Below are 137,384 nucleotides of genomic sequence, written 5' to 3'. Positions count from 1 at the left end.
TGTCCATCTTCAGCTTGAACTGAAGAGCGGTCCTGCTCTTTAGAAAAAGGGCCAGCATTTTACTTCATGTCAGTTCCTTACCTGCCATCTAGTGAAACAATCACGAACTGATCAAACAAAATTCTACTAAAATATAGGAAATTCCTCCGAACAGGGGTGGGGCCCCTGTTGATCCTGTTGGTCCTCTAATACATTTTTTACCCCCACCCCACCACTATTGGTTGTTAGAGACTTGGAGTACAAATCTGTTTGAGTATAAGACAAAACAAATAGGCTGGACAAGATGGTTAAAACAAAAGACAGATAATGCATCTGAAAGTCAAATGATTGAGATTTTCAGACACATGAACAGCTTAGTATATTGATGCTGCAGCACAAAAAGACATGTGCAAACATACAATTTGTCCTGAAACACTAGCTCCTTAAATACAAAGAGAGGTAATCATACCTCCAGCACATTCGCAAAGTACCTAGATGCTTGGAATTCTTAAACATTTGTATTCTGTTTTAACAGTGACCCTTCAAACCATAAACCAAATACTGTTCTACTGGCGGAAAAGTAAGCAAAGTATCTAACTGTTTGCTAGTAAAATGAAGCACTTTATTGAGGCATGGGTTTGACTATGAGGGTGAGAAAAGGAGGCCTTCAACTGGATTATGAGGAACTGGGGAGTCTCATCCCTGCATCTGAGTTTCAGAGACTGGCTGAGGAAGGAGGGGAAGTGAGCACAGAAGAGCGAACTCAGAAACACTATCATTTCAGTCTCCCTAAATGAAAGAGGGAAGAAAAGCCAAGACTCTGCAGTGATTTGAAGCCAGAGCTCCATTTTCACATGGTCCCCAGGACATGGAGAGAGAGAGAGAGAGCAGCAGTAAATAATCTTCAAGCCCAGTCCTGCCATTTGGCCCCACCAAGCTACAACTTCACAAAGAAATAAATGCACAGGGCTGACAGCAATTCTGAGTAGTGACAATCCCACCTGTAGCAAGAAAGCACGCAGTTTCTATGGAAAGAGAACTGTTGGTGGTATATTTTAAGTGACAACAAGCAAAGCTTAGTCACCAAGAAAACCCTGGTAACCGTTTTCTTGAGTCTCACTTTCCCAACAACCCTGTAGAAAATCTGAAGTCTCCAAGGAAAGAAGGAAAATCAGAAGGGCAGCAGAGCTTCCCTGGATTAACCAAGCTCCTGCAGAGCTCCTGGGAAGCGCCTGGTGGTCAGGCAGATGTTTACCCCCATGAGCATGCAGGAGGATCTCACTTTGAGGTCTCTTTAAAAATGTTTATCCCTGAAAACCAAAGCATCTCCCAATGTTGGGTCAGACAAAGCCGCTCCTATAAAGCTTGTAATAATTACATAGTCTGGGTACTCAAAGTAAAATATCCTTGCCACCTCCATAGTAGGTTAAAAACATAACATCACCCATTCAGTAAGAGAGAAGAGTTGGCTCAGAGAAACCAGGTATTTATGCAGAATGTTTAAGAATAGAATTCATAGCCCTAGCTGGTTTGGCTCAGTGGATAAGAGCGTCGGCCTGCATACTGAAGGGTCCCAGGTTCAATTCTGGTCAAGGGCACATGCCTGTGTTGCAGGCTCCATCCCCAGTAGGGGATGTGCAGGAGGCAGCCGATCAATGATTCTCTCTCATCATTGATGTTTCTCTCTCTCTCTCCCTCTCCCTTCTACTCTAAAAATCAATAAAAATATATTTAAAAAGAACAGAACTCATAAATCAAGCTAAAAGAATTTCAGGGAGGGGAGCCATTTTTTGGTAGAGGCAGAATAAAATGGATATAAATTTCAGCCAGAAGTGATTAGTTTGGACAACCTGAATAGCAGCAACACAATGGTTACAGAACAATTATTTCAAAATACACTCCCCCCAAATACCAGTTGCACAATCTCTTCTAAAGGCTCTGAAAGCAAAGGAGAATAGATGATTTTCCATGTCAACTCATAGTGCGAACAGATCCCAAATGTTAAATGATATAAGGGAGAGCCTTGGAAAAGTCAGCAGAAATCAGTGTACGTTGACTGTATTTAAATTTGCTCCAATATCCTCTACCTGTACCTACAGTTGTGCGTTGGGCGGACTGGACTCACAGCAAACCCTGAAAACTACAGACTATATTTTCATGGCAATCTGAAAAATGCTTGTATCTGCGATCAGCTTTCACCAGGAACTGTACGGGGTAAATTTCTTCCACAGAGGACCCCATTGGCTAGGCACAAGGAAGATTATCCTCGCAAAAAGAATCTAAAAGTATTTCTTCTCAAAATTGGGAGTAAGAGGGACATTACTTTGTTCTTTTATAACATGTTCCTAAAAACTGATGAAAAATGTGGATAAGCTTCCTTTGGTAAAGCAAGTGGCTATCACTCTACGCTCATTAGCTGTTATACAGATCTAAATTTCCCCACATCATATTTTTGTAAATTAACACATATCTGTATATGGTTCACTTATTCTAAGTTATTAAGTTTATGGTCATTGTCAAACTGCTAGAAGGAACCAATAAGCTGCACTTAGTAGAGAAGGTGGGAGGGTCATCAGGACCCACCTTAGCTTAGAAGGGTGGGTCAATTATGAGGAGTACAATTTTTCCCTCCTCACCCGAGGATATGTTTTATTGATTCTTTTTTTTTGACAGAGGGAGGGAGGGAGGGAAGGGGAGAGGGAGGGGGAGAGAGGGAGAGAGAAACATCGATGTGAGAAACATTGATTGGTTGCTTCTGGTACATGCCCGAGGAGGGGTCAACCCCCCGCCCCAAACCTGGATTATGTGCCCTGACCGGGAATTGAACCCATCACCATTTGGTGTACGGCACGACGTTCCAACCAACTGACACACTAGACAGGGCAAGATGACAATTTTTTAAATTCAATGACTAGCACCATACTACATTCAGTTTCAATGCGAATATGTAGGCTGCTGGCATCTCCCAATCAAAACTGAAGCACTATGCCGTTAGAATATCAAAGAATATTAAAGGAACCAACTTTAAGAGTACACTGGGTTCAGGCAACCGAGAAACACAAACCTACCAATATTTGTTACTAATATGCATGTAGATTAATTGAAACGACTGCACAAGACAGCTTGTACTTACCTGCCTCTCTTTTTTTTATGTTGTGTTCCCCAGTAAAAACAGTTATTCCTAGTCTACTAACCTGTGCTTCTTCCTGTGGCCATTTTACATATAGCACCTTGATGTGGGCAACAGAGATAAGTGCATGAACTTGATATCAAAGCACATTAATATTAAAAGGCTTCTAGTGATGCCTGCTGTTGGCTACCCCTTGAGTCAATGAATTAATGAACACCAACGGAACACATCTCTTGCTGCACTCAGTGACATGAAGAGGAAGCAGACACAACAAAATCCAAACAATATACACTCCATCTTGTTATTTAGTAACCAGCTAGGCCATTTTATTTCCACACACCCAGTCCAAGAGAGCACAGGTGCTGTGGGAAATCCAGAGGGATTCTTACTGCAAATATTTAGCAGGCTGTGACAGCTGATACAACATGGGAAGGAGAGCCCAGAGAGGAACCTGCCCGATGTGACCTACTGACTCCAATAAGCCACTCAGTTTGTCTTCTATGTGCATCCAGGCCTTCCACCAGCTGCCCTCACAGAAGGGTTAGGAAGCACTGCAGCTGCCGGTGCTGCCTGCAAGGCTGGTGGAGGCTGAAGGATGGCGGACCAGAGCAGCTAAGAACAACTGTCATCCTAAGGGCCCATGCTTGCTCCTACTGTTTCAATTCTGAGGTGCACTCTTGGAAAGCCCTCATTCTTAGCAACAAGCAGTCTCTTAAAAAGTATTTCTTCCAACCCAACTGGGTGGTTCAGTTGATTAGAGTGCCCTCATCACATACACAAAAAGGTTGTGGGTTCGATCCCTGGTCCGGGTGTGAATGGGAGGCAACTGATGGATGTTTGTTTGCTTCTCTCTCAAAATCAATAAACATATCCTCAGGTAAAGATTTTTAAAAAAATGTATTTCTTCCAACTACCAATATCTCCAAGACTTCTTATTCCCTAACTGAAAGCTCCTATCTGAAAGTTTCTAATAAAACTATTCTTTACAACCTTGGATAGTTGGGAACTAAAAGATTGAGTACCCCACCTGAAGTTGTGTTCTAGAATACATAAAAATTAATCAAAACATTGAACCAAACACCGGAATGGTGGAGCAAAAAAGGCCTGGTAGTGAACACTAAAATTCTAAGAGCTAAACTTGTTGAACAAGAGTTTACTCCATGGTAGGCACCAATCTGCACACTTGGCATGTAGTAAGCATTTTATCTGCACAACAATCCTATGAAATAGGGACTAAAATTACTCCTACCAAATAGATGGAGAGAGTAGGCACAGCTGTTAAGAACTTGCCCAAGTTTACCAAGCTACAAGTGGGAGAATGGATTTGAACCCAGTCTGATTCTGGAGGCTGTGTTCTTAACCCTGCACTACACTCAAACAGTTCCACCTAAGAGAAACAAGCCTAAATTATTGTTGAAAATAGTTATAAATTTGAATGAAAAGAAAATATTTTTAAGAGAATAAATATCTTTTTGTTGTTAATCCTCACCCGCGGATACTCTTCCATTGACTTTTAGAAAGAGTGGAAGGGAGGGGGGGAAAAAGAAACATCGATGTGAGAGAGACACATTGATTGGTTGCTTCCTGCATGCACCCCAACCAGGGCCAGGGATCAAGCCTGCAACCGAAATATGTGCCCTTGACTGGAATCAAACCTGGGACCCTTCTGTCCACAGGCTGACACTCTATCCACTGAGCCAAACCGGCTAGGGCGAGAATGAATATTTTAAGACTCAGCTGCCATCATCTCTTTTTAAAAAATCAGTGAATTCTGGCATTCCCATCAATGTCCCCAGTACAGAACACAATTGTCTGCCTGTCAGTGAAGGGCCTCTCTTTTCTGAAAAGGGACCCAATCTCACCCTAAACCTCAAGGACATCCTTTATTTCTTTTGTTAAAGGTTAATTCACAGGAATGCTTTCAAGAACAGATCCTGTGTAAGAACGCATTTTAAGTCAATACTGACAGGCATTCCCTAAACAAGCCTAAATTATTGGGTCCGTCATTTTCTGATGTGCCAAGACTAGAGAAGTCAAACAACTCTCCTAAACTAGAATGTTAAGATATGTTGAGTGCTTTTAAGTATGATGAATAGCTCAAATCCAGGGGCTACAGCACCACCTCAATCTCCAGACTTTAACATGATACTTGTCAAACCAGCATATTGTTGCTGTACAATACCGACCAGCCTCTTGTCAGTCAGTATATGCTATGGGCAAAGTTTTAACTTTCACAGGTAGTTTGCCCACAGCCTGTGAGTCATCTTGGGCCAACCACCTGTTTTAGTTAAGTTTTATTGGAATGGCCATGCCCATTTATTTATATACTAGAGGCCCAGTGTACAAATTCATGCATGGGTGGGGTCCCTCAGCCAGGCCGGCATTGGGGCAGATCGGGGCCCTCTCACCCAGTCCCAATCTGATCAGGGTCGGCAGGCGGGGATGGGGGGGGTTGGGGAGGAAGAGGGACCGCTAGAGGTTGGCTGTGGGTGCAAACTGACCACCAGGGGGCAGCGCCTGCCCCCGGTGGTCAGTGCACGTCATAGCAACCAGTCGAGTGGTTGACTGGTAGTAACAGTCACTTAGGCTTTTATATATATATATAGATTATCTATGGCTGCTTTTGCTACAAAGGCAAAGTTGAGTAGTTGTGACAGATAATGTGTAGTACACAAAGCCTAAAATATTTACTATCAGGATCTTTATAGAAAAAGTTTGCTTCCCTTATTACAGCACCTTGCTCACACCTCCACTAACACTGATCCTGCCATATTGTTACCATTAAGATAAGTGTTGCTGTCCCTCACTACTCCCAACATGAGATTCTTAAGGGCAAAGGCAGTGACTTATTCATCCTATATTCCTAGCACCTGGAAGGGAGGGGAAGAGAGAGGGAAGGTGGATAAAAGGTAGAGAAATCTTGACTGTTAGTGATTCATAAAAGAGTTCCCAGAAGTTAAGTGACTAACACAGGTCACACAATTCATTAGCAGCCCAGTTGTAAAAAGAACCCGGTTCTTCATACTCCCCACATTCTACCACACCACTGTTAGCTCCTGGCATACTAGGTAGGTCCTTTAATTTTCTAGTTGAAGTGAAATTTGTTTGCTCTCTAGGATAGTTTCTGGTACTTACCAAAGTTAGTCTCAAAATTCCAACCTCCATGCCTATTCTCTGCCAGGGAAATTAAACCAGTTAAATGCCCCCTTCTTAACACTAGAACAGATGCCACTACTGACCCAACAGTAAAGTCCTTATTTTGATTCATCTCTGTGTCAAAGAGGTAGAGTGCAGAGGTGGCTGCAACAGCACACCTACGGCACCCAGTGTACTTGGGCTCAGCAATTTGTCTTTTCAGGCAGACAGTTGCTCTTCCCAGATCCCCATAATATCAAGAAAGCTCCCTTCAGAACCAAATCCTTGACCTAATGAGGGAGAGCCCTCAGTACTGAGTCAGCTGGCTGCCATGCACTATAGCCTAAAGCACTGTACCCCCAACTATGGCTGTCAGGTTGACCCCAAAGTTGGAATGCCACCGAGTGTGATCTGCTTCAAAAGGCTAATGCTTTTTTTAAATGGCAACCATTCTACCTCTCTGACTTCATCTGACACAAACACTACTTATCATGCCCTATCACTCAGCAGCGATGAACTCTTCCTCTTCACCCCCCACTTGTATATTCATAATACTTCTGTTAAGGAAAGAGCCGTCTGCTCAAAGCCAGGTGCAAAACTTACTGGTGGACTCTAACCTGGAACTGTGGCCTTGACAACATATTCTAATTAAGTGAACCAACAGGTTATATAGTATAGCTTCTAGAAGCCAGAAAATTTTTATCTAAAAAAAGGCTTGCTTTCACTAGACAGTAGTTATTTCCCTTCCCACATTTACACATAATATAAACACCTTCTACCTCCTACCAATATACACATACCAAAACATAAGGTGGCTAAGTCATCTGATTTTCCTTGGGGATAACTCCGTATCTCAACACATTAGGGTCAAGATATATAGATCCATGAATATAGGCCACAATGCAGTGTTTATCAACTACCCCAGGAATTTACTCATGCTTGAGGATTAATCCTCAAATAACCAGAAAGTCAGAAGATTACGCTAAATCTTAGCTTTGAAAATGGTGGAACTCATACTTCCCTCAGTGTGACATCTTACCTAAAGGTAAGGCACTCATGTCCATTTCTTTTATTATTATTTTGCTGTTGCTGTTAATCCTCAACCGAGGATATTTTTTCCATTGATTTTTAGAGAGAGTGGGAGGGAGGAAAGAGAGAGAAACATTAATGTGAGAGACACACATGGATTGGCTGCCTCCCACATGGGCCCAACCAGGGCAGGGATTGAACCTGCAACCCAGGTACACACCCTTGACCAGGAATCAAACTTCAGTGCACAGGCTAATGCTCGGCCATTGGGCCACACTGGCCAGGGCATCATTTCTTTTAAAAGTGAACTTCGTGTATCGTCTTTCTTTTTTAAATGTTTTTATTGATTTCAGAGGGAAGGGAGATCCATCAGCTGCCTCCTGAACGCCCCCTACTGGGGATCGAGCCCACAACCCAGGCATGTGCCCTGAGGGGGAATCGAATCATAACCTTCTGGTTCATGGGTTGATGTTCAACCACCGAGGCACACTGTCCAGGGTATCCATTTCTTTTAAAAGTGAACTTTGTCTCTTCTACTTTCTCAGCCTTACCAAATCCCTCCACTCACTGACCCATCTCCAAATACATTTTTAGCCAAAAGTAGCCAACTCATTCTTCATTACCAGGAACTTACGATAAGCTCTTTGAATCTCTTCCTGGTTCCATTTGATCATTCACTTTATGTTTGTAAGAGGCTGACAGTTTATCTTGGATTTCAATTTTCTATGCTTTGTCCCTTTTCCTGCCGCCCCCAACACACTAATATCTCCTCCAGAAAGTCTTCTCCAACTCAGCAAAGTGATAAGAAGACTTACACCTCCTTCAATGCACTGGATCCATTTATCGAAACAAATGAATTCATCCACTTGTCGTGGCTGTGTCAATGAGTTCCTTCCTAAGAGTCTCAGAGGCTGAAAGCATAGCCTCCTAGGTTCTATGACTGCCACTCTAACCTCCAGTACTCAGGCAAGTGTTCACTTAACTATGCCACCTCATAACATTGCCCTGGAAATTCAAGTTAATTTTGGACACCACCAAGAGGTCTCTTAAAAACATCTTTTAATTATTAGATATTACATATTAATGGTATCTAATACAACTTTGACTTTTCCCAATTTGGGGTTGGCAAGTTCCAATATCTGAACAAATGCAGATCCAGTGCCAAAAAAGACGGACATGGTAATAGCACCAATGTTCTTGGCTGTCTTCCCTTTAACATACTGCTCCCCTTCCCCCATCTCGCCCCTTATCCCATAATTAAAGGAACATCAGTTGGCTACACAGAGCAGATGAGGGAGAATAAAACTAACATCTGCCAAGGCTAGTCAACTTGACCTAATCCTCAAAACAACTCTATGAGATAGGTTCTAACATCCCATTTTTACAGTGGGAAAACTTATGTTCAGTAAGATTAAATGGCAGAGAAGTGACTTTAAAAACTTCTCTGCTTGGTCCCAATGTTCCTTCTACTAAACCACACTATTCCTGACCACACAACACAGATGTTTCTCTTTACTTAGAAACATTATTTAGGGTTACAGATATTTGGTTACTAATTTCATTTTACTAAACTACTCTATAAGCTCCCTAGGCTAAAAACACAGAAGTAGAAAAACAATGGGACTTTGCCATTAAAATATCAGACCAGAGTTTAAATCCCAGCTCTATTACTTACTAGTTGTATTCCCTTAAGCCAGTGACTCATCCTCTGTTGTTAGGATTAAATGAGATGTCTAACGATTGCTAGTTCGGAGGGTGGCATGTGAAAATACTAGTTCCCACACTACTTATTAGCCATATAACTTCGAACAAGTCACTTAAATGGGTAAGACTATTTTTTCATCTGTTAAAAGGAAAAGAATATACTCTAAAGCTCACACAGTGTGGTTGTGAGGATGAAATGATATATCATAAAAAAAAATTTTAAATAAAAGAAATAAATATGGAAAGAAATGAGATGTCAAAGTTCTCTGTAAACTTTAGCACTGAAAAACATAAGGTATGGTCCCCAACAGAGCTTACCACAATGCCTTGCATAAGAGATTTCAGTAAATATTTGATAAATGCTACATAAAAGAGAACTCTGTTCATGTTGGCATGCCCCTAAATCATCTTTTGAGAGCACTATCAACCCATGTGCAATCTATCCCCAGAGAACAAGCGAAGTCAATTCAAAGGACCTTAAGAATCACCTTAATTCACCCAACCATGAGGACCCTAGGGCTCTCATCCTCAAGCAATATTTAAGCTTTCCTCATGACAGAGTAAACTAATAAGCTATATGGCAAATAAACTGAACCTCACTTATGATTGGCTTTGGTGTACTTTTGTACTTTTATTTAAATGCTTTTGTCTTATAGTCAAAAAATTTGGAACATTTTAAGAGGTACAATGTTACTGTGGAGAAGATAAAAGTGATATTCAAAACTTCCGTTACTGTGGAGAAAATGATATTCAAAACTTCCACCTTCTGCAACTCCACTGTCCTCTTCCAAGCTTCCTCTTACATCCCACTGTTGTGGATAGACATAGGACTTCTTAGCCTGCAGTGAACTGCCAATAGAAAGCAAAACAGGCTCATCTCCAATTGCTAGTTCATACCTTCTCTAGTTGGGCTGGAATTTAGTATTTCCTTTAAAAGGCCTTCTCTTCCATTTCCTGCTGGGTCGGAGTAAACAAATATACAGTTTATATCAACAGATTTAATTAAACAGAGCAATTACTACGTCAGCAAGATGAGCCAACATGTGATGGATCTTCCACGGGAAGTGGAAGTCACAGGTAGTGTTCCCCTAGACTATGAGCATCAACAGTTTTCTTTCAGGGGTCTCAGGGCACTTTAGTTCTCATCTAACATGCTTAAACAATCCTCCATTTTAAAAAACCCAAAGTCCATGCTCTTAAATGAGATGGACTTTTCATGTCATCTAAGCAACATAACAGCTGCACAGATTAGCTGTTTTCAGTTACAGCCCAGCAGGCTCTTCTAATCTCAACTAAATTCAAGAAGGAATCACAAAACAGCTTCAAAGGTTGGTTTCAAGGGAAAGCCAATATAGCTTACTCATAAACATTTCTACAAATGGAAGAATTAGAAAGAATCCAAGACAACCCTCCAACCTAACTTTCGTTTTTAGTTTGACTTTTCTTCCCAGCAAACTATTTTTCAAAACTTGGCAAGCAGGCTATAATGTAAGGAAAGTAAAGATTTATGGTATTCCTCTATCTATTACTTCCTATTTCTTTCTTGAATGAGTAGCTAAACTATTAGTTTACAACAATGCTAGTAAACAACTAAAACTGACCAGCAGAAAACAAAATCATAAAAGCAAAGATAATCCACAAACTCAATAACCACAAACTACCGAGTGGGGCAAAAGTAAGTTTACAGTTATAAGTATGCGAAACAGAGTTTATTCTTGTATTATTATTATTTTTTTAATCGGGAGATTGGACAGTTTATTTATTTACTTATAAAGTAAATAAATAAATATTTTTTAAGATTGATTTCAGAGAGGAAGGGAGAGGGAGAGATTGAAACATCAATGATGAGAGAGAATTATTGATTGGCTGCCTCCTGCACACCCCACATTGGGGATGGAGCCAGCAACCCGGGCATGTGCCCTGACCAGGAATCAAACTGTGGCCTCCTGGTTCATAGTTCAATGCTCAACCACTGAGCCATGCCTGCCAGGCATATTATTATTTATTAACTACTGTATTATTTTCCACAAGAACAACTGTAAAACTACTTCTGCTCCACCCTGTATTGATATTTGAGGTAAAATATATGAGAACTTCTTAACAATCCTACCCATACCACTCCCAGCTCTCTCAGATAATTGGTGGCACTTACAGGTCACAGAGCAGAAAATAGTATCTTGTAAATTTGAAAAAATCATCTCTCAGGTAATCTTTCTTCTACTACTCACTAAAGGTCCATTTATTTAGTGACAGACTTCATATACCATATAAATAAATACTAAAGAATAACTTAGAGCCTATTTCTCTCAACATACTAGGAATAAACTATTTCACTTGAATCTTTTAAAATCTCTTCAGCTAACAGAAAAACACCCAAAGAGTTCCTATACTCTAGTAGGAGGTACCTGACTAAGCCAGGATTTCAAAAATCGTTCTATTTCTAAGAATGGGATGTTACATATACAACAACCTTTAATATGAAACCTAAGACCCTTTTGAGATCGCTAAAAAAACATGTGGTAGTTCCCTGGAATTTGGAAAGGGAGCTCTGTATCTGCAGTAATTACATTCTGCTAGCCTCAGTTACCCTCTATTGTTTCAACTGCCCGAGTATTCCCTTGCTTTGTTCAATTCTTAGCAAACACACCATATTCCCAAGACAGGCAAGAGAACATACATTATTACAAGACTGCTCTAGAGGGAAAAACTTCCACCACACTAATTCAAGAGACTTAAGGCAGCTGCTACTAAAATCAAAAGCCTAACATATTCATTCAACAAATATTTATTAAACACCTACTCTGTGCAAGGCTCTGTATATTCAGTGATGAACAAAACAGGTATAGTTCCCATCCTGACAAAAGAAAGTTTGGTGAGATAGAAAAGTAAACAAATGGAATACAATTATAATTACAAAAAGGCCATGAATAGGCTAACGTTAGTCCCAATGTGCTCAGGGCACATTGATCTATACTTGTCCCAGTGTAAAACAAAAGCAATCCCCTTTACTCTAAGAAATGTCACAGGTTGGACTCTAAAGGATATGTCACCTTAGCTTGAAGGATAAGGTACTCTAAGAGAGAATAATGGGAGCAAATTACTTTAGCCTGGGTAACCAAAGAGTTCCTAGAAGAGGTGCCATTTAAGTCCTGATGGATAAGGCTCCAGACACTTTGGAAGGAGTGTTCCAAGTATAGGGGACAGCAAAGGCTACAACAAGTCTTGGGATAATATTATTAATCAACATGAACTTTGACTGATAGAATTGAAGAGTCAAAAAAGTAATTTGGGGGTTCCCAGAGATCAATTTGCACATCTAAAATTAAAATATCCTAAACCTCTAATTTTGTTTAGACCTCAAAATTCAAACATAAAGACCAAAATGAAGCTCTAAAGCAGTGGTTTTCAAATTTTTATAGATCATGAATCCCTGAGAATCTGAAGAATATTCATATCTCCACCCAGGACAAACATATACATATTCATGTGTGCACACATGTGCAATTTTGGGTTGCACAGGCCACACCTCTACCCAACCCCACCAATTCCAGAAGTTCACTCATAGACTCCAGGGTGTTTTTTTTAAAGCCCTCTTTCACAAAAGACTAAAGCAAGCTCTCAACTCTTTCTCTATTTGGGCATTAATATGTTTTTTAAAGTCTTCTGAAGACATCCAGGAATAAAACTGAACGTATTTTTTAAAAGGGTATCAGAACATGCAATTGTAACTCAATGACAAAATAAAAAAACAATGGACAATGTATGTATTCACTTCCAAGAGTCAATGAGACTCAATTTTCCCACCGTTTTGGAGAACCAGAACTACCCTCAAGTCCTTACCTTACTAACATTGAGTGAAGCTAGGGGAGGTGGGGTTTCTGTTCGGTCATTAATTATTTCCACTTCTGAAACATACTGTAAGTTTATGAGCAAGATGTCTGCATGGTTGGGCTTTCCACTGGAAGAGGGACATTCTGGTGAAAAAATAAAGTTAAGGAAAACAGGGGCAAGCAGAGCACTGATAACATACCAAAAGGAGCATAAAAAACACACAATTCTCACAAGGCCTGTGTAAAAGGTGTGCCTCGAGCAAGAGGGGGGAGCCTTACAAGAATCACAACTCTCCTCAGGAAACCTCTGCCTGCCACCTTCCTCCTGTTCTACCTCATAAGATCACAAGCTTTTCAAAGCCATATACAATTCAAAATTGGAAGCCTCAAAAGGATTTCTGTCACCTTCTGGCTACCAGTTTTATGGAGATGCATAATGCACTTTGAATGCCCAGGAATACCGTTTGTTTTGAACCGAATGACCCAGAAGAGGCAGTGCTTTCTGCTTTTGGTGTAATACTGCTTTTATCTGTAAAGTACTCATCACTTTTCAGATTTGACATTTCCCATTTTGCAGAGGAGAAAACTATAGCATTAGAAAAGAAGCTGACTCAAGGTGACCCAGCAAGTTAAACCATTCATTCATTCATTCTCCAACCATTTATTAAAAGCACACTGTATGCCAATTAAAAGCAGCGTAATTCCTCATTCCCAAACCCTTCCAACTAAACCACTAATGTAAAAAGTAAAAAGGTCTTATCTGGTCCAGGTATGAATTCTTGTATTTAAACAAACAAACAAAAAACGTCCTGGCCAGATAGCTCATTTGGTTAGAGCCTCAACAGGATACACCAAGGTTGCTGGTTCAATCCCCAAACAGGACACATACAAGAATCAGCCAATGAATGCATAAATAAGTGGAACAACAAATCGATGTTTCTCTCTCCCCCACCCCTCCTCTCTCCCTCTAAAATCAGTAACAAATTTTTTTTTAAATGCAACTATTCTTGCTGTATTAGTGTCAGAGGCCATCTTCCTAAGCTGTAAGTCTACGACTAGTGGTAAACTAATTAAAATACTTGCCACTCAAATGCAGCAGACTCAGTAGAAAACTTCCTTTTGAAAGATGCTAGTATAAAGGATTACTCCTAAAAAAAAAAAAAAAAAAAAAATCCAAATAAACCCACCTGTGGCTCAAATAAAAGACAAAAGGGTGGCACATTTATTACAACCAGGAAGCATTTTGTTTCCAAGACTGAATTTCCTGGAGTAATTCAGAAATCATTTCCACCCCAAGAAAGCAGGCCACCTATTCCATTCTGTTTACTACTGCTTTCAAAAGGGTAGGCGATTTCTATGGAAAAGCCAGGACTCCATGTGTGCTCGGCTGAGCAAGAGAACACAACTTACTCTCTCACCTGTAACCCACACATCCCTACATAAGTCCCTGAAAAACGTGTTCCTCTATCTGGACCAGTTTTCCAATGCAAACATCCCCCCAAACAGCAATTTTCAAATGACTGAGAAACCTAAAATTCAGCACTCCCTCCCCCGACCATGACACCACGCATACATACACACAAACCAGCAAAGCAAGCCTCTATCCCCAATTTAGATACAAACTCTGCCTTAAGGTTACTTTACCTCCGAACAGGTGAGGCCCATTTAGTCAACACCCCACCGCCTTTCCTTGGACCAAACCCATCAGTAGACACCCCCTCCTAAACTCCATATTCTTCCCTTGTCCTAAGCAGTTCCTTACTCTACACCCCCCTCCCCACTTGATTTTATCAGCCCTCCTTCCATCCGGGAACCCCCTCCCACGACAACCCGCTCCCACGACCACCTCCTCTCTGATCACTGTGTCCCCTCTCAGAGCGTTCCCACCGAAAAGCCATCCGCGTGTCAAGCCCCCCTCCACCCACCGACCCTCGCACGGGGGCCCAGTTCCCACACGGGGTGGGAGACAGAGTCCCCAAAGAGGACCGAGGGAGCCCCGAGAGGGGGAGGGGAGCTCAGGGCCGTGCGCATGCGCTACGGGCTCCGCCGTGGCCGGTCGCCCCTAGGCCCGGAGAGGGCCCCAGCCTCCGCCGTCGTCCCCCACCCCCACCACCACCACACATACACGCCGGCCCGGCCTCGGGCTCCGCGCAGGGAAGGATACTTAAAGCCAGCATTTTGGACTGGTAGTCGAAAGCTACCACCTCGCCCTGCAGCCGCTGCTCCTGGCACGTCCGGCACGACACCTGGCTCCCAACACTGAAGTACTCGCCCGGAGGAGCCGCCATCTTGGGAGAGCAGCCGCGGCCGGCGGCGGCGGCGGCGGCAGCAGCGGCGAAAGCCGGGCGCCCAGTGAGCGCCGCGACGCGACGCACGGGACGTGCTGACATCACACGCCGAGGCGTGGCCTGGTGCTGGGTGGGGCGGGAGCCTAGTGGAAGAGGAAGGAAGAAATAAAGGAGACTGAGTAATTATGTACAGCCGTGGCACAATGGTTGCAGGGTCCGTTTTAGAAGTTAAAGATAAATGACCTATGTGGAATGAAAAGGGGAAGGAGGAGGGAACTGCAGTCTTCATTATTTGTACACCTTGACATAAGAGTTTGATGAATGAACTCTGTATTTTACACGTGAGGAATCCGAGGCCCCAACGACTTAACAGGAAACTTGCCCAAATGATTAGAATATACCTAGTTACAAAGTGGTAGTGTCAAGAATATTAGCTATAGAATTAGCTAAACCGGAATCAAAATCCTAGGTCTGTCACTTGCTAAATTACATGACCTTGAACAAATTACTGATCCTACTTTTTTAATCCTCACTGGAGGATATTTTTCCCATTGCTTTTTAGAGAGTGGAAGGAAGGGAGAAAGGGGGAAGAAGGGAGAGGAAGAGAGAGAGAGAGAGAGAGAGAGAGAGAGAGAGAGAGGGAGGGAGAGAGAGAGACAGGAACAGAGAGAAACATCAATGTGAGAGAGACACATTGATTGGTTGCCTCCCTCATACGCCGGACCAGGTACGTGCCCTTGATCCGGAATGGAATCCGAGACCCTTCGGGTGCGTGAGCTGTAACCACTGAACCCACCGGCCAGGGCTCCCACAACTTTTTAATTCATGAAATTAATGTCTTTCCAAGAAGAACCCAGATTTGCACTCTCGTTTTCATCCACGCATTAGAAAACTCTCCAAGAACAAAGTTGCTTGAGGTAGGAAGGAACTGAGGAGTCACTTCAGCAGCCTCCTCCCTCACCCCCTTGTGCCTCTATATGCAGGGCATTACCTACCATAGCTGAAATTTCTATTTTCTGTATGTGTTCCTCCAAAAGATTATTCCAAATTTTGTCGTGGGTGTGTGTCCCCTCTTCTTCCAACATGGTTTTGGAAAGCAAGAGGATACCAGGAGGGGGGCAAGACAAACTTAGAACTGGAATTACGACTTAGACAGTACTGTGTGTAAGAATTCACAAGTCTTTAGGAAAGACTCCTCAACATCAAAAGGCTTATCTGTCAGCCACCAAATCAATAGTGAATTACTTCGGACCCGAGCGTATCAGGCTTGCGGAGGAAGTCACGGACTGAATAGCGGTGTATGTACATTTAAGGTCCCACTTCAACGCCTAGGCAATATGCCTGGCTCCCCGGAGGAGAGGGTGTTCGTAGCACTCTCTTCAAGAAATCTCAGAATATCTTTGGAGGGTAGCGGTACTGGAGAAGGGAGGTCCGATCTGGAAGGAATCTGGCCCTGGAGATTACACATCCATCTTCGCAGCAGTAAAGCAAGACCCTGAGCACGCCGGTTAGCCCATCCCTCGACCCAGAACAGCAGCGATAGCCACCTCTGCTCCCGAAACCCACGTGCGGGTAACCGCGGCCACGTGGGGCTCTGCGGAAACGCCTTCGCAGAGATTTGTCCTCTGCGCTGCCCAGTAGAAAAGGAAAGCCGAAGAAGACGGCAGGAGGAAACGCTCCAGGCAAGGGCCGGGCTCGCGGGAGCTTGTGACGGCCAAAGGCGGGGCGGGCGGGGGCGGGGCTTGTGCCGGCCACCGGCGGAAAAAGGCGGGGCCTGGGTCTCCCAGGGTGGGCTTTGGACGGCGGTTGGTAGGCACTGCCCAGCCGCCGGGATTCCTCAGCTTCTGCGCTAGAGCAAACCCCAGCCCGGCCGGCTTCTAGGACGCCATGGAGTCCATGCTGAACGCTGGCATCGCGATGGCGGAGGCGCTACAGAACCAGCTGCCCTGGCTGGAGAAAGTGTGGCTTTGGGTTACCTTTCTGGGCGATCCCAAGAGCCTCTTCCTGTTCTACTTCCCCGCGGCCTACTATGCCTCTCGCCGCGTGGGCATCGCAGTGCTCTGGATCAGCCTCATCACCGAGTGGCTCAACCTCATCTTCAAGTGGTGAGATAGCGAAGCCCTCCGGCGACCTGCTCTCCCATCCCCAAGGGCCCTGAGTCCTGCGCTAGCCCTGACCATTCAGCAGGTGCCTCAAAGGTCCCCACCTTCCACCCTCACCAGTGAACTCATGGCCTTAAAACCTCCCATTTTGGATTCAGGCCTCAGAATCCCCAACATACTCATTAGAGTAGACCAGTGTTTCTCAAAAGGCCCTATCAGAAACCCCCTGAAGGCAATGTTTAAAATGCAAATACCCCATCCCACCTAAGACGTACTAATTTAGAAACTCCAGCGGAAGGGCTGGGAATCTATCAGTATTTTAACAAGTATCTATGGTGACTTAAGTAGCCTGTAGTCCTGCTTCTCAACTCACTTTCATTCATCTAGTCACTCATTCATTTGACATCGTTTTTAAGAAGCATGTTTTGTGACAGGCTTCGCATTAACTGCTGAGGTCGGAGAAGGTTTGCCAATTTAAGGTTTAGTCCTCAGAACATGACCAGCAGCATAGGGAGCACTTGGAAACTTGATAGAAATGTGGAACCTCGGCCTGGGGCCAGAGCTACTGTATCAGACTCTGCATTTTAACAAGGACCCCCGTTGATTCCTGTGTACAGTAAAGTCTGAAAAGCCCTGAAATCAAGCACTGCCATCCAGGGAGCACTTTCTCTTCTTTGTCCATTCATTCACTAGTAGGCTCTTCACACAGACTTATATGCCAGGAATCCCAGGCAAGTGGGTGGGGCCTTTGGGGCTTACCTCTGTGCCACCTGTTCTATCTTGGGTGTCGAAGGCAGTTATACTTTTTACTGGGCATGTAGCTGCACCTCCCTTCACCTCAGCCCCTGTTGCCAGATTCCCAGCCTGGGAGAGGGAAGGGAGGCTCATAGGAAACACTTGACTGGGCTGGAATGTCTTGCTAAATAACGGAATTGGAGTTACCTTCCCTTGTACTCTTCTCTGCAAGGCTTTCACCCCTACTGTAAACGTAAAAGCCGTGTCTAATACTTTTCTTCTAACCTAATTGCTCTTTGCTTTGTGTTCTCTCTTCTTCAGAGTCTGTATAAGCATCCCTCTCTAGTCCTGTTCCCCTAAGAATCAGACCACCTCCTTAGGTAGACACTCATAAGCCCCCTCTGCCCCCACTTGACAAAACCCCCACTCATTTGCTAAGTATGTATTGAGCACCTGGTTGGTGTGAGAAAAGGCTGTTTTTGATGGAGAGCAGCAGTCCCTTCTGTACTTCCCTCCCCAGCTCTTGATTTTCTGCCAGCCTCTCTTCTGCTCTCCCACCTCTTCTCTTTCTGGCCACAGCAACCTTCTCACTGTGTGATTTCACAGGGTCTGGCCAAGCATCTCCTAGGCCAGGGGATTTTGAATATTTTGTCTTCCTTATTCTTCCTCAGTCTCCTCTGCCCATTCCCCACTCCCATTTCCAGACATAAGAAACTTACCTAAGTAATTCAGGTGGAGGTAATTCAGGTTGGAATTTGGGAAATGGAGAGAGAGGGAGAAGCAGGAGGCTCTGGGAGGAGCCCAGTGAGAGGTCCTGGGCTCTATGGATTAGAAGAGCAGAGCTGGTCCTGTAGTGGGAGGGGTAAAAGTAGGACTTCTGAGCATCTCAGAGCATACACCCGCCCCCCACAATCTCTTACCCCCTTATCACTTTAAAAAATATATATGTTTTGCCCTAGCTGGTTTGGCTCAGTGGATAGAGCATCCGCCTGCGGACTGAAAGGTCCCAGGTTCGATTCCAGCCAAGGACACATGCCTGGGTTGCAGGCTCGATCCCCAGTAGGGGGTGTGCAGGAGGCAGCCAATCAATGATTCTCTCTCATCATTGATGTTTCTATCTCTCTATCCCTCTCCCTTCCTCTCTAAAATCAATAAAAATATATTTTAAAATATATATATATATATATGGTGTTAGAGAGAGGGAGATAGAAACATCAATGCTGAGAGAGAATCATTGATTGGCTGCCTCCTGCAGTCCCCACACTGGGGATTGAGCCCACAACCCGGGCATGAGCCCTGACCAGGAATCGAACCGTGATCTCCTGGTTCATAGGTTGATGCTCAACCACTGAGCCATGCTGGCCAGGCTCCTTATCACTTTTTTAAAAAATAGTGTGCTTTCTTCTGTTCCAAGGTAAAAATCCATGGCAATGTAACAGTACAGAATAGGAATCCTTTTCTTTTTTTCATATATATATATATATATATATATATATATATATATTTATTATTATTCAGAGAGGGAGAGCAAGATAGAAGCATCAATGATGAAAGAGAATCATTGATTGGCTGCCTCCTGCACACCCCCTACTGGGGATCAAGCCCACAATCCAGGCATGTGCCCTTTGCCGGAATCAAACCTGGGACCCTTCAGTCCACAGGCTAACACTCTATCCACTGAGCAAACCAGCTAGGCCTGGACTCTCGCTCTGACTCTACCTCTAGAGTACCCCCAGGTGTTCTGCCCCTCTCTTGTCCCTTTGACTCTGTGTGAGCACAGTATCATCTTGCATCTGTTCTCTTCTAGGCTCCTTTTTGGAGACAGGCCATTTTGGTGGATCCATGAGTCTGGGTACTACAGCCAGGCCCCAGTCCAGGTTCACCAGTTCCCCTCTTCTTGTGAAACTGGTCCAGGTAAGAAGCCTCAAACCTCCCTTTTCCTGTGTAGTTAGGATTTGGGGGAGTGTTTCAGAGTCCTTTTCAGCCGGGGTGGCCCAACCAATAGGTCCACCCCACAATTACTGGGCCAGAGAATAAAGAAGCTCTAGGAGGACCACGCTGAATTCTAGGAGGAGAGCACCTATGCCAGTGCGCCAGCTGCCCACCTTGTTTAGAGTAGAGCCAAACCTGAGAGCAGTGGCCTCAGGGAGGGGTGAAGAAAGCTTCAGGGCGGAGGGAGCTATGGGCTGTGCTGGGGAAAGGTTCTCTTCTCAGCCACCGGGAGGTAGCTCTGTTGAGCTATCACCAGGGGCACCTGGGTTCCACCCCCATCCTCTCATCACAAGCTTCTGTTTCCCCCACAGGCAGCCCTTCTGGACACTGCATGATCACAGGAGCAGCCCTCTGGCCTATAATGACAGCCATCTCTTCCCAGCTGGCCACTCGGGCACACAGGTACACCTGGGCATTGCCCACCAGTGGGGTCAGAGGCAATGGTACCCTGGACCCAAAAGGCCCAGCAACAGGGCAGTTTGGGAGCCTGGGCATTTGTGCCGTGGAAAACTGAACTGTATCCAGACATCCCCTAGACCAGTGGTCGGCAAACTCATTAGTCAACAGAGCGGCAAACCACGGCTCACGAGCCACAGTTTGCCGACCACTGCCCTAAACCAACCTTTCGCACCTCACGGACCACCAGTGGTCCGCGGACCGCCGATTGGCGACTGTTGCCCTAGACCATTTGCCTCTCTTTTTTCTAGCCGCTGGGTGAGGGTGATGCCGATCCTGGCTTACTGCACCTTCCTACTGGCTGTCGGTCTGTCCCGAATCTTCCTCTTAGCACATTTCCCTCACCAGGTGTTGGCTGGCCTGATAACTGGTGAGCAACTAGAACAGGATGGGCCCAGAGGGTGTTGTCGGCAGTGGGAAGACCAGTCTATTTTGCCAAACTGCATTGTAGCTCAGGGTGGGTCATGTCCCCAACTCCTTGAAGCTGCTGTCACCCTACTCATTCAGGTGCTGCCCTGGGCTGGCTGATGACCCCCCGGGTGCCCGCACAGCGGGAGCTAAGCTTCTACGGGTTGACCTCTCTGGCCCTCTTGCTGGGTGCCAGCCTCATCTATTGGATCCTCTTTACACTGGGCCTGGATCTTTCATGGTAAGTCCTGCTTTAAAGCTTGGGCAGGCTGGGCCTGTCCTGCCTTACCTGTACCTAGCCTGGTGGGTCTCTGGTTCACTATACTAAGAAAGGACACATTACCTATTCACAAACATAGGTCTCAGAAGAACATGGGGGTAGGCCCCAATGGGGATGAGAGCCATTGGCTCTCTAGATTCTAGGGGATATCTCTCCTGGCAAAGACTTTTCCTCCCAACAGGTCCATCAGCCTAGCCTCCAAGTGGTGTGAGCGGCCTGAGTGGGTGCACATCGACAGCCGGCCCTTTGCCTCTCTGAGCCGCGATTCAGGGGCCGCCCTGGGTCTGGGCATCGCCCTCCACTCCCCCTGCTATGCCCCAGTACGGCGAGCATACCTGGGAAATGGACAGAAGATAGCCTGCCTTGTGTTGGCCATGGGGCTGCTGGGCCCCCTGAATTGGCTGGGCTACCCACCTCAGATCAGCCTTTTCTACATCTTCAATTTCCTCAAATATACCCTCTGGCCATGCTTGGTCCTGGCCCTTGTGCCCTGGGTGGTGCTCACATTCAGTGCCCAGGAAGCACCACCCATCCACTCTTCCTGACTTCAGGTGCCTCCTACAAAGCCAACACTCCGTGACCTCCACACTCCAGGAGGCAGCCCCATCCTCTTCCAGCCCCCCTAAAGGCCCTACTCATCTTGAATTTCCCACTTCTCCCACCACCTGGCTTAGCTCCAAAGAAGGGCCTTCCCTTTCCCAGAAAGGATGGCCCTCCTCCTGCCCTCCTTCCCAAGTCCCCAAAAAGCAAAGGCAACAGCAAGACCAGTGGGTTCCTGCAACACTGTGAGGGGCTCAGAGTGGCCCCAATAAAGCCCTTAAACACTTCTGGACTCTCTTACCTATGTGTACATGTCCACTAAACTTGTCCGTGTGCACACGAGTGGGATCTGCCTGGGCCACCTGTTCTCCACCCACCTCCAACCCTGTTTCCATAGAGGCAGAGAGTCGAAAGGAGAGAGGAGGGCTGTAAATATTCAGTTGAGACCTTCAGCCCTGGCCACCATCACCACCTCGGCCATCCGAGAGGTCTTATGTGGTGCTGTGGCTACCTTCAGTGAAACCTTGTCTTTAACCTACTGGACAGAAATGCACCCAGCCTCCTGTTTCCTAAACTGGGTCCAGGGGCTGGAGAGAAGAGCAATTTTTTTGGCCAAGAGGGGAAATAAGAACCTCTACTCCATTTGGGAGCCCAGAGGACAGAGACACTGGCCCCCGAAGGCACTGCCAGAAACAAATTTATTTATACAAGGACACACAATGTTATGGGTTACAAAATACTTAACTGAAAACCATATCCAGGAGACAAAGCAAGGAGTGGGCTTACATGAGAACCAAACCAGCCACTGGAAGATGGGAGGTAAGGGGTCCAGAGCTGGGGCTCAGCATGGGGAGGCCTGACACACTGAGCCCAGCCCAACCCCCATCCCCCAGGAGGATCTAGGACACAACACGTAAGACAAGTGCACAATGAACTGATGGTGGTGGGACTCCTGCCCCTCCCCTGGCTCCCTCAACCTTGCTCAGGCCCCATCAGGGTAATATGTAAACAGATTGGTGGGGCCCAAGGATGGGAAGAAAAAAAGTGTATGTGGTATTGGGAAGGAGAGAGGAAGACTCAGCCCCCTGGGAGCCACTTCCCATCTTTGGTTTCCTACAGGCTGGACAGCATTCCCTAGAAGCCTTGTGGGCCTCCAGCCCCAGAAATGGAACTAGGCTGGGCTTCTGGGAAAGAGAAAGGGCGGCACCCCCTCCTGATCTTAGCTTCCTTGGGCTGGTGGCCAGCAAAGGAAGCCCAGGAGGAATGGAAGCTCCAGCTGAGGGCAGACTTCTATGTTTCTAGGTTCTGGCCTCGACCCTTCTAGAGCCCCCATTCTCACCATCCCCAGGCTTCAAAGCAAAAGGTCCCTGGAGAGAGGTGGGCCACTCTGCTTGCAGCATGCTGGATGACTGGGAAATCTGGTCCTGAACTCAAGGGCACTCTCACCAGCTTACAGCGCCCCTGCAGGGACCACCTTCTCCTTTCCCTCCCCAGTCTGTGTCAGCAGAGAGGCAGGAAGGCCAACAGAGTAAGTTGGAAAGCAGGCCTGGAGCTGAGGCTCCTCCAGGCCCCTCATAACCCAGGAGTCCAGCCCCATCCCTCCCACCCACTCCAGCCCCTGGAAGGGGAAATAGCCCCTAAGAAATGTAAAGCAAGACAGCCCTGCCCACAGACTTCAGGCCCACATCCCAGGGCATAAGCCTTCCCTTTGGTGCTGAGGCCAGGAGAAAGGCGGAGGAGAAAGAAGTCTGTGCAGAGATGGTGAGGACAACAGAGTGGGGAAAAGGGTGGGGAATCGTTGGGCAGGAGCCCACCTCCCCTCCGCTCTACATCCTTGACGGTAGAGAGACCCTTCAGGACCTCCCAAAGCCAGAGAGGAGGAGGGTGAAATTAAGGCATTTCCCCCCAAGTCAGCTGAAACCAAGGCACCAAACTTCCTGTTCCGTCCTCACTCAGGGAGACTCCAGAAACAAAAGGTACTATCTGGCCCCCTACCCACCTTGAGCTGGCCCAGGCTCCAAGGGGGAAAAGGATAGAATTTGGGAAAGTGGGTGTGAGATACAATATGGAGAGAGGCTGCAAAAGATAGCCTCACATCCTACAGAGGAAGCAAACTTTTAGAGCTGAGATGTGGGCCACAGGGGAAGGGGCCTGAGACAGCTTAGAGGAGCAGGAGGGGCGAGGCTGAGAGACCCACACGGCACACGTCATTGAATGTGTGACTTTTTGTTTTTAATAGAAAAAATAAACAAAATCACAATGATGAAGCCCAGAGGATGGGGCCGGGGCGTCATAGGGCAGGCTCCTGCTCCATAGGTTCCTCTGCTGGCCTGTGGGGACAAGCACATGGAGGGGCATTGAGTGGGGTCCTCAGCGTAGGCGAGGGCAGAGAGGTGGGAGGAACCTCACCTGGGGCTGTGCTCCCTGGCTGCAGCAGCCTGGGCCTGCTCGGCCCCCACTGACAGCAAGGCCATGGCGCTCACAGTCTCGGCCTCCTCCGTCTCACCTGCCTGGGCCTCCCGCAGGGAACGACCCAGACCAGCAGCAAACCTCTGCACACAACTCCAGTGTTTGCCTGTGGATGAGAGACGAGCAGGAGGTCAGGGAGGGCAAAAACCACCATATGAATTTGTTCATCCCCAGCCCTGGCACACCCCTAAGCTCCGCCCCTCTGGTAAGGTCTGAGCCCCTCCACCTGTCCCCACATACTCTGGATCTCGATGACTTTCTCTAGCGTGGCCACTGCGTTGATGTTGGGCTTTTGCTGTAAGACTGTCTCATCCAAGGGCTGTAGCTGGCAGCAGAAAGAAGAGAAGGCTTAGGGTGGGGAATGGGTGATGGTGCCTGACGTTCTAACCACCCCATTCAGCCTCAGACATCTCTCATGATAGGAGGAACCCTTACTCAGAAAGCTCTCCTGGCCTCTAGCTGTCCTTAGGACCCAGGAAAACCTTCCCAAGGGCCCTCGGTACTGCTTGACCCAGGAAGGGGCCTTTCCTCCCGGCCTCTCAGAACCTGGCCTACTGGCCCACATCCCCCAGCCCCTCCCTTCACCCCTCACCTCCACGCTGAGCAGAGCCGAGACACAGGCCTCAGAGGCATCACAGATGGCGGTCAAGTCGTGGCCTCCCTCCAGGGCCAGCACCACCCGGCCCCCTGCCAACGTCATCAGCTGCCTGGTCAAGTGGCCAAAACCTTTAGGGATGAGTGAAGAGAGATGAAATGGTAAAAAAAAAAAAAAAAAGAATTCAAGAGAAGGTAAGAAAGGAGAGAAATAGAAACAAGAGGTGGGACAAACAGCACAAAATAAGATGGCAGACTTAAACTCAAACGTGTGTATATATCCATAATAAAATTTAATGTCAATGAACTAAATGCTCCATTAAAGACTAAACATAACAGACAAGCTTTAAAAATGCAATTAGATGTCTTTTAAAGAACACCACTGATACAGGATGGATCAACAAGCTCCATGCCTAGGACTCCGGGAGGAGATACACCCTCTGCTATTCCCCCCACCTCCCTCCTTGCTTGCCTTTTCAAGGCCAGGATTGGCAGAGGGAAACTAGGGGGCACTGCCAGGATTATTGCAAGTCTTGGACCTGCCCCAGCTCTCCTCCCAACTGTGCAGTATCAGTCTATACCTGCTCCACACCCCCACTTGACCCCATCCTTACTGTTCCACAGCCTCCCTTAATCCCCCAGCAGGCTCACATCTGGCGGTGACAGAGTAGCCACCCAGCGGAGACAGGTGTCCCTCAACAGCATCAAACCCGGCGGAGACTAGGACCATGTCAGGTGAGAACTCGTGGGCAATGGGCATCACCACTGTCCTGCAAAGGGAGGGCCCAAGCTGACCCTGGCAGGAGGCTGAGCCAGGCCTCGCCCCACTGTGTTCCCCAAGACAACCCCCTCCACCTACACCAAACTGAGTGTCTCTACCCTCCCACGGCAGGGCCCGGGGGCTCCCACCCCTCCCTTGGCCCTTCTCAGGCTTCACCTGAAGGCTGTTAGGTATTCCACGTCTCCGATGGGGGGGTCCACACCTCCCGTCCATGCCACGTTCACATTGTACCCCATGCCCGGCCCTCCGCCAACCTGGCAGCACGGTGGGGGAGGGGTTATTCTCACTGCCTAGGGATCCCAGAAGTTGCCCCCACCCTCAGCCCTACCTCCAGCCCTCACTCCACTGACCTCTGCTCTGCATGGAAGGGCAGTTGGCCGGTGTGGTCCTCCCACTAGGAGCCCAGACTCCCCAGGTACCAGCACCACCAAGGGCCTCCAGGACTCCCTGCCAGGTCCCATTCTGCTACCTCCCTAAGGGGCCCCACATTTGAACCCAGGAGCTGTACCTCTTCAGGAGCCCCGGAGCCTGGAAAGAAGTTCCCATTGTCGTAGCGATGCAGGGAGATGTAGAGCACGGAGGGGTCATTGTAGAATGCTTGCTGGGTGCCATTGCCATGGTGAATGTCCTAGTGCGGAGGAGTGAAAGCATCAGGAAAATGGCCCAGGCTCTAGCCCAAAGGTAAAAATTCCACTTATCACCCCCCACCAATATGGTGAGCCTGGGGTATAGCCCACCACTAGCTACAGGACATCTGTGTTCTGTTCACAACAGTATCACCCTATGCTTCTCTAACCAGGAGCTGTGCAGGGTAGATGCAAAGCCACGAAGCGAATGTGGCTACTCTCCCCAGGGCCCATTCTATACAACAGCATGGAGGGCAACGTTAAGGCTAGTAAGCCTTGGAAAACAAATAGATATAGTGCAACCCGCATGGCTCAGTGGTTGAGCATCAACCTGTGAACCAGGTCATGGTCCGATTCCTGGTCAGGGCACATGCCCAGGTTGCAGGCTGGATCCCCAGTGGGGGGTGTACAGGAGGCAACCAAGCAAATGATTCTCTCTCATCATTGATGTTTCTATCTCTCTCTCCCTTCCTCTCTGAAATCAATAAAAATATTTTTTTAAAAAAACACACAGATACATTCTGAAGAAAAATCCAACATTAACATTAATTTTTAAGCCAAAGTTGGTCTTCAAAGAGATTTCACCCTTGATGAGGATTGCTCATGGCTACTTCCCCAGCTCACAGGGAGTGGTGGGTGCCTTTCCCTCTGCCAAGAGAGACAGGGTTTGAGAAGCACTGTGTAGGAGCAAGAGTACAAGTGTTGGGGCCAAAAGACCTGATTTGAAACCCAGTGCCAACATCCCAAACGAAGCGACCTTGGTTAGGTAAGTCACCCAACAGCTCAGTGTCTCCATATGTAGAAATGGACATCCTAATTCTTCCTTCCTACATAAGGTGGTGTGAGTACACTGTGTCATGATATTACGATGGAATTGGTCTCTACTGTTCAAGGTAGAAAGTCCTTTCAGTTACTTGAAGCTGCAAGGTGGGGGCCAAGATGGACCAGGGGCTAAAACCACTTTCGAGTCTCCTAATGAGGAGGGAGTCCCAAGGAAATGGAGGATTGGGCTAATGCTCCAGGAGGAGGATGTAAAGTAAGCCATCAGGCCCAGCTCCAGCGTGGGCACCCGAGGAAGAGAAGGCAGGGTTGGGTGGGGGCTTCCTGAAGGTTGACCCTGACCCCAGCAGCTCACTGCTTACCCAGTCCACGATGAGAACCTTGCCCACATTCAGCTTCTGCTGCAAGAGTTTGGTTGTGATGGCTACGGAGTTGAAGAAGCAGAATCCCCTGAGGGAAGGGGGAGAAAGGGTGGGGAGGTCAGCCTTAGCAGTGGTTTGCTCCATGAGCAGGATACATGCATCACCTTGCTGAGAGGGAAAAAGGGTGAGGACTGCAGGTCTAGTGCAGGGCTGGGGTGGCACTCACATGGCTGTGGATTCCTCAGCATGGTGTCCTGGGGGCCGGATAATGGCAAATCCATTCTGAAAAGTTGCAGACAGAGGGACAGAGATAAGAGACAGACAGGCAGGCAAGGTGGCCACAGAGGGGTGGACACAGAAGGACAGAAACATAAGCCAAGCAGGAAAGAAAACACAGATCAGAAACATGTATCATACACACCTGTGGCCAGCTGTGGGCCACGTGGGCAGACAGGCAGACCATCCCAGGTCTTGAGATGCCCATGAGAGCACCAGACACTAGGGCCACTTTGTTGGTCCCTCTTTACCCCTCATCCCCCAGCTGGCCTTAGAACTGTCACCTCCTCCCAACTCTGGCACCTGAAAGCTGAGGTTGCAAAGGACCATGCCTTACTGAAGGGAAAGCTAAGGCTGCCCCATCCTCGGCTCCTGAGGATACAAGACCAAGCCAAGCAGTGCTTAGCTCCCCCCTGCCAGTACTCACCTTAAGCTCTCCAGCTGCCACCTTGAAAGCCAGCTCCACCAGGCAGCCCACCGCCATGCGCACGGCACTGGAGGAGTGCATCTCATTCCATACAGTGTCACTGTCCACCTGCAGGGGCAGGAGAGCAGGCTTCAGCGTGCCCCCTGCAGGGGGAGGGCAAGAATGGGGATGGGCACTTGGACAGCCAGCAGCCATGTTGGGCAGGAAGGGAGGGGCCAAAATTGGGAGAACCATCCACCAACCCCCACTGGCAGGTGCCCTACTCACCCCGATACCCCCACAAGGCAGCATGGCGTACATCTTCTGGCTGATGGGGCCTGCAGGGAAGAGAAACAGAGCTACTCTGGAAGTTGCCTCCACTGCCAAGGCTGTAGGTTGGGGTGTGCAGAGGGCAGTGAGTTCAGTCATAGAAAAAGACGCAAGCTCAGGACAGGCTTCTGCAGCCCATACCCGTTGGGAGATGTCTGTCCCCTGTTCTGGGGGTACATCCTGCCTCTGGGGCAGACAGCAGGGAGAAAGGGGCAGGATCATTTGGGAAGAAGAGCAAAACACACCCCCATCACCAAGCCAGACCCCTCACCTTCCACTCTGCACTGCACTCCCACCAGCATGCTCTGATAATGTCATATTCTACATGAACAGAGTCCCTTGGAGGTATGCAATATGGCACTGTATCACCTCTGCCTTGGGGATGACCTGTGCTCAACAGGACCCACTTGCCTACCCTGGCCAAGCAGTCTTCCTGACAGCCCCCTATCCCACCCAGGCAGTGGACAAGGCCCGGCCCACACCCTGCCCGTCAGCCTGCTGACTCACCAAGCAACTTCTTGCTGTCCAGCTTCTGTCGGTTGAGGGGGCTGGTCCCATAGAGCAGGGTATGGTATTCAGAGTGCACCGTCTGAATCTCATCCAGTGTGGCTTTTCGACCTCGGATCCGCTGGCAGGGGAGATCAGGAGAAGCGTGGCACTGAAGGTCCAGCTCTCCGTGAAGCCCAGACCCTCTCTGCCCCACAGCCTGGGGCACATGGAGCCACTTCTGATCTCAGGAGATCCAAAGGCTTTTGAGAAAATATAACCTGGCCCCCCCCTGGGGACCCCAGGCCAGGACCCTCCCCGATTTCGTGGGGGACCATAGGGGAAAACAGGCTGTAAGGGATGGGGGGACTGGCCCTGAGGTCAGGGGTTGTACAGAGACACGGAAAGAGGCTTCACCAACAGGGAGGCAAAAAGGCCTTCTCTGGGTTTGCGTTGGGGGCTGAAGGAAGGAGGGGCTCCCTTACCTCACACTTGCTGAGCAGGCCCGTCTCCTGCAGCCGAGACCAGATGCTCTGGATCCGGCCAGCGTGCTCAGGGTGCACATGTGTGTTTCCGCACATGCACTGGTGCTTCAGCATGAATGTGTCGTAAACCACGCCTGAGCCAGAGACATACCTGTCCGTCAGCTCTGCTCTGGGCCATGTGATAGGCTGGCCACCGCAATCCTCAGAAGAGCTTATTGAGCTCTCCCCAGCCCACCCCAGCCACCCTCCCACACACCCACCCCTCTTCTCTCCTCCTGAAATTTTTTCCTCCATTACTGCCTGTCCAGCCTCCCTGGTCCTCAAACCTCACCGAGGCTGCCCTTGACACCCGCACTGGTTTTCATCTCTGCCTACTACGCCCCTAGCAATGGACCCTCATGGCACATCCTCCTTTCCCCACTCCTGTCACAGCCCTTGTGTGCTGCTCCCCCGCCCCACTCCCCACTGATGAGGTGAGACCACCCTCAGGCATCTGTGGCCCCAGCACAGGGCAGCGTCAAGTGGAAGGGCTTTCTGGAATGGACAGAGGCCTCACACTTGCCCTCACAGGGAGACAGGGGAAGCTGGAAGGGCAGGATCCGACTGAGACAGTGGGCTTTCTCCACCCACTGGAGGGCTTGTGCGGTGATGGCACAAAACCAGGGGTCCCTCGGCAGCAGTGGGTGGGGGCCCTGGAAAAGATGCTGCCCCAGTGGGTATGGACAGGGGATCACCACTCCCTCGCGGTGGGACAGAGGATGCCCCCACTACCACAGGTGGCTGGTGGTGCACAGGGAGAGGACGAAGGCCGGTTTTCCCTCCCTTCAGGGCACTCTGAGGGGCCCTGGCAATCCCTTCAGGGCAGGGGCTGTATCTCTTCACGATTCCCACCAGGCTGAATGCATGTACAGGCCCCTGGCACAAGGTGGAAGGGCAGTCGGCAGTAGTGGGGCTCACCTGTGGTGAAGAGGTGCTTGGTGGGCTGGTCTGGGGGGCTCTTCATGCCCCCAGGAGCAGCAGGTGAGGACTGGGTTCGGCCCAGGGCCTGGTGGGGCACAGTGGACAGGCTGAGGGGTGCCTGGTACACCTGTAGTGGCTGCAGCTGCTGGGCATCTGAGAACACCTGGAGGGAGGAGAGTAGGAGGGAGCCTAGGTGAGGCTTAGCCTGAGATGCATGTGAGGACAGGTGTCCCGGGGGCCTCCAGGGGGGTCCCCAAGCCAGCCCTTCTAAACCTCCTCTTTCCCCCCACCCCCTCCCTCCAGGAACAGAAAGAAACTCCAGCCTTCATTGTCTCATCTCCCAGGAGAAGGGGAGGGATGGGAGGACAGTGATGAGTCATGCCAGAGTAGCATTGAGGTAAGTGTGTGGGAGGGGTGGGATGAGTCAGGCCCCGAGGGCTCAGCTGTGGCCGCAATGAATGAAATGCGCACTAGGCACAGGGCATACTGTAGTAACAGTGAGGGTGTGTGTGTACACACGTACACAGGCACACACAGGGACCAACGCACAACCGACCCTACGCAGGCAGAAATGCAGATACGGCCACGTACATACAAACACACACACAAGCAGACAGGCGGGGGCGATCACAGACAGAGGCAGGGAGGGGCTGGCGACTGGTATTGACAGCTCTGAGACCAACACCAGCCGTCCCTCTCTTCCACAGCTCCTTGCTTTTCCTACTCCCTTTTTGCTCTCTTCACAAAGCTGGCCCTGCACAGCCTGGGCACTGCAGACTGGGGAGAGGGAAGGGCAGGGCGGAAAGGAGGAAGGACAGAGGGATGGTGATCAAGGCCTGGGGGAGGGGGCACCTTTCTGTAACCAGTTCTGGACTCCTCCAAGTCAGGTCCCTCCTCAGCGCCACTCTCGCCCTCCTCATCCTTGACCTGGATGCAGTCCTCCTCCTCCTCTTCCTCCTCCTCCTCCTCCTCTTCCTCCTCCCCTTCCTCCTCTTCCAGGTCCTCCTGCGTGCTCTCACTCTCCGTGGAGCCTTCTCGGGGTATGGTGAGGGTTCCCTCCCCCAGCAAGGCCTCCTGCTGCTCTGTGAGCTCCTCTTCTGTCTCCTCGGGGTGGGTGGTGGGCTGTCGAGGCAGCTCCCCAGTCTTCGTGAGGATCTGGGAGCAGAGCAGAGGGAACGCATCAGCTGGGAGGGGGAGCAGCCGTGCAACCTGTGGCCCAGGAGGGTCCATCCTTCCCTCCCCTCTCCCCTGCAGCCACCCAGCCCTTACAGAGCCATGTGAATTAGAAAAAGGCAAGGTGGCTCCTCTGAGCAGATGTGGCACCGGGGAGTGGCCTTGGGTGTCAGCCCCCTCTCCCTTCCTGTCAGCCTGGTCCTGCCCCCAGCACAGCCCTGCACGTTTGCTTCTCCCGGCTCACCTTGCCCAGCTGCAGCTGCTGCTGCTTCTGCTTCTCCAGGAACTGCTGGTGCTGCTGCTGCATGACCAGCTGCTGCAGGGCCTGGGGGCTCTGGGGTAGCGGCGAGGACTGAGTGCGGCTCAGGGGCCGGTGCCTCGGGAGCTTGCCCACCGTCCGCATGCTGGTAGCCACTCGTTCACCCGTCACCAGTGGGGACTGCCCATGGAGCGGCACTGTCAGGTGCAGGGAGGATAGTAACCATTATTGTCAGGCCCCTCATCCCATCCCAATACTCTCCCCATCCTAAAACACCACCACCCATACACTCAGGAAAAACTATGGAGGGGCCTGGAGTACCCTGACCCCAAATCTGAGCCCCATTCTTCCTCCTCCCCATAATGAAACAGTCTCACAGCTAAGAGCCACTGCCTCCAGCAAGCCTTCCCGGATTCTCCATTCTCTCCCTTTGATTCACTTATGTTTGCCCATATAGTCTTGGGCCCTCCATGTGAGTGAAAACAGTGACTAGTTCTTCCCACCTACAACAAGACCTCCCTGCTCATGAACATGGATCCTGGGCTGGGGAGCCTGGGAGCCAGGACCACGTGTCTTTTAAGCAGAACCTCTTCTGATGCCACTGGCTACTTAAGGGCTGACTGTCCCAAGCGGTGCTGTCCAATCCCACAGCTGCCAGCCACACTGACTACTGAGCACTTGAAATGTGGCCTGTCTAAATTGAGATGTGCTCTAAATGTGAAATACACACACGTTTCAAGAGAGTGTAAAACAAAATATCTCACAGACAACTCTTTATATTGACTGTATGTTGAAATGATAATATTCTAGATGTAGTGAGTTAAATACGTTATTAAAATTAACTCCACCTGTTTCTTTTTATGTCTTAATGCGGCTACTAGAAAACTAAATTACGCATGTGGCTTGTGTCATCTTTCTACTGGACAGCGCTGCTCGGGAACGTGAGCTCCATCATGCAGCAGGTGTTGCGGAGCACAGGATCTGCAGGCTGCAGATTGTGGAAGAAATCAATGATGCCACTGAGGGAAGCTATGGCAGGGCTGGAAAGAATCCTTGACTGCTTCTCCCTGATGGTCCTGCCTTGAGCCCCAGAAGTGGGGCCTGACCCTCCTCCCTTGCACAGCTGCCTGCCCACTCACCAGCGATGAGGGTGCTCTGCTGCCGGGCCTGCTCCAGCAACAGTACATGCTGCAGCAGAGAGGCGTGCCCATGGGGGCTTGAGTCGCCCTCCAGTGTCACACCCAGCAAGCAGCCAGGGATAGAGGATGTGCTCATGAACTTGCCAGTCAGTGCGCCACCCTGCCGCAGGGACTGAAGGGCCTGCCTCTCAGCCTCCTGCTGTGCTGACAGTTTCGGGGAGGCCTGGGGATGGAGAGGGGAGACAGATGAGGGAGGGGCTTATATTGCCCCAGTCCTGCCTAACTTCAGACCAGCATCCCTCACCTACCCTCTGCCCACCTCCCAGCTCTGAGGTACTGTATGTGATCTCCCTCAGGGCCTTGGGAGGACAAAAGCTCTCGCTGGGGACATCAGCTAAAGAACTCAACACCGGAGAGGACAGGGTACGCGCCCATACTTACAGTGAGGTGCGAGTTGGTGACAGTGACTGTGGCCTGCAGCCCTAGGGAGATGTTGGGCAGAGAGGGAGACGTGTAGAGGCTGAACTGGTTGGGAGAGCTTTCCAGAGGGAGGGCCCGGTGCTGGGGGAGCATCTGGGGAGCAGTCAGGAGAGACAGGCATGAGCGCAGGCAAAGGGGGGCCACCTGGGGCTGGGACTGAGGGCTCTGAATGGTGCCCTGCTCCCCCCTACCAAGCCCCACCTGGGGGTGGGCCAAGAGTCATGGCCCTTCAGGGGCCTGTGGGGCATATCCCACTCCAGGGCAACAGGTCTCTCCAGCCTGTCTACATGGGAAGAGGGGTCCCTGCTGGGCACTCCCAGCAAGACAGATGGGAAGGAGCTGCTGTCCTTCTTCCAAGGGAAAAGGGGTACCTCGGGCCCACCCTCCCCGCCCACAGGCCTGTACCTCAGTGGGGATGTTGGGGACTGAGCCAGTAAAGCCGTTCTCAGCGATGGTGCTGTGGGAGCTGTTGGGAGAGCTAGGGCCAGAGCCTGGCGCGCTGTTACACACAGATGACACTATGGGAGAAGTGGCTGTCAGCTAGGCCTGCCTGGAGCCATCTCTACTCCCAGGCCCTCGGAACAGGGACAGGAGAGGAGTCCTTACCGCCAGGCCCGGCACCTGTGATCTCAACAGCTCTCTTCTTAAAGGTGCTAATGACAGTCCCATCCTTTCGACGCAGGAGGGGACTGCTTCTCCGCTCGGCCACCTTCTGCTTTAGCCTTGAACGCACTTTCAAGTTAGGTTCAGAGGCTGGGGAGAAGGTAGCCAGGGCTCAGACACATCCACGCAAATGGGCACATACTACAGCCCAGCCCTCCACCTCCCAGGAGCCATATTCTGGGAGGCCAGGCTGGGCACTTACCTGTTTTGCGGAGGGGGAAGTCATCGCGGCTGTCATAGGGCCCAAGCAAAGGCAATTTGTAGGAGGGAGGCGTCCCAGGGGGGCCACTCTGGGGAGGGGAACTCTGGTCCAAAGAAGCATGGTGGGCTCCCCTAGGGGTTGAAGGGCGGGGATAGAGACGGATTTAAGGTATAACCTGTCACCTAGCATTCTACATTTATGAAATATCCACTGTGTGCAGCGATAGAAAAACGGATCCTGATGAGGGAAGTGAGAGAAACTAGGAGTGGGATTTCCTAGGAGGGACTGCAGGGCCCATATATGGCTTTAGGTCAGGAACCTCTTTCTAGCCTGCAAGCAGGCAGCCCCTGAGCAGGGCACCTCTGCGACCCATGCCTGCCAAGGGTCATTACCAGCATTTGGGATGCTGCGGGAGGGAATGGTTGAGGCCGCCTGGCGTGGGCTCCTTTGACTTCGACAGGAGGAATTCCTGGAGCCTCAGCTTCACCTCAGTGCTGGCGATGGCACCTGTGGGACAGGGCACAGCTGATCTGGGTGCTCGGGCCAGGACCCCACAGCCTAGGGGAGACGAACAGGCGTCCTGGCTGACCCAGGAGGCCCCAAGCCTTACTCTCTTTGCTCTTCTCCTTATTCCGCAGGATGAGCAGCTGCTGTTCCAGCCGCTGCTTCTCCAGCTCCTCCTGCCGCTGCTGCTCCCGCTGCCGCTGCTGCTCAAGCTCCTGCTGCCTCTTGGCTGCCAACATCTGCTGCTGCTGCAAAGGCACGGGGGCAGGGGCGGGGGAAGGCAGGGTGAGCAGGTCCAGGCGGGGGTCAGAGGTCTGGGTGGCCCCCCCGCACCCCCCTCGCTCACCTTGAGGTGCTTCTGCAGCTGGACCTCATGCTGCCGTGTCAGGTGGTCATGCTGTTTCTGGAACTCAGCGAACAGGAGCTGCTTCTGCAGCTGCTGCTGCTGCTTGAGCGCCAGGAGCTCCTGCTGCAGCTGCTGCTCCCGCAGTGCAGGGTCCACAGAGCCTGCCAGAGCACCCCGCAGCTCCACTGGGCTGGGGCTGCCTCCACCCCCGCCACCCATGGAGCTGGGCATGGCTCCTGGCAACACCGGCTTCACCTCCACTGTGGGGAGAAGAGACAGAAAGGGGTCCCCACTAAGCCCTGGCAGCCATGCCTGACACCCAGAGAGCTATCAGGCAGGACTACTAGACCAAAAAAGAACAGAGAGATGGGAAGTCAAATCCCTCTGCTCTGGGGATACAACCTTCTGCCTCAGTTAAATGAGGTTGAAGCCATAAACTTCAATCAGAAAAGATGCATAAGCATGAAGCACAGTACCTAGAAGATTGTGAGTACTCAAAACGTGCTACTGTCATTGATAGTTAATGCCACTGGGTTTTTTATATGAATTATTTTACTGATGAGGAAACTGAGGCTTCAAGAGGTTTAAGTAATATGACCAGAGACAGACAGCAGGTGACGGATGAACCAGGATATAACTACTGTCTTTGTGCCTCCTCCCTCACCTCTCAACACCACACACACCCCGCCAAAAAGTCTATACTAGAAGAGACACTGAGGCACAGAGGTCAGTTCTAGAAATGACAGGACTGGCAGCCAGGCCCTCAGTAAACCCAGGAGAGGCCCTTGGGGACCCTCTAGACATCCCTACCCACTTCCCTTCTCTCTTCCCCACACCCAACTATGGAAGCTGAAAGGAGAGGCTATGGGAATGGGGGTGAGGTGGAAGCAGGAGGCCTCAGGGTAAGGGGGTGCAGGGCTGCACCAAACCAGGGACAGGAGGGGGCTGGGAATCAGACTGGCTTCCTTTGCTGGATTATCTCCTTTCAACAGTTTTATTGTAATTACCCTGAAAATGCCGCTATATATAGAGTGAGCCAAACAGCAGCTGTGCCTAGAGGGAGGAGGGAATGAGAGAATGGGAGAATAGGAGGGCAGGCGCAGAGAGGAGGTGGGAGGAGGAGACAGGAAAGGAAAGGGAATCAGACAGGAAGAAGGTAATAGCAAGGGGGGCGGAGGGGGGGACGGGAGCTGAGGCAGAGAGCTCAGAACTGCAGTCCCAGGGACAACCTGCTGGGAAGAGAAAAGGAGTCCAGGGGCCTGCTGGGTCCCAATACCTTGGGTCCAGGCCCCCAAGCCGACAATGGGCTGATGGGCCCCAGGGAGTGGCAAAAGTCTCCAATGGGAAAGATAAGCCTCAACCTCTTGATCCCTATACACTCCTCTGGTCACTGAATGTCACTTCCCATCACTGCCCTGTGGTTGCCAGGGCAAACACCGCACCAGCAAGGAGCCCCAAACCCAGCCCACACCCCACAAAGCCTCCTGACGCCAGCAGGAAGGGGAAGGCAGGCTACCCACTGCCTGGGAAGGAGGAAGTGAGAGAGGCAAGGCCAACCCATCTTGTTTCTTTTCCATTTCTTTCTCCAAAGAAAGCCCTCACTTTCCTCACTCCAGCCCCAGGAGGCCCCAGGGCGTGGGGAAGACTCTTATGGCAAGAGCCCTATGCAGCTGCCAGTGTTTGCTGCCCTCGTGAACAGGCTTCTGCCCAGGTTCCCCCCAACCCCTCATCAGAATTACGGGGGGGCGGTGGGGGGCGGTGAGGGGCTGAGCTAAGAGAGGCTCCCACACCCTGTGCAGTCAGCTTATGGGCCTAGATCTGAAAGAATGTCACCGAGGCAGGGGCTAGGCCTGTTGAAGACCCTCATGCCGGAATATGGCCTCTGGGACCCACTGGGGGAGGGGAGGTGAAGCCTGAGCAGAATGTCTCTCTCAGTCCCCATCCTCCCTTCTCCCCTAAGCACTATGAGGCACATTCCTCTGTGGTTTGCCCGCCAGCCACACTGACGACTCTGCGGCCAGAAGGCCAGAGCCACATCTGTAGGAGTGGCCAGATGTGGCCAGAGGGTGGGGCCACACACACACACACACACACACACACACACACACACCTACTTTTCCTCCTAACCCATGTTCTATCGCAGCACCAGGACATTTCTGGAGGTGGCCGGCACCATCCAGGGTGCAAAACAGGGTGGCAGCAAAGAGCCAGCAGCCAGCCTCAGGTCTCCCCAGCTCTGGAAACACCCAGCAAGGCCCCAAGCTGCCCTGGCCAGTGTGGCTCAGTTGGTTGAGTGTCGTTTCATGCACCGAAAAGTCGCTGGTTCCATTCCTGGTTGGGCACATGCCTGGGTTACCAGTTCGATCCCCTGTGGGGGCATGCAAGAGGCAGTAGATCGATATTTCTCCCTCTCTAAAATCAATAAAAACTTTTTTTTAATGAACCTTTAAAATAAAGGCCCAAACTGGCTGGAGAGTTATCTGTTCCTAGGTAAGCCTGGCTAGGCCCGGGGCACTCCAACCACTCAGCCAAAGGTAGACAAGCTTCAACCTGCTGCTCCCAGCAGTGTCGGGGCTGCAGGAGCCAATGCCAGCCCGCCCGCCCAGAGAAGGGCAGGGGTCCAAGTTATCCTGGCTCCTAGCAGTCCTGGCTTCCCTTGCAGGAGCCCTGCAGAGAGGGCATGGGCTCAGGTGAGGGGAATCTCCCACAACGGCTGGCTCCCTCACAGCCACCATCACTGCTGCCACCAAAATGCCAGTTCCTGTGTTGCAGTTAGAGCTGCAGCCCCATTGGTATGCAGGTGGTGAGGCAGCCAGCGGGCTCCGCCACATAGCATTGTTCCCACGCAAGCAGGAAGCACGGGCGACTGGAGACTATTAATCCGCAGGCCCCATGGAGCCTGGACAGGATACCTGGCTCCATCCAAGATGGAAAGGGCTGCAGCTGAGCAGCTGGAATCAGAGAAAGGGTAGGGGGTAGGCACTGAGCCCCTGCATGTAGTCTGCTGGGCACAAGACCTAGGGCCTAACTGGCCTTGCAGCCCCTCAAGAATCTGTGCCCTCTGCCAAATTGGCACGAGCAGAGTAGGTGCAGTGGCTGCTGCCCTCAGCACGAAGCGCCTGGAAGAGAAATGGGTGTGTCGTGAGAAGAGGCTCTTGATCGCCTCCCAGTGGACCAAGAAAGGTGTGAGGACCTCTGGAAAGGGAGGGAGTGGACTGAAGGACACTGTTCCTTAAGAGGACGGTTGGGAATTCGCTAGCAAGGAGACCACTGAGAGGCCAAGTGTGGGGTCACGTAGAAGGGCAAGGCCCTGGGTCCTCCCTTTGCCCCCATACTTCCTTCTGACAGAGAGCTGTAGGGAACAGAAAGCAAGCCGGACGGCCTACACAGCAATCTCCTACAGGGGGAAGCATTGTCTAAGACTCTCTCCTTCCTGGGGACTCTGACCCTTTATCCTGGGAGTGGTGGCCTTGGGAACAAACCGTAACACCATCCTGTCCTCTGGCCTTCCGTGGGTTTGACCCACACTACCCCTGTGGAGAAACCCAGCGCAGGTAGCTGGGTGGGCAGGGCTGGATACTTCTAGCCATCACAATGACCCCACATACACCAGGCTCTGGCTCGGAAGGAACCTCCCTGCCCAGCTCCTGGGCACACATGGGCAATGGTGATACCTTAGTGACGCTTTCTTCCCATCTAGCTGGGCCTCCTGCCTCTCCATGACCTCCCTTTAGTCCAGTGGGGGTCCCACAGCAGGTTCTTTGAGCAGCACAACCAGGGATAGCCTAGATCCTTGGGGGGGTGATGAGGCAGGTACTTATGGGCAATCTTTGGAACAAATGCCAGCACAGCCTTAGACTACAAAGAGTGTCCAGGCCAAGCCTTCCTCCTGCTCTGAACACACCACAAGCCATGCTCCAGCTCCAAGCCCGCTCTTGGGGAAGTCACCAACTCCAGAGTCCCTGTGACCCAAACACTGGCAGCAGGGAAATGGTGCCTTTAGTTTCCCTTGGAGAAGCCCTGGAGGGAGCAGGGCAGCACAGTGTATGACCTGCCCGGCAGATCTAAAAAGTTTAACAGTTGGCTCTAAAGAGACCCTCCTCCCAGGAAGTACCAGCCACAGAAGTCGAGGGAAGAAGAGGAGACCACGTGAATGTAGAATATGAGGGAGGTGTGCAATAAGCTGTCTGGAATGTCTACCCGGGACCAAAACGAGACCTTTGCTGATAAGCCCTGGATCTGAGGGGCTACTCCAGGCGTCCTCAAACTACGGCCCGCGGGCCCCATGCGGCCCGCCGAGGACATTTATCCGGCCCGCCGGGTGCCGCTGCCGCCTGTCCTGCTTAGCAGCCGACTCGTCCCGGGCCCGCAGTGCGCATAGGAATTTGTTCATAGTTGTTTTTTTAAACTATAGTCCGGCCCTCCAATGGTCTGAGGGACAGTGAACTGGCCCCCTGTTTAAAAAGTTTGAGGACCCCTGGGCTACTCTAACAAGAGAGGAGAGAGGGTGAAAGGGGCTTTTGAGATCATCTGTTTCAATCCCCTTGTCACACAGATGAGGAAACCAAGACTCTTAGGCTCCTGTGCAGGAAATCCCACCAGCTAAGGAGCAGGAACTCGAAACCAAGTGTCCTGACTCCCAGCTCAGGCAGCCTGTGCAGCCGGGCTCCACTGGGGGCACCCCAGGGCTCAGCACCCACCAGACCTAGGTAACGGCCCCTCTGGAGAGCAGCAGGCTGGCAGCCTACCTGGAGGGCAGCACCTTCCACCAGCACCAATACCCTCAGGAGCAGGTTGGGGAGTCAGCAGCTTCCTTAAATGTTTAATGACCTCACTCTGTCCCTCTGGAGAATGGGAAGAGGCTCTTGTCCCTTTGCCGGTCTTAAGGGATTTTGGAAGGAGGCAAAGAACAGCATTTCACACTCCTCCCCATGACGCCGATGACCCCTCCCCACTAAGGATGGTTTCCCATGATCTATTTCTGTGCTCTTACGTGATTAGTGAGGCCAATTTAGGCTCAACAGGTTCTACCACAATTCAGACAGCATTTCCACATGTGCAAACTGGGATGACTCTCACCTAGCAATTTTCACAACGCCTCATGTAACACGCATCACATAATGGGGAGGAACAAGGGCTGGAGTAAGAGAAGACCAGGGTTCAAGTCAGGCTCTGCCACTTCCTAGGACAAGGGACTGAGCACCTCCCTGTGCTCCGTGCAGGCATCTGTGAAATGGGAGTAAGAATAGCACCTACTGCCCAGAGCTGTTGGGCTCAGGAGAGAGAACACAGGCAGAGAGGCTTGGCACAGGGCCTGGGAAAATCTCAGGAGGTGCTAGTCAGGGCTATTATTAATGACTCCTGACATTTCCTGGACCCCTTTGCCAATCTAGTGAAGCCTACGGATCGCTTCTCAGAATGTTTCTAAAGTGAGTGAAGTAAAATACTTGGAATTACGTGGGGTCAAATTCGCAGACCACCTGAACTCTAAGGAAGTCAGGCTCAGACCTCTACCAGAGGGAGGCTTTAGCTCTCTCGTTTTAGACTGCCCCAAGGCCGCTGTGGTCCTGTTCCAATCAAAGCCCTTCCTGTGGGCCACACACAGCACAAGCTGGAATCACCAGCGGCTGGATCCCAGTGCTGCAGAAGGCATCTCTGGGAACAGACTCTCCCCAAAGGTGGCTCTTCAAACTACGGCTTTTCCTCCTGCCCTGCTACCTCCAAGAAAGGCCACTCTGTCCTCTGCGGCTCGGCCCATAGCGGTGGAATCCCTTCTATCCCTCAAAAGCATTATTTAGCCCAGATGAGCATGAGTTTGGAGCCCTGCTCTCAGGGCCCCAGGTACAAGCAGCCAGGAAGTCTTCCCTGGTATCTAACCTTACTGTGCCCGCTGCAGGCAACACCTCCCTCCCCAGTACTATTCCACATCTTCCTGGGCCCCTCTTCTTGCAAGGCAGAAGCAACATGAACTGACTGCAGAAACTCTTAGAATGATAGGGCAGGAAGGGCCTGTAAGTCAGCAACTTAACTTCCCCAGTTGACAGAGGAGGACAGTAAGCCCAGAGATGTAAGAAATTGGTCCAACGACACCTGGAAAGGAGGTGCAGGAGCCAGCCAGGGCTTCTGGCTCTCTCTTCTGGATCTCTACCTCCCACTGAAAAAAAAAAAACAAAACAGGAGAAATCCTGAGGCTGCTCCTGAATTTAATGAGCGATGGAGTAAGGAGCCAAACTCAGTGTTAAGGATCCAGGGATCTCGGGGCCCCCAAAACACCAGAGGCCAGGAGCACGTAGGAGAAGGGAGCCAAGTGGATGGAACCCCCAGAAACCCCGAGGCAGACCGTGCCTCTACAGTCTTGGGGGTACAGAGCCCAAGTGGAAGGTACAAAGCGTCTCTCACTGGTGAGAATGGAGTTCGGCATTGATCTTGGGCTGCCATGTGAGGGAGAAATAGACTCACTTCTCCCAGCCCAGCCCTTTCCAGGAAACACTTGGGCACCACGCTAGAGGCAATTAAAAGGCACGATAACCATTCAAAGTCTGCAGCTGTCGCTGAGAATGTTCACTCCACACCTGGGGTGGGCAACAGGGGCCTCAGGACATAACCCAGCCCTGAACGTCCAACAGAGCAGCCTGCCCACCTGCCCACCTGGCCACTTGCCAAAATCCCCCGCCCCAGCTGGGGTTTAGCCACCTGCTCCCCAGCGTCTCAAGACATCCTCCCTCTCCAGACTGCCAGGCTGCTAAGAGCTGGATTTGACTCTGACTGGGGTAACAACCTCCCTCCTTTTGCAGGAGGCCCTTCTCTCAAGAATCCTCAAGCTCACTGAGGCCTTCCAGGGATGCTGGTGACACCCACTGGCAGGCTACTAGGCCCCATGACCACTGTCCACATGACCCCTCTCCACACAGCCTTTACTCCAATCATGGTCTGAGGCTATTCCCATCAGCATCACCTGAGATGTGCTAAAATGCTGGTTCTGGACTGCCCTAAAGAACCCAAACCTGGGAGGGGGAGGGGCAAGACGGGAACCTGCATTTTAATATATTCCTTTGGTAATTCTGATACAACTGAAAGTTTGAGAACTACTTTCTCACAGTGTCCCGGGGCGGCTGCACTCATTTTTGCTGCCAACCTGACAGTTGTTACAGCTGTGTGTGTGGACACAGTTAATCTGATTTCCTGTCTGGCAGCTGTGCAGCAGGGGAAGGGACAGCTGAGGGTCTCAAAAACAAGAAGAGGGGATGAGGTAGGAGGGAATGGGGGCAGGGGAGGCTGTCTGAAGGGACGGGGTATGCAACTCTGTTCCTGAGCTCCCTTCTCCTGTTGGGCTGAAATCCCTGCAGGAAGGGAAACAGGTGACCAAGTGGTCCCCAGTATTTATAGAAAACTATCTCAGAAGTCCCCCCAAGGCCAGACTGGTCTCTGTTGTCTAGAAGCACAACTTGGAGGTACACAGGCAGGCCTACCACATATGGTTGTGCAGGTTAGACATTGCACAAGGGCACCTGATTGAAGGGACAAGTTGGGGACTGAAACCCAGCCCACGGTCCAATTGCTAGGCCATGCACTCTGGCATGAGGATATCTATCTGAAAAAAAGGGCCACTTTCTACATTTTGCGCATAGGAGCTCTTCTTGTGTGGGGTTGGCAGTGGCCCTACCTAGAGACCTGAGTCCGAATCCTAGCTGTCTCTTACTCTGTGACCTTGGGCAAGTTCCTTAACGTCTCTGATCCTTCTCAATTATAAAACATGGCTATTAATACCTCCCTAGAAGAGGTAAGGTAAGGAAAGCACCTGATATCCCATCACTGAGTACACTATATTAGTTCCCTTCCCACCAGTCTCACCCTTCCTACCCTCCCCACACCCTACACCTACACACCCACACACCCAGCCAAGCTTGGTAAGGTCTGAAGAATGTGAATAGGAATACCAATCCACAGCACTTCTCAAAATCCCAATAAGCACAGCATCTTTTCCTGGCATAGGCAGGATGCACACCCTCCTCACTGGGAAAGGAGACTCCTCTTCCGTGCCTGCTCATAATATCCTGCCCAGTCCAGGCCGGAGAGGAATCTAGGGCTCACAGGGAGGCAGGGGATGCCCCAGCACTGCATTCTGGGGAATCCCACCCTGAAGTTCAAGTTCCCAGACTCCCCAAGCTGGGACCAGGCCTAGAAGAGGGGGTGCCCACTATGTGCTGGGCTATTGTGGAGGAGCCCTCAAGGAAGACCTAGGATGGCACTAGACCTAAGCTGTGATCTGTCCCCCTCCTCACGCAAGAACAGCAGAGAGTACCCCACATCCCTCATGGGCTCCGTCTGCCAAGGTTCTGGCTCACCCACTGGGGCAACCATATCTGTCTATTTACCCAGAGGGCCAAGCCCCAGAATAGAGCCTATGAATCCTGCCATCAGCCCTGGACGCCAGCCCCTCAAGCATCATTCATTCATCCATATGCCAGGCACTGTGCTAAAGCTGGGAAATGGCTGTGAACAAGAGAGCCAGAGAGCAATGGATGCCCCTAAAATGGGGTTCCATACTTGCTGCTGGAGTAGGCAGAGTCCACCCCGGAAAGCCCCACTCCCCAGCCCCTCATGCTGCCCAAAAAGCATCCCTGGACACCTGCTTTTTTAGCCTCCAGCTCTTGCATCCTGTCAAGAGAATGGGGGGAGAAGGAGAGACCAGGGTGCCTGGGCCCTCATGGCCATGTTTATCCAGGGTGGAATTTTTTTAACCCAAAGGTTAAAGTGTTTCTATTTGAAACATCTATTTACATTCCAGAGTAAAAAAAAAAACCAAGGCCTCCGAGCTCCCGGCCTATATCTGTCCCCAGCCGCGTCACAGACACAGCATCAGAGCTGCGCAGGGGAGAACATTCTTAGCCCTCTCCCCGAGCCGCTGAGGTGACTCACACCTCCCTCCTGCCAGCATGGACCACGCCACCGCTCAGAAGGCTAGGCAGTGTGTGTGTTGCGGGGGGATTAAGGGGAGACAGGGATCTGGAGAGAGAAACTGGCGGGGGGTTCTATGCAGGCACAGGCAGCCTTAGGGAAGAGATGTGGGTAGCGGGGTTCCAGCCTGCAAGGATTCTGGGGTTTAACTTGAAAGGTGAGAGAACATGCTGAGGAGGAAACCTCAGCCCGACCACCACCACCAGCTGCTGCTGGAAGGCAAGGGACAGTGGGAACAGGGCAGGAGGGGTGAACTGATATGGCATCTGCCAAATGGGATAGAGCTGCCCCCAAGCAGATGCTCTGCAGTCAGTCCTTGACTTCCCAAGAGACCACCTTGCCTGCTGGAGGCTTTGGGATAGGGGTCAGCAGGGAGGGTCTTTAGCTAGAGCTATAGACTCAAGTAGACCAAGACTGGACCAGCCCTCCATGTTCATACTCCCTCCCAGGGGACTGTGTAGGGACTTTGCAGGGCTGCTGCCCAGGGTTATGCCCCTACCCTAGGAGACTACATGGGCATCCCTGCCCAGGCAGATGGCAAGCCTTGTTCCAAGGGTTTTCCTAATTTCCCCAAAACAGTCACCCTCTGACACATCTCAATTCAGCTGCAACCTTATCCCTGGATGGTTTAAAGCCAAATCACACCAGCTCCCACCTTCCAATTCAAAGCTTGGGACCCACGCCCACATACCCAGAGGCAAAGACTCCCCATACACACACACACAGACACCCACACCCAAGTGCCAAGCCACTGTCAGGAGGGGCCAAGCGGGCATGGATCCAGCAGGCCCCTCCCTCGAGGAAGCATCTTGTGGTGCCGGCCTGGTGGGAAGGCTGTGCCAGAAAGGCCTTGATGCTGCCAACAGGTTCCTGGGAGGGAGGGAAGGAGTGGCCCAGCTCTAGGGCACCCCACCCCCAGCCAAGAGCCAAAAAAGTCCCTGCTGAGAAGGTGGCAGGGCTAGGGGGTCCCAAGCCTGTATGAAGGCATCTCTTTGCCCTCATGAGATGGGAACAAACCAAAGCCTGGGGGAAGGAGACATATGGGGGAGCAAAGACCTAAGGCAGCAAAGGCCCCCTGATATCCCAGCTGCCAGCCTCTGCCTAAGTCTACACAGCTGCACAAGCCTCCTCCTTAGGTGTCTGGTTCCCAGGGGACTCCTGACGAGGGACTTGCAGAAATCACTGCATGGACCCTCTGCTCCTCAGAACCCAGCCAGGGGAGCTAAGACAGCCTTTATTTGTGTGCACACTCAGCTATAGCTTCTTCCCCTGCCCAGACCTGGGGGGCGGGCAGCCTGGAGGCAGGTCACTGACCCACTTCCTCCCCTCTGACCACGGTGCCAACTAGGCCAGGATCCTCTAGCAATCCACAGCCCCCAGCAGGCAATGCTGACCCTGCTGGAGGCCAAAGGGGCTGGAAGAGATGCAGCACAGTGCAGCCGAAGGGAGGGCAGGAAATCCCACCTCCCTAACTACCCATATTCTCAACACAAAGCCCCTAAGAAAGTCCTAAGCAAGACCCTATCTGGGCGAGGCTGAGAGCCAGACACTCAGCCCCAGAGACAAGGATGCCCAACGGCAGAGGACAGGTGGGATCGCCGAGGCACTTACCTGCCACAGGGATGCCGTGTAGAGGGGTCCGAGGCAGGATTTCCAAGGATGGTTCCCGGCCTGACATCCCATCTGCTGAGAAACAGGATTCCGTCTCATAGATGGTTTGCAGCATCTCCACGAGCCCCTGAGCCTTGGGCACCAGCAGCATGCCAGAGAGGGGGCCGCCAGAGGCGGGAATCAGCCAAAGGGAAGGTGGTCGGGCAGGCCCTCACTGCTCAAGGGCTCCCTCAGGCCACTGCTGCTGGGACCCGCACTTGGGGAGGTGCCTCATCCGGCCTGGGCACTCCTGGCAGCAGGAGGAGCCAGGAGGCCCCGGAGCTACAGGCCCAGCTCGCCCCTAGAGGGGCATTGGACCACCGGCCTGTCCCCAGCCCTCCGGAGCTGGAGTATGGCAAAGCACTCAGGGGACAGGAAGGGGAGCTCAGCAGGCAGGCGGGCTCTCTGTGTTCCCTCCCAGCCCTGGGTGACAGCTCTGGGACCGGCTCCCTGCTCCTCCTTCCCGAATGAGCCGCCGGCAGCTGGCAGGAGACTGAAATAGCAATTGGGGGAGGGCCCTGTCTATAAATAGGTGGAGCATGCTCAGGGAGCTGCAGGCTGGCTGCCAGGAGCCAGGGCCTGGCGGAGGCCCCATGGGGGGAGGCGCGTTCCACCCCAGGAGGAAGCGCCAGGCAGGGGGATGGGAACAGGGGAGGGCCTGCACTCAGGGCCAAGGCCACAGAGGCTGGTGGCCAGAGGCAAGGCTGGGGAAGGGCACCACCAGAGTATCCATGCATCTGGGGCAGCTCTGGTGCTGCTCTTGGCAGGCGAGGGGCTGGGGACCAAAAAACAATTCCATCCTCTAGCTTCCCTCTTGCATCCAGCACATGTTTAGGAACAGGAGAGGTCTTCAAGAGGGCAGACCGGGCCACCTGGCCTAACCTTGCATCTTTCTTGGAGTTCTTCTAAAAGCCGGATAGAAGTTTGTTTAACTTCTGCTCTCCCTCAGAGCTGAGAGGTGCCTCTTCAGCCCCTCAACCAACATGGAGATCCCTGGGAAGCAGCTAAATGGCAGCTTCCTTCAACATACTGGGGTATCACCTCTGGAGGCTGCTCTGCTTCCTTCTAGGGGGCAGGAGACTCTTCCTGGACAGGACTCATCCCCGCCCAGGGAAGGGGACCTGGGCGCACCTGCCCATCCTCAGAGCACAGGTAGTTTCTCCCCTGCAATGTGCCAGGTGGAATGCTAACAGCAGCACATACATCCCCTCATTTATTCCGCATGATGACCTCAGGAGATAGGTGCAGATGGGGAAACCAAGGCACTGAGAGATGAAGTCACTCACCCTTGGTCGTATAACTGCTTAAAAGGTAGGGCTGTCTGAGCGCTAACTACCACAGCCCACTGCCTCCTGCACAACAAAGCGAGGCTGCCCCAGGGTTTCCGTTAACAGGTACCCAGGTAGGAACAGACTTGAGGTTGGAGGCCCTCAGAAGAATCAAGAAGCTGCCAGCATCCAGCCTTCCTCACCAGTCCCAGACCTGACAGAACAGCTCCTGTTCTGGGGTGCTACTGGGACCGAGGGCTGGTGCCCTATGAGAACTGGCGATACCTACCTACCCTGCCCACTGCTGGCCCATCCCTTCTCCTTAGATTGTGCTTCCCACTGGTACAGAGATCCCACTTGGCCCCCTGACCTCACTGGAGCCTTTTAATAGCCTGGTTATTCCTGGGTCTGTGTCCCCCTCCCCCTTCCTGATGTCACAGTTGCTATTTTGGAGCCCCCTCCTGGCCCCTTCTTGCCCCCAACTCCAGGCATGGAGCCAGGGACACCTGTCCTCTCCCTGGACTGGATGACCTCACCCTCTTGTCGGGAGCCCGGGGGGAGCTGGCCAACCAAGGACACAGTGGCTGTGGGTCCTGAAGCCCATCTTCCCACCAGCTTCTGCCAGCCAGGGACAGCAAAGGTGCCTCCTGCCTCAGGTGGGGTGCACACTAACAGGGGAGGTGGCAGAGGTGGGCATTCCCAGGCTACAGACTGGCTGGCAAGATGTATATTGGGGGGGTTAGGGGGGACAGGACCTAAACAAATATCTGGAGCCTCAGCTTCTTAGCCAAGGCAGATTCTAGAAAAATGGTGATAGAACAGGACCCCCACAGGGGTCTGAAATTGGTGGTAGGTCATGGGACCTTGTTTACCACCCCCAACCACAAACTCATCCTGGCCAACCAGGTTCTCTAAACAAGAAGGGAAGGCCAAGGTCTCCTCAATGGGGTGACAGGCAGCAGACTCAAGGGAGCCCAGAAATAGCCCCTCCCAACCCAGGACTCCACCCACCCACACTGGGAGCAACCGGAAGGGCTGGCTAGCCCTGTCCTGGCTCTCTTGCCTGCCCCAGGCACAGGAGAGTACGGCAGGGGAGCCCTGTTCTGGAAGAGAGGAAGTCACCAGTTATGATTCCAAGCAGGGCCTCCAGAACCTGGAGCAGCCAGAAACCTAAGGAGAAAACTCTCTGCTTAGGGAAGACAGGAGCACCCAGGAGACTGGGCATCCAGAAGTGGCCAAAGCCAGGGGCTTAGGGCAATTCCCAGCACTGTTATGACTTACAGTAACAGCAAGAAGTGGGAAGGGAAGTGTCAGACACAGCCAGACAGTCCTCAGTGCAGTTCCAAGGGAGTAAGAGAGGAGGACTGGGATGGAGGCAAGCCTCTTTTTTTACTTCTGAGATTCGAATGATGCAACAATATCTTCCTAATGCCTAACCTCAATCCTTCCTGCACTATCGCCCCTTTCCTTGTGGTTCATGTTTCTTCTGCATCCCCACTCATCCCATGTGTCACCTTACAAACCTTACAGAGCACCCACCAAACACGGGGTATATGAGCCTCATTCGGAGCCAGCACCATCCCCTCAGAAGCCCAATGACCTTGTCCCGTCCCTCGGAGGCTTTGGGTCAGGCCTCCTAACCCCCTACATCTCGAGGAAGGGAACCCAATCCTGGCTCCTTGTGCTCCTCCAGGCTTCCATTTCCTGGACCCCAAGACCGGGGTGGGGCCTGACCTAAAGGAAGAAAGCAAGGTCGGCTTTGTGTGTAATACGAAAGCCAAGGGCTGACCCAAGAGCACCCCGGATGGAGTGTGGGGTGCCAGCTTTCCTGGGGTCCTGGAGACATTAGGCCTGCCTGCCCTCCAGTTTTCTCCTGCCCTCTGAGCCCAGTCATGCTGGAGCCCGTTGGCATCGCCTGGGAGCTGCCATATGCCAGGTCCCATGCTAGGTGCTGGCTGAACCCTCTCATTTGAAACCAAGCCCAGGAAAAACATAAACACCTACTTTGGCATCTTCACATCCCCTCAGGGTTGACCCTGCCTCCTCCCACCATCCCATTCTAAGCCTTCAATCCCTTCGGAATGATGGAGCAGGGAAGAGGAAGTCGAGCAGACCCCGATCTATAGTGAGCACAGAGATGCGCTGGGGGCCCCTAAGTGGAGAAGTGACAACAGGAGTCCACTTCCCAGACCCCCACCCCACACTGGCACTGACCCACTTTCTCCTCCTCAGGGCTGGCTCCTTCCCCAGGGGCTTAGAGGCAGAGCCCGAGCTGGAGACTGGGAGGCAGGACGCCGAGGTTCCTGGCTCCACCCCACGCCCATGCCCCAGTTTCTCTGGTCACCAAGAAAGGAGGGGGCAGCTGCCCTCCCTCCCTCCCTCCTGGGAAAGGGAAGGAGAGAAAGTGTGGAGTCTGCTGGGAGGTGCTGGGCAGGCAGGTGTTGTCATAAAGCTTGTCTCCCTCCCACGCTGTGGATAAGGAGCCTGGCTGCCTTCTCCTGGGGCCCTGCCACATCTAGACTGGCTCACATGGTGGGCCTCACTCTTGCCCTCTCCTCTGGGCAACAGCACAGAAGACAGGGCAGTGACCAGAGCAGGCCTAGGTCCCAGGTCTCGGGTCAACCCCAGGCAAGGGACAGATTCTGCCAGTCCTTCAATCCCACTGAGGGGAGCAAAAGTGATCAGTTCCAGAAAAATAAAGGAAGCCTAACTCCCCAAGCCCCCTTTTTCCTGAAGAGAAGCCAGACACCGGGAGTGGACTCCTCAGGGAAGCAGGCACCCCCTCAATGGGCTCTGCCTTTACCCGGGACGGGAAAAGAGACAAATCAGGTGAAAGGCTGGCATGTGGCCCACTCTGGAGGTAAGCTGGTCAGCTCCCCCTACCCAGGAAGGGGAGTTAAGCCCCAGAAGTAAGCAGCCTCCAGTCTCTACCTGCCGCCCCTCACCCAGAACTCCCTCTCACTTGCTTGTTTGCTCTGAGAACAGAGATGAGCCACCTTCTATTTTTCTTCTGTTTTCCCACAGGCTGAGCTCAGGGTCTCACATGTTGGGCGTAGTCAGCAAGGACTTATCAAACAGGAAAGCTCCTGCACTGAGAGAAGTTTAGGGGAACCCCAAAACAGTGCTATTCTGTGTCCTAAGGAAAGAGGAACGAGTCTTTGGGGATTCGGGAGAGGGTGGGAGTGCTCAGGGGCGGGGCCACGCAGGCCCTGGGGACCAACCATGCTCATCGTGCCCACCTCTCTCCCAGCCTCGTGGTCCCTTGCTCTTCCTGGGCCTCTCCGAAGGGTGTCCACAGGGGAAGCAGACACCACAGGCTCCAGCTAGAACTCGTGGTTTCATTTTACTTCTGTGGAGTCCAAAGGCACATGGTATCCAAGGCTCTGCCTGGCGCAAGGCACCTGCAGCCCCGACCCAGATGCCACCCTGAGCTCTGGGAATAGCGGATGCCAGGCCCCTTGAAGAGGACGAGCTGTGTGGAGGCGGCTGTCCCCGGAGCAGCTCTAACCACAAGTGGGAGAGCCAGTCCTGGAGCCCAGGAAAACTCAGCAGGAAGGGCCTCAGGGGGGGTGCTCCCAAGGAATGACCCCAGTTCTGAGACCTCTCCACAGTCCTCAAATGAGGTCCCCAGTCCCTAGTCCCCTCCTTCTCTCCCTCCTTCCCACACGCGAGAAGACAGCATCTCCCCCTACTGGGGGGAGCTGGAAGGCCAGACAGAAGGCACAGCCAAGTCTACAGGCCCCACTCCGGAGGCTCCTCCTGGCAGGGCTCAGCGGCAGCTCCCAGGCTGCCTGCCTCCTGGGCTGGTGGGAGCCTCCGGCTACTACCACACTCCTGCCAACCCTGGCAGAAGTAGCTGCAAGGGGAACGGGGAACACCAGAATCTGAAAAGGCAACCCAGTGACCTCATCCATCCACGGTGGATTATTTTACCCTTTTCTTAAGGGAAATGTCCTTCCCAAGCCATCAACAGATGCCTCTGGGCAGCTCTGTTCCCTTGGCCATGGCTTAGACCCCAGGCCTGGGGTGACTGGAGGTGGCTCCTAGACAGGTCGGCGTAGTAGCTCCGATGGCACTACTCCCAGGCACAACGGACCCTGCCGGGGGGGCAGTGTCTAGCTGAGATGGGCAAGGGACTCATGAGAACCCACCAGGCCTCTCCTCTCCCTTCACCAGCCCCGTCTCAGAGGAGGAAGCAGGAAGTCGGAGCTCAACAGCCTACCCTCCAGCCTGGGAGTCACACACACCTCTCCACGTCTAACAGCTGGCACGGCCCCTACAGGTGGAATGAAGGCAAGGGCAAAGGTGGGAGGATCTGAGAGGGAAGCACAACCCCTGCAGGAGGGGGCTCATCAGGCAGAGCTGACTGGGTGAGTCTCAGGAGTCCAGCCTCCTCCAGCTGGCACTCTACTCTGCCTGCAGCCTATGCCCTGGGCATGTCGTGCTGGGAAGGAAAAGGAAGGAAGGGGGGCGCAGCCTTGACCAAAACAAATGGCGCAAAGCCAAACAACCCCACCAGCTTCCAGATTTCCCAAGTCTGCTGGACCCCCCCAAGACCCTGCTCAGGGCATCTCCCACCTATCGTCAGCACCGGGGCCCCACAACAGAAAGCACCCGTCCAGCAAACTGACAAAGGGGAAGGAGGTGAGAAAGGGCCTGGACTCCTCCCTGGTGCTGCTTCTGTCTCTCCTGCATATGGGTTTTCATCTCTAGGCTAGTGTCCCTACCTCCAAAAGAAGAAACAATACCCCTCCACCTCTACAGACAAAGATGTGGGGCATAGGATAGGCTTGTTGAGCAAGAAGGGCTCTGACCCTTTAAGACTGTACAGAAGAAGACAGCCACGGAGAGAAGGCAGTTATTACTTTGACCACACTGACCCATGACCCTCCTGTGAAACTCTTGAGGGTCCAGCTCAGGCCACTTGGACACATCGTCATGGGCATACACCCAGACCCACCCACACAGAAAGCTGCCTGCGTCCCACCCAGAGACTATTTCTGGCAGCCTGAGGCAGGCTCCTAAGAGCAGAGAGGAATAGGAAATCTCAGAGTCAAGACCCCAAATTAGGCATCTACCATGTCTAGGGCCCAAGGGGGAAAGGGGTAGTGTACCTGACTCAAAGGAGAGAGCCAAGAGTCTTCTAACCCACCCCAATACCACACACCCCAACACGGACCAAGGCCAAAGACCCTGCAAACCTCCCCTAAGAAGAAAGTATGGGACACAGAGAACCACGCCACCAGGAAGAGAGCCACCACCACAAAAAGGAAGCTTGGCATTCAGCTATGGTAGGATCTTCTTCCAACAGCATCTCCAGACCGCCCAGAGAGGCTCAGGGCTCCACGCCCCCTCTCAGGCCTTGGTGAACAGGACAGGACACAGCTAAAACCAAAGGCCCCCTAGTTGAGACGGTAGGCATGGGGACAGAGCTGGACCCATGCCGTCCAAGGGCCAGTCCAGATTGTTGACCCATCGATTCTCAGGTGTAACCCAGGATCAATAACTTCAGGTTCACCTCTGTCTTTTCTTGCAATGCTTCTCCACTCCTGACCCCCTTGCTCCCTTACAGCTCAAGCTGGCCTAGGCCCTAAACATGCACAGCCCATTGCAGCCAAAGCCACCCGGGGTGCCCTTCTCCAGCCTCCCAGCTCTTACCCGAGTCGGTGGGAGAGTTCATGCCGGCTCTGGGCCTGCAGGAAGCTGGTGGCGTTGGGGGCTGGGACGGGAGGGAATGGAGCTGCGGTGATGTCAAGAAAGACAGACGATAACAGACAGACGGACGGGACAGGAGCCCGGGGCCGCTGTGCCTCTAATGCCCATCCGAGGCCATCCTTCGGGGCGAGGAGGCAGTCAGGCACTCAAAACGGCATCCCTGGGGAGAGATGGAGCAGGGTTAGAGGTCCCCAACTCGGGAATCTGGGAGTTGCAGAAGACCTCAGAGCTCGTCAGTTTACACCTGGGGAAAAGAAGAGGGACAACTGCCCAGGGGCACGGAGGAAATCGGCAGAACTGGACCCAACCTTGGTTTCTTCTCTTTCTAACTGGTGAGGCCGCCAGCACTCAAGGGAAGGGAAATGGCTACAGTAGTCCCACCCAAATCAACTCCTTTTCAAATGACAGTGCCCACCGCCAGGTGGAGAGACCTGATAGGCTCCCAAGGGTGCCCAAGTGGGACTGGATGTGCGCAAAGGAGAAAGTGCAGGGAGGCTTCGAACTCTGTCCACAGCAGTGGGGAGATGCAGGGCTGAGCTGGAGTCCCTGGTTATGGGAGAAACTGGTATCCCAGCCCCAGCAGCCTGAGTTGGGACTCTCAGGTGAGTGTCACCTCCTCCTACTCTCTAATCCTTGTGTCAATTCTTGAAATGTGATGTGCTTCTATCTTGGTCTCCCCCACTTAACAATTGGTCAGGGAAAGAGGGTAACCCTCTTCTACACATAACCCACGCTGTTTCCAGGAATTTGGAAAGGCAGAGGTGTTCACCCCACATCCAGCGCCCCCCAGACTTGGGTCCAGGGCCGAAGCCCAGGGCTTTGTGTGTGTTGTGCAGGTTGTGCCCTGTGCAAGGTCTGAAATCCAGCCTATAGTCTACCTGCCAGGCCATGGGTCACCCAGGCTGAGTCCAATCAGAATAAGGGACACGTTTTTCCAGTTTGTACAAAGGCACCAAAAGGCCCAGCGGTAGGCCTGCCAAGGCCAATATAGTAATAGAGGATGTCCCAGGATTAAAAGACCATGAGTTTGACAACCTGTCCCCACTCCTCCTAGAGCTAGTCCTCAAGCCTCAGATACTACACACTCACCCACCCCCTGAGCCCATCCCTAAATGGCCCACGTTCCACCCCAGACATGATCTCATTCATTTTCTTCCAAATGAAGGTAAGCCCTCTAATACCCTGTGAAATTGAGGTAGCAGGAAGTGATCAGTTGAGGCTGAGAGGAGCTGGATGTTTAAGCTCTAACAATGCTCCTAGCCAGGAACCGGCAATCAGCCCTGCCTCTGGATAGCCCCACCTCCTGGCAAGATAAATTCTCAGTAAGCCTTGAATTCTCATCAAGGATTCCCAGGAGTAGGGTCCATATGGAGCAGAGTAGCCTTGCAGTCAGCCATGGCGGGGACACAGAACACACACACACGCACATGCACACATGCCCATGCACGCATGCACACACACTAGGAAGACTTCAAGTCTTCATAGGCCTACTTGCTGCTTGCTCTTACCCACAGGGTTTGGACTCTGTAGCTGGAGAAAGGTGCTCTCAGATTGGGGAGGTGGGAGGAGGCAGAGTGAAGGGGCTGAATGGCTCCCAACAGGCACAGGTGTGGGGCAAGGACAAAAGAGGCTATGCAGGGCTGGGGCCAACCTCAGGAATGCAGCAGGTGGAGCTGTTGGTGCTGTGGCAGGGCCAGCGTGGGCAGGCAGCTCAGCCCGTGCCCAGCCCGTGCCCACTCGGGCTGGTGCCCAGTCCTGCTCACACCCTTTCCCGTGGGCTGTCGTACACAGTTTCAGAAATTCCCACGATTCCCAACAGCCCAAGTGGCCCAGCCCATCTGCCTAATAAAAGACACCTCCACAGCAGGATGCTCAGAAGGGGCACAGCCTCAAAGGTACAAAAACTAAGTCAATATCAGTCCTGAGCCCCCATCATCCTCACCCCCTGGGGAGAAAAGGAGGGGTTCCCAGAACACCCAAGAGCTCAGGATTCCTCCCCTCCCTGCAGGATGGAGCAGACCCCTGGACCCTGTCCACCTGCAGAGTGTCTGCCACTGCCCCCATTAAGCCTTCCCAGTGAACAGGGGCCTCCATGGGAAACAAAGCAGCATTCACTGCCTAATCAGGACAAGGGTAGATTCTTGTCTGGGGTGGGGCATGAAGTGGAAAAAGGGCAGCATGATGTTAAAACCTGAGCTATTTGGTCCCTCCTCTGCAGAGAAAAATCAGTGCTAGCTATTGTTATATGAACACAGACTGAGGACCCTCTCTCAGCCTATAGCCTGTGAACTTGGAAAGGCCCAGGGCAAGACCCAGACCCTGGCTCAAGAGTCTCACTGGCCAAGAGCTTGTGTGGCTCCTGAATGGCAAATCAGTGAGCAGCCCAGCTTCCTTGACATAAGTAAGCAGACCCCAGGGCCCTGTCCCCATCCCATCAACTCTCTCAGTCAGACCCCAGGATCCAAACCCACCTCCAACGTCCCGCCAGGATGGCAGGGCAAGGAATGAGGAAGCAGTTCACCCTACAAGCTCACGGCTAAGCCAGGGCAGTTAAGGCAAAACCCCCCCACACCCCATTCATGAGCAATAAAAACTCTGGCAGAGGGTGGGAAGTGACGGGCAGACAAGTGAGGGAGATACAGAGTAATGTAATGCCCCAAAGGCCACAAGTTTATAGTGCTGCCCGGCAGGGATCTTGTCCCTCAAACAACTCCCTCAGAATTCCTGGGGACTCAGGTGTCCACTTGAGGGCCTCTCTGGAGCCAGCACCACCTGGCAGCCTTGGAACACACCAGCTCTGGCCCTGCTACAGGCAGGCCCAAGTTCTGAGCACTGTGGCCAGGGTACCTCCCCAGGTCACAGGCGGCCAGGTGAGCTGTCTGAACCAAATCCTGTGAACCTGAAATTGCCCACAATCTGATATCTGTCTCCAAAGACTTCATCAGAAAGCTACAAGCCCAGACATCCCATCCGAAGGCGCAAAGGACCTCCACTGACTTGGACATGGGAGACCATTTTCCCCATCCTCCCAGAGCTTCCACAGCCTTGTACGTTCCCCAAATTGGGCCACCAGAAGCCTGGGATTATCAGAGCCATGAGGGGTAGCTGACTTGGATGTCCAGGCCCCAAACTAAGAGAAAGGGGGGGGAGGGGGCCAGGCAACAGAGGAGGAAAAAAAAGGCACCAGGCTGACAAATTCATTTTTGCAATCAGCCCATTTCTGTTTGTCTGCTCAGACGCAGCTCCAGGCATCTGCACAAACCAGATGGAGGAGGCTGCTATTTCTAGAAAAAAAAGAGGGGGGGGGGCCTTGAGGTGGGAGGGAGGGAGGAGGCCGAGGCAGAGGGCAGAAGACCTGGTCTGTTTGCCCTAAAACCTCAAGCAGAATGATATCCCCTCCCAGCACTACCAGACAGGGTCCCCATTCAAGAGAGGGCTGGGCCAGGGGCTGGGGTGAGGTGGGGTAGGGGAGAAGAAAGGCAGAGAAAGTTTAATTAGCCAAAGTCGACTATAGGCTACAACAGGCCCCCTCACAGGCTGCATCAGGTTTTCATTCATGAGCAAGCGACAGTGCTCCAAAAATGCCAAGAACCGCCCCCCCTTGTAGTTTCTCCCCCACCCCCCACCCCCCCCACCAACAGGAGTGCATCCTCTAGCAGGCTGGCTGAGCCTGATGCCGTGTTCCAGACATCCCTCCTCAAAGGGATGTGAGTAGGAAGAATTAATTATTAAAGAGCAGCTGGTACTTCGGCACCGACTGTACTTCCCCCCCCCCACCCCAGCTTCTATAGCAGGTCCCCCTTCCCCCTTAAGCAGAAACACAAACTACCCCCCCCATCCTGGGCCCCATTTATAAACACACAGCTAAGATGCCACCCCTAGGGAAGGGAAAGCAAACCTTTGTCTCTGCAGCTACTTGGAGGGGGTGGGGCATGTGATACTACTGCCCCCCACTCCCTCCAAATTACGGGATCCAGCCACAGAGGAGGAAATGTTGGGGAGGAAGGAAAGGCTGGCACAGAGCTAACGTCCTCCATCCTTGCCCCCAAGTAATTTGCACCTGGTATCTGTCTCTCTGGCCCCTGGTGAGCATACAGGACAGAGTGGAGATACTGGGGGCCCACTCCTCTAACTCAGAGAGACCCCTGTCTGCCTTGTCAAGACATGGCCCAGATCCAAGTCCAAGGGGGGACAGAGCAAAGAGAGGATTCAAGAGAAGGGGCAGGAGGCAAACCAAGATCTCCCCAAGCTCTGTGTTTAGGAGGGAGAGGAAGGAGGGAAGACTGGAATGAAGAAGGAGGCAGCCCCCAACATGGCTCACCCACCATCCCTAGCCCAGCATCTCAAAGCTAGGAGACTCAAAGGCCCTGGTACCTGGAACACAGACTGAGGACCCTCTCTCAGCCTATATCCTGTGAACTTGGAAAGGCCCAGGGCAAGACCCAGACCTGGCTCAAGTCCTACAAGTCAGTCTGGTCAAGAGTCTCACTGGCCAAGACTCCGGGATCTCCCATCCCCTGCCTCCTTTTGTTCCTATGATCTGGCTCCATTCTCCCCTCCCAGTTGGACCCTGAACCCAATCACCACCCCCCAATAGCCAAAGCTAATTCCAAGCTCCGGAAGAATAGTGGTCACTTGAGCATCCCCCAAAAGCAACTGCAGTTGCTACTCATCACCTCATCTCAGGCGGCCAACAGTGGGGCTATCAGGTGGTCACCACCTCCCCCAAATGGGGCACCCCCATTTTCCTTTCTCCCCCCCCCCCCAACCAGACTCCCAGATGAATTACTTATCACCCAACCAGTCTCATCTTCCCCAGGGCCCCAGAGAAGGGTGAGGTAGCAAAGCAGCCTCCCCCAAATTAAAAGACACAGGCAATATCACCGCCTCCAAGAGATACGGACCCAGGATGAAAAATGAGGGGCACCCACCCCAGACCAGAAGCCCGGAGCTCCAATCTCCTATCTCTATCTCTCTCCCTCTCTCTCCCTCTCTCTCTCTCTCTCTCTCTCTCTCTCTCTGGCTTCAGGGTGTCAGACGGGAGAAGAGGGTGGGAACAAATGCAGTAAGGCCTCACGGGGGAGTGGATGAGAATAATGGGAGAGATAAGTAAGGTGGGCCCGTAGGCCCCCTCCTCTTGCACGAACTCAAGGACACAAAATGAAGAATGCGTTCTTAGGTCTGAGTAGAAGCGCTGTGAGGTGAGCAGCGCTCCTCAGAGTACCCAGAAAGGGGTGTCCAGCGAAGAGGGGTCTGCAGAGAATCTGGGTGCAGGACTCAAAATCGCTCTGCAACCCAACATGCGCCACTCGGTAGGGGGCAAATCAGACAGATCCGGCTGTGTTCAGGCCATTTGGGACTACGGGTCACGGGAAGGTGGGCCCTTCCCTTACCTGCAGGAAGGCGCCCCTGCATGGGAGGGGCGGGGAGGGGCGCGCGCAGTAACCCCGAGGCCCAGCTCCCGGGCTGGCGATGCTCCCGGGGGACGCCGGCCAGCACCAGGAGCCGGGAGGAAGGAAGGGGGCGCGGGGTGGGGAGCGCGGAGCGCGGGGCGCGCGCGCGGGGGGCGCCCGCGGACAGCGACGGCAGGAGAAGGTGCGCCGCCTCGCGTCCCTGGGGCCCAGGGGAGGTGGGATCCGGGTGGTGCGGTGAGCTCACCCCCTGTGGATCGAGCTCCAGCTTCGCGGACGGCGGCGACAGCAGCAGTGGCAGCGGCAGCAGCGGCAGCGCCTCCCCGACGGCTCCTCCATCTTTGCGGCGGCTCCTCCGGCTCCGATCGCCGCCGCCACCAACAACAACATTCGGAGACGTCACTCCCGTCACGTGACCCGACCCAGCGCTAAAAATAGACATTCCCCCCCCCCCCCCGCCTCCCGCCGCTTCATCCACCACCAACCCCACCCCTCCCGCTAGACCCTCCCTGCAGGGCGGGGCCAGCGGCGCCACTGGAACAGCTCCTTAAAGGGCTGGTACCCGGTAGAGCTGGGCTGGGAAGGGGTGGAAGGCCAGGGATCCGAGCCCAGCGAATAGTGCTGGAAGGAGCGCTGCAGGCGGCCGGCTCTGACGGCTGGGGCTCAGCCTTTGGGACACCTGATTTTCCTCCCCGCGCTTCCTCGACTTCCTTTTCAAACCGTGGATGGTGCAATCGTCGCCTGCCTAAGCTTCTTCCTAACACGCCCTACTGCGGTGGGGGAGGGGAAATGGGGGGGCGGATTACTAGGGGCTAGGAGAGTCCTCGGAGGCCCAGCCAAGATGCCAGGCTGGGGATGGATGGCTGGGACAGATCTTGAGCTCTGACCTCACACACTACATCCGTGTCAGGGAAAAAAAAAAAAAAAGTGGGAAAAGCCAGGGTATGGTTATAACAGTCCAAGGCCTTCAAAAGGAAGAAGGTCTCTGATGCCATCCTTATCTACAACCTGTCTTTGGTGCCATTCTCATCTGCAAATCTCCTTAGGACACCATATGAATATGTGTGGTTAAACCTAGACAGTATGTCAATAGTCCAGTAATTCCACTAGCAAAATTTTATTCTAAGGAAATAAATACGTCTCCAAAAATGAATATGGAAGGCAAGAGATTGTTTATAATGATGTGAAAAGTTGGAAACAACCTAAATATCCATCAGTAGTAAGGGACTGGCAAATAAACTAGGGCACATTCATTCAGTGGAATGCTATCCAGACATTAAAAATGACATGTCCATAATGACCTGAAAAGATGCTTATGCTATATTGTTTTCTTGAAAATCAGGATTCAAACTAGTAACTATAGAATTGTTCCGTTGTTGTAAACAACAAACTAGATCCATATGTCTGAGTATGTGTGTATAGAAAGAAGCCAGGAGAATAAATACCAAAATATTTACCTTTGTTTTCTCATTTATCTTTTCCTGTATGCCTGAAGTTTTACAACTATCATGTATCATCTAATAAGAAAAAGTAAGTGACATACATAAATATTTCTGGAGTAAATGATAGATTGTTTCTACAAAGTATCTCATAAATCAGTTCCCTCTCCAGCCCCAGACACATCTACAGCCCCACCCCTTGTACTAAGCCAAATCACCCCTCAACTCAGATACTATATCTGCCTCCCCAATTAGTCAACTCCCTGCACCCATCCTAGCCTTCTCCCAAAACCAGAGTGACTGTTTTTAGAACACAAGTCTAATCAAAGAGAGGGTTTAAAACCTTTCTGATTTTCTCACTGAAATCTGTATCTGGCCCAGAAAAGTGGTTTTTAAACTTTAGGGTTCTTACAAATTAACTGAGAAGTTTGTTCAAAATGCTAATTCCTGAACCCCATCTCCAGAACTAACTTTCTATATGCTTTTATTGATTCTGATAACAATTTGTAAATATATATCTATTTATGGCATTATTGGTTCAGTGTCCACCTCTGTAAGCTTCTTGAGCGCAGAATCCACACATTTCCACCCAGCAGTGCCTGGAACAAAAAAAGATTTAGTGAATATTTATTAAATGAAATGAATGAGTACTAAAAGGTTAAGCCAAGGTGGGCATTTTTTTGACTGGACAATGGACTCTGAGCAGAAAGCCTGCCCCACCCAGTTATCCCATGTCACTCCAAGACAGGGATCCTCCTGACTCTGTCCTATATTGATGGTGCCACCCATTTGCTGTTACTTCTATTCAACCTATGTTGTCTCTTGTTGGGTTGGCTTGGCATTTTGCTTTCTCCATCCTTATGTTTTGCCTCCCCAAACAGAGTATGAGCCACTTGAGAAAAGAGGTAAGATCATGTTTCTTGTTGCCTTTCCAGCACCTATTACATCACCTTGCACATAGCAGGTACTCCGTAAAGACTCTGGGATACTGAAGACTGGAATTTCTTCTCTTGAGATCTCAGAACATGAAGACAGAATCCTCCATCTGGTATGACATATGTCAATGACTGTCTTATGGAACACCTGCTAGGCACTTCTGATTTCCTAGATGAGAGAAATAAATAACTTGCCCCAAATCACTGAGTTCATGCAAGTAAGAACAGGGATTCAGCCCTGACTGGTTTGGCTCAGTGGATAGAGTGTCGGCCTGCGGACTGAGGGGTCCCGGGTTCGATTCTGTCAAGGGCATGTACCTTGGTTGCGGGCACATCCCCAGTGAGGGGTGTGCAAGAGGCAGCTGATTGATGTTTCTCTCTCATCGATGTTTCTAACTCGCTATCCCTCTCCCTTTCTCTCTGTGAAAATCAATAAAATATATTTTAAAAAAAGAACGGATTCAGCCCTAACTGGTTTGGCTCAGTGGATAGAGCATCAGCCTGCAGACTGAAAGGTCCCAGGTTCGATTTCCGTCAAGGGCATGTACCTTGGTTGCGGACACATCCCCAGTAGGGGGTGTGCAAGAGGCAGCTGCTTGATGTTTCTCTCCCATCAATGTTTCTAACTCGCTATCCCTCTCCCTTCCTCTCTGTAAAAAAATCAATAAAAAGATTAAATATACTTATTAAAAAAAAAAAAAGAACAGGGATTCAAATCTAGGTCTCTCTGTCTGTCCCCTAAACACAAGGAACAAGGCCTGGGGCAGCTGGGCTCCCAAGCCCAGCACTCTAGCCCCCTTTTCTGGAGGTCCCTGAGACTGTCACCTTGGTCCCCAGTAATCAAATGTCCTAGAAGTTAATATAATTCACCATATGGGGCCCTGACTAACCCTCAGATTTCCCCTTTTCAGCCAAGTGTGTGTTAAATAATTCTGCATTCATTCTACATGTTTCTTGAGTGCCTGTAGTAGGTGCTAGGAATATAGAAATGAATCTGTCTTTAAGGAACTTAGAGTTCCTCACAGAGAATAAAGTGTCTTTTGTTATGAGTAACTAGGGTAGGCCCTTGCTAGGACCATTTACCATGGAAACAGGTGTCCTGGGGCTGTCCTGTTAACCACGCCCTCAGTGTCCCAATGTAGCACTTCTGACCCTGGGACCCAATGGTGAATTTGGCTTCTTGGTAGAAGAAAGTCAGTCTTGGAGGAGAGCCAGATATTTAACCTGGCAGGTTGGAAGCACTATTGGACTTTGAGAAGAAGGCATCATGGCTGGGGAGGGCAATGAGGAGTGTTAAGCAACACCATTAGGGGCTCTGGGAGTTGCTACTCCTGCCTGGAATCATGAGAAGAGTCCTGGCCAGTACTTGGAGCAGGAGAGAGAGCAATGTTCCTCCCTGCTTGGTGGACACTGCTGTACTGACAGCTAACCCATCTCCTCCACACCCCCTCTCACTCACCCAGGGTCTATGCCCCCTGAAGCTAGTATTGCTTGGGGAACAGACAGGATACCCAGTTCCAATGTGCCCTCCCTCCCCTTCAAACTCTCACCCAGAATTTCTCCTACGGTGGAAATCCTCAGATCCATGGGCAGGATTCCAGAGGCTCTGGGATCCTCTGGCCAGAGTGGTCTAGCTCACATTTTTGTTCTCTGGTGGGACAATATTTAAGCGGCCCTGAGGGCCTCCAATGAGTGTCTGGGGTGGAAACAGTCTAGTTCTGCCTCAATACAGCCTCAGGCAGAAAATAATATAGAACAAGAAAGAACTGAGCTGATAAACCCAAGCAAATCACTAGATCTCTGTGAACGGAAATATGCATTCTTTAAAGCTTTTACATTTACCAAGGGCAACTTGTACATAAGGCACCGTGTTCCTATTCCATTCAGCAAGAATTTATTGAGCATACTGACAGTTATGGCGTCAGCCAGGGGTTGGGGCTCCATGCTAGGGATGCCTCTATTGAGGACATCTCCACGATCTCTGATCTCTGATCTCTGAGGACAGGTCAGCGGTCTGGGTCTGCAGGTGTCTGACATCTATATTGACTCGGGGGCAGGGTTGGTGGGTGGTGGGGATTGTGGCACCTTTGTTGGGGGTGGGGTGGGACCTCTGGGTTCCGGGTCTTTATTAGTATGGGTAAAGCGCAGTGCTGTAAGTGGGAGCCTGATTGTGCCACGTCTTATCTGTGTGTTTTTGTCAAATTAGGTTATCTCAGGCACCGCAGTTTGTGCACCTGTAGAATAGTACCTCCCTTATAAGTCTGTGGTGACAAAGTACACACACACAAAAGCTTAGCACAAAACCAGGCATAGCAATAAATGGTCATTAGTATTGCTACAGAAAAAAAAAATGAAAGAAAATTTATGTGGCCAGCACAATGCTAGGTACTGTGGGGACTACAAATAATCAAACAAACAGGACAAGAGATGAGAAAACCTGGGTCCTAGGACCAGCTCCATCCCTGTGTGCTGTTGGATGAGTCATTTCCCCTTTGGACCTTAGTGTCCTTTTCTGGGAAACAGAACTTCTATTCTCTAAGGTCCCTTTCAGTTCTGACACTCGTGAATTCCCACTTAGATGTGATGGCAGATGTGATCACATCCAGCATAGTACTAGGCTTCCATGTTTAAGCTGGACCTTCATGCTTTCTGGATGCTTTAAGGTCCAGGACTGTCAATAGGCTTTTTACAATATGCTGAAGATCCCGAAGAGAATTTATTTCAGGGAAAAACAATTCATGTGCCCAAGGCACAAAGCAAAGGCGTGTCTTTGAGGACTAAGTTATGCGAGTTGAACTCAGGATACCTGAACTTGGCCCAGGTCTCCCTGTGTGAGTGACACTGTGCAAGTCCCTTCCTCTCTCTGGGCCTTTTGTCTCTTTACCTGTAGCATGAGATGGTTGGACTAGATTTCCTTCCTTCCAGCTAGAGACAGTTCTGATGGTACCATGGATGCAGTTGAAAAGGAAGGATGGCAAAACTGTTCCTCCTCCCCCTCTTTTCTTCCCTTCCTTTCTTCCTCCTTTCCCTCTGGGCATAGGGCAGAAGGAACCTAGTTCCATGCCAGCATCCAGCACAGAATCACGCCTGACTGAGATTCTGGAGGAAGAGCAACTGACAGGTTCCTAGGCAAGCCTTCACCCCTCTGGGCTTCATTTCCCTCATCTGTAAAATGGTATGATTGGATGGATGACTTCTGAGGATTTTTCTAGCTCTGATAGCTAACAATTCTAGAGTTGTGGCTAAAAAGAGAAAGAAAAAATAAGGAGGGCCCGATCGGAGACAGAGCCTCAGTCATTCCTCACTTGAGAGCCTCACTTGTCCCTTGACACTTTCATTCCCTTCCCAGGCCTCCTAGCTCCCGCCTTCCTGGGGGGGATTGGGAGAAGGCCACTGTCTCTACACTCAGCAATGGCCAAGCCTGGGGAAAACCAGCTCCTAGAACAAGCTGTGAATGAAGACTATTCTGAATGCAGTTATCATCATTTTTCATGGTGCCTTAAAAAAAAAAAAAAAAAAAAAGGAGAGAGCAGAGAAGAGCTACAGTCCCCTGGTCTATAGTCCCACATCAGCCAAGAGCTCGCACAGCAGCCACAGGATAGCAGGTGACCAGAAGGCCTGGGACAGAGGTGGGACTTTAGGACAAGGCTTCTCATCCTTGGACATGGAGTGGCCCACATGGAGCCTTCTTACCCCTCTAACAGCAAAAAGAGAAGGAGGTCCAGGGGGATGACTGAAAAGGGAACCTGTTCTCTTCCCCACCTTCCTACTGGAACCTGGAGCTGAGGCCCAAGATTCCTTGAACTGTATGTGGTCCCTGGCTGCCTGCTGAGAAGCCAAGGCCACACGAACACAACAGTGCAAGGACAGCTATGGCCAGTCACATCCCACATGTCTACAGGCTCCTCCAGAGTGTCGTCTCTGCGCAGGACATGCATGTCAGGGAGGGGACAGAAGGTATAAATGTGCCTGCCCTCTGGGAGCTTATGATCCTTTAGAAACAACAGAGTCCCAAGAAGCAGGGTTGAGCAGTGGGGAAGGAAGGAGCCTGGGAGACATAGGCCAGCTCTGCCTATAGAAGCTCAGACAAGTCATTTGCCTTCTCTAAGACTCAGTGTTTCCTCTATGATTGGAGGGTTGGACTGTGTGATTCTGGAAGGTCCTCTTGTCCCTAAGGTCATGAGATAATAGAGGGCAAGAAGCAGTGTACTTACATGATATATGGAGGGGCGTGGACTGCAGCCACACAAAAACTGGCCCAATTGCCTTTCTTCCCTGGGTGCAGCACCCAGATGAGGTCTCTCTAGGTTTGAGAGGTTTCCCCAAATAGACAGAGATAGTCATGTCCTCTTTCTCCTGGGAACTCTTTGAGGACCCAGGACATCCCGAAAGGAAGTCCTTGATTCACGTGTCTAAGAGGCACATTCCATCATCCTCAAGCAGTAGGGTCTCTGGCACATCCATGAGGACACTTCCTGCCCAGTGGACAGAGCAGCAGACAGCAGACTTTCATTTCATCCTCCCAACCCCACAAGGTACACATTATTATTCTTATTATTATCCCCAGTTGTAAGATGAAGGACCTGAGGTGCAGGAGCATTAAGGAACTGGCCAAAAGCTACAAATCCAGTAAGTGAAGATGCAGAGATCTGACCCAGGTTATGGGAGCCCAGAGCCTGTTTAGTTTAACCACTGGATTTCTTTTTTTCTTTTTTTTTTTTTAATATATATTTTATTAATTTTTTACAGAGAGGAAGAGAGAGGAGAGGGATAGAGAGCTAGAAACATCGATGAGAGAGAAACATCGATCAGCTGCCTCCTGCACACCTCCTACTGGGGATGTGCCCACAACCAAGGTACGTGCCCTTGACCGGAATCGAACCTGGGACCTTTCAGTCCGCAGGCCGACGCTCTATCCACTGAGCCAAACTGGTTTCGGCTAACCACTGGATTTCAACCCAATGAGAGAGTAAAGACCTTGACCTGGATTGATGCTCTGATACTTAGCTGTGAACTTGGAAATGTACTTAATCTCTTAGAATCTATTTCCTCACCTATAACAATGGACAATGACATCCTCCTCGGTGGGTTGCTGGGGCATGCCATGGAGTACCTGTGTGAAGGGCTACCATAGCACGGGAAAGTGTAAGCCCCACCCTTACGCCCAGCCTTGGTCTTACCACTCCTTGGTTCTGAACCAGCTGAAGTGGTACTGACCACTTTCATTCCAAGCAAGATACTCACCTTCCGCACTAGAAAGGATCGCAACCCCCACCCTTCTCGCCTGCACTTTCCAGCTCCTGAGCGCCCCACCTCCTTCTCCCGGGCTCTGTAGAATTGCCCTGGGAGTAGGTAAGCCCAGATGGCCATCCCCAAGTCTGTTTCCCAGCCACAGGGATGCGGCAAGAGCAAGGACTCCACTAGGGTTGCCAGAATTAGCAAATAAAAACACAGGATGCTCAGTTAACTTTGAGTTTCAGATAAATAATAATTGTCTAGAGTTCTTATATTAAGAATCCATGCTCTAGCCGGCTTGGCTCAGTGGATAGAGCGTCAGCCTGTGGACTGAAGGGTCCCAGGTTCGATTCCGGCCAAGGGCACATGCCTGGGTTGCGGGCTCCATCCCCAGTAGGGGGTGTGCAGGAGGCAGCCAATCAATGATTCTCTCTCATCATTGATGTTTCTATCTATCTCTCCTTCTCCCTTCCTCTCTGAAATCAATAAAGAAATATATTTTTTTTAAAAAAGAATTCATGACTTTTTTTTTTGAAGTGAACATATCAAGATTTTATTGTCATATAATAAAACAAAATATGAGGCTTAGAACTGGATCGATTGACCCTTTCTCTTCTTATCTCCTTCCAGTTCAAAATGCTTGCATCTCTTAATAGCAGCATTCTCTTAGATCTGCAGTTAGGCTCAACGCATTCAAGCCTCAGCACAATCTTCTTTGTAGTTTTAGCCTTTTTTTCGGAAAATTGGCTTAGTCTACCACCATAGCCGCTCTGCCTCCTGTCATAACGCCGCTTTCCCTGCGCACACAGAGAAGCCTTGGCCTTCTTGTACTGGGTTGCTTTGTGGGGTTGGTGCTTGCCACACTTCTTACAGAAAGTTTGGCGGGTTTTAGGAACGTTCACCATCTTTGCGAGCGCTATCAGCAGGGAAAGCAAGAATTCATGACTTTTTAAACTTTATTACTTATTTTATACTTATATTAAATATTACTCCTTATCTGAATTTCAAATTTAAGTGGGTGTCTGCCATCCCGACTACTCAAAACTCTGAGGATAGGTTAGAAGACTGACCTTAATGGTAGACAGCCCAGCAAATGACTTTTGTTAAGAGCTTTTAGATAACTTTAGATATAATTTAGATGACATAAAATTTACCAATTTTGGATGAACAAGTCAACATTTTTTATTAAATTTACCAAGTTGTACAACCATCACATAATCCAGTTTTAAAACATTTCATCACCCCAGTATAATACCCATTTACAGTTAATCCTCATTACCACAATGGCTTTTTAAAACATTTAATAAATTAATTACTTTTTCTGCTATCAAAAATCACAAACTTTTAATGTAGAAATTCTGGGGGAGATCTGAAAAGTACAAAGAAGAAAATAAAATTACTTCTAAATCCATAATTCAATGAGAACAATCCTATCTAATAAAGAGGGAATATGCTAATTGGCCCTCACGCAATTGCAAACATGGCGGTGCCCACAGCCAATAAGGAGGGAATATGCTAATTGACTCCCCTGGCCTCAAAGATGGTGGCACCCACAGCCACAAGATGGCAGCGCCCAGTCCCCTCAGCCCCACTGGGGTGGCAGGCATGCTTGGCAAGGCCAGACCCGCCCCCAGGCGGGCCTGGCCACTCCGAGCACCTGCCTCTGGAGTCCCCCAGTCCCCTCAGCCCCCCAGCCACCCAGGGCCGCCCGAGGCTCAGGTAACCAGGGCCAGCCAAGGCTTGCGCTGCCAGCAGTGGCAGCAGCAGAGGTGTGATGGGGCATTGCCTTCCCCTGATCACTGGGTCGCCTTCCGCCCCTGAGGGCTCCCAAACTGTGAGAGAGAGCAGGCCAAGCTGAGGGACCCCCCCCCCCCCCGCTCCAGTGCATTAATTTTCATGCACTGGGCCTCTAGTTATTAATAATTGGGTGAATACTTTTCTAATCTTTTTTTTCCATGCTCATATTTTTTTCCAAGAAAAACTGTATCATACTGGAAAAAATATTGTACAATCTAATTTTTTATGAAAATATTCCCATGGTATTGAATCTTCTTCCACATCAGTTTCTTTTGTTGCCCTGTATTCCATTGTGCTGTTCTCCTACAGTTTCTCTATTCAGTCCCCTTTCGATGGATATTTGGATTGTTTCCAATTTTTTACCATTTTAAATAATGCTGTGATGCACATTCTTGTAGCTAAACTGCTGCATATGTCAATTATTATTTTCTTAGGATAAATCCTTAGAAGTGGAGCTGTTTTAGCTAAGAGTTCACACATTTTTTAAGGCTTTTGAAGATATTTTTACTTGATTTTATTATTTTTTTCATTAGTTTTTTTAAAAAGATTTTTTACTGATTTTTAAAGAGAGGAAGGGAGAGAGTGAGAGAGAGAGAGAAATCGATGTGAGAGCGAAGAATCAATTAGCTGAACTAGCAACCTTTTGGTGCACAGGACTATGCCCAACCAACTTAGCCACACCCACCAGGGATATTTTTATTGATTTTAGAGAGAGAGAAACATCAGTTTGTTGTTCCACTTATTTATGCATTCATTGGTTGATTCTTGTATGCGCCCTGACCAGGGTTTGAACCTGAAATCCTGGACCATGGGGAGGACACCCCAACAACTAAGCCACCCAGCCAGGGTTGGTGATAACCTTTTTCAGACCTAGTAAGGGACACCACCATAGGACCCAAATGTCCAAGTCAGAATCCTCAACTAAGGTTCAGTCCAAGAGAAGAAGGCTGATTGATGGGGAGTAGTGGGGTACAGGTTGTGGGGAGCAGGTGAAGGAGAGCAGAGGAGAGAAGTTACCAGGTTCTGAAGATTATCAGGTACTGGGGAGACACTGTGTGGGACTTCCCTGAAAAAACATAGTATTATTCTTGCCCTCTCCAAATCCCTTCCTCACCACCAGCCACAGGTGCTCCAGGCAGCAGCTTCAGCAACTCCTTCCCTGCTGCCCCCATGTTTGTCTTGATGCTCCTCCAAGCAAGCTGGATGCCAGCTCCGAAGATCCAGCCAGCTGCACCCAGCTCTGAGCCCCGCCCACACCACAGCCCTGAGTAGGTCAGCCTGACTTCCAAAGGCAGAGCATGGCACCCCACCAGGGGCTCAGCCTCCCCGCCTCTCCTCCCCACCCCCAGCTTTGGAGGAAGACCAATTCAGGGATGCTTAGGGCGGTGGGGGTTGGATTGGGGGGTATAGATCTTGAGATGACTCACACGCCACCGCCACCGGAGGGGAGAAAGGGGCTGGGCGGTGAATGGATTGCAAGCCAGAGGGAGGGGTTGAGGGGATGAGCTTTGGTGCCTTGATTCGCTCGCGTCAGTTTCTTCAACATCTGCAGTGCGTGGGGTTGAGCGATCCCACTGGGGGGTTGGAGGGGAGCGCTGGGCGGCTCACTGACGTTTGCTTCCCGCCTGCTGGGTCGCCGGAGCAGTTCATGAATGACTCACTTCATTGTCAGGCTGATTCACTGCTCGCCTGGGGACTTGGGAAGGAGGGAGGCGGATGGGCCCCTCTGTACATCTCACGCGCACACACGTGCGTTCGCGGGCGGGGCTCCAGCGGGTCCGTTGATCTGCTGGGGTCAGGACACGTTAGATGGGTTTCCCTGTGAAGAGGAAGGAGGATGCACACCACTGGCCTGTGGAGAACAAGTTTGAGGTTTCTGTCTAGAGTCTTACCTGTGACGATTTCCATTCAAATTAATTAAAATTAAATACAATTAAAACTTTGTTCTTCAGTTGCTCTAGCCACGTTTCCAGAGATCAATAGTTACATGTGGCTAGTGGCTGCTCTATTGAACAGTGCAAACAGAAAATATTTCCATAAACACAGAGAGTTCTACCCCACCGCACTGGTCTATGAAGCCTTCATACACACAAAGCCACCAGCCCTTCCCCACCTCCATACACTCAGATCCCCACCCTCATAGGCAGCACACAACACACATTTTATTCCGCACACATTTTACACACTCGCTCAACATGCGTCACCCACCAACACAACCACGCAAGACTCTCAGCGTGTGTACAGCCACGCCAGTGTATGCCACTTTCCATACCAAGGTGAATGTCAATAGAAACACATAAAGACATCCATCAGCACACTGACTGGCATACAACCGTACATGTGATAAAAGTCCAAATTAGGACAAAATGCACTGGCAAGTATGCTGAAATAGAGAAACTCAAAGCATGTGGTTCCCATAACAAATCTCAGCACATGTTCGCAAACTCAAGTAGGGGGAAGGAACCTACATTGTTGAGCCCTTGCCAACATGCCATGGAGTTGGCCATTTCAGTGCCTTAATTTATCTAATCGCAGAGCAAGCCTGTGAGGAAGAGGTATTATTCCATTTTCATAGATGAGACAACTAAGGTTCAGAGAGAGAAAGTAACTTACTCAAAGTTACACAGCCAGTTAGCAACAGGGTCAAATAGGAACCAAGATTTGTCAGGCTCCATAGCCAATGAAAAATGCCGTGTACACACACACACACACACACACACGCACACACACACGCACACACACCAGGTCTGTTCTCCTTTGTGCCTAAGGAGGTGAAGCTCCTCACCCAGCAACTGCAGACATTTGCGTAAGTGAGTATGGAGTTGCCCAGGCTCATTCTCACTCTCTCCTGACAAATGGCATTAAGTCATTCAACAAATGCTTGTTGAGTGTCTTCCATGTGCCAGGTCCTGTGCCAAGTGTGGTTCACGAAATGAAAAGCCATCATTGTTGCCCTGTAGGGATTCGAAGTCCAGCCAGGAGGTGTGAAGGGAATCTGAAGAAAATACAGGGCATACAAGAAACCAAGCCAACCTGGAGCTAAGCCCCAAGTGCAGGGAACCAAGGAGAAGGACACCTGGGTCTGCCCGGGGCACTTAAGGAAGGCTTCTTAGCAGAGGCAGCCTGGGACCTAGGGCATGAAAAATAAGTGGGGTGATGAGGGGTTGATAGTGACTGTGAGGTTGGTTGAAGGCAAGATAGGGCAGTGAAGCAGATGCCAGGGCATTGTAGACCCTGGGGATCTTATATGTCACCTCTGGTGACAGGGAGGGATTGAAGAATTTTTATTTTTTCCATTGATTTTTAGAGAGAGTGGAAGGGAGGGGCAGAGACACACAGAGAGAAACAGCAATGTGAGAGACACAGTAGTTGCCTCCCACACATACCCCGACTGGGGCAGGGATCAAGCCTGCAACTGAGGTACGTGCCCTTGATCGGAATCGAATCTGAGACCCTTCAGTCTGTGGGCCAACACTCTATCCACTCAGCCAAACTGGCTAGAGCTGAAGAATTTTTTTTTTAAATATATATATATATATATTTTTAAATATATTTTATTGATATTTTACGGAGAGGAAGGCAGAGGAATAGAGAGCTAGAAACATCGATGAGAGAGAAACATCGATCAGCTGCCTCCTGCACACCCCCTACTGGGGATGTGCCCGCAACCAAGGTACATGCCCTTGACCGGAATCGAACCCGGGACCCTTCAGTCCGCAGGCCGACGCTCTATCCACTGAGCCAAACCGGTTTCGGCTAGAGCTGAAGAATTTTTAAAAATACTTTTATATGTTTTTGTTAACTGATTTCTGAGAGAGGAAGGGAATAGGAGAGAGAGGGAGGGAGGGAGAGAGAGAGAGACATCGATTTGTTGTTCCTCTTATTTATGCATTCGTTGGTTGCCTCTTGTATGTGCCCCGACTGGGGACTGAACCTGAAACCTTGGTATTAGGACAATGCTCTAACCAACTGAGCTATCCCACCAATTTTTAAATCACAGCCAACCTCCATATTGTGTCCTGTCAGGTCCTCCCCAAAATGTCCTAGGACCTAGGTCCACGTTTTCCATTTGCTCCAGCCACTGCCCCCATCCTCCTCTAGGTTCTAACAGGAAGTGGCGGCAACAGATGCTAAGTGTATTTAACTGAGAAAGGTGATGGAGGAAAAAGCATAGGATTTCCAAGCAGAAGATATACCACTGCATGGCTGTGTGATCCTGAGAGAATCCCTTCCCACTCTGGGCCTCATTTTCCTAATCTTTAAAGTAATACCTGCCCCTCACTCTGTACAGGATGTTTGTGACCACAAAATGAGCCATTGGTTAAAATTGGAAGCTGCAGAGTATGGTGTGGATAGGAGTTATCATTATTCCTCTTGGCCTTTGGGGCTCTGTGATCTCCTGTCAACCTGAGCTGAGCGAGGTCAGAGTCACAGGGAGCCCTATAACTGGGTCTCCGGGACTATCCACAGTGGTGCAGGATGAGTTTTACCTGGATTCCTGTGAGGAGAGGAGGCCTGTAAATGGGAGGGTTGGGATTTTGTTCCCCAGATCAGAAGCACAGAGGCCTTGAGAAGATAGCTAACTTGGACGAAAATTAGGAGTCCAGGTTCCCTTTCCCAATGCCATTCTGGCCTCCATTCTGACATATGACAAGAAAACTGGTCCACATGAAGCTATGATAGAAGCCATAGGCCATCAGAGGGGAGGCCAGGCCAGACAACCCTAGGAAAGATTCAGGACTGGCTCAGATCAGATGGTTAAGAACTCAAGTCAGAGACCTTCCTCCTGCCTTTGAATCCTCAACACTATGCAGCCCTAGCTGTCATTCTGACTAGCCCTGTGATGACAAGCATAAGAGAAACTGAGGTCGGAATAAGGGTCATTAACCACAGCAGGCTTTATGACAGAAGCTGGCCTTCTCAGCTCACTAGGCCCCTGTCCATCTCTCTGCACAAATCTCCTGGGCTCTTTTGGATCTGTGTCTCCCTGACTGGTGTGTGAACTTGAGGTCACAAGCAGTCATTCTTTTCTCTATCCCCAGGATCAAGCATGGTGCTCAATACATAGTAGCCATTGTGTCCTTCAATAACTCTATTGTGTATTGTGCTAAGTGCTGGGGATATAAACTTGAACAAGCCAGACAAGGTCCCTGCCTTCAGGGACCTCATATTCTAGTGAGAAGTACACATAATAGAGATGTAAACCATGATAATTATAAATTATGAAAAGTGCTGAGAAGGAAATAGTGATGGGGTGGGGTGGGGAGGGATGCTACGTGAGAGAATAGATGACAGGGAAGATCTGAAATCTCAGCTGAAACACCGAAGGATGGAAAGAGCCAGACCGAGAACATCTTTACTTAATAAATGTGTTGCAAAGATAGATAGATGGATGGAAAGATGAACAGACAAACGAACGGGGTGGCTTCTGGTGTGAATGAGTCATGCTCAAGTACCCACTCCCTAGTGTGCTTAACACAATAGAGGAGGATGGGCAGGATTGGGCATAATGCACCCAAATTGCCAACCTTGCTCTCATCAGAACGCTTATTGAAACCAGCCGACCCAGACCGAGTGGCCGCTGGAGGGCGACCGAGAGCCCATCAGTTTCCCTTTAAGGCCGGGGCGGAAGACTGGCGGATGTAGTGTCTTTGTGTCGGCGGGATAAAATAGGCCCGCCCCTTTAAGAGGGCGGAGACGCTGGAGTGGCGGCGGCTTCGAATGCGACCTAGGGCTCGGGCCCTCACCCTCCCGGCGACCCAGTCTTGGTACCGGCCCGGGTCGCAGGGACCTCTCCGATCTCGCCCCAGAGATACTGTCACCCGGACTCCGACCCTCCTGCCCCGGGCCAAGTCCGAGGCCCCGGCGACCACTTGAATTGGGGCCTATCCGGCTAACCCTTTGGCGGAAGCGCACCCGCCGTCGCCATGGTAATGCCGTGCCTCGGGGCGCCTGGCCTCTGGGTCTGGGGCCCAACAGCTGTCTTTCAGGCTCCAGCCCCTCTACTGAGCGAGCTGCAGGGCCGGTGTAGGGTTTGGGTGAGAATTAGGTGGGGTCGGGAAACCTGGGTTTGGCATGGACGCGCCCGGAGACCCTGGGAAGGCTCTCTCTCCACCCACCTCCCTCTGGGCCTCAGTTTCCCTCCTGTGGCCTTCCATCTCTTCTTGGCGAACTCCTGTTCATCCTTCCCGATGCGCTCAAATGTCACGCCTCCTGAGCCTGACCCTCTTCCCACAACCCGTCCACTCTGATCCTTGGACACTTGGGGGCAGGTACAGCCCTTGGCTCTGAGTCCCTAGCTATAGCTCTTGCTGCTGGAGCATCTGGGGTTGGGCACAGCCCTTTGCTCTGAGTTTGACACCCATCTCAGAGCTGGCCACTGCAGCCCTGCTGCCTAGAAAGAAGGAACTGTGGACTGGGGCATCCCACCTTCCTGGGACCCTGGCCTTTGGACATGGGATTAGATAGAAGGAAACCACTGGCTTGGCTTTCAGGAAAAAAAGGTCCATCTGCTAGGCATGTTTGGATTCACGGTTGTGTCTTATGTGTGACAAAGGTTGCTCAGGCCAGACCTTTGGGATGTTGCAAAATCCTCATGCCCATGTGTGCAGTGCTGAGTCTAAAGAATGACCCATGCTTCCTTTGGCAGCCTTTCCTTGGCCTCTTCCCCTTCCAAGATTAATGCAGATGGACCCAAGTGGGTTGTTTTATGGAGAAAGGATTTGAAATTATCTAAGTCTCTAAGTAAATCCCATCTCTTCTCATCCCTTATTCCTCCCCCAACACTAGCAAAACAAACAAACCAAAAACAGTACACCTGATGGTCTTGTTAGAATTGGGAAGAAGCAGAGTGAGAACAGAATGTACTTGCAAATAGTATTTCTCCTCCAACCTCAATTGCTTTGTTTTCCTTTCAGGCATGCAGTTTGCAGAAGCTATTTGCTGTGGAAGAGGAGTTTGAAGATGAGGTAAGGAAATGTTGAACAGAGGAGGTCTTAAGATGTAAATACCCAGTGACATATGTAGTACTTTCAACAATAAAGATTAAAAAAAAAAAAAAGATGTAGACACCAGGCTCAGAACATTTTGAAGCAACCTGCCGCCCCCCACACCCCTGTCTCCTTTTACTTGATACATACATTGATTTTTGTCTGTGAAAGATGAAGAATAATGAGAAATGTAAACAACTTATTTAACTGTCTTAGAAATAAATAAAAAGCCAGAGAGACGAGCTCCCTGATTGTCATACCTTTAAGTTATAAGGGCCCTTGCCTGGAAGCTGTGTCTGTAGATTATTTGATTTGCCTTCTTCTTTTTTTTTTTTTTCTTTTTCAATCCTCATCAAAGGACATGCTTTTCTGTTGATTTTAGAGAAAGAGGAAGGAAGAGGGAGAGAGAGAGAGGAACATCAATCAGTTGCCTCCCATTCACTACCGGACTGACTATTGAACCCGAAACCTGGGTATGTGCCCTGACTGGGAATCCAACCCAGTGCAAACCTTCGGTGCACAGGACAACGCTCCAGCCAACTGAGTCATATGGCCAGGGCTGATTCATCTTCTTGATGACATGCTTGAAGCGGGAAGAAAGTTTATGGAGAGCCAGACACAGCACAGCTATTGGACGGCAGGAGGCCTGGTGTCACCAACTGGTCTTCATTCTCTGGCCTTCCATTTTCTCTTCTGCAACATGCGAGGCATTCTGCCTCACGTGTTCTTTCCATCCCTCTCTCCTCAGAAGATGAGGGATTAGACTAGATCTGAAGCTGGCACATTAGAATCACCCCTGTTGAGGGCCTGTTACACACCAATTAAATCAATTTCCTGGGATGGACCCAGGCAAGGGCATTTCTAACCTCCGGGTGCAGCCAGAGACTACTGAACTAGTGATCTCCATAGCCCTCTTCCCACTCAGATCCAAAGGATATAGTTTCATTTGGGAGGCCCAAAATTTCTATCTCAAATCCTTTTCACAAAGAAGTAGGACTCAAGTGAGTAAAGTCCAGAAAGGTAAATTAACCTGCTTAAGAATAAAGCACCAACAGCCAGGATGAGGTCTTGGCCCCTGACTCAAGTCTTAACATACATGGAAGTTACTAAACAACGTTTACAGAATAAAATTATTCTATTTTATTAATGGCAAGCTATTCAAACCTACTTATCTCAGCACTTTGCTTTAAAAACCACATTTAGAATTTGTCCAGATGCCAAATTTGTGCTGAGTATGATAGTGCATGCTGCATCAGGGACCTTTCTGGCAGTCCAACACCAGACTCTCGTTCCTCGGAGGCTTTTGGAGCATGAGGTTTGAAGGGGAAAAATAATCTTTGTCGGACCTCGTAAAAAGCAGTCCATCCTGGCTAGTGTGGCTTAGTGGATTGAGCCTTCTCATGCACCAAGAGGTCACTGGTTCAATTCCTGCTCAGGGCACATGCCTGGGTTTTGGGCTAGATCCCCAGTTGGGAGTGTGCAGGAGGCAAACAATCGATGTTTCTCTCTCTCTTTCTCCCTCTCTCTCTCTAAAAAAAAAAAAAAAAAAAATTTTTTTAAAAGATCATTCATTGAGGCCCTAAGACATAGTGACAAGGGCACATATAGGTTCTAGTTGTGGTTCTGTGAAGTTGCTTAGCCCCTCTGAGTCTTAGTTTCTGCATCCAAAAACCAGGAATAATAACAGTACCTATTCATAGGGCCCATGTGAATTCATTGAGAAAATTCTGGTAAAATATTTACATGGTACCTGACACCTAGTGAGGTTTCAAATGTTAGATGTTTTTATTATCACTTGGGGACTTGACAGTTATTTTTACAAATAATTCAAAACTTCCAGCTTTGTCAAGAAGATGCGTCCTTGTCTTTGTCTTTTAGCTTTAGAGATGTGTGATTACAGGCTGAAAAGGTGGCTGTTAAATTGACCCTTTTGAGTCTTACTGGGTGATGGTAGGACTGCTAGGCCAGTAGTGAAATTAAGAGTGAAGAACTCTGACAACTCAGGTTTCTGATCCATGACCAGATCCTTTTCCCCTTCCCAAGGCAGATAACATCACATCTGAAAGTGAGGTCTTCCTGGGAAAAGAGATCCATCAACCCCCGAGGTCATCAGTATTTTACTGCTACAATAATTCTAATGTTATTAATATTATTGTTAAATCCCAAGGTAGTGGTGTTGGAGTGTGCTACTCTCCTGATAATACACAAAGCAGGAAAAAACCTTTCTCTAGCCCAGACAATCCAGTGTGGCAGCAGGGGGTGGGGGCGGTGGGGACCTTCCTGTCAGTTAAATCAGCAGTTCTGACTCAAAAACACCCTCGGAACAGGTCTGTTGCTCTTGAAGATGTCAATCTCACCTTGCTTCCCAACTGGAACCCATACTTAATTTAACTTGCCTGTAAAGCTATATTTAACTGCTGCCTATTAGGTCTCTCTGGCTTACTGAAGGCGGTGTGTATGTGTGTGTGTGTGGGGGGGGAGGTAAGGACAAGCAGCGTGACCAGCTGGACACATCCCTGTTTCACAGGCTGGATAGCAGAAAGCTAGACTCCTTGTGACCTTGGGGGATTTGTTTGACTCGGTGGTGCCCAAGTATATTTACTTCTCCTGCTGCTCCGCCAACTGCCACCACTGCCCACCCCCACTTCCCAACCCCCACTCAAGACTGAATAAAGAGAGTAAGGCTACCTGAAGCCTTAGCCTGTGAGTGTTTCTGGTAGAAGCCTGGAGGTAGTGCGCTCATGGGCAAGATGAAGCGTGGTGAGAGACTCCACCATTGCCTTTCATGCTTTGGTTTCTTGCTTTTGTGTATCTGCACATATATACACACCATGTGCCTGAAACAGTAAAAGCAGAGTGTTTCTTGATTTCTCACTGTCTCTGCTTCTTCATAGGATTTCTTGTCGGCTGTGGAAGATGCAGAGAACCAATTTGCTGGCTCAGGGCCTATGAATGCTGGGTGCCTCAGACCTGTCTCTTCCAGGCCACAAGACACTGTGCAGGCACGGTCTTCTGGGCAGCTGCCATCATGCCCTCCTGCTTCCTCAGAGGCTGTGGACCTACCAGCCCTGGGACTCTGCCTTCCTACCTCCAGCAGGGTTCCGGCTTCCACAGGAACAGCCCTCCTGAGGCCTGTCTCCGCTTCCAGCAACTGGACTAGCAATCAGAGAAGAGTGACACTGACAGAAGTGCTCAAAGAACCAGCGAGACCACAGTCCTCGGCCTCACACCCCCTGCTTTCCTTTGAGAGCAAACAGCAGGTGATAGGTGGCTTTGAGGGACCTGAGCAAGATGAATTTGATGAGGTCCTAGCAAGCATAGAACTGGAAGGGCCTGGCATGGAGCTGGAACTTGGAGTTAACAGTGAGGCAACAGGAATCCTGCCCACTGGGCAGCAGGAAGACTCAACATTGACTAAAAAGGCTCGGGTAGCTGATCTGAGCAGATCTTGCCAAAAGGGCCCCATGCCTGCCACCCACATAACTGGTATCACATCACCTCAGGGTCAGCCTCCAGATCCTGTCGTCTACTGTAGGACTCCACAGCCCCACTTGAGGACTGGTGCCGTGGGTAACCTGCCTATCCCAACTGCCTCAACACTTCCCGCTCAGCAAACCCACTGGGAAGTCTGCCCTAAAGCTTCTCCAGTTCGAGGACCCCAGCCTCTCCAGGCTATTGGGAGGCCTGTTCAGAGCAGCCCTCAAAATCGTGTCCCCAGTCAGCCATTCCAATCTCCAAATGCCCACTTAAGTGGCAAACCTAATTTTCCACGAACTCTCAACTCAAGCTGTTCTACTCTCTCAAGGACTGGCTCTGGATTTTTCCCTCGGGGGCCCTTACAACCCCGAGCTCCACTGTCTTCAATTGAGTCTCCTGTCAACACCCCCAAGGGTCCCCAAGCAGCTCTGCAGACACCCATAGTCACCAGCCACCTGGTACAGTTGGTCACTGCTGCCAACCGGACACCCCAGCAGCCCTCGCGCACTACCACCCGAGCCAAAACACGCCGCTTCCCTGGCCCAGCAGGGATCCTGCCTCACCAAGTGAGTGACAGCTTCTCTCTGGCTGAAGTCAGAGCCATCCAGGATGTTGGGGGGAAGGAGAGCAAAGGAAAAAGCAGAGCTGCAGCACTGTCTAGTCCCAGAATACCTTCACTTCTGGGGGAGGGAGGGGGGAGGGCATGGGGGGGGCCTTCAAATCTGTGGCAGAATCAAAAGAAGTGGGAAGGAAGAATTGAATGCTTGATAAACCACACTTGATAGGGGTGCATAAGGCTCTGAGAACTTCACAATTTTCTTTTTTAAAATATTTTTGTTGATTTCGAAGAGGAAGGGAGAGGGAGAGATAGAAACATCAATGATGAGAGAGAATCATTGATTGCCTCCTGCATGCCCCACACTGGGGATCAAGTTCACAGCCCCGCATATGCCCTGACCAGGAATTGAGCCGTGACCTCCTGGTTAATAGGTGGGCCACTGAGCCACGCCAGCTGGGTGAGAACTTCACAATTTTCATCCGTTTGTTGAGTAACTACTGTTTGCTAGCACTGAGAAAGGAATATTCCCTCACTTACATTTGCTAAGTTGGGCAATGTGCTTGGAACTCAAAATACAGATTAAAATAGCAATGGTTCCTGTCCTGAGGAGCTTCTTAAGAAAGAAATGCAAACAAACAATTATACATAAAATGCACAGTGTGAGTAGAGGTCCTTCTCTGGGTGCTAAGAGAGACTGGGTTCCTTGGCTTTCTGAGTGGGCTTTGGGTGGACAGTAGTTAACGGGTGTGTCAGAAGGCTGGGCTCTAGAGGACATTTCAGTGGGAAGACAGGAAGAGCATGTGCAAAGGTCCAGAGGCATGAGAGCAGGATGCTCTCGGGAAGCCATGGAACAGTTCATTGTGACTGGCGTGTGGGATCCACGTGGGGAAGCTGGGGCTGTGCTGAGAGTTTGGATTTCAGCAGTGGTGCGGGGATAGGATCCATCAGACTAGTCTTGAATCAGATCCTAGACCTTTAGGATCTGGTCTGGTCATGGTAGGTACACCCCTTTCCTAGCATTTTAAAGGCGTTTGAAACAGTTTCTACCTGTTAGTTTCTCTTTCCTAGCACTTTAAGAGAAATCCAAGGAGGCCATATACATTCCTCCTGGGTTGGATCTCTGTAGGGAAGGACTAGGTCCCTGAGAAGGGAGTTGGGGAAAGCTGTCCTTTTGCATATCACAGGCCTCTCTATTCAGGTCACTGCCCCCTTCAGGAAGCTCTGGGTTTTGCTCCTGGGTCAGCTCCATCTTCCTCACATTCCCAAAACTATCCCCAAAGCGTCTTTTTTGAGCTGCCAATGAGGCTCCTGAGACTTTGTTAGGAGAGATGTAATATGTGTTAATTGTCCCTGATAGTTTCCTGAACTCATTATGTAACCCAGACAAGAAGCTCCACTTGTAAATAACAGCTGCTGAGCTTGCTTTCACCTTCTTCTCTCTCCTCTTGTAGTACAGCGGGAAAAACCTGGAGGAGATCATGGTTTCCATGCCCCATACTCCGACTCATGGTGCTCTGGCTAAATTCCGGACAGAGGTAACTAATTCTGTGCAAATGTTAACTTCTTGGGCATCATTTAAGAGTGAGGGACATCCCTGCACCTTTGAGGAGTTGAGAATCAGAGTTGATGCTGCGAGTTCTGTCCCCTAGAGTCACACACGAAAGGGGAGTTGGGAAAGGCAGTTTGGGGAGGTGGCAATTTTACTGGCACAAGATGAAGCCTATCCTGATGCCAACCGGGTAATAACTGCTGCCATGAGCCAGCTTTCTTTCCCATCTAAGAAAGAAAGGCCCAGCTAACTCCATCTTTTCTCGGGAGAAGCATGGAATAAGTGTTAGGAAATTGTACCTCAGGAACCCTTATCAGGTTTCTGAGAATTAAGTTGAGAAGGATCTGCCTTCATCTTGCCTCCAGCGGGTTCCCTTTTGGCAGGTGAGACTCAGCCTCCCTCCTCCCTGGCATTTTGGTTGGCCTGCTCTGCCCTCAGACTCACTTTTGCTTCTGATTCTCTATGGTAGTTTTTCTCTTTGCTGCAGCTCCACAGATCAACCAGCCCATTTCAGATCCAAAGCAATAAATACTCATCTGAATCAAAGCATTTTTTGATTACGAAGGCTAATTGTTAAAGCCAGAGGCATCCCAAATAAAATATGCTAGGGCGCTCTGCAAGCCTATAAATGTATGTGGGGGTTCTCTAGCCCTGAGACTTTTCAAGTCTAATACAAGAGACAAGCATGGATAGGCCTTTTGCTTCAATGTAATTAAAATCAGGACCTGATTTAATGTAAAAGAAAAGGAAGAGTGCCTCTGCTATTGCTTCTAAGTATGATATTGTGATATACAACAAGATTTCACATACCATTATCTGACCTTGGAGATATGTAAAAGAAGACACTGTGGCCACCATGCTACAGGGAACTCGCCCTTTCTCTTCCACCCCTTCATCCTGTCTCAACTGAGGTCTGAAGCACGGTAGACCCATTCATGCAGGCTCCCCCTCTGCTTTGTGGTGCCAGGTTGTTAGTAGTTCCCAGACATCAGTGGAAGAGGATTTCGGGCGAGGGCCCTGGCTGACCATGAAATCTGCTCTGGGCCTGGATGAGAGAGACCCCACCTGCTTCCTCTGTACCTACAGCATCGTCATGGTGCTGCGGAAGGTAAGGTCCTGGGTGCTGAGACACGAAAGGAAGACCGTTTTTGTCTTTTTCACCAACCTTCTGCCCTGCTCCACCTTACGGAGGGGCTTCTGTTTGCTCCTCTTACCCCAGGCCTTTTTCTGAATGGCAGCATGAAGTCCCTTAGTTGTTATCTTTCATTCACCTACCTTTCCACTATCATCACAGTATTGGGCACAAGCAGAAGGAGAGAGTGCATTAGGGGCATGTCTCTGCACAGTCAGGCCCTGGATGGCGGCGGGGGGGGGCGGGGGGGGCGGGGGGGGCGGGTAAGCACACTGCTCCCCAGAGGTCAAGGGTCACATGCAGACACATGTTAGTACATGTGCTAACATATCTTTGCCCATGGCCTACCATGATAGAGCTCTACATAAATACATAGATATGAAAAAAGGAGGTGGGGACAGAAATGAAGGTCTGCCAGAGGGAGATGGAATGAGCCCTTTAAACTGCTTCTTTGCCCTCCACAAGGGAAGATCATCACCACATTCTGTCCCCTCCCCCCGCCACCCTCCAGTTTGCCCTGGCACACTTGGGAATCTTACAACTGTTACGTGGCTGGCTCAGCAAATGCCTCTCCTTGCAACCAGGCAGCCCTGAAGCAGCTTCCCAGGAACAAGGTCCCCAACATGGCAGTGATGATCAAGTCCCTGACTCGGAGCACGATGGACGCCAGTGTGGTTTTCAAGGACCCCACGGGTGAGGAGTCAGGTTCTGGGAGTGTCTCCATTTGTAGATGAGAAAATTGAAATAGTGAGCAGCCCACTTCCCAGCCAGGGCCCAACCCATCTCTGTGCTGCCCTTGACCCTGAGACTGATGGGCCATGTATTTGCAGGAGAGATGCAGGGCACGGTGCATAGGTTGCTGCTTGAGACACGCCAGAATGAGCTGAAGCCTGGCTCAGTGCTGCTGCTAAAGCAGGTATGGGGAGCTGTTCTCCACCCCTGCTGCCTTGGGGAGGCTCCCTCAAGCTGTCTGTGTGGCTCTCTCCCCGCCCAGAACCTAGGCAAGGAGTTGTTGGGCTGGTGCTGACCCTGGCTTACTGGAGCGGAGTAAAGACACAACCCCATTCTTTGGGGGTGGATGGGATGGGGTTTGTGCTGTTGGGGGAGGAGGGTGTGGTAAGTGGTTCTACTCTGACCTCAGGGCTGGGGCAGGATGATTTGTGTGATCCTGGTGCAAAGACTAACTACCAAGGGAGAAACAAGTGGGACAGGTGGCTATCTGGCAGCATCTAGTGCTTCATCAGGGCACTGACCTTCCTCTTCCTTGACTCCAGATTGGAGTGTTTTCTCCTTCGCTCCGAAACCACTACCTCAATGTGACGCCCAACAACCTGGTCCATATTTATAGCCCAGATTCTGGGGATGGGAACTTCCTCAGGTCATCTCAGCCCTTCCCCAAGGTAAGAAGAGTGGGATGGAATGGGGACTGATAGAGCCACTTTCTGCGTGGGTCTTCTGACTTCTTCCCTTCCTCCACCCTGAGCTAAAGAGATGCCTTTAGGGACAGGGCCATCTCTTCCTGTCCCAGGTTCAGCTGCCTGCCAGATGGCACAGTAACAGGACCTAGAAGAATAGCTGGCTTCTTAGTGATACCTGAGAGACTAATGGCAGACTTGAACATTGGAGAGGCTGGAGTCACTTGAGAACTTACAAGCTGAGGGTCCATGGGCGGGTGGGCGGGCGGGCGGGCAGCGGCGGGGGGAAGTGACTGAGGGACAGATCTACTATAGGTGGCAGTGCAGACCCTTTGCTAAGTGTGGGGATACCCACACAGAAGTCAGGTGGGGACACCCCTTTGGGAACTGAGGGAGACTGGGCTTCCAGACAGCTCTACTCCAGGGTGTGAGTACAGAGCCTGGCCTTGATTGGCACACAGCATCTCCTCTGTGGCCACTCCCATCCTTCCTGGGATCCTGGGCTGGTGTCATGGCCTGGCCTAGGGGTCAGGAGACCTGGGTCATGTCCCCACTCTGCTGGTAATTTGTAATGTGACCTTGGCAAGTCCTATCTTCTCCCCTGGTGTTGCTTCATCTGTAAAACAAGTGCGTTAGAATCAGTGGCTTCTAGTCACACCCTTAGTTCTAACTTGTAACTTCCATTTCCCTCATCTTTCTGTTTAACCTTCCACCTCATTTCAAAAAAATTTTTATTTTTCTTTTAAATGTAAAGTCATCCATACTCATTGAAAAAAATTGGAATGGTACAGAATAAAGCAAAACATGAAATTTAACCTCTCCACTCCCATTCCCCAGAGCTAACCATGGTTAATGACTTAGTTACAAGTTTTAATTACCTGTCCATATATTAGCTAGTTTGGGGGTTAACAGCTAATTCTTAATCCCAGGCTAACTGCTCAACATATTTCTGAATGACCCCTTTACTTTCTGCTCCAGTTATATAGATTCCCTAAAATATCAGATGAAAATAGAATTAGGAAAGAAAATCAGCCAGAAAGGTTTTTGGTTTCTGTTTTGTGTTTTTAATTATCTGCCGTTTTGGTCGCCTGGTGTTTCAGCATGGGCATGGGTGACCGGCCCTTGCCACACTCCTTCGTCCCGTCTTTCCTAAGCCCCCACCTATTCCTTTGAGGTTGTCTGCATGGAGATATACTAACCAGAGGGTTTCAGGGGCACGGGCATTGGTAACCAGATCCTGTGTCCCCAGGATCCAGGGAGCTTCCATGGCAGCTTCCAGCATGAGACTGCAAAGCCTGGGAAAGACCTCAGAGCAGCACAGAATCCGGAGGCCGGGGCATTCCCACAAGAAGTACTCCCAGAAGCAGGTAAGACAGTCAGCCTGCCCGGGAGCAGAAGAAATTCTCCTATTCCTCTTGAATTGCTCAGCCAGATTCTTCTGGCTGCATCTTGTTCCTCCCATTAATCTTTGGATCTGATGGAATCTTACAGAAATCAGATGTGGTGCCTACTCTGGCAAACCTGGAGGCCACAAAATAATTAACAGTGTGATAGGGGCCACATACAGCAAATAGAGTGTTACCCACTGGTCACCCCCCATTTCCAGGCCATGTACTGTTAGCCACAAGGAGGAGGTGGACTGGCACCATCCTTGTGCCACCCTTGAGTCTTCTGTGGGCTGATGGCCAGACCACAGAGGCAGGTTTCCCCATCCTGACTAAGCTTAGTCAGTGCTGAGGAGTCACACATGCATGTGGTTAGGGTGGGACCAGGATACAGATCTGAGAGGTCCAAACACAGATGTCTTAGTGGAAGACCAGCTTGCTCCTTAGGAGGCAGCATCACCCAGGTGAAGCCAGCACAGTCCAGATCTGGTCCTTAGCTTTTTTATTCCATAAATTTAACCCTGTCTGTCCCCAAAATTCATGGGATTCTGGGTAGGTATCTCCACATTCACCAAATTCACAGTAGACCAATGGATAAAACACAAAGCCCATTTATTTATAGCCTATGAAAAAGTATTCCTTACACGGGAAACTTCTCTGGAAACTTGCACTCTATCCTTGTAAGTCAGCTTGATGACAGACCAAGCCACTATCAGAAGGTTTCTGGTGGTCATGGAATAAGAGTGAGGAGGTTGCCTGTAGAATATTGCAGCTGGTATCACATCTCCACTCTAAGGGCAAACCTGCCAAGCAGGCAGCTGCTAGTGGTGGCTGGCCAAGCTCGGAGACACAAATACTAATTCTTACTCTGATTCCCAGTTTCCTGACTATTCATTTCTCTTCATTTAACATAGTGTTCCTTCAAATAGTCATAATGTGGCTAGTGAGGGGCAACTTTTTTGTTATAATCAAATTCCAGTCCTGGTTCTCTGAGAACAATGCTTGTCACCTTAATTAAAGTTTAAGTGCCCAAACTGGCTCTGTCCTTCTAGCAGCAGTATTTATCGTGTGCTCTGTGCCAGACTGGGAGCTGGGCTCTGCCGGTGTAGCTTCCAGTCTGACTTACTCCTACGGCTGCCTGATCCCGTCCAGGAAGCAGGAGTTTCTATTGAAAGCTGTGACTATGGCATCAGATGGAGCCTAAGTATGCACACCCTGAGCAAGCAGTTTGACCTCTTTAAACCCTGTCCTTTCAGGTAAAGGGGATTATAACAGGAACTGCCACGTGATGCCCTGTGAAGGGTACTGTGAGATGTGAATGAAGTGATGAGTGTAACATATGGGACCCTGTGCCTAGCACAGAGCAAGCACTAAGTGTTAGCTGCTATTACTAACCATCATAGGAGCAACAGCGATTATGAGGTCAGCTCAGTTTCCAAATTCTCATTCACAAGCACCCCACCTGAGGACTAGTCAAGAACAGTTACTTTTACTCCCTACCTCCACAAAGGCACTTTGGGGGACGGGATAATATTATCTCCACTCTTCAGAAGAGAAGCCAGTTGAATGAACTGTGATTCTGAACACAGCTGATGGCTTTTCCCAGCCTTGTTCCTCCCTCTGTCCAGTAAGAAGGCTGCACCAGGAGACCTCGGAAGCCTTTCCGATCAGGCATTGTGCCTCTGGATGGAAGTAGAGGAACCAGCCCGGGCTGGGTAACTCAGTTGGTTAGAGAGTCATCCTGATATGCCAAAGTTGCGGGTTCGGTCCCTGGTCAGAGCATATACAAGAATCAACCTATGAATGCATAAATAAGTGAAACAACAAATCAATATTTCTCTCTCTTTCTCTCTCTCTTCCTACCCTTCTCTCTCTCCCTCCCTCTCTCTCTCTCTCTCTCTCTAGTTAATAAATAAATTTTTTAAAAAAAAGAGGAACCACTGAGGCCCAAGGGGAGCCTTTTTCTCAGCAGAATGGGGGTCTGGGGAACAGAGGGAAGATGGAAGTCAGGCTGCTTAGGCCTATTGGCCCAGACACCACTGCCCAGGGAGAGCCACCTCCTAACTGTGCTGCCAGGTCCAGGCCCTCCTAAATGGCAAGAACCTTGGACTTGTCAGTCTTCTCATCCTCTCCACCCCCCCTGCAGATGACCTGGATGGACTCCTGAGTGAGCTCCCTGAGGACTTCTTCTGTGGAACCAGCACTTGGGACTGCCCGAAGGCAGGGCACCCACCATGAGCAGGCAGCCTCTGAGCATCAGGCAAGGCTCTGGTTGTGTCTGATCATGCCCAAGGGGAGGAAGACCAGCATGAAAGGAGATTGGCAAAGCTCGGGACGTCTGTGGTTGCTCCCACCCTGGATGCCTTCCCTAAGAACACCCTTGTCCCTTGGAATCTGCACTGTCGTCACTTTGGGTCTTCATTGGCATACCAGAACTCGGCCCAAGACTGGCTCTCCTGCCCTGCTGTCTTCCAGGCCCTGGGCGCATCGTCGTTCTCCTGCCAACAGGGAAGGTGTGTCGCCCTCCCACCTCATCTTGACTTTGCAGGATGTTGGACCTGCTTGGTCCCTTTACCCGTTAGTCTCTGTACAGCTGAGGAGCCGAGAGGAGCCACACCACAGGAGTGGAGATCTGTGCCTGTGGACAGGGAAGGAACACACTCAGACTTCCCTCTGCTTAGTCTCTGGAGGCCTATAGCTGCCCAGCTTACCTGTGTCCAAGGTTCACAGGTGCGGGGGAAGGGTGTGGCTACGGTATCTTGTTCTGAAATAAAGCAGCTGCCTGCTTCACCTGCCTCTCTCCCTTCCATCCTCACTGCTCCTTGCCCTGTTCCCTCTGCCAGTGGTACTTTGACCAAGCAGAGCTAGGCTACTCGTTTTTTCTCTCTTTTTTTAAAAAATTTTTTCTTTTAGACAGTTTTAGATTTATAGAATCATTGCAAAGATATTACAGGGAGTTCCCAAATTACCCCACACCCAGTTTCCCGTATTATTATCATCAGACATTAGTATGGTAGCTTTGTCACATAGAACCAGTACTGATATATTATTATTAACTGAACTCCATACTGTATTCAGATTTACTCAATTTTCTCCTGATGTCCTGACTCTGTTCCAGGATCCCACATTACGTTTAGTCATCATGTCTCTTTAGGCCCGGGGTGGGGAACTTCTCGCCCTGAGGCCCTCGAAATCATTTGGTCTGGCCCTGCCAAAGCATTAGGGGTGAGTTAATTAAATGTTTGACCAAACATAGGCTAATTTTTTAAAAATATTTTTTTATTGATTTCAGAGAGGAAGGGAGAGGGAGAGAGAGAGAGAGAGAAACATCAATGATTAGAGCAAATCATTGATTGGCTGCCTCCTGCACGCCCCATACTGGGGATGGAGCCCACAATCCTGGGCATGTGCCCTTGAGTGGAATCGAACCTGGGACCCTTTGGTCCGCATGCTGACACTCTGTCCACTGAGCCAAACCAGCGAGGGCCATACACTAATTTTTTTTTAATATATTTTATTGATTGTTTACAGAGAGGAAGGGAGAGGGATAGAGAGTTAGAAACATCGATGAGAGAGAAACATCGATCAGCTGCCTCCTGCACACCTCCTACTGGGGATGTGCCTGCAACCAAGGTACATGCCCTTGACCGGAATCGAACCTGGGACCCTTCAGTCCGCAGGCCGACGCTCTATCCACTGAGCCAAACGGGTTAGGGCCATAGGCTAATTTTTAAGTTGATAATTTTGTATGGCTCGGGAATGATGTGATAAATATCCAAATGGCCCTTGGCAGAAGAAAGGCTCCCTCCCCCTGCTTTAGGCTCTTCTTGGCTGTGGCTGTGTCTTAGACTTTCCTTGTTTTATGGCCTTGACAGCTTTGAGGAGAGCGGCTCAGGCATGTTACAGGGTGTCCCTCTACAGGAATTTGCCTGATGTTTTTTTCATGATTAGACTGGGGTTATATGTTTTTGGAGGAAGACCACAGGGGTAATGTGCTATTCACATCATGGCAAGCGTTGATGTTGGCCTCGATCACCTGGCTGAGGTAGGGTTAGTCAGGTTTGTCCACTGCAAAGTTACCCTTCTTCCTTCTCCCGCTCCACACTGTCCTCTTTGGAAGGAAGTCACTGTGCAGTCCACACACAAGGCATGAGGAGTTTACCTCTGGACGGGAAGAATATTCACATAGGTTATTTGGAATTTTTCTGCATGGGTGATTGGCCTATTCTCCCTCTTTTTCTTTTAAACTTGGAAAACATTTATTTACTTTCCCACATCAGTACTCATTGATATGAGTAGCTAAATTTTATATCTCCTCAGGAAAACAGCACTATTGAGTGTCTGGTACATCCTGTGGAGAACTTCAATCTTAGGTCACAGCGTTAAGAGCTCCTGCTTTGGTCCCATAAGCTCTCTTTGAAATGACCTATCATTTTTTATTCATTCATTTATATCAGTATGGACTCATGGGTATTTATTCTAAGCTTTGGGTTATAACCTAATACTACTTTATTTATTTTGTCAAGCAACTCTTGGTCACTGTAGCTTCTCTATACCACCTTTTAGACCAGAGCTGCACAAGGGAGGTGGGTGCGGTGTAAAAGGCCTAATGGTACCAAGTTGCCAACTTTGTTTTCCTTTCCTGGAATCAAGGGAAGAAAGGAATGCTTCTCTCAACTCATGGGTGAGGGGGTGTGGGTTAAAGACCCAATTTGGCCCAGCCAGTGTGGCTCAGTGGTTGACCATCAACCTTTGAACCAGGTGGTCATAGTTTGATTCTGGTCAGGGCTCATGCCCAGGTTGTGGGCTCGATCCCCAGTAGGGGGTGTGCAGGAGGCAGCCAATCAACGATTCTCTCTTATCATTGATGTTTCTATCGCCCTCTCTGAAATCAATAAAAATATATATTTTAAAAAAACACACCTCAGTTTGACCACCAGCCTCCCCTGTTTCCACCTGTCTTCACTAAGCAGCTGTGAGTCAGGGACCTCTCATGGGCGTGGTGCTGTTCTGGGGCAAGGTGTTAATCTCCCTTTTCCCAAAGAGAGGCTGATTCCATGGATCCCACCTCAAGACTGAAGTGAACAAGTGCTTTAAGAACTCCATGCTCAGTTAGCTGCTGGTTACAATTGGGCCCTGTTCTGGAAGGCTTTTGTGTTCTAAGCCCAGGAGCAAGAAAGGACAAATCCGCCCTGACTGGTTTGGCTCAGTGGATAGAGCGTTGGCCTGTGGACTGAAAGGTCCCAGGTTCGATTCCGGTCAAGGGCATGTACCTTGGTTGCGGGCACATCCCCAGTGGGAGGTGTGCAGGAGGCAGCTGATCAGTGTTTCTCTCTCATCGATGTTTCTAACTCTCTATTCCTCTCTGTAAAAAATCAATAAAATATATTTAAAAAAAAAAAAGAAAGGACAAATCCACCAGCACCCTTGCCCCTTCACACTCCCATTTGGTCCTCCTACCCGCCCTTCTTTCTCTTCTACCCACTGCTAACTCCCCAGCTCTGCCTTTGTAGCTTTGATCTGTGGTCTTCATGCACCTAAACTACTCCCTACCCCTGGCTGCAGTGCCCTTCCCCATTCAGCCCCCCCACCGCTCGCAGTCCTGGCTGATGTCCTGGTTTCTCTTGGTGTGCTTCATCTCCCCACAGGTCTGAGCTCCAAGAAGGCAGGCTGGGTGTCCAGTCACCTGGCACTGCTCCTTGCCAGTGGAACTGGGCTCCCTGTGAGCTCATGTGTGGGTTGAAGTATAGGTCTTGGGAAGTTAACCCTAAGGACAATTTTTCTGCCCTTAGGAAGTTAAAGCGAGGGACAGGAGACAGAACACATGGTGTCTCTGGGGACTGAGCTGTAGCCAGAGTACCTCCAGGCCTGTGTGACAAGAAGGTTACAGAGAGGCTGGGAAGGTCAGCACAATCATGGGCCCCACATGCCACGACTGTTATGCACCTCACAAGGGAGGGGACGCCCACCCCACCTTGGCCCCTCTTGGCCCCACCTGGCCTTGCCAACTCCCAACCCTGGGAACTGAGCTGTGGGTGCTCAGTCCGGGCCGTTGGTGGGGCAATTAAAACACTGAATGGGTTCCAACAGGGTTAATCACTGCTGTGTTTATAGAGGCGCCTTTCTCTGAGGATCGCTAAGCCCTCGCTGTGCATGATCTCATTCCTCCTCTGGGATCCCTCACTCTGGAATACCACCAAGAAGCTGGGGCCAGAGTGGGTGAACAGCAGGATAAAGGCAGCGCCGGAAACAGCCCCGGCTGCTGCCACCCACTTGGGCAGGCTGATGAGTGTTTGCTCTGGCAGAGAACAGGGGCCCTCAGTCAATGCACTACACATAAGAGGCCAGCCTGCTATGTGCCAAGTGCCCCTAAACACCGTGTCAAGACCTACTGTGTGCCAGGCCCTGCTGGGACCAGAAACCTAACTGAATAAATTCAGAGCCTCCTCTGGAGCCCACATCCAGCACGGCAGACTCCCCTCTACAGTGCACTGGGACAGGTGCTTCACAAAGTGCATGGATTGGGAGTGGCTGGAACCGGAAGAGCGGGGGACCTGGCGCTGCTGCAGCGATGTCCCCCAGAGCAGGTGACCTTTGAGGTGGACTTTAAGGAAAGAGTCAGAAGAGAATTCCAAGAAGAGGGAATGGCAGGGAAGGGTGAGGAGCCAGGATGAGAATGCTATGTGATGTGAGGCCAAACCAAGGAACAGGGGCTTAGTTGGAGAGGGGAGGTGTTAGAAGCCAGCAGAAGTTTTCAAGCTAGGAATTAACCATTTTAGTTAGATCATTCCATTCAGGCAGTGAAGCAGAGGGGTGGTGGCCAGAGGAAGAAACACCTGGCAGGAGGCTGGGCTGGCCCAGGTTAAAGACATTGAGATGGCCACTGAAAATGTGAGGACGGGAGCTGGAACTTCTCTGTGTGAGGGGACCAGGGAGAGAAGAAGTCAGAGATAACTGAGCAAGGGCTGCTGCAGAACCAGGGAGGGGAGGAAGTGCAGGGGCCGAGGAGCCAGAAGGAGCCTACAGTGTCGAGGACCACAGACTGCCACTGCAGCCGAGGCGGGATGGGGCTAGGCCAGCCCGCCTGCACGCTGAGCTTCCGAGGAGAGCTTCTGATGCAGGGACTGGCATCACTCCTGCCTCCCCTTGCCTGGCTTTGCCACCACATCAGCTAATGTTATTTCATGGCCTCATTCCTCCCCCTAGAGGCTCCTGGAAGCAGAGCTACTTTCTCCTGAGAGTGAATAGGTTCCTGGCTTAAAGGTCTCATTGGTCTGAGTCCCCAGAGTTGCAAGGTCAAGCCCTTGGCCCTTAGGCAGGCATGTGAGCTCTTTTAGGAGCTGGGTGGGGTGGGAGGACTCACTGAAGGTAGTTTCTATAGACCATGTTGTCCCAGCTAGGAGGGTGGAGAGAGGCTCACAGCTGTCTTAGCTCTCACCTCAGACCTTGCCAACCGAGGTGCTCACTCCTAAGAGATGGGAGAATGTGGACCCTGGGGTACAGGGATGGACTCGTTTGAGGGCTTGCTGGGTATCAGCAGGGCCAGGGGCTGGCCCAACACCTCTGCACCAGGATCAGGACTCTGGGCAAACCGTGTTTACCAGAGATCCGAGGGCCTATTTATAGTCTCAGCTGCTGCTCTCTCTGGGCCACGGGGGAGGGGGCAGGGTGGCTCCTCACAACAAGGGTGGTAGTCACTGGCTCTGCCCACCTGCCGCTAACCAGACCCCTGGCCCCTTCCCATGGCAGAAGAGACCTTCCCCTTTACCTCCGCCACGCTGCGCTCTCTCCGCCTGCAGCGAGAGTGGCTGGAGTGGGAGGACAGGCGCAGGGCAGCAGCCCAGCTCTGCCGGAGCCAAAGGTGCCCCCCAAGTTCTCTGGCCCGACTCGCTAGGCCTCGCCGCTGCTGCCGAGACCCAGCGGTCCACAATGCCCTGTTCTCCGGCAACCTGCAACAGGTCCAAGCCCTGTTCCAAGATGAAGATGCTGCCAACATGATTGTGGAGACTGTGAGCAACCAGCTGGCTTGGTCGCCTGAACAGGGTAGGGAGCAGCAGGTGTGGGCAGAAGGGGAGGACAAGGGAAGAGGTGGGGGTGGGAAGAGGGGGAGAGCGTCTCAACCCCAACCCCTCCCTCCAGACCGTAAACTATGCTATCCTTTCCCACTGCCCGTTCTAGTTCCCTGCTAAACAGCAATGAGGCATGGTTAGTGGTTAGTGTGTTTTATCAGAATTAAAGTAATATTAACAAATTAATTACATAAGAATACAATTATATTCTTACACAATTTTTATTAATATATATTCACACATGAATATTCTTTCTTCCACAGAATGAAATTATAATCCATATGCTATTTTTTAACCTGATTTTCTCATGTAACATGTCAATAACCATAAGTCAGCATAATATTTTATATAGGGGCATAAATTCTCCTGTATAGGTATGCCATGATTTATATAACTAGCCCCCAAATAGATTGGAGAGAATTGGTTCCTTTTTAAAAAATATGTTTTTAATGATTTTTAAAAATATTTTTTATTGATTTCAGAGAGGAAGAGAGAGGGAGAGAGAAATAGAAACATCAATGATGAAAGAGAATCATTGATCAGCTGCCTCCTGCATGCCCCCTACTGGGCATTGCGCCCACTACCGGGAATCAAATGGTTCATAGGTCAGTGCTTAACCATTGAGCAACACCAGCCAGCCTGGGTTCCTTTTTTTAAAGGCTATTTTAAGTAGCAATATAATGAACATCTTTGTGTACTTGCCAGCTGATTTCCTTAGGATCTATTCTGAACAGAGGGTTTGTCCCCTGCAAACCAAGTACCTCAATTGAGATTGACAAGAGATTGCCTCCATCCTGGCAGGGTAGCTCAGCTGGTTAGAGCCTCGTCCCCATATGCCAATATTTTGGGTTCAATCCCTGGTCAGGGCACATATAAGAATAAACCAATGAATGCATAAATAAATTAAACAACAAATTGATGTTTCTCTCAAATCAAAGAAAGAAAATTGAAATAAAAAAAGAGATTGTTGCCGAAACTGGTTTGGCTCAGTGGATAGAGCATCAGCCTGTGGACTGAAGGGTCCCAGGTTCGATTCCGGTCAAGGGCATGTACCTTGGTTGCGGGCACATCCCCAGTAGGGGGTGTGCAGGAGGCGGCTGATTGATGTTTCTCTCTCATCGATGTTTCTAACTCTCTATCCCTCTCCCTTCCTCTCTGTAAAAAAAAAAAAAAAGAGAGAGAGAGAGAGAGAGATTGCCTCTAAGCCCACCCATGGATTTTGGGTTCAAAATTGGGTTCAAAAACTTTGGCGAGCATATGTTCTCACAGTCACCACAGGCTCCAAATTCCTGTTTGGCTTCAACTAATACAGATGTGACCCTGCGCAGGGCATCCCTGTCTCATCCTACAGCATGTCCATCATCCCTCAAATGGCACTTGGCCTTATTTAAATTCTAATAATAAATAAAACATGCTTTATCCAAGCGTTGGGACACCCAGGACTTACTTCACCAGAATGCATAGTAACTTACTGTTGGATATTAGGCATCTATGTCCTTTAGACAAATCCTTGGCCATTTCCACAATTTGGATCCAAAACCAGTCCCACGAACAAACTCTCTCCCCACTCTTCCTTCCTCCATTCCCACCTCTCATCCTCCCCTCCCCCTCCCCCCTTGCTTCTACCCTCACTTTCACCCCCACCCTCCCCACCCAGAAGTGTCGTAGAACTCCAAGCTCATGGCTCCTCCAGCTCTGCTCATTGGCCACTCCCAGGCTCAGCTCCAGGACCTCCTGTTCATAACTCCCCATCCCCAATGCCAGAGCCCCAAGTGAACCAAAAGAGGCAAGAACTCCATCAGCGCCCTGACCAGTTTGGCTCAGTGGATAGAGCGTCGGCCTGCGGACTCAAGGGTCCCAGGTTCGATTCCAGTCAAGGGCATGTACCTTGGTTGCGGGCACATACCCAGTAGGGAGTGTGCAGGAGACAGCTGATCGATGTTTCTCTCTCATCGATGTTTCTAGCTCTCTATCCCTCTCCCTTCCTCTCTGTAAAAAATCAATAAAATATATTAAAAAAAAATAATTCACTCAAACTGTATTAAAAAAAAAAGAACTCCATCAGCAGCTCAAAGACCCAGATGTTCCCTTAACAGAATTAACCTTCCTTAGTTGCCCTTATGTTTTTTTTTAATTTATATGATATTAAAGTCTTAACACCAGTACCTTAGAATGTGACCTTATATGGAAATTGGTTCATTGCAGTTGTTTTGTTGTTGTTTTTAAAATAAATTTTTATTGATTTCAGAGAGGAAGGAAGAGGGAGAGATAGAAACATCAGTGATGAGAGAGAATCATTGATCGGCTGCCTCCCTCAAGCCCCCCACTGGGGATTGAGCCCGCAACCCGGGCATGTGCCCTTGACCGGAATCAAACCTGAGACCTTTCAGTTCCCAGGCCCATGCTCTATCCACTGAGCCAAACCAGCTAGGGCAGTTGCCCTTATGGTTTTAAAGAGCAATTAATTTTTTTCTATGAGACACATACTATGTGTTGTTACAGATTGACAAATTGTTCTAAAGGCTGTTCTGATTTACTCCCAAATCGGGGCTTGAGTGAGCCCCTCTCCACAGGTACAACCTGGCACAGAGTGTGCTCAGCCAGGGGTGCAGAAGGAAAACCAGCATCAGCTGTTCACCACAGCCTGCCCTGCTTCCAGGTCTCACCACCCCCGCCCCCCAATACTGTCTGCTCTCCACAGGGTTCTGGATACTGACCCCCAAGACCAAGCAGACAGTGCCCCTCACTATTGCTGCGGCCCGAGGCTATACCGACTGTGCCCGCCACCTCATCCGTCAGGGAGCTGAGCTGAATGCCCGGGTTGGGGGCCGGGCTGCCTTGCACGAGGCATGTGCCCAAGCCCACTCCGACTGTGTGCGGCTGCTGCTGACCTTTGGTGCCAAAACCAATGTGTTGTCTGAGGAAGGCACAACCCCCTTGCACCTCTGTACAGCGCCTGAGTCCTTACAGTAGGTGCTCAGGGCTTGAGATGGTTTGGGGAGGGCGTGTGTGTGTATGTGTGTGAAGCTCACGGCCTGGAGACAGGTCTCATTCTACAGATGAGAAAACCTCAAAAAGGTTTAGTGACTTGTCCAAGATCACATCAGCTAAGCCCTGAAGGCAGAAGCCCTGTTGCTTCTTAGGACAACCCTGTTCCAACTACAGTCTCTCTTATTCCTTGTGAACCCACTGTAGCCAAATTCCTACCTGTTTTGAGGTAGGCATCAAGAAAGATCTAGCCCTGGCCAGTTTGGCTCCGTGAATAAGGGCATCGGCCTGTGGACTGAAGGGTCCCAGATTCGATTCCGGTCAAGGGCACATGCCCGGGTTGCAGGCTCGATCCCCAGTTGGGGGCGTGCAGGAGGCAGCCCATCAATGATTCTCTCTCATCACTGATGTTTCTATCTCTCTCTCCCTCTCCCTTCCTGTCTGAAATTAATAAAATAAAATAAAAAGACTCAAGGGCTCCTAGGAGATACTCCATAGCCCACATGCAGGGAACCTCTCTCCTGCTTAGCTCTAGATCAGTGATGGATCCAGAGTAATCCAAATTTTCCAGCTCTTTCTTGAGTTCTTATGGGCACGTGGTACACTTTCCAGCAGACTTTATCCTTTTAAATAAAGTGAAAATAGCTTCACTTACCGAAATCCTACCTACCGAGTGAGCCATTCAGTGTTATTTAAATTTAGTATTTGGAAACAAAATTTAGCCCATGATTAAACTTACCGAGGAAATAAATGCAGGAGTTATGGATGACTGGTTGCTCTTGGCCACTGAGCAAAGTGCCTACTGAACATGCACTGAAGGAGAGCTGGAATTCTGGCTATTTGGGGGAAGGACACTTGGTCATCAGGATTTCATTGGAGTTGCTGGATCTGCTCCTGACTTCCAGCGGCTGCCATTCAGGCTTTTTTTTAAAAAATATATTTTTTTATTGATTTTTTTACAGAGAGGAAGGGAGAGGGATAGAGAGTTAGAAACATCAATGAAAGAGAAACATCGATCAGCTGCCTCCTGCACACCCCCTGCTGGGGATGTGCCCGCAACCAAGGTACATGCCCCTAACTGGAATCGAACCTGGGACCTTTCAGTCTGCAGGCCAACGCTCTATCCACTGAGCCAAACCGGTCAGAGCCATTCAGGCTTTTTAATTCTAAATTACTCTTAGTTTAGTTTCATCATCTTTTATTGTGTATTTGGCTTACCCCACAGTGGTTAATAATGAATATTTGCCTGTATGGTGTTCTGGCCTATGATTTTTTCCAGGAACTAGAAGACTAAAAAATGTGTGCTTCCTAAAATCTGCTTTCTATTGTCTGGTTCTGTTTGTTTGTTTGTTTTTAAATATATTTTCATTGATTTCAGAGAGGAAGGGAGAGGGAGAGAGATAGAAACATCAATGATGAGAGAGAATCATAGATCGGCTGCCTTTGCACACCCTGCACTGGGGATCTAGCCTACAACCCAGGCATGTGCCCTGACCGGGAATCGAACTGTGACCCCCCTGCTTTATAGGTTGACACTTAACTATTGAGCTACACAGGCTGGGCTATTTGTTTTCTTTTTTTTCTTTTCTTTTTAAAATTTCTTTATTGATTAAGGTATTACATATGTGTCCTTATTCCCCCATTTCCCCCACCTCCCATTCATGCCCCCATCCCCCTGTTGTCTGTGTCCATTGATTAGGCTTATATGCATGCATATAAATCCTTTGGTTGATCTTTCCCCCTTACCCCCACCCTTCCCTACCTTCCCTGAGGTTTGACGTTCTGATTGATGTTTCTCTGTCTCTGGATCTATTTTTGTTCATCAGTTTATGTAGTTCATTATATTCCACAAATGAGTGAGATCATGTGGTATTTATCTTTCTCTGCCTGGCTTATTTCACTTAGCATAATGCTCTCCATCTCCATCCATGTTGATGCAAATGGTTAAGACTCCTTTTTTACCACAGCATAGTATTCCATTGTGTAGATGTACCACAGTTTTTTAATCCACTCGTCTGCTGATGGGCACTTAGGCTGTTTCCAAATCTTAGCTATGGTGAATTGTGCTGCTATGAACATAGGGGTGCATATATCCCATTTGTTTTCTTTAGAGTAAAGTGGGGTAGGTGGGTCCCCAAGTGCCTTCTTTTGTTGGAGTGGGTGTGGCTGGTCTGGAAGGGTGGTCTTCCGGTTTGAAGGCAGGAAGAAAATACTAGGATTTCTACCTTTTCTTTTTGACTCACACTCATTAATGTTCTGTGTTTCATAGTGTACACAGTAGTGGGCTTTCAATTTTGTGTATGTGTGCTATCCACTCGCAAATAATTCAGAGCCAGGCCTTGAGCTCCCGGTGGGACTGGGGCGTCAGGCTAGACTTGGGAGGGACTGTCTGAGGCCGTGAGTACTAGAGCCCAGGTAGCCACTAACATGCTGTGTGTCCTCGGCTGCTCTGTGTTCCTTCTGGGCTGGTTTTTCACGTGAAAACTGAAGACGCTCCGGGTGACTTCCGTGGGCCTTCTGTGAGTCTGATGGTGGACACCAGGCTCGCCTTCAGGTGCAGGGGGTGGGAAGAAAGGGGGTAAGGGATGACAGAGGGGTTCTCAGGCCAGGCCTTGGTCCCTCAGGATTTGCCCTGGTACCTTGTGCCCTGCCCCCAGGTGCGCCAAGCTGCTGCTGGAGGCAGGAGCTACTGTAAATGTGGCTGCGAGGGACAGCGAGATGACACCCCTGCACGTGGTGGCGGCCCGCGGCCTGGAGGAGCACGTGGCTCTCTACTTGGCGCATGGAGCCAATGTGGGCCTGCGCACCAGCCAGGGTGAGACAGCGCTGAACGCTGCTTGCGCCGGGGCCGAGGGCCCCAGCCATGGCCGGAAGCACCAGGCTGTGGCGCGCCAGCTCCTGGAAGCTGGGGCTGATGCCCGGGCGGCCGGGCGCAAGCGCCACACACCACTGCACAACGCCTGTGCCAACGGCTGCGGGGCCCTGGCCGAGCTGCTGCTGCGCCACGGGGCCTGCGCTGGAGTCTCCAACGCAGCGGGCCACACACCCATGGACTGCGTGCTGCAGGCTGTCCAGGACACCCCCAACTGGGAGCCCGAGGTCCTCGTCAGGGCACTGCTGGACTACGGGGCCCAGCCAGTGCACCCTGAGGTGCGTAGGGAGAGCCTGTGAAAGGAGGGCCCAGGTGGGTGGGGGGATTGTGCCTGTGGAATTGCCCCACCGCAGGGGAAGAGCGGGGCCACGAGACTGAGAGCCCACCTTTTGTGGCCAGACGTCTGTCCCATCTTGGCAAAGACCGGGGAGGGCTATGGGGGAAGATATGCAAAGGGGAAAAGGGGTCCCAAGGAAGCTAGCCGGGGCCAGGAGGTTGTGGAGCACCCTTGAAGGCAAGGTGAACTGAGCGTGGGAAAGTATGAGAGACTCAGACCATAGTCTCTGGATTTGGATCTGCCCCTGGTTGGGAGAGGCATGGTGCCCCTGAGACCCTCTTTTGATTCCTAGATGCTGAAACTCTGTGCCAACCTCCCTCGGGCACTAGAAGTCCTACTTAATGCCTACCCTTGTGTTCCATCCTGTGATACCTGGGTGGAGGCAGTACTCCCAGAGCTGTGGCAGGTATGTCCACCCCAGGGGCACAGATCCATCCTGGACTCTGGGGGAGATGGAAAGAAAGGTTGGGCCCTAGGCGTATCCCTCCAGAATGGGCTTCTTAGAGGGAGGGTCAGGAGGGCCCCTGGGCTGGAGGAGGACAGGCAGAGTAAAACCCCTGAATTCTAGGTTCCCTCTACCCCCTAGCAGCTCAGAACAACCTCTAATTCCCCACCCCTCTCAGGCTCTCTTACCTGCATCAGCACAGACATTTCTCAGGCATCTCTGACTCCGTGTGCACTGTGCCAGCATCTTTGGCGTGGGGATGGGTGCGGACATGGTGGAGACAGGGCTCTGCGGTGTGGTCCCAACTCCCATGATCCCTGCCGGGCCTCCCTGGCTCAGAATCTGAGTCTTTCAGGATGCATCAAATTTTACATGTTGCAAAATCCTAGAACCCTACCCCTAGGTAGCCCCCAGTTGGAGGGGCAGAATTAAGGGTATTGGGCCATCTGACCCTGTTCCACTCATGGCCTAGGAGCATGAAGCCTTCTACAGCTCAGCCCTGGCGATGGTGAACCAGCCCAGGCGGCTGCAGCACCTGGCCCGGCTGGCTGTGCGTGCTCAGTTGGGTAACCGCTGCCGCCAGGCTGCCGACCGCCTCCCACTGCCCCAGCTCCTCAGGGACTACCTGCTGCTGCGCGTGGAGGGACGCATCCAGTGAGCACCATGCCAGGCTGCTCCCATAGCTTGTCCTGCTTTCTCCATCCACCTTACTCCCCCCACCCCAACCCTGGACGACCAGACCCTGGGCCTCTGTTTATACTCCACATCCCTCCACTGACTCCTTGAGACAACTGCTGACCAACCTTACCTGAGCTTCAGCTCCTCGCTTTGATGGAAATGTCTGCAGACTGACCTCATCCATCTCATCTTTGCCTAAGTGGGTGATGCCTCAAGCCAGGAGGTGATGGTCATTGTTGTAACCCCTCATCTTCTGCCACCAATGTATCTGAAATCAGTTTCCTATAAAGAATGGCAGACTCTGCCTCTAGCTGTACTGCCTCTCTGCCCAAATTGTCATTGTCATTTGAAGGGAAAACCTCACTGACTGGTCTTGAAACTCCTGCTCTTGAAATCCTTTGTTCCCAGGTGTTCCCCGTCCTTGATATACCCTCCCCACATTTTAAAAAAAATATATTTTATTGATTTTTCACAGAGAAGAGGGGAGAGGGATAGAGAGTTAGAAACATCCCCTACAGGGGATGTGCCCGCAACCAAGGCACACGCCCTCGACCGGAATTGAACCTGGGACCCTTGAGTCTGCAGGTGGAGGCTCTATCCACTGAGCCAAACCAGTTAGGGCCCCACATTTTTTTTCTTTCCCTGATTGAAGCTGATATCCTCAAGACAGCTCAATAGTACTATTTGATCAACCTAGCAGGTAGTCTTCCTTGGTATCATATCTATTTTTTTTAAAATTTTTATTGATTTCAGAAAGGAAGAAAGAGGGAGAGAGAGAAACATCAATGATAAGAGAGAATCATTGATCGGCTGCCTCCTGCACACCCCACAATGGGGATCAAGCCCGTGACCCAGGCATATGCCCTGACTGGGAATCAAACCATGACCTCCTGGTTCATAGGTTGATGCTCAACCACTGAGCCACACTGGCTGGTGGTATCATACCTATTTAAGAGCCTGTGTCTATCTCAACTAGGCTTGAACAGGTATTTCAGTAAATGGTTGTTGGAGGAATAGATACATGATGCCTGGGACCCATTTATGGTTGCATTGTGCTCCCCCCCACACCCCAGTGATGCATGGTGTCTTAAACAGTGGTCACCACACTTGTGATCTCTGAGGGTCTGTGACAAAAGGACCAGCCACCAGTTGTCCCCTGCCCCCCTCATTTCCTCTTCTGGTTCCAGAGTCAAATGTACCACCATTCATCTTTAAGAGGAAGCTTTTCAAGCCAAGCTAGTTTTTATGAAAGCAAATAAATGATTTGTGCACAGTACCAATGTGTGAATGTTGTTGGGTTGAAATGAGACTGAGATACCTATCACTCCATGTTTATTTCCCCCACTTTGTCCTCTTCCATGGTTCCCAAATTTTCTGCACTGAGCAGCTGTTACTCTTGTGATAGCAAAAAGAGCATAAGAACAACACAAGACCCCATCCCAGCCCCTGAGCCTAAAGTACCCACTGTGGGAGGGAACTGAGGAGGGGCTCCCGGTCCTTTTGCCGAGGGACCCTGGGATCCCCAGTGCCATTCCCATTTGGAGTCATGTGGTAAAGACAAGTCAGGAGACCTGGAGTTGGCTTCCTGCAGCTGTTGCCCAGGCTCCCCTCCTATGTGGAGTTGTATCTGCAGAGATGCCCTTTGACCAACACAAAGACAGGCTTTTAACTCCTTATGTAGAGCAACAGTCTTTCCTTTCTTGACATTTTCACTTTAATTTCACAGAGCCAAAGGCCCAAGAGGAGAGAATGAAATCCTTTTTAGTCCTGGGCCCACGCTGGGAGCCTCCTTCTCAGGGGAGGATGCTGAACTGTCCACCCTCTCACAGCTACAACTACAAGATATCTGTTTAAATAAAACAAAAGATACATGTGAAGATGTATATTATTTGGGGGTAGGGCAAAAGCACAAAAGAAAAGATTAATAGATATGGATACAGAAAAAGCTTAATGAAAACACCAAGTCATAAATACAACTAAAAGGCAAAATATTGGAAAATGTTCTGCAGCTAAAAGATTTTATTCCCTTGATCTGTGAGAAAGAATAACATCTGTTTTATTACCAGTGTTGATTTGGTGTCTCTACAGTGCATATTAAAAAAGTAATATGATATTCCACTAGGTTGGGGGGAAATTTTTTTAATGGCGGGAGTATTTTTAAAAATTAAATTTTTATTTATTTCTGAGAGGAAGGGAGAGGGAGAGAGAGATCAGCTGCCTCCTGCACGCCCCCTACTGGGATGGAGCCCCCAACCGGGGCATGTACTCTGGGAGTCAAACCGTGACCTCCTGGTTCCTAGATTGAAGATCAACCATTGAGTCACACAGACGGGCCGTTTTCTATTTCTTTTCTTTTTTTTTTTTTTTTAATATATTTTATTGATTTTTTACAGAGAGGAAGGGAGAGGGACAGAGAGATGGAAACATCGATGAGAGAGAAGCATCGATCAGCTGCCTCCTGCACGCCCCCCACTGGGGATGTGCCCGCAACCAAGGTACATGCCCTTGACTGGAATCGAACCCGGGACCCTTCAGTCCCCAGGCCGACGCTCCATCCACTGAGCCAAACCGGCCAGGGCCGTTTTCTATTTCTTGATCCAAATGCTAGTTCTACCGGTGTGTTCTGTTGGCGAAAATTACCTGAGCTCCTCGCTTATGAGTTTGCCCCTGCATTATTTATACTTTAATAAATTGTTTACCAGAAAACAAAAAACCCAGCACGTCTTTAGAAAAAAATTTAATTGCAAAAATCTGGATAAGTTCTTGGAAGCTGAACCTTTTCTTGGGCTCCTGCATTTCTTATGTTCTAAACCGCCCCTGAATCTGTGTCTTCTTTGAAATGCTTTCTTGCATAATTTACCCAAGTCCCACGCTGCCTGAGGCCGCATTCTCCGAGCACCGGATAGTAACTAGTCTCCCTGTTTGTCTCCCGACTAGCCCTGAATTCTTGGAGCTCAGAGAGACCAGACCTTACTGATCCTGCTAACCCGGAATAGTAATAAATCCTATCAGACAGGGAGGCTAGGAGCAGGGCCGGAAGAACAAGATTGGAAAGAGGGAAGTGCTGCTCGGTTCCGCCCAGCGGTGCCAGCCTGCTCAATCTTCCAGACCCGAAACCACGCCCTCTATCAAGCACCGCCCCCAACTCCCTCCTGACCCCACCCTTCAACCCAGGGCTCCTCGGACCCCGCCCACTGGGCGTGGTCCTGCCCCGGGAGGGCCAAGATCCCGCTAACAATGACTCCGCCTCTCCTTCCGCTGAGAAACCTGTCCCTTTTAAAGAATACGTTTACGCCAGCCCGCCTTACGTAGATTTACGTCATCAGTGCAAGGCGAGGAGGCGGGACTTCCTGTCTCTGGTTCTAACAGCTTCCGGGAGAAGCCGGAAGAGACTGGACCCTGGACAGAATCGAGGGTAGCCAGTCCCTTCCCCGGCCCCTACGGAAAGGTGAGTCCATCGGCCGTCCTAGAGAAGTCAAAATACTTGGTCTGTCCGTTTCAGGTGAGGTCCTCTTTCCCTATCCAGGCATAGCAGTACCGGTCCAATCCCTTCTTAATTTCCCATGACTCCCCGCGTACACAAGCCCCGCCCCCAGCCCCCCGGCCCCGCCCCGAAGTTTGAGGGGTGTGGAAGGTTTGTGACCCACTCACCCGATTTTACCCCTCACCGGCTGGGAGACGTGGGCTTGGGCTCGGCGGCTGGGACCAGGCGACCTTTCGGCTCGGGTGGGCCCACGGAACCCTCTCCAGTGCCGCGAGAATAGGACCGCCCAAACGCGGAGCCTTCGCTTCAAGAAAAGGCAGGGGACGCCCCCTCACCGCCCCGTCAGGGTCGCTCACAGGCTGAGGAGAGAGGGAAGGCCTCTGAGGCAGAAGACCTGGGGTCTTGCCCTGCCCCCTGCCCAAAATTTCCTGTGTCAGTGCCTGTCTTTTCAGCCTCTTCTCCACAGTTTCCTTTTCTGTAAATCGGTGTTAATGACATTAACCTTCTCACCATCAGGGGTTAGTTGTGGTAGTGATAATTACTACCATTTATTTATTGAACAATTGCAATGTGCCAGGCACTCTGCTAAGTATTTTGCTTCGATAATTTCCCGTCATCTTTAAAACAACTTTATGAGGTAGGTACTGTTTTTAGCAGGGCAATAATGGGATCAGGTTTTTTAAAATAATCCTCACCTGAGGATATGTTTTTATTAATTTTTAGAGAGAGAGGAAGGGAAAGAGAAACACCGAGAGGAACATCGATGGGTTGCCTCCCCTACGCGCCCCAACCAGAGATCGAACCTGCAACCTAGTAATGTGCCCTGACCGGGAATCGAACCCACAACCTTTTGGTGTAAGGGACAACGCTCCAACCAACTGAGCCACCCAGCTAGGGCAGGTAGGTACTGTTTTTAACCCCATTTTACTTATGAGAAAGCTGAAGTTCTGAGAAAGTTGTCTGAAATTACAGAGCTAGTAAAGGGCAAGACCAGGATTATAAATTAGTGGGTTTTTCCCGGACTCCGGAGCTCATGTATAAATAAGAATGTGGAAACTGGGCAGATGTTGATACATTCCACACATATTTTTTGAGCAACTACTGTGACATGCTGGGCACTGCAGCACATAGAGAAATACATGTGATCCTTGTCTTCCAGGAGTCTAGTAGAGAGAGATGGACAGATAGATGCATGTGAGTTTTATAGTTGCTGTGAGAATAGCCTGGTAATGATAGTCATTAGACTGGATTTGCCCAGCGACAACGGTGAAAGCAGCAGATTCTCCAAGGGAAAGAGTAGGTACTCCAAGGAGCAAGTCGTGATCCTTGCCTTTCTAAGAAACTGCTGAGGGAGAACCTACACAATATGAAAAGAGATGGAGATACGGATTGTGACAGCTATTTTGGGAGTTTTCCAAATCTGTTCTGCTCTGGTAGTGGTTTTTTCAGTTGTGAGCCTATAGTGATCCAATAGGGTGGTATGTCTGATGTCTGTCCTACTCTGCTCCCCAGAGCTTGCCAGAAAAGCTTCATAGGAAGCAGACACAATGCCTTCTGTATAGTGTTTGCTGATAACCTTTATAGGGCCTGTGGGGTTTTCTGACTCTTTTGTCCCTTTGGGGAGATCTGACTATGGTGTTGTTTTTTTTAATATTTTATTGATTTCAGAGGGAGGAAGGGAGAGAGAAACATCAATGATGAGAGAATCATCGATCGGCTGCCTCCTACATGCTCTTACTGGGTATTGAGCCCGCAACCGGGGCATGTGCCCTGACCGTGACCGCCTGATTCCTGGGTTGACACTCAACCACTGAGCCATATCGGTTGGGCTGACTCTGCTTTTGATGATAAATTGATTTTCTTTGGCTCTTGACGTCTGGACCTAGATATGTGACCATGAGATAGGTTCTTTTATTTCCTTTTTTTTTTTTTTTTTTGAGATGGGGTTTTAAATGAGACATTCTGGCAAGAGTGGTTGCAGTATGCCTCCAAAGGGGCTCCAAAATAAAATACAGGCTATTTGGTCTCTCTGAGGCCACCTTGGCGGCTCTTCAAAGAGGCACAGTTGCTTGACTAAGTGATAGAAGTCCTAGAGAAACTCAGGGCTCAAAGAAGCAAATGTTTGCCCCAGCTACCAAAAAAGCAACAAGCAATTGCAACAGCAATAAAGCTGTATGGTTTTCCTTATGATCCAGATTCATTGGGTGGTTGGATTGTGAGAGAGGAAGGGTGTGGAACTTGAGTTTCACAATAGAGATAAAGGGTAAGTCCTTAGCTTTAGGTTGGGAGTTCAGAGTTAGGAAGGTTTCCCCTTCTGCAGGACAATGAACTCCATTTTCTTTCAGGGCTGGGTTAGTTAGAAGCTAAACAAACTAGAAACCGGATTACGCTCTAGCCAGTTTGGCTCAGTGGATAGAGCGTCAGCCTGTGGACCCAAGGGTCCCGAGTTCGATTCCAGTCAAGGGCACGTACCTTGGTTGTAGGCTCCGCCCTAGCCTGGGCCCTGGTTGGGGCACATGCAGGAGGTCACCAATTCATGTCTTTCCCTCTCTTCCACTCGCTCTAAAAATCAGTGGAAAACCTTGGATGAGGATTTAAAAAAATAAAAAGAAACCTGGTTGTAACCCCACAGGCCCTGCTGATGTTATCCCCCTTTGTTCCTGCAGTGTGGACCCCGACAGCAGCCAGGCCATGGGACTCTCTGATGTCACCCTTATTGAGGGTGTGGGTAATGAGGTGACTGTGGTGGCAGGTGTGGTGGTGCTGATTCTAGCCTTGGTCCTAGCTTGGCTTTCTACCTACGTAGCAGACAGCAGTAGCAACCAGCTCCTAAGCACTATTGTGTCAGCTGGCGACACATCCGTCCTCCACCTGGGGCATGTGGACCATCTGGTGGTGGGCCAAGGCACCCCAGAGCCAAATGAACTCCCCCATCCATCAGACGGTAATGATGAGAAGGCTGAAGAGGCTGGAGAAGGTGGTAGAGACTCTACAGGAGATCCTGGAGCTGGAGGTGGTATTGAGCCCAGCCTTGAGCATCTGCTTGACATCCAAGGCCTGCCCAAAAGACAAGTGGACACAGAGAGCAGCGGTCCAGAAGCCCCTCTGAGATCTGAGGATAGCACCTGCCTGCTTCCCAGCCCTGGCCTCATCAACGTGCGGCTCAAATTCCTCAATGACACGGAGGAGCTGGCTGTGGCCAGGCCAGAAGATACTGTGGGTATACTAAAGAGGTGAGTGAGCTGAAAAGCGGGAGACTTTTAATAAGCCACGTCCCCAATTTTTCCCCATTGCCCTGCTTTGTTGGTTCAGACCTGTTTGTCTTCTCATTCTTGCTTCTTTCCTTCTCTTTCATCTTAACAGTAAATACTTCCCTGGACAAGAGAGCCAGATGAAACTGATCTACCAGGGCCACCTACTGCAGGACCCAGCCCGCACACTTCGTTCCCTGAACATTACCAACAACTGTGTGATTCACTGCCACCACTCACCTCCAGGGTCAGCTGTTCCAGGCCCCTCAGCCTCCCTGGCCTCCTCAGTCACTGAGCCCCCCAGCCTCGGTGTCAGTGTGGGCAGCCTCATGGTGCCTGTGTTTGTGGTGCTGTTGGGTGTGGTCTGGTACTTCCGTATCAATTACCGCCAGTTCTTCACAGCACCTGCCACTGTCTCCCTGGTTGGGGTCACTGTCTTCTTCAGCTTCCTAGTATTTGGGATGTATGGACGATAAGGACATAGGGAGAAAAATGAAAGGCATGGTCTTCCTCCTTATAGCCAGAGCTTCCCCCTTTCCTGGCCAGAGCTGGGCCCAAGGGCCTGGGAGGGAGGGATGGAAAGGATATGGTGGGTTCTCTTCCATAGGACAAAGGAGGCCGGTATGGGGCCTCCCCTTCATGTCCATGAGGGTACAGACATCCCCTCTGTGCAAGCACAACTCAGGTAGAAACGAGGATGTCATCTTCCTTCTTTTTAGGGTCCTGAAGTTCAGAGCCACCCTGGTGGCCCAGCTCAGTGGGGAGCCTGGGCTCTCAGGATTTTCTCCTGTGACCCTAACTCTTCCCATTGTCCTGCATGTTTGTTTCTCAGCATTCAGGGCCGCCTGCCAGGGCAGTGTAGCATGGCCCCAGCATAATTCTGTAGGGAACCTGGAGTATCTTTCAGTTCCTTAGTGGAATATCCATCTTTTGACTGAAATCACACAGGCAGGAATGAAGGTTGTCAGCTTGTCCTATAGGCACCTAGCTGCCCTCTCTCTTCTCCCTCTACCCCTGTAGCAGGAATAGAGTGTTCTCCATGTTCTGGACAGTTTCCAGTGTTCTTTTTTTCAAAGCACTTTGTTGTATTTTCTTTTTAATAGTCCTTTATAGAGCTCTGTCAGGAAGGGGATTGGGGCACAAAGCCAAGCCCCCAGCATTGGGAGAGGCCAGGCCACAGCTGCAGCTACCCTAGGCCTAAGGCTGTAAGCAAGAAACAGCTCTGGCTCTCAGCCAGTGACCTGCACTGCCCAGCTCCAAGAAGCTCTGGGTATGGAGCACTATGCCCCAGGCCCTTGTCTCTGGGGCTGTTGGATGGAGGGCCAGTGTCTGTGACTGAATAAAGTTCCATTTTGTGGCTATGGAGCTTCCTTCTGTAACATTAAGAGAATGGCTTTGCTCTGCCTCCAGCAACATGGTAATGAGGGTGGGTAGGCCCAGCTACCAACGGGAGATGCAGTTTATTTACACCAGCAGCCATGAGGGGCAGGGGAAATACACAGCGTTTACAAAGTTAGCTACCTGTACAAGATGGATTACATATGCAAAAATAAAAATCTCAAGACCACAGGACAGCGTGAGCCCCCACCCCCCTCCCCCAATGACCCCAGCATGCGGTAATGCCAGGCGGGTGGCCCCTGGGCATGCGGGGGGGAGTGATGCATGGAAGGAAAAGCCACCGGCCATGGAAATTAGTACAGAACCCCCCCACACACACTCAGACACATGATAGGATACAGGGTGGACGACACCTAGCCAGGGTGGGGAGGATGGGAATTGAAACCCACACAGCCTGCTGTTAGAGGAAGGGGACTGGGGAGCTCTTAGCCCCTGTTCAACTACATGGTAGGGGGGCATACTCTCCTGGGAAGGAAAGGGATAGGGATTTGTTCTCTCAGGGTCCCTGTCGGACCAAGCCCATCTCTTACCCAGCTTGGGCAGGGGGGCTCTGCCCTGAGGTGGCCTGAGGAACAAAAGGGAAGTGGATGTGGACAAACCCGTTCCCAAACTACTTCCCACTTCTCTCTCCTCCAACCAGAAGGGGAGAATGGGAGAGGCCAGAGGGGAAAGGGTATATTAGGGCCTGAACTGCAGCTGCCTCTCAGAAGGGAAAATGGCCCCTGGCCTTCCTCCCTTCACCTTCAACCTATTTCCAGGACGTCATTTGGAAGCAGGCTGGAGGCTGGCTGAGATCCTCCTTTACCTCTGGCTTCCCCTTAGAGGGAGAAGACTGGGGGCGGGAAATGGGGGGTGGGGATAGGGTGTCAAGAACAGAGGAGCCCAGGCCCCAGAATTTATTCTAACTCCTGACAAAATTTGTTTGGCTTCTTAAAAAATAATCACAATTCTTGGGTTAAAAACAAATTTGCAACCAGGCATCAGCCACAAGTAGAACCATCCCAGGGGAGGTTGGGGTTCCAGACAGGGTACTACAACCCCATCTATGTTGCTCCCTTAACCCTCTAGGATCCCTAACCCAAATCAGTCCAACAAGTCCTGGGTACTAGCTACCCAATGTGGGATAACTCCTCCTGGGAGGAGGGCAGGGGACACATCCAGCAAATGCCAGAGAACTTGGCTTAGGGTCAACTCCACCCGTGTCAGTCAGCTCTGCTCCCAGCCCAGTCTGCATTCCTCCAACTCAGCTCCTGGGAGTGATGGTGCCCGCATGGAGGTGGGATTGCACATCTCTTTAGGATGTAGACCAGGCAGGTGGGCACACTGGCATGACAGTCCACAGAAGGGCAATGCCTAGACATGATACCCCTTCCCCTCTACTGATAACCCAGAGCACAGAGACTACCCTCTTCCCACCCCACTCCTAGCAAAGGGGAAGAGGTAAAGATCAGGATTTTCCTCAGAGCCCCAAACCACAAGTACAGAATAAATAACTTAAAAGCGGCTAAGGAAGGGGAAACAGGGCAGGCTTTGGAGGCAGGAGCATCGAGAGAGGAACTGAAGCTGGTCAAGGTGAAAGAGGGGGTAGCAAGCAGCAGTTGGGAACATGGGCTGCCCTGGAAGGCCAATGGGGCAGGGTAGGCAGGAGGAACATGGGGCCACCCCAGGAGGGTGAGGCTGAGCCCCTTCCTGGGGCAGGGAATGAGGTAAGAAAACATTTCAAATAAAGCAGCACCGTTCCCTCTCACCTTGGGGCCCCACTCCTCACCAGCCCTGGATCAGGGAGAAAAGGTAGGGGGAGTCATTTTGATACACAGCTCCCTCTTCCTCCCTCCCCTTGCCCAGTCTTTGAAGCTGTAGAGGCTGGAGGCCCTTTCCTGGCACCCAACAACAAAAGGACAGCTCCTGCTGCTGAGGAGGCCCATGGGGACTGAGGGGAAAGGGCTGCCCCTGTGAGGGGCAGGGAAGGCAGCGGCAGTTCTGGACGCCTACCTCAGCAGACAGCTCACTGTGCCTGCCTACCCCTGGGATTTGGGGCATTTGATAGGATTCTGCACACAGACAGGACATGCCCAGCCCTGCCCCTCAGCTCCAAGCACCGGACCCATTCACATTGCTGAGGGCAGCTGGGGGAGGCCCCTCCAGGCTCAGCTTCTAACCCACAGCCTCCCAGGTAGCCACAATGCTCCTCGGCAGGGCTTAGTCCAGTTCCTGGGTTGGGGGGCAGGCAGTGCCCTAGCAGAGTGCCCAGGTCAGGCCCCTGGCCTAGCTGGACATCCAGTAACTCACAGAATAAATATGAAAACCGCCTCCCCACCAAACTTATGTCCAAGGCATAGTATGTCCAGGTCTGAGTCCTGCATGCCGAGGGGTCGTACTCCTCGCAGAGGATCCTGACACCCCCCAGGGGCACATAATTGGATCCTCTGCCTGCCTGGCCCACCAAGCCTCCCAAGCCCAGACCCCCAACAGCCGTCCATTTGCCAGGCTATGCCACCTGGGTGGGGGTCGGGAGACAGGGCTCTGCTTAGCCAAAGGCTATCCCTTGCACCCAAGTCAGTTGATGTCATCGTAGATGCTGGGCGTTGGGGGTGCCGGTGGCTTTGGCTTTTTCTTCTTGTTAGAGCCCAGGCCGGAGGCAGTCCCTACCAGGCTCAGATGGGATTTCTTTTTCTTGGTTTTCCGTGACTCAGAGCTGTTGGTACCTGAAGAGAAAGAGGCACAAGGAATGAGGGCAAGGTTGTGGCAGAACACAAGATGCCCCCACTCCTTTGCTTTGGACCCAGCTGGATCACTTACCTAGACCCCATCCCTGATTCTCACTCGTCTTGGAGGAGCCTGAATCAGAGGGTGAGAGATCAGAGGAGCCATCCCACTGAAGCCGGCTGATCAGGGCCTGGCTGTCAGTCATGTCAAAGCTGTCATTATCCAGGGAACTCTCGACCTCTGGAAGGACACTGGAAAGGGGATGGGCCAGAGAAGAGCTTTACAGATACCAATTATCATCCTAAACTTTCAAAACCCACAACCCCTATTGGAGGGTCACTTACGCGGAGGGTCCAAGGAAGTAAATCCGCACGGCTCGCCGCTGCTCATCCGTATGCTGGGGGCAGCGCAGGGACCTGGTGGGGAGAGAATGATCAGACCCTGACAAGGCAGGAAGGCTCTAAGGTGAAGCCCCTCCCCTCAGCAGAGGTGGGAGGGAAGGACAATAGGGAAGGGATGAACAGAGAGCCCCCAGATTGTAGCCTAAGGCCTGATCATTAGAGGAGGGGAGGAGAAGGGTGGGAGTCCCATTGCTCAAGTCCAGGGGTACTCCCAACCCATGCCCAGGGTAAGTGCAGGAGGGCCCCTGGCTCCCTTCTAGGTTCTGAGCTCACCTTGTGCACATCTTCTTGGTGTGTTCAGAAATCACCCCACATTGCTGGAAGAGGAATATAAGCTGAAAGGAGGGATGGAGGAGAACCTAACTCTAGACACTAGATGTTTTCTTCTGTATAAATGCTAGATAGCACATGCAGAAATGGCCCCACGGTGTCCAGAGCAGACGGTCCCAGACCACCAATGGCCAGGAAACCTAATTCCAGAGAAAGAACTATATGGCCCTGATTGCTATGTCACCAGCTTTCTCCAGGGCCTTGACCACTGCCTGTGGCTTCAGCCCACTCCCAAAGGCCTCCCCTTCCCTGGTTCCTCACCGTGGTGAGCAGGCTACGCAGCTCCTCCGGTCCCAAGGTCTCGTAGCTGATCCCAGTTGAGCTGTTATACTGGGGGAGAACCAGAGGTACAAGTTAGAGAAGCAGCAGCCAAAGAAAAGAGGGTGGGGATGGGGTGCAGACCAGTCTCTCTCAACCTTTTCTAAGTAAGGAAAGCTTAAGACTTCCCAGCAGTTTTTTAATGATTCCTTCCATCCCTCCTGCACATGGTGAGGGGCTGGGGCCCATAAAGAACATAAATATGCAAGATCTAAATACCCCATTGAGTGCTTCTGGCTGTCAGCATTCTGATCCCCACTTGTCTAAATCCCACCCAACCCACAACAAGGAAAATGAGAGGGAACCTAAGAAGGGCAGCCCCTACTCACTCACCTTAAAAGGATCCGAATTGCTAAGTTCCCCTGAAGAAGAAAAAAGAAGGGGAAGGGTGTTTGATGCAGAGGTACAGACAGAGAACCCTGAAAATAACCAGAGAGGAAGTGGGGGTGACAGAAGGATCACAGGCCCTCCCTCGATACCCCTGCCCCCCAAGCCTCCCACCTCCCACCCTCCAGCAATGAATCCCAGAAAACACAGCTAGAATCACTAAAGTTATTACAGCCCCACTTACCATTTTTGTGTTTTAAAGACTTGGATCTTCGAGGGGAATTGGGGTTCTGGAATGGGAGATACCATAGCTTTGGGGAAAGGGTAACGATAAGGGGGAGCCGAGAACCCAGGGAAGGAAAAAAGATTTGACAAAGAAACATCCTCAAATTTCTACTCTTTCTACCCATTTCCACCCCCATCCTCCCAAAGCCTCTGCTGCCCTCCTGCCCACCACAGATACCCTCATCCCAGAACCCAGAGGTACCCAATGACCTCAGACTTGAGTCAAGATTCCCGAGGACTCCCTGCCCAAAGGGGAGGGTATCTGTCCTTTGCCCAAATTTCCCTCATGCTTGCCCCGGCTCTCACCTTGTCTGATTTTCTCTTCTTGGCTGTGTAGGACAAAAGGATAAAGGGCAGGGTCACTTTAAGTTCCCAATCTAAGGGCACCGAAAGAAAAGTACAAAACTACATTCTCTGCCCTCATTCAAGATAACAAAATGTAGTTTTGTTACCCAATTCCCTCTGGCCCACCTTACCCCCAATGCCCTCCAAGTTTCCCCAGATGCCCAAACACCTTTTTTCTCTGAGCCATAGGACCAGTCGTTGTCATTGATGTCATCATTATCCTCTTGGTCACTCTCAGACTTGTTCATGCTGTTGCTATTGGCAATCCTGACAAAGGTAGGAAAGAGAAAGGCCAAGGCTGCCACCTCTCTCTTACCCCCATATAGTATAGCATCTGGGGCCAAGCATGACCCACCCACCCTCTGTACCCTACAAATGCCCCCAAGGGACTACACCATATTATAAGCTGCAAATGATGAGCAGCTCTGGTTTTACCAGGAGGAGAAGCCCTCACCGGCGGTTGGCGATTCGGCTGCTGTTCCGACCCATTCCTAGGCACTTCTCCAGATGGGGAGCAAAGCGGGAAGCGGCAATGCTGCGGCTGCAATTGGGGCAAACACACTCCTTGCTCTTCCACTGGTTGAAAACCTGTCCAAAGATGTCCAACCCCGGCTGGTCCACGATCTCTGGGGACAGGAGAGGCGTGGCGATCAGGGTGGGCATTCCCACCCATGGCCTCTTCCAACTCCCTGCCTAAGCTCACAGGAGCTCCAGGCTCTACATGTGATGTGATTTCTAGAGGAACCTCCAAGCACTACCAGGACTGCTCTCTTCAACCCTGAAGCTCACCAAAATCCTTCATGCTATCAGGATCCGTGTCGTCCAGGAAGAAGTAGCCACACTTGACAGCCCGGTGTACCTCAAAGCAGAATCCCAAACAAGAATCCTCGACCAGGTCAGCGTATATCTCCTGAGCGATGGCCTGGGTGTAGGGGAGAACATCCACAATCATGAGAGTCACAGCCCCGTGGACTGAAAGCAACTCTCACCAACCAAATCTCTTGCCAGTTGTGCCTGGCCAAAAATAATGCTTTCTTTGCCATTTCTCCCATCTTGACTTCGCCTTCTTTCTTCTGAATCCTTGGGCCTTTTCAGCTGGCCCTATTCCAATTAAGGAACAAGGCTGACTACCCAAATTCCTCTTTGGTTTGGATATCAGATATAATAACGTAGAGACATCAAGAGAAAGAACTAGAGGCACACGTGGGGGAGCCCTCACCTCTAGTTTGCTGTTATCCAGGCCAGACAAAGACATTTCCTCCATTTTCATTTGTAAACTCTTGTGGAGACGGCGCTCTGACTGCTCATAGCACAGCGGGCGGCAACACGGCTGCACACATGGGAGTGGGGGTGTTGGTATGAGTCCAAGGCACCTCTGAACATTGCCACCTCCCCTCCATACCTCGATGCCCAGAGCTTAATCCTGGCATCAGGATATACCCCCCCTAAGGCCTAGGCTCACTAAGTCTGGATGGTCCTTCAAGGCCTGAAACCCAAAGACGGCCTAGTCCTTCCCAGGCCTTAACTCAGGCCCTGGCTCTACTGCTAATCAGAGTCTGGGTCTATAGGAGGCAGCAGCTCACCCCAGGTCCCCAAAACTCAAAACCCTCTTTGATACCCATGGTGCAATGCAGCAGGGGGAGGAGAAGGAACTCTAAGGCCCCATAGGGTGTGGCAAAGAACTGCACAGACTCCTAAATACACTCCCCCCCTCCTTCCCCAGGCTCTCCTTAAGAGTCACCTCTGCTTTCAGCCAGGATGTCCACTTGGGGGGGTACTGCTACCAGAAGTAGGAATGGCCCTAAGACCCTACAACCTTCACCCCAATGACTTCCCTTGAAATAAGCCTGTCACTATAGGAGGGAAGCAGAGTCCACAGAAACCTAGAGCTAAAGGGGCATTTCTAGTCACCATGAGCAAGAGGGGGTAGAGCCCGGTGGGATGACATGCCAGGAGTGGGCACTCCCCTTACCTGTTCTTCTTTTAGATAACCACCCTCCCTCCCTCAGGATCCGCCCGGAAGTCTCTCCAAGAGCCCCAAAGTCCAGGAATCCCCACCAAAGGATTCAGAAACAGTGCCCACAGTCTGGGGCCCCTCGGAACGGTGGGTACGAGTTTAAGGAGCAGCCGGCCTAGAGCGGGGTGGGGACTGACAAATGAGCCAGGGGCACTTGGGAGGGTAGGGGGCCGGGCCTCGGCTCGTCCCCCGTCCCTGCGGCACTGCTGCTGCATCATACCGACTGGGGGGAGGAGAGCCGAGCCGCCGGAGGGCCGGCGCCGGTCCGGGACAGACCGACCCTTAGAGAGTGGACAGAGTGGGACGCCTCCCGGCCCCTCTCCTTTCCCACCCGCCGACAGCCCCGGACGGCCGGGGAGAGGAGTCCGGGAGGGTGTCTCTATTGTCCCGGGGGCTGGGGCCTGGCTTCCTAACAAAGGCCCCGCGCCCCCTCCCCGGCCGGCCCTGCCCCGCCCCGCCCAAGGGGGACCCAGACAGGGGGAGAGCAGGGGCCCCCGGCCGGGCCGGGAAGCCGGGGGAAGCCGGGCGTTTCCGCGTCGGCCCGGGGGGAGGGGAAGGGGCGCTGACCCAGACCTGGGGGGGAGGGGGCCCAAGCCCCGCCTCGGACCCCGCCCCCCGCCTCCCGCAGGCCCCTCCCCCGTCCGTCTCCGTCCCGTACTTACCCCGCCCGGGGGGCCGCGCCGGGGCCCGGCGGCCTCTCAGGGCCGCGTCCTCCGGCGACGGCGGCGGCGGCGGCTGCTCCGGAGCCCCATGTCCGTCGGTCCGTCCTCACCTCTCCCCGGGGCCCAGGGCCCGGGGCCGGAGGGTCGGGCCGCCCCCCCGCCTCGCCGCCTCACCGGGCGGCCATGGCCCCTTCCCCTCCCTTCTCGTCCCGTCGCCGCCTCCTCCTCCTCCTCACCTCACCCCGCCCGCGCGCAGTCCGCGCGCCGTCCGCGCGCCCCTCCCCCCGCCCCCCACTCCAGCCCGCCTCTCCCGGGCGGGGGGTGCGGCGCGAGCCCAGAGCGCGCGCGCGTGCCGCGACCGGAGGATGGATGGATGGAGCAGGCGAGAGCGCGAGCGTGCGCGCGCGCGCCCCTCTCCCCCTCCCTCCGCGCGGGCTCGAGGCCAAGCGCGAGCGCGCTCCAACCTCCTCCTCTTCCTCCTCCCGCCCCTCCTTAACACCCCGCCCCCGCCCTCCCTTCCTCTTCCTTCTTTCGCTTTCGCGCGCCCAGCGATGGCTCGCGCCTGCTACAAGGGCCCGAGCGCGTGCATCTGCCCCGCGGCCGCAGCTCGGCAGCATTTGCTCCAGGGGGCGGAGACCGAGCGGGGAGGAGGGGCGCCACGCCGCCGGCCAAAGTACCGGCGGATGGGGACGGGGGCGGGGATGTGGGCGGAGCCTTCTGGAATCACCTCGACCAATCGTCGTCTCTCCTCGGCCGGGCCGGCCCAATAGGTTGGCGGTGAGTGGGGCGGCGTTCAAGGTGAGGTGCGCGGTGCGTTGGGGGCGGAACTTTGTGCCGTCCCGGCCGGCTCCGGGGCGGGGGCAGCGGGTGGCGTCTAAAGAGAGCGCCGGCTCCCAGCCGAGCCTGGGACGCCTTCCGGCCCGGGCTCCCCCGCCCTTCCCTCGGGGCTCTTGGCTCGAGCCCCCAACCCGGCATTGACGCTTAAATGTGCAGCCACTTCTGTGAAGAGGCCAGAGTTAAAGTGGGGCGCAATTAGCACCTAGGGCAAACGAAGCCGTGGAACTGAAGGGGCTCGTCTGAACCTCCGTTTCCCCTGTTTCTGGATGTATCTCAGCTTCCTCCAGGCCTGCGAACCAACAAACACCTGAAATGAGGGTCCTCCAGTGAGGGTGGAGGCCGATCTTTGCGGTTCTGAGCAGAGCGTCCTCCCCGCCCTCATCCTAATATAGATCCCACACCTGCTCGCTTTTCCTGCTTCCGGAACCCACGCTGGACCCCCTCCCCCCCCACCTCGTAGACTGCCTGGCACCGGCCAGACCCTTCCCCCGATCCAGTGCTAGTCTCCTGGGTGTGCCCGTATCCGCCCGCGCTCACAGTCCCGCTTTACCTTCTGGCCTTTCCCCGCCTCCGAGCCGCAGTAGGTTTTTACATTGGCGCTTCCATCTCGGTTATCTCCGTGTCTGGAGTCCTGGAACGGGTGTATGACAACCCTCTCCCCTCAGAAGATAAGATTAAACGAGGAAAGACTTAAATCATATACTTTGGGACCATCATTGGCTCTTTAATTTTTAGCAAACATTTATTAGAGAAGACTGTACTAAGTGGTTAAGACCAGAAATCAGAACTGAATTTTTTGGGGGGAAATCCGATCTAAATTTAAATCTGTGGGTTTGATAAATGAGCTTAGGCAAATGGACTCTGTTGCCTCAGTTTCCTCTATTGTCACTGGATTTAAGTTGTGAGGATTGACACACTAGTGCAGTGACAAGTTAGCTCAGTGTAAGTGCCTGGTAAATCTTAACTGTTATTCTTACGGAGCTCTGTAAGAATTCTTATCCGTGCTGGGATGCAAACATGAAATAAAACAATTATACTCTCCAAGTCACAATTTGTAGTGTAGACAGACTTGTAGGAGAATAATCGCCAAACCACGTGATAAAAACAAGCGAGATATACATAGGAAACAGAGGTGGCCAGGATGAGGGATCAAGTGATGTAAGAGAGATGGTCGGTAGGGAAAGGCTTCTTGTAGTAGGAAATGAACCAGGTCAAGGTAAGCCAAGCTTCTGAAGTATGGCTCAATCTGGAGATGAACTGGAACATAGGAATTGGTGGGGAAGCAGCAGGAGGTGAGTAGGTCAGATCACACAGGACCAAGGGTGTGCTGAAGAGTCTGTGGGCTTGAACGCTATAGGCCATGAGGCGTCTTCAAGGGGAATCCTTTGAACAGACTCGCATTTCAAGTAGATCACTCAGGAATGTGGAGTCTAGATACAACCTTAGAAGCAGTAGGTTTTTATTATCGATTGAAGTGTTGGGGTAAAGAGGGGAGAGAACCTGAAAACACCTTTAACCAAGATGGGTTAACTCTGAGGAGGAGGTGTGAGGATACAGAAGAATGACGAAGTTCATTTTGGGATATGTTGCACTTACTATGAAATCAGCTGGTGGAGACTCTCAGAGGTGGTTGAACTTGGGTGCAGAGTAAAGGAGTGAGGCCAGGCCTTCAGGGACCTCCACAGCATGAATCCACTCCAATGATGTGGCTCCTTCTCTAAAAATGCCTAGTATAGCCCTGGCTGGTTTGGCTCAGTGGATGGAGCGTCGGCCTGTGGACTGGAGGGTCCCGGGTTCGATTCCGGTCAGGGGCATGTGCCTGGGTTGCGGGCACATCCCCAGTGGGGGGCGTGCAGGAGGCAGCTGATCGATGTCTCTCTCTCATCGATGTTTCTGGCTTTCTGTCCCTCTCTCTTCCTCTCTGTGGAGAATCAATAAAATATATTTTAAAAAAAATGCCTAGTATATCCTGCCCTAAGGAATTTACACATACCCAGGAGGCCTTCCTGTCTCCTCCATTTGCCTAAATCCTTCACCACTTACCCACCTGTGGCCATCCTCAGACCAAATTCCTTTACAACTGGATTGTACTATTCATTTAGCACTTGGCCTGTCTTTGGGCACATGCCCAGTCTCCACAGTTAGCACCAGTCAATAAACAGTAAGGACTGCACTGGCTGAGGCTCTGGGTAAGGCCCTGGGTTAAAGAGAGACATACTTGTCCTAATGGAATTTACAGCCTAGCAAAAGCCTGATGTGGAAGAAATAAAATTGAGTGTGATGGCATCCAGGTTGCTGAAGAAACAAATGGCATGGAGATTTTTTGGGGAGGCTTCCCTGGAGGGAATGATCTTTTAAATGGAGTCCTGCCCAGCTGGTGTGGCTCAGTGGTTGAGGCTCGACTCATGCACCAAGAGGTCACCAGTTCAATTCCTGGTCAGGGCACATGCTTGGGTTTCAGGCTCAGTCCCCAGTAGGGACTTGCAGGAGACATGTTGATGTTTCTATATGTCTCACTCTCCCTTCCTCTCTCTCTAAAATCAATTTTAAAAATATTAAAAAATAATCCTATATAATAAAAGGCTAATATGCAAATTGACCAAAGGCTGTATGACCGGTTCCTATGATGCACACTGACCACCAGGGAGCAGATGCTCAATGCAGGAGCTGCCCCCTGGTGGTCAGTGCACTCCCACAGGGGAAGTGCTGCTCAATCAGAAGCCAGGCGCATGTCTGGCGAGTGCAGCAGCGATGGCAGGAGCCTCTCCCACCTCCGCAGCAGCGCTAAGGATGTCCAACTGACAACTTAGGTTCACTCCCCACACCATCAATCAGACATCCCCCAAGTGCTCCTGGACTGCGAGAGCTCTCAGACTGTGCAGGCCGGGCAGAGAGACGCCCCCTCCAAGTGCACGAATTTCATGCACCAGGCCTCTTGTTTCAAAAGTACAATAAACGGAGCCCTGAATTAACCTCGGTGGAAAGATGCAGAGGGAACTGTTATGAGTATAGGCAGAATGTGTACAGGCCCGGGAAGAGAGTGTGGTATGTGTGGTATGGATGGCTGGTGTGGCTGAATTGGGGAAGAGAGGCCAGCAGGGGCAACAGCTCCCCCAGGGCCATGTAAGCCATACTTATTCACGTATTCAACAAATCTTTCCTGAGTGTCAAATGTGTGCCAGGCAATTTTACTTGGCAGAAGTTGAGCAACGGTGTGGACTACTGTAATGAACAAGCAGATAAAGAGTATCTTCTACTTGGGGAGATAGAAAATAAACAAATACATAAACAAGGAGATGTAGGATAAGACCTCTCTAGAGAGGGTGGTCAGGGAAGACCTGTTTGTGAGGTGAAATTTGAGCTGAGGCCTGAAAAATGAGAAAACTAGCTATTTGTAGAGTTGGAGGCATAGCATTTTGGGCAGAGAACAAATGCAAAGGCCCTGTGGTAGGCATCTTTGAGGGACAAAAGAGAGATTACTTGGCTGGATAATTGTGAGTGCTTAGGAGTAGGGTGAAAGAAGGAAAGCAGGCCCAGACCTTGTAAGGTCATGGTAAGTAAGGCATGGTAAATTATTAAGTACAGAAATAATCAGATTTTTTTTGTTTTTTTTGTTAATCCTCACCAGAGGAGATATATATTGGAAGGGAGGAGAGACAGAGAGAAAAACATTGATGTGAGAGAGACACATTGATTGGTTGCTTCCTGCACCCGCCCCAACCAGGGCCCGGGATTGAGCCTGCAACTGAGGTACATGCCCTTGACTGAAATCGAACCCATGGCTCTTCAGTCCGAGAACAGACGTTCTAACCACCATCTAGGATCAGATTTATTTTTATTTATTTAAAAATATTTTTATTGGTTTCAGAGAGGAAGATAGAAACATCAATGATAAGACATAATCATTGATTGGCTGCCTACTGCATGCCTCCCACTGGGGACTGAGCTAGCAACCTAGGCATGTACCCTGTCCAGGAATCCAACTGTGACCTCTGTCTGGTTCATAGGTCGATGCTCAACCACTGAGCCACACCAGCTAGGCCAGATGTTTTTAAAAGCCACCTACCTTGGGTTGCTGTGTGCAGAATGGACTGTAGAGGGCAAGAGTGCAAGCAGGAAGACCAACTTTAGAAGGTCTTGGCAGAAGTTGAGCAATGGTGTGGTCTTGAATAGTATAGTATGGCAGCAGTGGAGAAGGGTAAATAGATTTCAGAGAGATACAGGAAGTAGAATGGAGAGGTCTGGGCAAAGGAATAAATGTGGAAATCACAGAGGGAGAGAAGAATCAAGGCTGAAACCGTGGTTTCTAGATTGAATAACTAGATGGTTGGTGATCATTTTGCGTCTTGCAGTGTGAGATGGGGATATCTTGAGGACCCCCACTTCCCCAGATATCCCAGAGGATACAAATAAGTCTGTACAGGTCTGCAGCGTGGAAGAATGTTTTCTGTAGACACTGCATTTTGGAATGCTTACCTATGGGTGATAATTGGAGGTTCATTGAGTGACATTGGATAGAATGAGAACTGATACCAGCAGAGTAGACCAAGTCAGGAGAGATAGACAAGTACCCGCTGGAGGTAATGAACATATAAGTGACTTCAGAGTCACCTCAGGGAGTGGTGAGTGGGAGGCAAGGAAATAGGAGACCATGAGGGGCAATGAGTTTTTCAGCTTTGCCAAGAATAAGAGAGATGTGGGGAGGAGACAAGAGCTCTTGGACAGGGCCTGGGTTTTCAGCCCTGGGTGGTTCCAGGAACCCAGACAAGGCCTGTGCAGGGAAAGCTGTCTTCCTTAACAGCAGAGAGCGAGTCATCAAGGCCCAGCCCACTTCCCATCAGAGGTCTGGGTGGGGTTAGCAAAGTCACTCCTAACCTTGGGTGAGGCTGAGGACTCAAGGTGGGAAGGTTGCCCCAACTCCCAGTGATAAGCCCTTACATGATCAGGTTGAAACCCTGACCCCCCAATTTCCCAAGGCAGTGCACTCTGGGAGAAAACAATGTCACTTCTTTTCTTCTCAGTCCTTAGTGGTCTGACCACCCAAGGTGAACAAACTGAAATGAGAAAGTACAAGAACCAGCAGCACAAAACAATGTGAAGGTAGGTTGCCTATGGAATTTTCAGGAAGGAGGACAATGGTTCTAGAAAAAGAGGCAAACAATTTAGTTTCAAGGGTCTTCCCACATTGGACCCTGCCTCCCACTTTCATTGATTCCAATGACCACACAGCAGTCAAACCTTTTTTTTTTTTTTCCACTTTATTGTACAAAAAAAGGGAAAACAAAACTTCCACAGTTGGCCTTTAGCTTAGGCAGACACCTCTAAGCCACTCCCCCCCCTCCCATGATACAAATTCAAGTTGTGGTTGTTGTTGAAACCTACAAAAACACTCCTTAAATATTAGAAAAAAAAGGGGGGGGATGTGGGGGTCCTCCCACCCCAGCCATCCCATCCCAGTGCCAAAATGCACTCAGAGTGACCTCTTACAGCACCAACACCCCCACCCCCACAGCCCTGTTTGTACTGTAAGAATTTTTCAATTTTTAAAACAGGAAATAAAAAGCGCCCCATTCAAAGTTGTTTTTAAATGAAAACACATTCCACTAAAACACAACAGCACAGGGGCACTCAAACAGGGAATGGGGTTCTCTGCAAGGGCTCTTGGTAAGAAATAGAACCTGTGAAGCCCTGTGCCTAATTCCAGGATAGGGACAAAGGAAGGGGAGTGGGAGTGGGAAGTATCCCTCCCTAGCTCCCCCAACCCCAGCACCACGTCCAAGGCAAAGACTGCCTTCCTTTGGGAGCAGGACCCACTTTTCCTATCCCACCTCCTAGGTGGAGTTCCCACTCTTCCCCCATTTCTTGGCTTTCATTCAGAGGGGGGAAGGCTGAAAAGCACAGAGACCCAATTAAATAGCTCACTGACATGATTGCAAAAAAAAAAAAAAAAAGCCAAAATTTAATCAAGAACAAAAAAATTAAACCCACAGAGACAAGGTGGCTTGGCTTATTAAGGATCTAGGAATCAGGGTACCAAAATTTTGGGGGATAGCTGGGAAGGGTTAGAGGGACAGCTGCAAAAGCAGCTTTTACAGACCTCTTCCCCAGCTGTGGGTTTGGGGGTGGGGTGGGGGGGGCAGGAATGGAGCAGACCTGAGAAATCAAAGGAAATGGGGGCAGGGGAGCTGGAGGATATGACGGCAGGAGGGATAAGAGCTTGCAACACGTCTCTTGAAGCCCAAGTCCTGGGCCTAGGGTGGCCAGGAGACCCCTGGGATGGGGGCTTGAGGCCCTTCCCACCAAATACAAGCTTTAATTTTCAGCTGGTCTGCCCCCCTCCCTGCCATCCTGCTGGAGACCAGCAGCAGCTTAGAGTCATATGGCCCTGGCAGAGGGAAGCTGCTAGGAAGCATCAGAGAGTGGCTTCAGTACACCCCCTTTAACTGAATCAGAGATTAGGCAAAGCAGAGGATGTGGAGAAAGGGGCCGCCCCAGCCTGTTCCCACCAGGATCAATGTCACCCTGGCCTTTGTCAACCCTTTTACCAGATTCATGGACTGATGTGGGCTCCTCCCCCCTCCCCTACATACACACACACACACACACACACACACACACACACACACACCACACACACATACATGTGCCTTTGCACACATCCACAGGTACACCCATGCTATGTACAGGACACACACACACACACACACACTCACTTTTCCATACGTATCAAGTTTTAAAAAGTCCCAAACTTACCCCCCTAAACCCTCCCTCCCGGAGAAATGACAACAGAGACGGCAGCCGAGATCGGTAGGAAACGTCTCGTTGACAGCTCAGAGCTTAAAAAAAAATATATACACATATATAAAAAACACCTCTGCCCCCTCCCCCCAAGAGTGGGTCCAGATAGCTCCTTCCTGCAGGGGGCAGGGGAGAGGGCAATGGGGCAGGGCCTATTTTCTCACAGGCACATGCCCTCCTCTCCACATTCCCTGCCTCCAGTTCCAACGTAGGGGGTCCAGGCAGCAAGCCCCTCTGGGAAGGGAGGGGTCCTTCCCAAGCTTCAACCCCCCCCCTTAAGTTGGGCTGCAGGTATAGAGGTCCTCACTGAACTCTTTGGGACCCCCCACCCCCACCCCACTCCCAGGTCCATTGTCCATGCCGGAACCGCAAGTGCAGAAGAGTGGTGGGATGGTCCAGTCCAGTGGTGGCTCAGTCTGATGGTTGCCCTCCCTGGAGAGTCCCCAGGGCTGATGTCTCTGAGGCTGCAGAGTCCTGGCCTGGGCTCCTCCAGCCCCTCCCCCCACCATATTTTGTTTAAAAAAGAAAGAAAGAAAGAAAGTGGGGGAGGCCAGGGGCAGGGGACAGAACAAGGGGGAAAAACAAAGGCGGTCAGTTGGAGAGGGGAGCCCCAGGTGGGGCTGAGCCTCAGTTGGAGTCAGAGTCCGAAGAGTCCCCTGAGGAGGAGGAGCTGGAGCTGCTACCCTCAGACTCATTGTCTTCATCCTCATCATCATCCTCATCATCGTCTTCATCCTCATCATCCTCCTCATTCTGGGGGCAAGAAACATGCCATCACCAGGTGGCCATCCTGGCAGGGCTTCACCTCCCTTCCCACCATGTCCGTCCACCCCACCTCATCCCCGTCCTCGCTCTCATCCTCGCTGCTGGACTCTGAGGAGTCCCCGCCATCCTCAGAGGAGTCCCCATTCTCATCATCTTCTTCTTCCTCATCCTCGTCCTCCTCATCCTCGTCTTCATCCTCATCCTCCTCAGACTCCTAAGAGGGACAGAGTTGCATCAGTGGTCTCTGCCACAGCACTCCAGGTGCTGAGCCCCTCTGCCCCCTGCCCCCCGCCAGAGGGATTCCTTACAGATTTGGACTGTAGGGTAGTCCGGCTGGACTTGGGGTTCGGGCCTCGCAGCTTGGTCATGCTCTTACGTTTCTATAGGAGAGGATGGAGATACAGACAAAGGCAGCAGCCATGAGTCCCAGACACCCCCAATCACTCCTGACCTCAGTGCCACCCTGCTCCCGGACTTACATTGGAGATGTACTCTTTATATGCTGCACGGTCTTGGGGAGACAGACTCTGGGGGAGACAAAGGAGGAGGTAAGCGTTGGAAAACCACACTGGTGGGGCCAAGCATTTACTACTAACCACCATTACTCTTCCCGATCTCCCTATACCTTGGGTCTCTGCAGAAAACCCCTGGAACTGAGAACCAAGTTCCAGGATTTCTGCTTAAGATGCTCTGAATCCTTTTCTAGCCATCCTGTCCTAAGACTGTTGTTTTTCATGTCCCCTCAAATGAAAGCTCCAGAGTCAGGGCCTTCCTCAATTCAGAAGTCCCCCCGTGACAACTCCCTTTCCCCAGAGCCTGGCATCATCATTCACACCCTAATACCAGACCTGGAGCCACTGTCAAGGCAGTCTGGGGCTCACCAAACTTCTTGAATACCTAAATCCTGCTATTTCCCTGGGTCCTTGGCCAACCTGCCTGAGTGACTGGGGAGGACATAAGTGACTCACACTTTACAGACCTGACTGCTAAACAAAGGCACAGAGAGGGGGCCAAGCTAGAATCTAGGAGAGGTCCCCTGGTTCCAAATGGGAAGGAAAAGGCAGTCTGATTTAGATTTTCCTTACCAGCTAGCTGTGTGGTCTTTTTTTTTTTTTTTTTTTAATATATTTTATTGATTTTTTACAGAGAGGAAGGGAGAGGGATAGAGAGTTAGAAACATTGATGAGAGAGAAACATCGATCAGCTGCCTCCTGCACACCCCCTACTGGGAATGTGCCCACAACCAAGGTACATGCCCTTGACCGGAATCGAACCTGGGACCCTTCAGTCCGCAGGCCGACGCTCTATCCACTGAGCCAAACCGGTTTCGGCTACCTGTGTGGTCTTGGGTAAGTTACTTAACCTCTCTGAACCTTCGTTTTCTTACCTTTGATGGTAATCATTACCTTGTAGGACACCAAATAAAATCATGAATGCAGACCAGCCAGCATGATGCCTCCCTCTGCCAAGGGTCCCCTGCCCTCTCACCTTGACCCAGAGGTCCAGGTGCACTTTGTACTGCTTCTGCTGCTCCTCCGCCAGCTTTTTGTAGTGCTCCTTCTGGCTCTGGGAGATGCGCTGCCAGCGGCTGCCAATCTCCACCATGCGCTCCTTCAGTGGCAGGTGGTTCAGCTCCCCGTTGGACAGCAGCTCCTGGGAGAACTTCTGGTAACCGTTCCTAAGAAGTGGGGGTGGTGCAGGGAGGTTCAGAATACCATCCAAGTGGCTCTCCAGCGCTGACCCTCCTCACCTCCAGGGTGGGCTCCAGACTCACATGGGAGGCTTCTTGGGTTCTCCCTGGAACTTCATCTTCTTGGATGAGTTTGCAGCAGCTGGGGGTGCCCTCATCTCACTCAGCTCTCTCTGTGGGGATACACGGAAAGGTTATAGTCATCCCATCCCCACCCCCCAACATATTTCTATCTCTTGTCCCATGCCATGAGTGTCGCAGCTGACTCCTTATGTGTGCCAGGAAGGAGGAGAAACTGAGGCACAGCCAAGGAGCAACTTCCTAACAATTCACACCTATGGTGGGCACTGCGGTTTGAAAGTGCTGCCATCACTGCACTCATGTGACTTCCATTGTCAGATCCATTTAACTGATGTGTGACTGAGGCTCAGAGAAGGAAGTTGAGAGACTTGTTCTGGGTCACACAACCAAGGCTGGGATTTTGGGCACCAAGCCCCAAGCAGTGAAGAAAGCTACACACCAGAAAGGGGGCCCCCAAGTTTTAAGTGGAGGGTGGTGGCCCCAGCTCCATGCCACCCCATTGCACAACTCTAACCAGCAGCCCATTCCCACCTCATATCGCTTTTGGTCTTCAGCCGCCTTCTTAATCCACATCAGTTTCTCCTTCTTTTCCATGTTGTTCCAGGTCATCTCCATGGCTTTCAAGGCCTTCACCCGATCATTCTGGGGACAGACAGGGGTGTCAGCTGTGGGAGGGGTCACCTGGGCCTGGAGGAGGCCTGCGCGGGCAGGCTGCAGAACCACCCTTTTGCCCCTCCTTCCTACCTTGAAGCGGGCCAGGTAGTCACCGATGACGCTCTGTTGCCAGATCTCCTCGGCTCTCTTGGGTGACTCCGGCAGTTTGCCCCTTTCCTCGCGCTCCCCAGCCGGCTTCCTCTCAGACTGGGCCTTCAGCGCTGCTTCCCGGGCCTTGTATTTGGCCTGCAGAGGGATGGCACTAGGCATCAGCCTTCCGACCACCCCCAGAGGGCGCTCGTTCCCCATCCAGCTGTTGAAGGTTCCCACCGCAGCAAGGGCGGGACCAGCAGAGGCTGGGCCGGTGCAGACAACTCCAGCCTAGGGCTCAGCCCCGCCCACCAGCGCTGCTCCCCAGGGAGCCAACAGCCCTCAGCTGACAGCTTCCCGCCTTCCGGCTCGCTGGGCTCCCAGCCCCAGCATCTGAGCCCAGGCACAAGTGTGGCTGGCACAGGGCAGGGGTGAGGAAGTGCAGCCAGGCCCTAGAGGAGAAGCGGCCCACATTCAGATGCCTGGCAGCCCCTCTGGTCTGGCCAGCCTGACCTTCTTCTTCTCTGATAGGTCGTTCCACATGCGGGCCAGCAGGCGAGTCAGCTCGCTTTCTGAGAGCTCTGGCCGCTCCTCCTGCAGTTGCCGCCGCTTCTCCTCAGAGAAGATGAACATGGCTGACACTGGCCTCTTGGGCTTCTCTGAGCTGCCCTGTAGATGTGCAAAGAAGGTCAGAATCAATGGAGTGTTGAAAGGGAGCCCGCCTTCCCCACTCCCACCAGCTCAGTGGTGCTCCCTGCCCACCTTGCCCCCTTCCTGGGAGGGCTTCTTGGAGGCTGGGCTGGTGGTTTGCTTCTTGTTGATGTTCAACATCTTTTCTTCCCCCAGGACCCGCTGCTGCTCCTCCTCTGGCAGGCTCTGGTCCAGGGAGAAGAGGTAGCATGGGGTTGTGTGCCCAGTTCCCAGCCCACTCCCAAATTGTCCAACGGGTTTTGCACACTGCCTCACCCACTCACCTCTAGAAAACGGAGCAGTTCCACCTCATAATCTTTCTTTTTCTGGGGAAGGAAGGGGAGCCAGGGTCAGTCTGGGGGCAGGCTCACTGGGAACCCTCCATAGATGGTAAGCATAAGGCCCAACATTATCTGTTGGTCTGTCCAGGTGCTAAACCCAGCACACCAACTTGGAAGCAGGTGCCCAAGGTGTCAGACCTCATGCTTCAGGGCTCCCAAGGATCTCCAGGAATCCTCCCTCTCCAGGGACACTCCCGCCACAGCTCACCTGGTCACACTTCTTGTGGTAGGCATCCTTCTCCTTCTGGGAGAGCAGCTTCCACTGCTGGCTGCACAGCACCATGCGCTCTGTGCTGGGCACGTCCTTCATGTTGGCCATCAGCTCAGCGCAGTACAGCGAGTAGCTGTTCCTATCAGAACCAAAGCAAGGGAGGAGCATCCCTGTGAGCAACGGGGCGGCCCAGGGCAGCAGAGCCTGGGCCCAGGTCCTTCACCAGGCAGCTCTCTACCTGCCCAGGTGCCCACTCACCCACCCACCCCAGGGCAGTGCTCACGGAGGTGGCTTGGTAGGTCGCCCATCAAATTTGTCCTTAAGCTGGCGTTCAGCCTTGGTGAGGGTGGACTTGGTGATACCCTCCTCACTGATGTTCAGCTCAGGGTGCTTCTGGATATAGTCACGCATAATCTCCTGCAGAGTGAGGTGGGAGGATGGAGGGCAACGGGGTGTGGGGTTAGCGGGGGCCAGGAAGGGGGGGGAGAGCCGCTGGGAAGGGGAGGCAGGGAGCAAAGCTGGGGGGTGGCCGTGTGTGCGCTGTGCCACACAAATGGTGCCCTGCCCTGCCCTAGCCTGAGATCTCATGGGTAGGGGGGTGTGGGGAAGGTAGGGGCAGAGGTGAGGGGCCCAGAAGGCCCCTCCCTCAATGGAGGGATGGAGAGTGACTGCCTCCCGCGGAGTGCGGGGGCCACAGAGTCAGAGGGCAGAGGCTCATGAAGAGCCGGATGGGGAGGAGCGCAGCGGAAGCCTAACCTCGTACTCCTTCCGCTGCTCCAGGGCCTTATGAATCCATTTCAGCCTCTTTTTGTCCGAGAGCTGAGACCACTGCTTCCCCAGGGAGTCCTTCACCTCCTTCGTAGTGGCCTGCAAACCAAAAGCCGTCAGACACACACAGGCAGCCAGGAGCAGAGGGAAGGGAGGGGGGTGGGGGGCACAGAGGCCCCGCCCCCTCGGGCCACAGGAGGTCACAGGAGTGTCCCCCACAGGCCAGGAGGAGAAGGCGGAGAGGCGAGGGTCCCGCCTGGGTGCAAGGGGACAGGCTCACTCACACGCGCACGCACACGCTTGCACGCCAGCTGGCCCAGGCCCTGTCCATGCAGCCCACCCCTGGGGAGGGGCCTCCTCTCCTGCTCCATGCCCAGCCGACCTGGCGCGGCTCCCCCCCTTGCCACCACCATGTGCCCTCTGCCCCCACCCCTTGGCCGGACACTCACATCTGGCCGAACTTTGAGATACACTTTCTTCTCGTGGGTGTACCACAGCTGCTGGGGGGTTTTGGGCTTCTCGGGGATGTCCGACTTCTTGGCATTCTGGATTAAGTCAGGGTGATCCTCCCTAGCCAGGGCATGGGGAGCAACAATCAGCAATATGGAGGGAGATCCTGCCAGGGCAGACCCAGCTAGCTGCCCCGCCCACCAAGGCTCCTAGGACTACCAATTGGAGACTAGTGGGACAGTGGCTGCCTGACTGTCCCTGCCCTTGAGCATGACCCACTAGGGTTTACACGTGACCCATCATCTTCCATGCCTCATGGATGGCAAGCTTGAGGCTCTGGTCAGTGTTACCCTATCCTGTCACACCCAGTGCCCTGTGGCCCTTCTCTGGGCTCCACTGCCTTACCTGAATCGGGCCAGGTTTCGCTCGAACTCCTGTTTCTCCCTCTGGAAGTCCTGAATATACTTCATCTGGGGGGAGGAGGGGACTGGGGTCATCCACAACCCAAGGCCCGAGCTACAAAAGCCAGAGTCCTCTTTGCTAACTATTTTGCCTCCCAGTTTGTGACATGGATGAATGGAGGATGGCATGGGCAGGCAGGGGATGCTGGCCTGCCTTCCAGTTGGGGGCGGCAGGTGGGGGCAGGGTTCAACAGTAGCCCAGATTAGTGAGAGCTTACAGGGGTCTCCCAGAACACATCCTATTCCTTTTGTTTATGACACCAAGTCACACAGTAAACAGTGACAGGGCTGGGACTCCCCCCAAACCTACCCCTCCACCTTTCCCCAACACCTCAAAACTCCCACAATGAGTAGTCAGGAGGTGTAGGACTCGCCCCCATCACTCCCTCCTCCCCCTCCCATGTCTGTGGCAACTGACATTAGTCTAGCCCCGTGGTCGCCAAACTGCGGCTCGCGAGCCACATGCAGCTCTTTGGCCCCTTGAGTGTGGCTCTTCCACAAAATACCACAGCCTGGGCGAGTCTATTTTGAAGAAGTGGCGTTAGTAGGAGTTTAAGTTTAAAAAATTTGGCTCTCAAAAGAAATTTCAATCGTTGTACTGTTGATATTTGGCTCTGCTGACTAATGAGTTTGCCGACCACTGGTCTAGCCCCTCAGAGGTAGTCCTGCTTCCAAGGCAGGAGAGGTGTGTGTTGAAGGGAACCCAGAGTGAATTCTTGCAATGCAAGTCACATCCTAATAGATATCTCTTAAATTGGGATATTTCCCCCCATCCACCACCTCTGGATCCCTGGCTATCCTTCACAATTCTGATACCATCCTCCTTCCCTCCTCAGCCATCACCTTCTCCTCTGCCACTTGGCGTCCCCATTTTCTCCTTCACCCCTTCCATCAGCCTGGTCCTGCTTCCCAACCATCACCTGACTCTTCCCTGAATCTTCCCTACTTCTCCACACTCCTCTCCTTCCTTCCCAACGTCTTTTGCCTTCCTAATCTACCTTCGGTCATGGCTCCCAGTCAGCGTTCACCTCCCTCCCCACTCCCCCACCACCCCTTGCCTAGATTCACAATCATTAGCACTGGAAGGGGTCAGGGGCTCATAGCGTTTGAGCCCAATCCCTGCCTCGTGCGGAAGAGACACCAGGTGTGGGAAGCCCCGCTTTCCTCAGGCTCCCACAGAAAACTGGGAGCAGAGCCCAGCCTGCTTGACCCCAATCTCAGCCCTCCTCACACAACAGCAGCTTTTCGAGCTGGATGGCACCACAGAGCTCAGGCTCAGCCTCCACACCTGTCAGGTAAGACCAGGACTGGAGAAGTAAAGTGACTTACCGAAGGGCACACACAGCAATTCAGTGGGAGCCAGAACAGGTCCAAGGCTCATGTCCCCTAGGCCAGCACACTATCCACTCTATCACAGTTTCTCCTGTCCCTCCCCGGTCCTCAGACCCTGTCTCTTCCTCCCATCCCGTGAGTGACTGGATGTCGCTTGTATAGTTAGCTCTTCAATATCCCCATCAAAGGGCCAACAGCTCCAGCAATTCAGGCAGCAGTGGAAGACAGCTGGTTTTACCCAGCCAAATTCGCTCCTTTGTGGAGTCCAGAACCAAGGGCATAAGAGCCCGCAGCCAGGGTGCATAAACCAGGCAAAGGGCTACTCACAGTGCAACGGCCAGTGCCACCTCCTGAGAGCTGGTTGTAGACAACTCTGATGCCCCTCATCACCTCTCTGGCTCCATCTTGGCCGTCTAGCATCTCTTCTTTGGGTCCCTCTCTCCCTACCCCATCTCACTCATGTCCCAGCTACAGGATCCTCCTCCATTGCTTTGCTGCCTCTCTCTTTGAAGGATTATTGCTCTCACTGTACTTGACCATCTATCTCTGCCTGGGAGGCTAGGGCGACCTCTGCTCAAGGTTGACAGCCTCCAATGGTCTGGTATAGCATGAGGCCACCAGAGACAATGTGTATCCCTGGGCAAATGTGTGCATGGGAAGGAAACCCACCTAACATATGGATGTGGCCATGAGAAGAGCACTAGGCAGGGAAGGAAACCCACCTAACATGGATGTGGCCATGAGAAGAGCACTAGGCAGGGAGTCTAGAGCACTAAACCCAAGTCCTGTTCTAGCATCATTAGTTTTGTGACCTGGGACATGATACCCTCCAGCACCCCGGTTCCTTGCTCACAAAATCGGATAACCTGTTCTTCTGGGGTTGCCTTTATGAGGATACTGCAAGCATCAAATGAGACCGTGTCAGGACACGTCAGAGGGTGAAGAATTGCTGTGCAGGCCTAACAATGAGGATGTACGCATGGGAGCAGAGCTGTGTAAAACAACACTGTGGATTGTGGCTGGTCCCAGCACCTAGCTCAGCCTGGGTTACACCTGTGACAGTGCCTGTAACTTATGGTGTGTGGGCCGGGAAGTGGGTGATCAGGTGTGGCTGCCCAAGACCCTACTCTGATCTGCTGACCCACCCACATGCCTGATACCAAGTCCCTTTGTCTTGACCCACCCACATCCCTGATACCAAGTCCCTTTGAGTCCCACCCCCTGACCCAGCAGCTGACCCACACAACACCAGCTGCTCCCAGCCTTTTCCCTCCCAGCCACCTTAGCCCCCCTCCCCCCACCTTCTTCTTCTCGGGCAGTTCCTTGTATTTCTTGGACAGAATCTTGGTCAGGTCCAGGTTGCTCATCTCAGGGTGAAGTTTAGCATACTTGGCCCGCTTTTCCATGAAGAAGCGGAAATAAGGGGTCAGGGGCTTCTTTGGAAAGTCTGGGTGTTTCTGGAATGAGGGACAAGGACACAGTGAAGGTCAGACACCATCCATTCTTTGGGCCATTCCTCTCCTACCCCTTGTGCTCCTCCTCCTGGAAACTCACCTTGAGTTTTTTGCCTTTGTAAGGATTTTTAACATGTTCCTGAGCATCGAGGATCAGTTCTGTCAATGTACGGAACTTTCTCACCTGGAAGAAGAAGGGAGGTGAGTGGAAGGGGAAGATCAGAAGAGGGATCACTACCTAGTAGCATACTCCCAGTTTCCAGCGGGTTTCCTCTACTTTCCACTAGACTAAACTTAACAAAAGAGGAGGGGCAGAGGCCGACAGCCACACAACTCAGGTGGCTCCTGACATCAAAGCAGACACCCAGGCACTGGCTCATGCCTACTGCAGAGGCCCAGGCCGTCAGACACACCGAAGGACAGCAACAACCTGACCTCAATGTGGTTGTCTATGCCAGCACCCCATTCAACCCCCCGAAGAGCTCAGGAAACAGAAGTTCCAAGATGGTAAGTATTCAAGGCCACAAAGCTAAAAACTGGTAGAACTGAGAACTCTAGGCCAGTGCTGTCGACTGTACCACCTCCCAAAACGCACCCGGTCTCTTTCCTTCCTGTTTACAGACTTGTTTCATCTCCCCCACCAGGAAAGTTAAGGCAGGGGTCCATATAGATGTGTGCTCCTGTGTGTCAGGAAGGGGGAGGGGGGTATCAGTTACCTCGTTAGAAATCTCCACCCATTTGAGCTTGCACATATCTCCAGAAAAGTCTTTAAATGCTACTTTTTCCCAATCCATATGTGACTCAGTGGTTTTGAACTTGGAACTGTCATTGGATGGAAGGTTGTTCTTCATGCATTCTAGCAAAGTCAGCATGTCTTCCTGAGACCAGCGGTCTGGAGAGGGGTAAGAAAGGTGATCATGACTGGCTCATGCTATCCCCTCATCAATTCCCCAGTCCCTATGTGCTCAACTGTTCCTCCCCAGAGCTTCCCAGTCCCTGGTTACCTCCCATCTGTAGACAGACAAAACATGGCCTAGCCCTAAGGAGAAACTGTGGCCATATGAATTAGAACAGGGATGCCTGTCCAGACAGTGTCATACCTAGAAAGCCAGACCTGAGTGCCGCAAGGTACTATTTATTGTAGGGAAAGAGGAAATGAAGCTACTGTGATTGAGGCCCACTGGGAAAACAGATAGCTTATCAGAGAGGGGAGGGAAGCAAGAGGCAACATTTCTAAATGTGTCGCCAAGTTCAAGTCCAAATTCTAGGCCGATACCCTAAGTGTTCAACAACTGAGGATGGGATGTGGGTAGTAAGGAGAACCAATGCAATGTTTCTCTCCAGCACAGCTGGAAACTAACATTAGAGAAATAGGTATTCCATCATCCCCCGCCCTCTTGGCCTCTGAAGGAAGGTCTAAGGAGAATTTGGGGCAAGTGAGAAAAACTGAATGGAAATGGTTATTTCGTTTCCATAAAGGAAAGCTTTAATGCTAGGCAGGCAAAGGCCCTCAGGGCCCTGCTTCAGGGAGGACCCCCAGAATTCTGAGTTGTCTTCTCAGCCTAACTCCCAGGTAGGCATAAAAGGGGTCTGGGCCGTCACTGAAATGCAGCTATAGTGAGGCCTACCCTAGAGAGTGAGCTGGGAGAACAGCTATCCAAGGCTAGGAGTCAAAAGGGCTCCTCATTTGCATTTACATCTGGTAACCTGGGCCTGGGTTTCTGTAAGGCAGGTCACATAAACCCATAGTCCTCTCTCCTCTCCATGGCCCAGATGCTCAGCTTCATCTTACCCCCTGTCCCCATACACACTGGATCCCTACTGGTTGGGGTAAGCTCTAGTTATAAAAATAGCTCCCTGGGTTTAGGGTCTCAAACCATCAACACACCCTTTCCAAGTACCTCACCAAAAAACTCGTCCTCTGAGTAATAAAATCCCCTGAAAATCCTTCCCAACCCCTCTCTTCTCCTGCCTCCACATTCCTCATCCTTCCTCCCATTCCAGGACACTGGGGGAGGACACATCCCGGGCTGACTAGGAACCCCAGAAGGAAGACTTACAGGGGCCTCCTTCTCTCTCTCTAACGTAAGGGAGGGGACGTGGGGGAGGGGGCATATGGAGTGTGAAAAATACAAGGCTTAATAATTTGGACTGAGCCAAACCCCCAGTGTGAGGCACGCTTGACTCTTACAGACACCCTGCCCTTATCTCAAGTCAGAGAATGCAGAGTGGAGAAACCCTGTAGAAGGGGAGTGGGCCCTGGAGACAGCCATGTGGGAAAAGAGGATTTAAGTTAAAGAGGACTAAGGATGGGGACTCCTACCTTGGCCTTTGGGGGCGGCCATTTCCAGGTCTGTGGGGCAGTCTGCTTCTCCGTTCATTCTCCAGCCGTCCAGCCACCTCCAGCCACCTCCTTGGTCACGCTGGCTGGGCAATCCGGGTTCAAAGCCACCTCACCCTTCAGAAGAGATATCAGCCTCTACTCAGGCAGAGAGGTTGAGGGAGTTTCTATTCCTCCCTCCCCCAGAGGGGAGGGGGGCAAACGTCCCCACTCTCAGAGAGACCCTGTCAGGACCCTAGTAGATTTAATGGGTAGGTGGGTGTGAGAGAACTCTCCTCCTTTTCCCCGGAACCCCCACCCCCAGCCCTTGCAGCCAGGCTCAGCGGCGTGCGCCCTCCCCTGCCCACGCGAGAGACTGCTCCCAGCTCCCAGCTCCCGCGTGCAGCTAGAGCCCGCCCTCCTTCCCCCACCCAGGCCAAAAGAAAAAACTCCTCCTCCCCTACGCGCCCGCCCGGGGGAGGCCCCAGGCTGGAGGGCGGGGGAGGAGGAAGGGCGGGTAAAGGGCGCGCGCGGCCGCGGAAGCGGGCACGCGCCGCAGTCTCCTCCTCCCGCCTCCCCCCAGCCGGTTCCCCCCGCCTCCGCAACCCGGCGGGGACCCGGACGCAACGCAGCCGCCGCTGGCCCCGGAGAGCAGCGGCCGCACCGCCCCCGGGGACCGGATCCGGATTCCCGCCGCCCCCCCTCTCGGGCACCCGACGCCGTCCCTGCCCGCCTGGGCGGGCGAGCAGCCGGAAAGAAGCGGCCTGCCCCCCACCCCCGAGCCACCCACCCGGGCCAGCGGGGCCGCCACCGCCCAGCTACCCCGAAGCGCACGGAGGAACCCGGCGCAGAGGCGCGACCACGGCGGGAACCGCCGCCTTCTCCCCGAGCTTGCGGCCCAGCCCCGCCGGCGCCCCCGCCCCGGCCTCCGGGGAGCCGAGCCAAGGAGAGGGCGGGAGGACGGCGGCCCGGAGGCGGGGGCGCAGCGCTCAGGCCCCGCTGCCCCCTCCGGCGGCCGGCGAGAACTGCGCCTGCCGGCTCGCAGAAGCGCGGCCTCCTCCGCTCGCGGCCGGGGCTCGATTCGGGCCTCGCTTCCTGTCCTCCCCTCCCCTCCCCCGGTTCTCGGCGTCCTCTCCAGTGCCCTGGTCCTCCCTCGTCCCGTGTTCTGCCCGGAGATGGCCCCGGGACCTCTCCGGGCGTTCACCGCACCCGCTGTTAGCTCCCCGCCAACCAGTCCTGATCGCGGATGCGTCCCAAGCCGCTTCGGTTACCCGACTCAGCGCGGCCTCCGGGCTTCCCGCTCCGGCGGCTCCCTCCCCGGTTCTGAGCGGCGGCGCCCTCCCCCGCTCGGCCGGGCACAGCCGCAGCTCCCTCCCGCGGCGGCAGCAGCTCCTCCTCCGGGCGCGGCGGCAACGCTGGGGCGGCGGCTGCTGCTGCTGCTGCTGTGGCGGCGGCTGTGGCTGCTGCCTGCTGCTCCTCGCGGCGAAAAGCACAAAGCACAGCGCCCTCCGCCTGCAGGCAGCCCGCCCGCCCGCCCGCCGGCCCCGGCCTCAGCTCGCACACCCCCCGCCGCCGCAGCAGCCTCCGCCGCCGGAGCGGGGAGGAGGAGGAGGGAGAAGGGAGGAGGAGGAGCGGGAGGGGGGCGGGAGAAGCGGGGCAGCGAGCGCGTCCTTCCCCGTGGAGCGCACACCGACCCCCGGGGAGCGAGCGCCAGCCCGCCCGCCTCGCCGGCTCCGCTCCCTCCCACAGCCTGCCCGGGCGGGCTCCGCGGGGGGCAGCTGGGAGGAGGGGCGGGAGCTGGGGGGACCCGGGCGGCCGAGGCGGAGGGAAGGAAGGAGAGGAGGGGGGGTGGTGTGGTGGTGGTGGTGGTGGTGGTGGCGGCGGCGGCGGCGGCTGCTGCTGCTGCCGGGGAGGGGGGGGCCGGGGCAGGGAGACACGCAGCCGCCCGGATGGCGGCGGAGCTCGGAGCCGGGACGGGCGGGCGCCGAGAGCGACCTCGCCAGACCCGCGGGGGAACTGGCATGCTCGGCTGTGGGGAGGGAGAGCGCGAGGCGCGGTCTGAGAGGGTGCCCGGAGGGCCCCCCGGCGGCCTGGGAGGCTTAGGGGTGCCCGTAGCCCTGCTCCGGAGCTCTCCCCCAAGTCCTCTAGGTTCAGATTCGGGCTTCCACGCCAGCTCTCGCCCGCTCCCGCCACCCGAAGTCGGCGGACCGCTCCCACCCTCATCCCCGGAGCGTGGCCACCAGCTTGGGGCGCACGCTAGTCGTACGCGGCGCCAGGCTTCGGCGCCTACCTCGCGGTTCCCTTGCTGCCGAAGAGAATACACACGAAAGTTAAAAAAAAAAAAAGAAAAAGACAGCAAACCTACAAAATTCCCTCTCTGTAAATTTAAAAAACAAAAACCCTTTGCTTATTACACCCCAGAAAGGGCGAGGGAGCGACGGGCTCCGGCAGAGGAGCCTCTCAGGGAGCCGGTTCAATCCAGCCCGGCATGTCTCCCCAGGCCTGCCCGGGCGCATGGAGATCGGCGCCGCTGCCTCTCGCAGCAAGCTCTCTTCCCCCGAAATCTACGGCGCTGGGGCTCACTTACCGAGCGTGTGAATGGGAGCGCGGGCCAGGGGCACCTAGGGATGCGGCGGGCCGAAGAGCCGAGCCGCAGCTCCGCCGCAGCCGATGCCGGGGCAGTGAGTCGCCAGACAAAGCCCGAGATGGCGAAGCGGAGCGACGGCTAATGGCGAGCCCCACGCGCCGCGCTCCGCCCGCCCCGCTCCGCCCGCCCGCCCGCCTCGGCGCAGCGCGGCGCCGCTCCGAGCGCTCGACCGTCAGAGCCGCCTCGGCGCCGCCGCCTCCCGGGCCACCCAGGCCTCGCCTGGCCCCTCCGCCTCCTCCGGGCTGCTCAGCCTCACCCTTTCCCTCCCACTGCGCTGGGGGCTGCACGAAAATAAATAAAAAGAAAAATGCTTTTCTTTCTTTTTTGTTTGGCAGGGCGGGCGTGTTGAGACTTTTGGGTCTTTTGCCCCCAGCTCGCACTCACCTGCGGAGCTGTCGGGAGGGCTGGGGGTGGGGGCTCGCGGGGCTGGAGCCGGCGAGCGCGGGTTGAAAGCTAGCCAAGCTCTGCAGCGCCCGACCCGGGCGTGTACGCCGCCGCCAGTCCCCGCAGAGAAATCGTCCTCCTACCCCCGCCTCCATCGCTCTGCGTTTCTCTTCCAATCAGCCGGTCGCTTGGCGGCTCCTCCATGCTCCGGCCAAGCCCGCTGCCTGGAGCGAGCTTCACTCCATCTGCTCGCCCGGCTCCTCGCTCCCTTATCGGGGCCGACGAGGCGACGTGGGGCTGGAGGGGGATCTGCGAGGGAACCTTCCTGCTTCCCGCTCCCATTGCTCCCTCCCGGCTGCCTCCTGCCTCCTGCCTCCTGCTTCTCTCCTGCGTCTTTCCAACTCTCCCCTGTCGCCACTGGTGTGTGTCTGAGTGTGTGCGCGGTTTTTTTTTTTTTTTTTTTTTTTTTTATTGCTCTTTGCTTTTGCAACCCTAAAGCCAAAGCGGGGGGGTGGGGGGAGGAGAGCAACGGGGAGGGGGGTATTAAAAAAAAAAAAAAAGGCAAGAAAGAAGCTCTTAGGTTTGCAACACATGGAAAAACCCGGGGAGCACCCCGCCTCGTCCGATCTCGGTGCCCTGCGGGAGCCTTCCGGGT

At 51.8% G+C, this 137,384-nt stretch overlaps 8 protein-coding genes and 1 pseudogene across 31 annotated transcripts in view; 4 read left to right on the top strand and 5 right to left on the bottom strand.

Moving 5' to 3' along the window:
• The window catches only part of LSM12 (LSM12 homolog), a 19,907-nt gene extending 4,675 nt beyond the window's left edge, over window positions 1-15,232 (bottom strand). Inside the window, exons 1-2 of the mRNA XM_080680096.1 lie at window positions 14,972-15,232; window positions 12,818-12,951 (exon numbers count right to left, since the gene is read on the bottom strand). Of these exons, the coding sequence (XP_080536222.1) occupies window positions 12,818-12,951; window positions 14,972-15,197 (360 nt within the window). The 5' untranslated portion in view covers window positions 15,198-15,232. The remainder of the gene's footprint in view (window positions 1-12,817; window positions 12,952-14,971) is intronic.
• A 1,505-nt stretch (window positions 15,233-16,737) lies between these two features.
• Window positions 16,738-21,907, top strand: G6PC3 (glucose-6-phosphatase catalytic subunit 3). 3 transcript variants are annotated; one of them, XM_080678716.1, is made up of 7 exons: window positions 16,738-16,777; window positions 16,977-17,200; window positions 19,740-19,846; window positions 20,236-20,326; window positions 20,632-20,750; window positions 20,888-21,029; window positions 21,250-21,907. In XM_080678716.1, exons 2-7 carry the CDS (start codon window positions 16,983-16,985, stop codon window positions 21,611-21,613), a joined length of 1,041 nt encoding a protein of 346 aa, XP_080534842.1. In that variant the 5' UTR covers window positions 16,738-16,777; window positions 16,977-16,982; the 3' UTR covers window positions 21,614-21,907. The 3 variants fall into 3 exon arrangements, with proteins under 3 accessions (XP_080534842.1, XP_080534841.1, XP_080534843.1); XM_080678715.1 differs by lacking the exon at window positions 16,738-16,777 and having other exon boundaries at window positions 16,854-17,200; XM_080678717.1 differs by lacking the exons at window positions 16,738-16,777; window positions 20,632-20,750 and having other exon boundaries at window positions 16,854-17,200; window positions 21,250-21,427.
• Window positions 21,908-23,818: 1,911 nt separating this feature from the next.
• Window positions 23,819-58,320, bottom strand: HDAC5 (histone deacetylase 5). 6 transcript variants are annotated; one of them, XM_080680374.1, is made up of 27 exons: window positions 58,179-58,320; window positions 52,464-52,680; window positions 45,499-45,573; window positions 34,930-35,189; window positions 34,690-34,831; window positions 34,472-34,586; window positions 34,080-34,210; window positions 33,821-33,967; window positions 33,620-33,732; window positions 33,176-33,307; window positions 32,735-32,957; window positions 31,581-31,792; window positions 31,016-31,318; window positions 30,161-30,326; window positions 29,204-29,337; window positions 28,740-28,860; window positions 28,191-28,240; window positions 27,924-28,031; window positions 27,447-27,502; window positions 27,221-27,308; window positions 25,961-26,080; window positions 25,609-25,706; window positions 25,323-25,441; window positions 24,670-24,803; window positions 24,318-24,402; window positions 24,018-24,183; window positions 23,819-23,938 (listed from the first exon to the last, which is right to left on the bottom strand). In XM_080680374.1, exons 2-27 carry the CDS (start codon window positions 52,483-52,485, stop codon window positions 23,899-23,901), a joined length of 3,360 nt encoding a protein of 1,119 aa, XP_080536500.1. In that variant the 5' UTR covers window positions 52,486-52,680; window positions 58,179-58,320; the 3' UTR covers window positions 23,819-23,898. The 6 variants fall into 6 exon arrangements, with proteins under 6 accessions (XP_080536500.1, XP_080536502.1, XP_080536503.1 ...); XM_080680376.1 differs by having other exon boundaries at window positions 24,318-24,396; XM_080680377.1 differs by lacking the exon at window positions 45,499-45,573.
• A 7,805-nt stretch (window positions 58,321-66,125) lies between these two features.
• LOC308254136 (large ribosomal subunit protein eL42-like) lies at window positions 66,126-66,445 on the bottom strand (annotated as a pseudogene). The gene has a single exon. The product of its transcript is annotated as a large ribosomal subunit protein eL42-like (transcript).
• Window positions 66,446-73,264: 6,819 nt separating this feature from the next.
• On the top strand, window positions 73,265-86,081 carry HROB (homologous recombination factor with OB-fold; the record flags this gene model as incomplete). The annotated part of the gene is made up of 10 exons (XM_080681550.1): window positions 73,265-73,300; window positions 74,255-74,305; window positions 77,221-78,369; window positions 79,814-79,897; window positions 80,879-81,019; window positions 81,628-81,736; window positions 81,874-81,959; window positions 82,318-82,443; window positions 83,708-83,825; window positions 85,990-86,081. The coding sequence occupies 10 exons, from the start codon at window positions 73,265-73,267 to the stop codon at window positions 86,079-86,081; spliced, it is 1,992 nt and encodes a 663-aa protein (XP_080537676.1).
• A 5,408-nt stretch (window positions 86,082-91,489) lies between these two features.
• On the top strand, window positions 91,490-101,107 carry ASB16 (ankyrin repeat and SOCS box containing 16). 2 transcript variants are annotated; one of them, XM_080680062.1, is made up of 5 exons: window positions 91,490-91,886; window positions 94,614-94,881; window positions 97,558-98,050; window positions 98,402-98,515; window positions 99,027-100,507. In XM_080680062.1, the coding sequence occupies exons 1-5, from the start codon at window positions 91,586-91,588 to the stop codon at window positions 99,210-99,212; spliced, it is 1,362 nt and encodes a 453-aa protein (XP_080536188.1). In that variant the 5' UTR covers window positions 91,490-91,585; the 3' UTR covers window positions 99,213-100,507. The 2 variants fall into 2 exon arrangements, with proteins under 2 accessions (XP_080536188.1, XP_080536189.1); XM_080680063.1 differs by lacking the exon at window positions 99,027-100,507 and adding an exon at window positions 100,959-101,107 and having other exon boundaries at window positions 91,495-91,886.
• Window positions 101,108-102,481: 1,374 nt separating this feature from the next.
• On the top strand, window positions 102,482-107,014 carry TMUB2 (transmembrane and ubiquitin like domain containing 2). Of its 5 annotated transcripts, none has more exons than XM_080677250.1 (4): window positions 102,611-102,680; window positions 103,440-103,616; window positions 105,383-105,949; window positions 106,080-107,014. In XM_080677250.1, the coding sequence occupies exons 3-4, from the start codon at window positions 105,408-105,410 to the stop codon at window positions 106,441-106,443; spliced, it is 906 nt and encodes a 301-aa protein (XP_080533376.1). In that variant the 5' UTR covers window positions 102,611-102,680; window positions 103,440-103,616; window positions 105,383-105,407; the 3' UTR covers window positions 106,444-107,014. The 5 variants fall into 5 exon arrangements, with proteins under 5 accessions (XP_080533375.1, XP_080533377.1, XP_080533376.1 ...); XM_080677252.1 differs by lacking the exon at window positions 102,611-102,680 and adding an exon at window positions 102,841-103,353; XM_080677249.1 differs by lacking the exon at window positions 103,440-103,616 and having other exon boundaries at window positions 102,482-102,680.
• A 394-nt stretch (window positions 107,015-107,408) lies between these two features.
• On the bottom strand, window positions 107,409-114,898 carry ATXN7L3 (ataxin 7 like 3). Of its 4 annotated transcripts, none has more exons than XM_080677244.1 (13): window positions 114,757-114,898; window positions 113,297-113,407; window positions 112,867-112,999; window positions 112,532-112,703; window positions 112,247-112,344; window positions 112,039-112,061; window positions 111,692-111,758; window positions 111,454-111,539; window positions 111,064-111,132; window positions 110,746-110,789; window positions 110,416-110,487; window positions 110,165-110,322; window positions 107,409-110,070 (listed from the first exon to the last, which is right to left on the bottom strand). In XM_080677244.1, the coding sequence occupies exons 2-13, from the start codon at window positions 113,345-113,347 to the stop codon at window positions 109,922-109,924; spliced, it is 1,122 nt and encodes a 373-aa protein (XP_080533370.1). In that variant the 5' UTR covers window positions 113,348-113,407; window positions 114,757-114,898; the 3' UTR covers window positions 107,409-109,921. The 4 variants fall into 4 exon arrangements, with proteins under 4 accessions (XP_080533370.1, XP_080533372.1, XP_080533371.1 ...); XM_080677246.1 differs by having other exon boundaries at window positions 111,454-111,482; XM_080677245.1 differs by having other exon boundaries at window positions 111,692-111,737.
• A 7,499-nt stretch (window positions 114,899-122,397) lies between these two features.
• Window positions 122,398-137,169, bottom strand: UBTF (upstream binding transcription factor). 8 transcript variants are annotated; one of them, XM_080682429.1, is made up of 21 exons: window positions 136,730-137,151; window positions 133,702-133,836; window positions 132,095-132,270; window positions 131,479-131,562; window positions 131,226-131,381; window positions 128,537-128,601; window positions 128,131-128,251; window positions 127,670-127,780; window positions 127,197-127,330; window positions 126,911-127,052; window positions 126,646-126,687; window positions 126,434-126,547; window positions 126,185-126,340; window positions 125,672-125,827; window positions 125,459-125,569; window positions 124,931-125,019; window positions 124,645-124,834; window positions 123,636-123,683; window positions 123,465-123,536; window positions 123,227-123,370; window positions 122,398-123,144 (listed from the first exon to the last, which is right to left on the bottom strand). In XM_080682429.1, the coding sequence occupies exons 2-21, from the start codon at window positions 133,757-133,759 to the stop codon at window positions 123,019-123,021; spliced, it is 2,295 nt and encodes a 764-aa protein (XP_080538555.1). In that variant the 5' UTR covers window positions 133,760-133,836; window positions 136,730-137,151; the 3' UTR covers window positions 122,398-123,018. The 8 variants fall into 8 exon arrangements, with proteins under 8 accessions (XP_080538555.1, XP_080538554.1, XP_080538553.1 ...); XM_080682428.1 differs by lacking the exon at window positions 136,730-137,151 and adding an exon at window positions 136,286-136,447; XM_080682427.1 differs by lacking the exon at window positions 136,730-137,151 and adding an exon at window positions 134,970-135,182.
• Window positions 137,170-137,384: the final 215 nt, after the last annotated feature.

Source organism: Plecotus auritus (genome assembly GCF_963455305.1).
Source record: "Plecotus auritus genome assembly, chromosome: 7".
Taxonomy (NCBI): domain Eukaryota; kingdom Metazoa; phylum Chordata; class Mammalia; order Chiroptera; family Vespertilionidae; genus Plecotus; species Plecotus auritus.
Note: the sequence above shows the minus strand (reverse complement) of the source record. Positions and strands in the feature narration are given on the sequence as shown.

Coding starts and splice junctions, on each gene's coding strand:
- TMUB2 (XM_080677248.1), top strand. Junction 105,950..106,079: donor ACTGTGGGTATACTAAAGAG/GTGAGTGAGCTG, acceptor TCATCTTAACAG/TAAATACTTCCCTGGACAAG.
- HDAC5 (XM_080680372.1), bottom strand. CDS start 45,649: ATGCTGCTGGTGCCCAAGGCTCAGGGGCTCGTGGAGATGCTGCAAACC. Junction 29,338..30,160: donor CAAGCACCTCTTCACCACAG/GTGAGCCCCACT, acceptor TCTCTGGCTCAG/GCGTGGTTTACGACACATTC. Junction 28,861..29,203: donor GCCTGCTCAGCAAGTGTGAG/GTAAGGGAGCCC, acceptor CTCCCCTGCCAG/CGGATCCGAGGTCGAAAAGC.
- ATXN7L3 (XM_080677244.1), bottom strand. CDS start 113,347: ATGAAAATGGAGGAAATGTCTTTGTCTGGCCTGGATAACAGCAAACTA. Junction 113,000..113,296: donor TGGATAACAGCAAACTAGAG/GTGAGGGCTCCC, acceptor CCCTACACCCAG/GCCATCGCTCAGGAGATATA. Junction 110,488..110,745: donor ACCAAGAAGATGTGCACAAG/GTGAGCTCAGAA, acceptor TCTCCCCACCAG/GTCCCTGCGCTGCCCCCAGC.
- UBTF (XM_080682429.1), bottom strand. CDS start 133,759: ATGAACGGAGAAGCAGACTGCCCCACAGACCTGGAAATGGCCGCCCCC. Junction 124,835..124,930: donor GAACCCAAGAAGCCTCCCAT/GTGAGTCTGGAG, acceptor CCCACTTCTTAG/GAACGGTTACCAGAAGTTCT. Junction 123,537..123,635: donor ATAAAGAGTACATCTCCAAT/GTAAGTCCGGGA, acceptor CCTCTCCTATAG/AAACGTAAGAGCATGACCAA.
- G6PC3 (XM_080678716.1), top strand. CDS start 16,983: ATGGAGTCCATGCTGAACGCTGGCATCGCGATGGCGGAGGCGCTACAG. Junction 17,201..19,739: donor CTCAACCTCATCTTCAAGTG/GTGAGATAGCGA, acceptor GTTCTCTTCTAG/GCTCCTTTTTGGAGACAGGC. Junction 20,751..20,887: donor GTTGGCTGGCCTGATAACTG/GTGAGCAACTAG, acceptor CTACTCATTCAG/GTGCTGCCCTGGGCTGGCTG.
- ASB16 (XM_080680062.1), top strand. CDS start 91,586: ATGGCAGAAGAGACCTTCCCCTTTACCTCCGCCACGCTGCGCTCTCTC. Junction 98,051..98,401: donor CCCAGCCAGTGCACCCTGAG/GTGCGTAGGGAG, acceptor TTTGATTCCTAG/ATGCTGAAACTCTGTGCCAA. Junction 98,516..99,026: donor TACTCCCAGAGCTGTGGCAG/GTATGTCCACCC, acceptor CTCATGGCCTAG/GAGCATGAAGCCTTCTACAG.